At 46.4% G+C, this 144,179-nt stretch overlaps 1 protein-coding gene across 2 annotated transcripts; it reads right to left on the bottom strand.

Annotated features, from left to right (window-relative positions):
- Positions 1-17,894: 17,894 nt before the first annotated feature.
- On the bottom strand, positions 17,895-87,870 carry RNF122 (ring finger protein 122). Of its 2 annotated transcripts, none has more exons than XM_078666186.1 (5): positions 87,662-87,870; positions 58,321-58,366; positions 44,850-44,891; positions 32,895-32,974; positions 17,895-20,571 (listed from the first exon to the last, which is right to left on the bottom strand). In XM_078666186.1, the coding sequence occupies exons 1-5, from the start codon at positions 87,814-87,816 to the stop codon at positions 20,457-20,459; spliced, it is 438 nt and encodes a 145-aa protein (XP_078522312.1). In that variant the 5' UTR covers positions 87,817-87,870; the 3' UTR covers positions 17,895-20,456. The 2 variants fall into 2 exon arrangements, with proteins under 2 accessions (XP_078522312.1, XP_078522311.1); XM_078666185.1 differs by having other exon boundaries at positions 19,007-20,571; positions 32,895-32,977; positions 87,662-87,816.
- Positions 87,871-144,179: the final 56,309 nt, after the last annotated feature.

A 144,179-nucleotide genomic window follows, 5' to 3' on the forward strand; every position in this document is an offset into this window, starting at 1 on the left:
CGTTGTGCTTTCAGACTTGCTTAATTTCTTTTCCAAATAGAGCGCAGCTGGGTGCTGATTGTGCGCCATTGTAAAAGGATTCCTGTTAATCACAGCGTCCATCAAGCGCTACAATTAACAGGAATATCCCAAATGGCCCATAATCAGCACCCAGCTGCGCTCTATTTGGAAAAGAAATGAAGCAAGTCTGAAAGCACAACGTGTAAAGCACACCTCGTGCTTTTGAACTTGCTACATGTCTTTACTCAATTGCGATAGGCTGCGGGCTGATGGAGGCATTTGTGAAAGCATTCCTGTTGATTGCAGCGCATGACGGGCGCTGTGATTAACAGGAATACTTTCACCTATGCCCACATAATTCACATGCAATGTAACGTCCATGAATGCACAGCTGCCTGTCTTTGAAGGTTCTATTCGCCATGTGTGGACTGCGAGTCGAAACTGAGAGGAAAGTCGATTCCCTTTTTGTAGGGAAATAAACAGGAGAGCGACTGCTGATCTTAGGTTTCCTAGCAGTACTATTTTCACAATCCTAGCTTCCTTTGACTGGCATTACCGCCCTCACCCCTGTTCACATGCGTACGCACTACGCAGACACCAAGCTACATGGGTAGATTCCGACTGTGGAACATCAGGCAAACGGAGGAGCTCATCGATAATGGAGCTATAGTTCAGAGGCGACGAGAATGCAGGCATTCTGGCGTAGGCGGCCTTTCCTCAGCTAGCGCCCCGGGCAAAACCAGATTTAGCCTCTCTCCGAAACGATATGGGGACAAGGTCACCAATGGTCTCACTACAAAGTGTGCACACTTTACTTGTCTACTATGTGGAAGGGAAACTGTTCCAGGAAGCTTCGGTGTCTCTCGGAAGGGGAGCGCCCTGTGCTTGGGCCCAGCTCACCCATGCTATAGGCCGGACCTGCATAATGGGCAAGTTACACAATATTAAACTTACCAGAGCAGTTACTTTCCCAGCTCTAGATGTAGGTTTTTTTCCAGTATGACAGAACGTACACAAACAAACCTACGTCACGCTGAGAACCACAGCTGATTGGCAGTCCAGTGTTTAAGAAGGGGTCTCACTCGCTAGCATGGCAGGACGCAGAGCACTGTAAAAACTGTGGAGGTTGCTGCTAGAGGGCAGAACTATATATAGTCTCGCCAGCACCAACACAGCCAGTGACAAATAACACGAAGGTTATCACAATAACCACATGAGGCATGAGAGGAATAGAAATATAGAGGCATAGAAAGACAAATGATAAACAATGAAAAATTGCTCACAGTAAAGTGGAAAATAACTTTATTACGAGTTGCCGTTTATTTAACGTGCACTGGATGGAGTTACATATTTTGTGTCTTGCGACAATGTTTTATGTGGGATTCAGTGTCAATAGTCACGGTGTAGGGAAGACACAGTAAGAATGGCTATGTAGTGGACTAATAGCTAATATCAGAATAAGAAACATGCATAGTGCTTGAATTGTACCTTTAAGTGACGGAGATTACCAATCACAGATACATCAACCTTTACACCTGCCACTCTCCATGCAGTACTGAAGCTCACCATTTATTTAATGATATGGAATAATTTCCTCTTTAATGCTCTTGCCCAGTCATCCCTTCTCTCCTCATTCTAAGTGTGACATCTTGCTCTACTGAGTTGGAGAAATGAGGCAGGGGAAGAACAGATGTATTGTGAATGGCAAAGGAAGAGATGTAAAGAAGGGGACAAGCGGGGTAATAGTACAGGTAAGGTAAAGAGATGCTGAACATATGGCGAGATTCAAGCTAAAGAGATGAAGGTGAAGTAGCCAGAATGAAAGCTGCCGGGGGGAAGAGGTAGGCAAATGGTTTTACATTCAGGTCGAGTGACAAGAAAATGCAAACGAGGGACAGGGTAGAAATTCAAAGATAATCGTGACAGAAGGAGGGGAGTTTGAAGAGCTAAAGCGGGAGAGAGGCGTGAGGTGTTTAGAGAAATGGAGACAACAGATGCAAAGTAGACAAAGAGTGGTGAGGATCAAAGGGCGGAAAAGTTATAAAAGAGGCTTAGGTAGACTGGTCAGGAAAAGACAGTGGTGAAGCGAAGAGAAAGATAAAGCAAGGGAGTGATGGGTAGAGAGACAAGTTGTAGAGAGAAAGGAGGTGAAGCAGAGATATAGAGGTGACGTAGTTAAAGAGAGGCAGTGTTGATATAGAGGCAGAGAGACAAGGTGAGGTAGAAAGGAAAGTGGCAAAACAGGCACAGCGGTGATGTAGAGATGTATAAAGAGGGCAGGTAAATTAAAAGAGGGTAAACTGAAATAGAGAAGGAGGTACAGAAAGAGAGAAGAGAGCGAGAGCAAGTAATGATTGATAGGAGTAGAGGTAGAGAGAAGAAAGGAAGAGAGATGGGATAGAAAGAAGTGGTCACACAAACAGAAGTGATATAGTGAGAGGTGGAGTAGAATAAGCTGAAGTACTTAGTTAAGATGCAAGGTAAGGAAGGATGTGGCGGAGTGGTGAGGAAGGGATCAGGTGAAAAAAGGTAGAGATGAGAGAAGAATTTAGAGGTGAAATAAAGAGATGAGATTGAGAGAGATGCAAGAGGTGAGATGGAAACAGAGCAGTGAGGTGCACAAGTAAGGACAGGGTAGAGAGAGGCAAAGAACAGAGTGCTAGGGAGGTAGAGATGTAGAGGTAGGTACAGAAAAGCGAGGCTGTGTGAGGTGTGGTAGAACGGTGTATTTGAGAGAGATGGGAGCTAGAGAGAATTTCAATAGAGATAGAAGAGGCAAGTATACACAGATCTAGAGCTATGTAATGGGAAAGGTAGAAGACGGGGGTTGAAATAAGAAGAGAGATGATGTTGCAGAATAAGTAAGGCAGGATTAGGTAGTAGATGTACAGAGAAGTCTCATAAGTAGTTGGAGAGAGGGGTATATAGAAAAATTAGATCGAGAGAATATGGGATAGGAATGGCTGCTGTATGGTGATCTAGCATGTACCCCATCCCTGACTGCCCAACTACATGTACATCTGGTATCCTGACTTATTTAGACTATGGCGGCATGCTAATCCAGCGTGTACTCAGAGGCCTAACTGTGCAAGGCCGAGGACACTTCAAGCATGCTCTCATAGTGGACAGAGGATTGTTGTTCCTGTCCTGCTTTTAGCACACACTGGCGGTGGCAACATACTGTGTTTTGAGATTGATAGTGTGACCAGAACATTTTATTTGAGATAGTGGGAGAGCAGCTTACTGCCTCTCTCTTGCAAAATGTAGCTGTTATGTCAATACCCAAAACCTTGCGCTGACATCATGTATGCATGTTCACTGCTTTGTGTGCATGAGTGAATATTGAAGCCATTGAAATCTATTTTGGATACCACTAGTTTAGAATAGTACAAGATGGAGGATGAAGATAGCTACTCTAGATAATGGAAGTGTATTGCCTGCATTCCGACGACTGAAGGGTGGAGATCCAGACACTAAAGTGAGGAGGATGGAGAAAGAGCTAATTTTACAAATTCCATGTAGATTGTTTTAGCAAGGGGTTGCTGATTTGCTCTTCCAAACTGAGCCCCTCTGTGGCGTTTCGATAAGAAGGAAGGGGCTGCAGTTTCTGTTGTCTAAGTTGAGATGTTTCTGGGTCTGGCCTACTTTCTTCGACATCCTTTTTGCCCTCCCTTTCTCTTTCCCTCTATTTTCCTGATTCTTTCTCCATCTGTTATGGTTTCTACCCTGCATTTAGAAAAGGAATGCAGCAAGTTTTTAGATAGTGCGAACTCCACCCAAAAGTATTGGAGCGCTTTAGATGATTTATTATTATATCTTTTTTTGTATGCATGGGGAGATTCATTGATTTGCCCAGAATCACAGGATGTTAGGCTGACCCGAGACTAAAAACCCATCTCCTAAATCGATAGCTCGAGCATTAGCCACAACCCCAACCACAAGAGCAGAAGCATTTTCAATATTATATACAACTTGATGCAAAAAACAACCATTGACAAAGCCAATAGTCTTGGCTTCTTGTAGGTGTAATGTTACTTGTCTTATATATCCGAATGCAATGACAGAAGCAGCAAAATATCAGTAGGGTGGCACACTATGCGATGCACATATTTTTTGTGTAATTGCTTTTAAGCCACACCCTTAACTGCATCGAATACGCCCCTTTGAAAGATCACCGAGTATTTTCATTCCACTCAAAGCCCTGGTCTACACACGCGGTCAGGTTCTTGGCGCACATAGCCTTGGCTGCAGCGCACACAGACCTAACTCTGTTGCACACAGAGGAAAATAATTAGAGGGAACATTGATCTGGGGTAGTCGCGATGTCAGCTAAAGCAGACTGCAAAAACAAATCCTGGCGATCATTAGTGCTATATGCTGAGCCCACCGTGAAAAAGAAACCCCCTATCCTAACCCTATAAGCCAGGAGCCTCCCCTTTTGTTCCGCCACTTTGTGCAGTACCTCCCCTCTGAACTTCCCAGACACCAAGATGGCGACCCCCGCTGTTTTAGACGTCCCAGAGGAAAAAAGCTGAACCGGGAACTTCGGAGACCTCAACCTGGGACAGTCACGGGCCAGAAGGTGAGTCTCCTGCAAAAGGCATATATCCGCCTGGGTGCTCTCGAGGAGGGACAGTATCGCCCTGCGTTTGACCGGGTTATTCAACCCCTTCACATTAAGGGTCACAATCCTCAGGGCCATGAACAAACAAAGAAATCACAGCGTTAAGTGGGCCTGAATGCATGGTTAGCACCTCACAAGGCGGGAATGCAGGTCGAAACAAGTGCACCAGAGAGCCATGCAAGGGCATCAACAGGTCGGTGACAAGTGGGCCAGAAGCATCAGAAGGTCCCAGCCAGCCAGGCAGCATGCGATGGAACAAAAGCCCTGCAGAGCTAGCACGATAACCCACCCACTGGCCCAGCGTGGGAAGGACAAGGCAGTAACAGCTACATGGAACCTCAGCGGGCACCCAGCCTACAGACTGAATCCCCACTCGAGTGGACCCCCCCCCACCCCTGTAAAGCGGCAGGAGAGCACAAGAAGCACAACATGAGACAAATGAGGCACAACCCGAACCCCGAACCCCCCCATCCCCACACCCCAAACAATCCCCAAACACCCCAACTCCCCACATCTCCACTCCACCTCCGCAGCCCTACCCAGTTCCCCTCCCACTTCCCACAACATCAACCCCAACTTCGCGGAAATCCCCAATGTCCCAGTCCAGCCCCTAACGGGCAAGTCTGTGGTAAAGTGTCCGAGTGGACGTCCAGCCACCATCAATGCTCCCCCAGAGCCCCCCGCCCCCCCGGAACCCTCAAACCTGCAGTGCCGGTGATGCCAAGACGATCTCCCCCCGGATGATGCTCAGGCCGTCACGGCCATGTCACTAGGCGATGTGGAGCCGGATACCTCCCTTATGGCGCTGTCCATTTCCGCCCTGATCGTAGGAGAGTCCGGCCTAGATGGCTGAGGCGTGGTCCGGCGCCGTCGAACTGTCTGCCAGCCCTCTCTAGAAGTGCGTCGGCGAGGTGTCGGTGCTTCTTCATCCGTAGCGGTGATACCCAGCACTCCACACGTGTCCTGGAGGGATCTCATTTGGTGCAGCGTTCCGTTCCACCGGAAAATAAGCCTGAAGGGGTGTCCCCAGGAGTACTGCGTGCCATGCTCCCTCAGGAAATCTGTTGCGATTTTGAAGGATTTGCGTTTCTGCAACGTGATCGCGGACAGATCGTGATACAAAGTAATTTGGTGACCTCCGAAGCTCACCGGTTGTTTCTGACGTGCTTCACGGAGGATCCTCTCCTTCAGAGGAAAGTCCGGCAGAAAGGCCAAGATATCCGGAGGCGGCGCCGCGGCTCGGCGTGGCGGTCCAACTCTATGCGCTCTGTCAATCCTCACAGGAAAGTCCTCCGCTTCTCCCAGGATATCCCGAAACAGACCCCGTAGGTAGGCCGCTATGTCCTCCCCCTCTTCGTTGGACGGGACGCCTCTGACCCTGATGTTGTTGCGCCTGGACCGGTTCTCAAGATCCTCGGCATGGGCCTGCAGGTCGATCTGTTGATCCCTAAGCCGTAGTACTTCCTGTTGCAGCTGCGTGATCTCCTCGTCTCTGGCTTGATTAGCGTCCTCAATGGTGGCGACCCGTTCTCCAAGCGAATCGACTTCCCTCCGCACCTCTCGGACCTCGCCAGCAACCTCCTGTTTCAGCGTCTGAAAGTCCTCCCTGAGTGTGCTAAACAGCGACTCCAGAAAGGATCTGGTGACCGGGGGCTCTCCTCCTTCTGCTCCACGAGAGCCGGTCGAGGGACTCGGTGCCGGTTGGGATCTGTCCTGCCTCGGGGCGCCCCTGTTCAACATCTCGGGCAAGGTACGCTCACCCTTCTTGCCCCCTCTGTTGCCCGACATCGCAGAGGCGACGGCGCTCTGCAGCGAGAGAAGGCTGGCTGAGTGTGAGTGTGTCCGTAAGGCACGTGGGCTCCAGCAGCAGGCCTCACCAGTGCAACCCGGGGGGTCCGGGCAACGACCCCCGCCCGGGCGACATAACCAAAGCTCCCCAGCCAACTAGACAAAAGAGGGTCACGACCAGCCCCAGCTGCAATACTCTCCCGGTACTCCTCCGCTTCCCCGAAGTGGGTCGCCTCCCCGCCGCCAGGCCTCCGGCCGCCGCTCTAGTCCACCACAGTCGTCCGGGTCAGCCTCGCTGCTTCGGGTGACTCAACACCAGACAGGCGCACTCCGGCCACCATCCGTCAAACAATCAAGCATCTAAGGGGCCCCAGGGCCAGCACCCGGGTCCAGGAAGCCCACCAGGGGGCGAGGGGCGGTAGGACAGGCCCAAAGTGCCGTGACCCGGTGTCGGGCAGAACCGCCGCCGTCAGCAGTAGCCTCCCTCCCAGGCCCTGTGCGCAGATCACTCACTTGCCACTCCAAAGCAGTCTTGCTTGCCTCTCTCCGGCCGGGCAGGGAAGGACGTGTCACCAGGGTTCAGTTCGGGCCGTTCCCGAGCCGGGGCCCGCCTAGGAAGTCCGTCGGCGCCACCGGCCCGCTAGGCCCCACCACTCCGGCGATCCCCGGGGTCGCGTAGCGCGTCTCTCCGGCTCCTCCCACTAGTAGGTGCGGAAGGCTCCTCTCCGCTATGGCTGCCGCCTCCTCCCTGTCAGGGCGCACCAACGCCTCGGGGGGGGGGGTCTCTCAGCCGGGCCCCTCAAGCCAGTGGGCCCGGGAACTCACCGCCACACCGGGGCACCGCGGGCCAGTCACTCCTCCTCCGCCCGGCCTCGTGTGTGCCGCAATGTCCGCCCGTCCCAGGGGCTAGCGCTGCGAGGAGCCGTTCTCCGCCCCCGCGTCTCCGGAGGCACCAAAACTGCTCACGCCGGACACACGGTCGCCTCCGCTCTCCTCTCCGCCAGATCTGGGGGAGATCAGCGAGGTAGGATGGGTCAGGGGCTCCGGGGACTCAGGAGCTCACATGGAGAGCGACTCGTCAGCCCGCCATCTTGGCCAAGCCCCTACAACTGTGTTTTATCTAATTCCGAGAACACATAAAGACATGGTCAACCACTCGGGACGCCGGATCATTATTTCTTCAATTACATTCAGAGACAACGTATTCTCTTCTCAGCATGTGAAGCTAGAAACTCTTTATTCACTGGCATCGAGCCCTGGGCTCCTGGCAAGTATTATGCCCTTGAAGTTACAGTCTCCTAATATGTTAAAGCATCCACCAGAACCCGTTAAAATGTTTATATTACATACCCAACTGTCTGTATACCAGCACAAACTGTGTGTCAGTGCTATAGTTCCTTGTTTCTTTCTAAAGCTTTTCTGGTCGAAATGCTCCATACTCGTTGTAAATAAGTATTTTCCATAAATTGAAGTAAAAGCCTTTAGTTTCACATCCCAGCTCTGTTTAGAAACTTGTCTCTTGCAATTCAGCTTCAAGCGTATTTGTATTCACTGACTAGGACATTTTCGAAGCAGCATTTTTCTATAAGATACAATCCTGCACCTCACAATGGTACATTTGTACAAATAATACCTTTTGCTACCCATTTGGACTCACAAAGGGAAGGGAGTACGCAGTGGGCATCCTCCTGTTCTTTGTGATTGGTATGCAGCGTATCAGTGGGTTGAAAACCATTGATGAGGCCCTCAGTCCCGAAGAGGGTGGTAGGGGATTTGCAAAGTGGAAGCTGTCACCAAGGACAGCTCCCGCCTTGTGGATGGTGGCTGCCATCATTGGTAGGACCACAAAGCAGTACACCCTTTCCGATGCCATTCACAGAATGCCAAGTTTTGTTTCTGTAAGGAGTGCAAAAGTAGGAATAGTGGTCTGCTGTCCATTGAGAGTCTCCATCCCTGCATTTGCAGCCCTTCCACGGGCAGTCAGAACAGGGCTGCAGTCAACGATGGCCGGTCATTAAAGGAGGAGAAACCCCACTGCCCCCATGCCTTTTGCAAAGCCTGATGAGTGCCTGTAAGGCTGTGGGCAGGTAAGCCTGACAGACGCTCTCGGGGTCAGTCAGTCAGGTAATTTACATTGAACAAAATGCACAGGTGCCTGCCAGCCTGAGCCAAGCTTTGCCAGGCTGAAGATTTCGCAACCCTGCGGGCGTGACCTCAGCAGCCCAGCAAAGTCTTTAGATAGCCTCCCACTCATGACAAGGGGTAGCATCACTGATAGACTCAGACCTGGGCGCTCCAGGTTTTAGCTTTGAAGTGTTCATGGCTGACTGCCCACCATGATGCCCAAACACGGTGTGGGTCAACAACTCTCTCTGACCCCTTCCCACCATGTGAGGAGGCAGGGAAGATCTTGCTCTACTTGGCTGACCCATGACATGGTCAGCCAATGAGAGGCGGTGGCGGGATATTTCCGCTGTCTTACTTTCTTGAAGCCTCCGGAAACTACTGAGGCCTTACTGCTTCTCCCACACCTGATGTCGCCGCAGTCAGTAAGTCCTTGATGAATGTTGGATGCATGTGTGTATGTACAATGCATGTGTTTGTGCGTGTGCTGTGAGTGGGTGTATGCATGTGCTTGTGAATGATGGGTGTATTTGTGAGCACTTGTGAATGGATGGGTGTCATTGAGTGTGCATGTGGATGAGTGCGAGTATGTGTGTCTTCATGGAGGGAAGTATGTGTGTGTGCATGCATCACCACAAATGCATGTTACTGGCCACAACTGTCTCCTGTCTCATACATAATAATGCAATAAGACAGGAATTTTTGAACCTCATGCCCTTGGGCATTTTGCGGGGAACTAATTATGACATCATTCGCAGTATGCAAAAATTACTGGCTAGATTGCGACCTGACCGACGTACATCAGACCCATTCTGCTGTGGCCAGAAAATCAAACTTCTTACTCTTCTGACTTCTCTGTGCATTGAGATGGGCAGAACACCGTATACTCTCTGCATAAAGGACGTTCTGTAGAGAGAAATGTTTGCTGATCTCTAGGGATTCTATGCTAAAGGATAGATGATCTCAGTTCTGGTTTCTGAAGCTTGTGTATTGGGAAAATCCATACATATAAACATGCAACAACCAAAAAAAAAGGTAGCACTTCACTTGCAAAACGTGTCTGCTGTTTTCATTGTTTTTGATTAATTTCTAGTCGATTTGTGTTGATCTGGAGCCTTTTCAGTAGTATCTGATTTAATAACTTAAATTCCTGGGAAAGTGGTGTAACTATCAGGTGCGTGGGGGGGGGGGGGATCTTACCAGGGAATCTCGCATCATTTTTTCACAGACTTTGGCTCTCTGTATGACAAAAAAACGACACAGCAGACATATATAAGGGGAAAAAATCCTTTTATTTATTTTTTAACATAGTCTCTTTTTAAATAAAAATTTAAAAATGGACACCGTCAAAAAAAGGTGTCAGCCCTAGAACATAACAATCACTTTGTGTACATAAAAAGATGCTATATACAACCAAAGAGCCAGGAATCTACGATATGAATGTCATATGGAAGATCGAGCTGCTTAGAGTGTTCACCGAAGCGAGGAACACCGTCAGAGCACTGTCTATGAGGCAGCATGCCATTGGCGTTGGCGATCTAATGGTACTAGGTTCTTTTTCATCCCTGCTTTCCCCCTTTCGCGACTATTTCACAATTTTCCTGTCCCTCCAGTTTTTCTCTTTTTCCTACTTGTGTGTTAGTGCCCACAACCTACAACCACAAGAACAAATAAGGCAATGGTGGGCATAATGGTGGACATAGTAGATTTCAAACACTTTGAGGGATTTTTTACAGAAAAAACACGATTAGTCAACATCTTTCCCTACAAGAAGTCAATTACATAGCCACATCAGATTTCAGAAGAAGAATTGAGAGAGAACACAGGCAACCAGAGGCTATCAACGATTGTTGCTGATTTATCACCAGATCGATCTATTCCTGATCCCCAGAGGGTCCAATTTTATGAGCTTTACATTATCACCCACAATTATGCCTAAAGGAGTTATAGGGATCCAGGCCAACTTCACTAATGATCGGACACATCCATATAAAAGGCTCCTTCAAGACAGTGGGAAATCCGCCTAAGGCAAAGTAAGTATCAGTTGTTTACAGAAGAAATCCAAGAATTCTAGTTTGTGTAAAAAGACTGTCTGCAGTTACTGTGAATCTGTGTCCATGGAGACAGGTGAAGAGACCCAATAGCAGTAGTCTGACTTTGTGCAGTTCTTTAGCCACCCAGAAGATGGAGCCACCTAGAAGGTGTCACAAATACCTCCAGTCTTCTAATCTATGCCCATTACACTGTGTCATGTCACTCTGTGTTTGTATTTGTGTATCCGACTATTCGCCAAGCTTTTTAAGTATTTGTATGCATCTGAGACCCTTATATGTGAATACATTTGTGTGTCATTTGGTATTTCCATATATGAGTTTTTATTTATAGTGGCGTGTCCCTGTCAGTGTTCCAGTTCATGGAGGCATCTGCTTGTATGTGCATATACTTTTATATATGTCTAGGTTTCATAACTTGTCAGTGTGTGCAGGTTTGGGTATATCTGTGTCTACCCATGTTCCCCTAGTTGGAGTGTATTTGTGTCTGTGGGTCAGGATCTGTGTGTTGAGTGGCACTGTGTATTTAGAACGTATCTTTCTAACTGTGGCACTGTGTGTTTATTCTAATTTAAACAAAGCTTGGTGTAAATGCTTTGCATCTGTATGAGTTGATTTTTAGCATTGTGTCGGTGCACTTGTGTATTTATATTTGTCTGTCTGTCCATCGCTGTTTATGTCTGCGTCACGGCGTGTATGTGTATCTGTCTGTACCCCATGTGAATATTTGTTTGTGTTTAGTTTTTGAGTAACAACGTGCATGTACTGGAAACACTTACCTGGAGGGATTTTTTGAGTTCAGAACATTAACATTGACCAGGTTAGGTACTTTCAAAATCCTATCACCAAGAGTGGACCTGTGAATAGACAGTGACTCCACTTCATGCTTTGTAGGCATGCTGTGTTATATTATAGTGTTTTCACAACGCGCCCTCCCTCCCACGTGCTTGGCTATTTAGTAAGTACTCTGTGCTAGAGTTTACTACAGAGGTATACATACAAAGTAAATATGAACCACATCCACTACGGGGGCAGATGGAAGTTATCATAGCACAGTTACATTAATTGACAAATGTCTGGACTGTCGACTTGTAACTAACGTCTAAATCTCCAATCCCTAACTAGTAGTTCAGAAAGATCTGCTGGGATTTGAGAAGGAACTCACGTGCATTCACACTTATTTTGCCTGCTTTGGCAGAGCCAATTGCAAAAACGTGCCATTGCATAAACTACGAAATGTTTTCTTTCTACTTGCAATACAGACTGTAATTCAGAAATTCAAGATGGCTGTTTAATTTGTAAATTCGACCAGCTTTCAAAACCAAAATGTGAGATGCGCAAACGTGAAAAATAAAGAAGCACTCCTAACAATATTACAATATTTGTTGTTATCTTTTGAACGACACCCAAGACAATCATGGGTTAGTCATTTCATACCACGTTACAATATTATGTTTTGCATATAAATATATTATTGCCTTGAGACAAGTCTCAAGGTCTCAAACACCTTTTGCTAAAGTATATTTCAACATGGTATGAAAAGACGCCACACTAAGTGCTTGAAGTGACTTTGAAGAAACCACAAAATAAAGAATTTTATCTAAGCAAGAGATCCACTCCAGTTGACCTTTTTGCATATTTTTAATCAGAACTGCTTTTAAGAACGCCCAGCTGTAGCCGGGAACAACTTGCCACAAAGAACACAGCTGCAGCTAGCTACATGCATCTTTAAATCAAAATCTGAGCTTGTGGTTTGAAATTAAATGGCGGAGATACCACTATACCTCACATTCTCAGTAGATGTATATTTTGGGGTAAAACTCTCAAAAATCGAGGTGAACCATTTTAGCATTAAACAAAAATCCACTGAGTACGAACTAAGGGCCTGATATGAAATAACTGGTTCCAAAATATGATCAGTATTTTTGTGATTAGTGTGGAATTTTGTGAACCAACCTATCCTATTAGGTCAGTGTGAAAAATTCTGGTTCCATTCTGAGTTGGTCACAATCAGACCTATATCATGAATAAAAATCAGGAAGGTTGCAAATTGAGACTTGCTCCAATTGGATCCTGTCTCAAAGATGGTCAGCAGACAACCATGTCTGTGATCACTTTCAAATAAAGTATACTTTTGTAATAAATGCATCCTGTTTTCCGAAAGAACATGGGGTTGCGTTTTAATAAAAGTTAACTTACTTTGTAAAAGTTTGCTTTAGAATTGTCAATTTTCCCCTGCACCCCTGCCTACTTCCCAACAAACCTTTTTTCCTTAATTCACAAAGTTGAAGGGGTTGGTAAATTTTTAACGTTTTGCAACCAGATTTCAGTCACAAAATATTTATATACAATCTTAAAGAATTGCTATTTGATAGGGATGTCTATAAACCACCCCTTCTTATAGTAATTTCTTTTGGAGTTACAAATCCGTTTTACTAGTCAGTAATAATTTACTGACTCTTAACATCATTTTTTATATATATTTAAAAAACGTTTTACATTTGCAAATAGTAAGAATTTCTGTTTCCAGCCATAAAAGGTTTTGTACATCAGCCACAGTGCAAATCAAATATGACTTTGAGTTATCACTGGCTATCTTGGGTCCCATGAAGCATTACAATTTTTTGTTGTTATGATCTTCACAAAGTATGGTAAACTAATTTTAAGTGGGCCAAATAAATTCCCTCAAAGAGTGGTTCGTTTACTGAGGACCACAGTTCTAGTTTTATTAAGCAACACATTGTGAAAGTACCGGTAGCCAGAAGTATATGTTTTGAGAGTGTATAACAACAATGAAAAAGTGGTATTGCAGAAAGCTGGAGTGTGGTGAGAATTCCCCAGAGGAAATGTTTGTTAAGAAAATTGTTGTATGATGGTGTTCTATTTTTAAGGAGAGAAAGAATTTCATGGATTTTTTAAGCCTAATATTATTTTGCCATAATAAATATTTGGACTAAATAGCTTAATAGTGTGAATTTTAAACGATTCAACTGGTACATTGGTCAAAAGTGGAAAGCATTACACACCAGAGTTTGTATCCCCTTGGAAATGTCTGGTAAAATTGGTAAAAAGAACCTTAAGACAGTGGCTTTGGTGAATGCATTTCAATAAATATTTTTACTGAGGAAGGAGCTTCCTTCAAGGATTTCTTTTCCAACCGAATACTGTGGGGCAAGAACATTGAGCAAAAATGACATAATTTAAATACAACTTTACAAAATATTTAATAATAATAATAAACATTTTGTATAGGGCTAAATGCTAGACTTTCTAAGCACTGTCAATAATAGATAAAATAGGGTTCTATCATAAATAGTGTTTACGAAAATTTGTCACAAATAGTGCATATTATTAACACATTATATATCCACCAATGCTGCAAAAGAACTAATATACTCTTGGCCAGGTTTCAGACTTCTTGGTATCTGGAAGCTGGCAGATTCCCTAGGTGACATGTTTAGGGCCTCAATTTTCCACCTCTATATTCGTAAAAACACTTTTCAACAGAAATACTAAGAAGCAGATTTACAAAGAAGTCAAACAGAGTAACGCACGGCAACGATTTGTGCTATCTTACGTTACTCAGGATTTACAAAGCCGTGCAAGGTGGCTTTGCATGCATGGCTAAGTAAATCTCACCTAAGCCCTTGCGTTGCCTTGCATCACCATGCGTGGCGCAAGGGCTCTGTACATCTGGCCCTATGTCTTTAGTAGGCTAGTACCATCACTTTTTATTTGTATTTCTGTATTTTGTCATGAACAATTCCACTACTTCCCACCATGGCATCATGCTTTTATTGAGCAGTAATTAGGAGGGATAGTATACTTTGTAGGAGACAACTAAACTTGAGTAGGGCTGGCATACATCTCTACCCTTCTCTGCTGCGTTGATAAACCTTTTATGGGGCAGGGCCAACACTTCTCAATAAAGCTGAGATACCTTTCATGGCCAGTTTCAATACTTCTCAGCAGGTCAGATACTTTCCATGGACAGAACCATTACCATTTCAAGCTCAAAAGTTATTTATCACTGACAGTTGGTCCTCACCAGCATCAACCTCACATCACATCATCCACCTGCTAACATCTGCAAGGGGGTCGTGTCTCGGCAGACGAGAGCAAACACCTTAGGTTTTGGAGCAAAGCCATATCTACTAATGTTGCATGATCTTGCTTTGCCCCAAATCCTAATACTAAAAAAAGCAGGGGCTAGTAAAGGAACAAATGGTAAATCGCCTGATAAACCTATGTATGACATCTGCTTTACCTTAAATCACTATGGGCCATATGTATGAAGCCAAATTGACTTCGCAAACGCTGAAATTCGGCGTTTGCGAATGCAATTTGGCTTAATAGTATGTATCAAGGGAATTTGCTAGCAAAATAAGGAATCACAAATTTTGCAATTCCTTATTTTGCGATTGCATTTAAGGAATCGCAAATTCTGCGATTCCTTAAATGCAATGTAAGAAGCCAAAAAATTTCACAAATTGGCCTTAAGGAATCGCAAATTACCACCAACTTCTAGTTGGTGGTAAGTTGCGAATTCCTTTCAAAATATTTTTTTTTTCATTTTTCAAAGTGCCATGTGACGCACAGACATGCCCTTAGGGCATGTATGTGCGCCACATGTGCACCCATGCAGATTTCAGGGGTGCAACAGGGTATCCTTTGGACACCCCTGCACCCTTGAAAATATTCACAATTTGCGATTAGCAAATTGCGAATCGCAAATTTCCCCTTCATTCCTATGGGCCTCCTGGCCCATAGAAATGAATGGGAAATTATTCCTTGATTGCGATTAGCAATTTGCTAATCGCAATTAAGGAATTTTAAGGAATCGCTAAAAAATAGCGAATTCCTTGATACATACCCTTTTACGATTTCTAAATAGCGATTCCTTAAAAATCGCTATTAAGGAATCGCACAAGGGTATGTTGATACATATGGCCCTTAATGACTTAATTTGAGGTGAATTATGTTTGGAAGGAACTGAGCATTTAATCTTTTCATTTACAAGTGCAGCCACTTGGCGTTGCATTTGATTTCTAGCCCTGCCAGGTGCCAAGAAGTCTTAGTGGGCCAAATATCAACACTGACTGGGAGAGCCTCCATGCTCCAATCCAACTGTGGTCACGGCCCTGTTTGCGTGTAACCTTAACGTCTGTGAATTAGTAAGTAATTATATATATGTGGCTAAATGAGATGAGTGTGCCTTTACGTCTTTATGTCTGTGTTTTCGGTTCATGCATTGCTACCTGTGTTGCACCTGTCAGTGTACCTATTTGAGTATATGTGTGCTTGCATGTGTGTTCCTATGCATGTAGGTGTGCAGAGTCACCGTTCCAGGCTGCTCCCTTTTGTGTTTGGACCTGTAAGTAAATGTTCATGTGACTATTCATGTCTCTACTGGAGTGGTCCTATCTGTGTCTATCTTTGCATGTGCGGGTGCATGTCTTTGTGTGTCTAGTACAACACTGTCTGTGTTACTGATATGTGTGGGAACATACCTGTGAGCCTATCCGAGGTCCTACGGATAATTATTTGTACATTGCTTCATCCTGACATTTTTAAGCAATGAAATAAATTAAGTGAGTAAAGACATAAAACCATACGAAAACAATCATATTACATAATAAGGTCATAGGACTCAGTAGAGAAACAGTTTAACTGTCCCATTAAATACTTATAAAATTCATCATTTGCATATGACCTGCAGTGGTGCTTACCAAATGAGGCAGGAGTGATTACAGCTGTCATTATCTACATAATTGCTTTGGGAACAGTATGATTAAAAAGGGTTTTGATTGGCCTGAAATCTCCCACGTCCAACTGGCCCAAAGAGAGGCAGCCTGGGGCACCCTTACCCCTTTAAGTAAGGAGTTTTAGTTCCAGTATTTTTTCAGTAGAAAATTTGTCTGGAACATAAATGCTCATGACTGATTAGCAGCTTTCACAGTGAGCATTCACACCCCATTGGAGAGCAGGCGTGAAGCCTACAGCTTCACACAGCACACTCAAATTTCTGCACTCTGCCTTTACAGATACAGAAAGCCAGGACTGGACTGCAAACCAAAATTAGCCTAGGCAAAAAATGTTCAAACCAGTCACAGAGTGGAGGAGTCAATCAGTACAAAGGAGCCTTTGGGGCATGGTTGGGTCATAGTAGCCCATTCTGCTCTGACAGCAGCCTACCATGGGAATGCCAAAGTGGCAGAATAGCCAGTCCTGCCCTGCAGAAGGCTCGCTCTGTACAGGGCAGGAGGTATGCCTCTGAGGGTGAAAGATGGATATTGTAAGGTATGAGAAAGTGAAACTCTTTTTTTGTGTTTTAAGGCTCTCAAACATGTCCTTTTGATGTCCCACGTGGATCTTTTCCCCGCCTTTTCAAGATCAGTCTTTGAAGTAAAGCACTTCTTAATGTGGCCGGAATGACTAGACCTACAGGGAAATTGGTACATTTCTGTGAATACCAAAATTAGTAAGTGCACTTATTCATTTTGGTATTCACAGAAGGCACTTACTCATCAATGAGTAAGTGCCTCCTGTGAATACCAAATTAAATAAGTGCCTTCTGCGAATACCAAAATGAGTAAGTGCCTTCTGTGAATAGCAAAATTGTAGTAAGTTTAGGATTTTGTCTTAAGTTAGTTCTGTGAATCGGCCCCAAAGACTCTGAAACAGGGACAGTTCTTGACTAGTATCAGGAAATCTGCTAAGGTTAATGATAGGCCTGAACACCACCACAAAATTAAGGCTGGACAGGACTAGAGTCCCATCCACAAGGCCGCCAGAGACCATGTGGCAATCTGACCTACCAGCGTTACCAGGAACCCTGATTGGACCTGACAGAGGCCCAATACCCATCACTAAAGCTTCCTAATTAAAGAAAAACCACTTTAGAACTGGATCACTAACATTTCTATGTGACAAATATCTTACTAGCAGAAATTTACAACATTTCCAAATGACAGAAGGCAATAACTGAATTGACTCAGCTTACGCATACAATGTTCCTTTGGCAAAATGAAGTTCTTGGACCTTTCTTCTTGCCAGATATTACATCCATGCATAGTCTTAGGAAAGACAAACATTCACTAGGGGTGTGTGAAGTTGCAAAGTTAGTTTCCTTGTGGTCTTCCTGTAATTGTTAATAATATCATGATTACTGCCTATAGCTCGTGAAGTTTTCTATGTGTTGGCTTTTACTTTAAATATGAGCTTTTGTACCCCTTTACAGTTATTTAGGGTAAAGAGATCACCAACATCGATATAGATTCACACGCAAAAACAATGTCAAAGTTAACTCTTGAGAAAATAGCACATTCATTTTCAGCACCAACTAGCAATCACAAAGATACATAAACATAGGAAAAGCATAAATTGTGTAAACCATGAGTAGGCCTACAATTGGGATCTAAGTGAGACTTGCTTGATAACAAAAATTCTACACACCCCTATATTTAACATCTGTCCCTCAGAATACAAAAACATGTTTTGGCTTTCCACTAAACAGAGACCTCAATACCTTCCAAACAATGGAATCTTTTTGCAGTTCACATAAAAATACACATATTATGTTTTCAAATTTTACAAGTGAGCTTCTTCAGAGGACAAATAACTACTTCACCCAGCATCAGAAGAACCCTTATAGTTTCAAGATGACCTGCCTCCTGTCTCATATTAGTGTGCTAAGAAGTCAAGAACGCATATTTAGGAGGTTGTTACTGATCGGGGTTCGATTCACAAAGATTCTCCTATAAGTAAGTGCCATGATCGTGCAGTACTCCTGACTTACTTCTGAATTCAATGCAAGGAGTAAGCAAAGAGTATTAGTATATACCTGGTATTCACGAGTAAGCCAAAAATTCTCCAAAATTAAGTTATAGCAAAATATTTTTGTGAATTAAACCCTTTATATTTAGGAATAATTTCTCATAAAACAACAGTAAGTATTACCCAAATTCTGTTCTTAACAACCTTCTTGTCCCTTTTGAAAATGCATCAATACCATCATTATATTGCCATTTGCTCAAGCTGTGCCACAGACTTGCTGATTGTTTAAGTTTCTTGACATTGCTCATGAATACATTTGCGTGAAAATGATGTATACTCTCACTCCAAGCTAATGATGTTAACTTAAGTCTTGAACTCATCATCCATCAACAGGACGAGCAGCCTTTGCTGCTAACAAATGAAATCCCTATTAACACTTGGACCAAAACCAAGTAATGAACTGCTAAATTCAACATAGCAATTTCATTACCCAGTCCTCAATTTAATTACAAAAGCAGAGATAGCACCTTTGTAGTTATGCTGATGTCATATTTTCCATTGAAAATGCATTGTTTGTTCTGCTAATAAATTTGGTGCCATTTGACGAATATGCACAAAACCTTTGGAAAAAAAGTTCATTCATGTTGGGTTCTTCATTGGACAATTCGTGTACATACATCAAGCAGTGGTCAAAAAAGGGGAGGCTCTTCAAAGTGATATATCCAATTTCAATTCCCCCAGGATTCTTCACTCCTTCATACAGGTACCAACATGGACCCACGGATTCCACATGGATAACGGCAGAAAAGGTTCTCTAATCCAATGAGGTTCCTTTATTTATTACTGTATTCCGCAAATCCCAATGGCCATGATATGCAAAAGTGTTCCAAAACTATTAACCCTTTAAAGCCACTCAGCTGCTTTTTATATGCTTAGATCTCAAAATTAACTGAATTGATTTACATCAAACCAACAAAAGCTTGAGTTAAGTTCTAATGTCAAGTTTGGTGTAAATCCGTTCAGTGGTTTGGACTGTAGGTGCAAGCAAAACTTCCTACTAGAGCAAAAATGAGAAAAAACATATGTTTTGCCCCTCAACCTGTCCTTATAATTTTTTCCTTTGAGTGAATCTGCACATACATCTGCTTACCAGACTATAGCGGATTACTATGTCTGGCACATTTGGTCCAACACCAGACATTAGGGCAAATGTTATATGCAAATCAATAAATGCCTTTTCAGTAGAAATTGTAGCTGAACCATAATTAACAACACAGTGGATATTGTCACTGTGTTGAGTGTGTGTGAAATATATACTGATTAATTAATAGCCTATATTATCACTTCTCATTCGAACACTGCGTCCTGTTAAAAGGCACCATACCACTTGTCATTCCAACTATACGTCCACCTGAGAAGCACTTGTGCCAATAACGCTATGTCCCAGTTTAGTGGCCTTAAATGACTTCCCATCCCTGCCATACAGACCAGTAGTCACCACATAATGTACATATTCAGTGGCACCTCACAACCGAAAGACTCTACAGAGAGACAACACTTCCCTTTACTTATTTTTCAGAGGAGATACCCGCTCCTCAACCTCTTCCTATCCCACTGGGACACTAAGCAAAACTCTTCTTTCCATCATGCATCACTGCCACCTGATCTGAATTCACTTACTTTGAGGGGAGGTTTTTGACTTATAGCCAAATAACTAAGTGCTGAAGATTTGAAGTGCAATAACCATTTCCCAGGTGACAGGAATTCTGCTTCGCTCTCTTTTTCTAGTATGACATGAACCCTCTATTTCCGCCTGGTTCTGGGATCCCAAGAAGGGATCTTCATATTACTTCAGTTTGTGGCGGTACCGTGAAGGTTGAATTGAAAGCATCGGAAGCAGGCCTGTCTGAAAACCACAGACAGTCTACACTCGACGCTTCCAACCAATGGAGATCAGACATAGTTCTACAGAGTAATTCCTCTGGGTGATGAATGGAACATGAAAGGTGCAGGGCTAGAGAGAATAAGTGTTCTTCTCTGTTAATGTCCAGACTGCATCTGCTCAGTGTTACAAGAACCACTCCCAGCAGTGTTCACACTAGCTCGTCCAGCAGTGTGCCGATCCCTGCGTGCTGCTCCATGGATCCAATGATGTGTTTGTTGCACATGGGGCAGACACACCGGACCTCCAGCCACTTCACCAGACACCTGAGATGGGAAGAAAAAAAGAACACCATTGTTAGAATATACTATTGAACTCAGCCCCTACCTGGAGTGTCCTACCATCCCCCTGTAGGTTAAGCATGATAAGGACGCACCCAAAGAATCCAGAAACGATTTGAAGGATTCAGCACCAATCTAGGGGTCCAACGCCCAAATGGAGGACTCAATATCTATCAGTAGGGTTTAACACCCACCTGAAGGTCCAGACCCAAACTGAAGGACGCAGAACATGCATGCAATCTACACCACCCACCTGGTGGCCTCAGCATCAAATTGAAGGTGCTAGTACCTGACTGAAATGTCCAGAATGTTCCTAGATGGTCCAAACTGTGGTCCAAGGCCCAGCATTCACATTAAACCAAGGCTGGTCTGGGCCCCCCCAGGAATATGTTTTAATACAAACCCATAATGCCTAGAGTGAGGGAGCATAGTGGACAATTTTGGACCTGTGAAGATCGATTTTGGTATGCCATCTACCATGTATTTTCAGTATGCAGTGCCTAAATGTCATAGTTTACTACATGGCCTGGAACAGAATGCACAACCAATATTTCTCAACAGCAGTAATCACCAATAAGCCTAGAAGACGATTCTGTGTCTCCCTGAAAATCATTGCTTCCAGTGCTGGATGATCTAAAGATTTCTTAGCCCATCCAGCAGCTAATGGGGGGAGCACTTGCAGGATTTTTCTCTAAATCCTTTTGGTTGTCGCAAGAACCTATACATTTCACAGTTGGTACGTTCAGTTTTCCAGAGCAGTTTGTGATTGTAGGTACAGGTCTGCAGTGCTTGAGCAAAACCCAGTATTTTCTTTAGCTTCCTTTGAGCTGTGGGTGATCAGTTGAAACATAACCAATGTGAGATGGTGAGAATGCTGGCACCAAAAGAAGTATACTAAAATTACAATAATTATGTATTCATTTTGCAAACATTAGGTCTAATGTACAAAGCAATTTTGTGGTTGTAAGTCATGTAGTTCGTGAAAGCAGAGGGTTTGCAAGTGCAAAATATTTTTTCCTATCTACTAGGCCAATTTTGTGAGTTATAAAATCATTTCTGACTCCCAGAAAAGGCTAAATGACCCATACCAAATCTCACTTTGGAACAGGAGTATGAAGGGACGTTCCCTACTAATTGCGACTCAGTGTGGTATGTATGTCACGCCAAGAGACCCTTGGGTGTCAGTACGCTGTATAAATGCTTTTAACATAACACAAAATATATAAATGGAGCAATGGAATTGGAATTGACTCCTCAAAAGAAGTCATAACTGATTCACAAAGGTGAAGCTGTTGCTGTTAGACAGCTTTCCCTTTGGGAATCATGTCAGGCATCAACATCATCAGGAGGAGCAGGTGGTGGATGACGAAATAACTGCCTGCTTCACCTTCATGTGGTCCAGTGGATGCTCAAGGTTCCATGGGGGTCACCACGACCTAAAATCTCAACCAAGGCCAGCCATTTAAAGGTTAGGGGTCTATAAATATTGGTGCCCCTGTGTAACTTACTGTGTTTGTCTCTAAGTTGATTCCCATCATCACTAGCTGACCCATGTAAATCTTGATTGTGACACCAGTTGGAGGTGTAACTGGTTTCTGCTAAACTATACAAGGTACACCTCTTCCACTGACCCACAAATCATGGTAACTGTTTTGACTAGACTCTGGAATTATGACTCTTGAGTTCCTAAAACCAAGTGGGTTGGGAATTGCAGGTCGCAGACCCATTACCCTGTGCTTCCTTGCTGAGAATCTAAGATAAAATGTAGCCATATTACACCAGAGTACATACATATGTTTTATTCTGTCTGATACCTTTCTACATTGAGAAACACTGCAAAAGCAAAACAACTTGCCCCCCCTCCCCTCACCAGGTTACCGAAGACAGCCAATAACTCATAGGTTGCCACATGGGATACCGTTAGCCATTTTCACAATGTTATTTCGATTGTAGCACCTTCCTTTATAAGTGCTATAAAAATATTAGGTCATATTTTGGCACCAAAGATTGACAACACCTTCTCTTTTTTGGTGTTGGTTATTATATTAACTGTTCAGCATTTTCAATGTTTTAAATATGATTTTTAAAAGCCATCAATCTGACTGGAAATTGAGTTTATTGGGCATGATTACTTTCACATTCTGTATCTGACAGCCAAAGGGAGAAACATGGTTATCTAAATGGAATGAAATTATTCCTAAAGTCATGGGTCACATACACCAGCAACAAATTAGGATGCTGCTTAGTAACTACATACCACCCAAGTCCCACAAAAAGGCCTTCAATAGGTGGGCAAGCCATGTTAAATCCTGGTTCCAGATTTCAGAAGACATGATTAAGTTCCACCAAGAAGCTAGATATGAGGTAGCTGAAAGTTTGTATCGGAGCCTATGCTGAATTCCATTACTAGAGAAGAGCTCAAGAATTTTACTAAAACCAGAAACATCACGTACATTGGAGTTTTAAAAGGTAAGTTCCTAGATAGTGTACAAGCAAGGCAGGCATGTGAGAAAGACTCTAATAACGGATAAGTGACTAACCTGCCCCCCAGTACAGAACCACTAGAATGCATTCTTATAGTTACCACTGTTACCTTATCTTAACCACTTCTTTACTTTTAGAGCTTGACCATCTTATATTTGTGAATTCTATAGAGAAGGTCATAGGGTATGTAAGGAAATTATTCTTTCTGTATGGTCACCCCAAGTTGTGGACTGAAGCTGCTGATTTTTCAACTCTGAGAGTGTGCTGAGGCCTGCTAACCAGCCCTCAGTGCCAGTGCTCTGACCCCAAAACGTGTATGTTACATTGGTTATACCCAAGTAACTTAGGCTAACTTACCTGTAAGTTCCTAGTATATGGTAGCCGGGGTACCCAAGCATGTAAGTTAGGGGGTCTCCCAATCAATAGAAGCACTGGTTATGCCACCCTGAGTGTGACACAAGAATAATGGGTCTCCCAGTCTGCCTTTTCAGACTGGAAGAGCTGTTTAAAACTGCTAACCTAACTTTGCCATTTAAAGCGCTGACAAAGCCAAACTTCCCTCTGCAAGATATTCAAGGCAGGCACACCGAGCCAGAAGGCAGGGTAGAGCATATTTCATGGGCAGAATCTGTATTTTACATGTTCTGGTAGTAATCACGTAAAACTGTCGTTTTTACTGTGGAAAGGCTTGGTTGCCCCATTGACAAGTACAGGGTTACATTCTGAACCCTCAGCTGTGCTAACTCCTGAATGGTGTGACCAAAGCTGATACTCCAGGGGATCAAACAACTCGTTACATTAAACTAGACTTGATTTTCAAGTCGAAATTATTGTAACAAGTGTCAGTGTGCAACTTTTACAAAGTTGCCACTTTGTTGCTTTTAGCTCCTGTGCCTTGAAAGATTACACAAGGAGCGTTTTCCCAAGACAGCTTTCTGCCCTCTTGGGGAGTCATGTTAATGACACCCAGGTAAGGAGACAATAGAAGCCTGCACTAGAGAGAGGTGTTACCTCCTTCCTGCAGGAAGTCTCAAGGGTGTTGGCCCAAAAGGCGATCTTCAAAGGAAAAGCCGCATTAGAAAGGCAAATGGGTAACACTTGGGAGATTTGTCTAGGTAGATAGCGCTAGCACTAGGGACAGGGAAGGGGAAACCAGTTGCCAAATCGATTTCTCAGGGGCATGTAGTCCCATTGGTAACCACACATCTGGGTTGGGCTTGGGAGCTTTGGACACTCATAAAGGGGTTTTGTCATGTTGGGAGTGGACAGAATGGTGCACTTTGGGATAGCCAGATGCCACACTTCCCAGGAAGGGATTGTCAGATCGGAGGGAGCCTATTAACATATAAGCTACTCACTGCGTCTCCCCTCAGGGCAGTTTCTGAGCATTAAAAAGGGCACCCCTGGCATCCATAACTCAGATGTCGACTGGACTGGAAGAAGGACCGATGAAGTACTGCCCTGCTGCATCGTGGAACTGATAAAGAGAGCCTGCACTTGCGTGGACTGCACCTGCTAAACCTGGTGGCTCGCAAAAGTGAAGGGGATGTGTGTGCCTGCTGTGTCATGCTCGTAGAGAAGCCGTCTCTGGAGCCCAGCCAAAGCAAGAGACTGCAAGGGTCAGTTGGTTGACTTCCTGTTCGCAGCACTGGCCACAACAGCTGAAGAAGCCTACTAGGACAGGTTGGTAGCCCAGAATCTTCAGGCAGCCACTAACAGCCGCTTTGCAGCACCAAAGACCAGGACCTGATGCTCAAAGATGCACCTGAGTCCTCTAGACCCCAGCAAGTCATTGAAGTGAAGCTTGGTTGCCCGACCAGAAGACGAGTTATCTCCCAGGGTAGGATTTGGCTGTGACTGCGATCCCGGGCAACTGGTAGCTCAGTGGCAAATGGACTTCTACCAGAACCAAGAGGACTTCAATGGACGTCGACCTCATGGTCAGGACCACCTCACCCTCTTGTAGACCCAGGAGTAGCCAGAGGAAGACCCTGCTGAACGCATTTCATCTACAGCATCATTAGGCATCTTTAGCATCCTGTGTCCTTTGCATCAGGACCACTCCCATTATTTATTTATTTATTATTTATTTATGTAGCTTATACAGCGCGCAGCTACCCCCGAGGGGGTGTCCCGGCGCTAGAACCAGACCTCAAAGGAGGAGGGGCGGAATGAGCTGATTACAAGCCAGGAATCATGATCTAGAGAACAGCCAGGTTTTTAGTTTAGCACGGAAGATGGATTCGGACGGGCAGAACCTGAGGTCGGTTGGGAGGCAGTTCCAGAGTTTGGCAGTGAGTACGCTGAACCCTCTGCCGCCCATTCTGGAGCGTCGAAAGCGGGGTGAAATCAGAAGGCGTAAGTTGTTAGATCTTAGTGATCTTGTGGATTGGGATATTGACACTCGCTTTTTCAGGTAGCTGGGGCCAAGACCGTTGATGGCTCGGAAAGCGAGCGTGAGGATCTTAAATTCAATGCGGCTAGCAATGGGAAGCCAGTGGAGATCTTTACGATAGGTGGCAACAGACTGACGGTAGGGGATGTTGCCAATCAGTCTGGCCGCAGCATTCTGAACGATCTGGAGCCGATCGATCAGATATTGAGGAGCGCCGGCGTATAAGCTGTTGGCGTAGTCCAGGTGAGAGGTGATGAGGGCCTGAGGGCCTGAGTGATTGTTCGGCGGGCGTCTAATGGGAGGTAGGGAAGGATTTTTTTAATCATGCTCATGCGTAGCTTTGCGAAGCAGGCAGAAGTGACCTTGTTGACTTGTGCTTTGCATGAAAGTGAGTCGTCGAACTGATAGCCTAGGTTACGTACTGAGTGGACAGGGGAGGGCGCAGGGTCAAGTGCTGTGGGCCACCACAGGGAGGAGGAGATAGGACTTTTCTGGTTAAAAAACAGAACTTCTGTTTTATCAGCATTCAGTCTTAGGTGATTGTTGGTCATCCAGCCACAGATGTTGTCCAGACATTGTCGGAAGTTGGCAAAAGTGGAGTCAGAGTGGTCTCTGAAGGAGAATATCAACTGAGTATCATCAGCGTAAGATACCACTCTGACTCCACAAGATTCCACCACAGCGGCCAGGGGGGCGAGATAGACGTTGAAAAACAGGGGGCTGAGGGCAGAGCCTTGCGGAACACCACACAGCAGGGGTTTACCCTCTGATTTAAAAGGCCTAAGCATCACCCTCTGTTTTCTGCCAGTGAGGAAGGATTCAATCCAAGCGAGCGCGGAGCCACCGATTCCGACCTGCTGGAGACGGTTTAGCAGGATTTTGTGGGAGACCGTATCAAAAGCGGCGGATAGGTCGAGGAGGACAAACATGGCCTCCTCGCCCTTATCCACACACTCACGGATAGTCTCAGCTACTTCCAGAAGAGCGGTCTCAGTGCTGAAACCCGCTCTGAATCCGGACTGAGAGTCGTGCAGCAGAGAGTGGTCCTCCAGATACTCTGTTAGTTGCAGCTGCACGGCCTTTTCCAGTATTTTTGCGGGTTTGGGGAGGAGGGAAATGGGGCGGTAGTTAGGGAATTTAGTAGGATCGGCATCGGGCTTTTTCAGAATGGGGACCAGCAGTGCTTCCTTCCATGAGGTTGGGAAGATGCCATGATGGAGGGAGGCATTCCAAATGGAGAGGAAGGAGTTAGCTAGTGAGGGAGCTAGGTCACCCATGATTCTGGCAGGGATTAGGTCGGAGGGGGAGCCAGATCTGCATTGAGTGAATAGCCGGAGTGCGGTGTCAAGAGTCAGCTTGTTATAAGACTGCAGGGAGGCAGGTTCCCGGCCCCTCACGTTGGGGATCAGGGGGGATACCTCAGTAGGGAATGAGGTACAGATTTTGTCAATTTTATCAAGGAAATAGTCCGAAAGTCCATCGCAAAGTGCCTGGCTGGGTGTGTTCTGCGTGGCCCTAGCGGGAGGATTTATGAATTCCTTGACAATTTAAAAAATGATTTTTGAGGAGTTAATGGCGTTGGAGATTTGTAGTGAGAAGTAGTCTCTCATAGTGCTTTTTTTTTGTTTGAGAAATTTTTTCAGAGCGGTTTTGTAAATAACTTTGGCTTCAGGGTCGTAGTTATGCCGCCACTTGCGTTCAAGTAATTTGCATCTGCTTTTTTCTTCGCGAAGGGTAGTGGAAAACCAAGGGGCAGAGGGGCGGGTTCTAGCGGAAGAAATGGGTTTGAGGGGGGCGATGAAGTCGATGGCATGGAGCAATGCAGAATTGAGTCTAGAGACATTTCCATCAATGTCACTGGAGAGAGGGTCCGGTTGAAAGTGGAATACGGGGTCAAAAGTGGCACAGGTGACTTTATGCCATTTTCTCTCCAGCTCTTTTCTGAGGATCGTAGGGGCGGGTTTCGAGTTTAGAACGAGGTTGAAAGGGACCAGATGATGGTCAGACCAAGTGAGAGGAAGGGAAGGAAGGACTATGATATTAGAGAAGTTAGTAAAGATTAGATCAAGGGTATGCCCAGCTGTATGTGTGAGGCCTTTGACTAACTGAAGTAGGTTCAGACTCTGCATTGTTTCTAGTAGGTTGTTAGCTTTCGAGCAGAGAGGATTGTCCATGTGGAGGTTGAAGTCTCCTAGCGCCAAAAAATGTTGGTGTTTGAGGGAAAGATCCGCCAACAGGTGGGTCAGTGCAGTTAATGAGAGAGTAGAGGCAGTAGGAGGGTTGTAGACTAATGTACCCGCCAATATTACTGCAGCGGTATGCGATATGGTGAAGTACATAGCTTCAATCATCCCGATATTCGTCAGTTTGGTGATGGACAGCTTGAGGTGGGATTTTAGGATGATAGCAAGACCACCTCCTAGTTTGCCTCCTGCACGATTAATGCCCTTTAAGATGTAGCCTGGTGGAGTAGCAAGATGGATATCGGGAGTGGAGGAATCAGTGAGCCAAGACTCGGTAAGGAACAGGATATCCCAGGCGTCGGAGACGATTGACGTCCATATCTCGTTGGCATGACGGGGCAGAGAGCGGCAGTTAATCAGACCTGCTTTCAGCGTCAGGGGGGGGGAACAGGCGATTTGGCAGGCTAGGACAGAGAGAGGGGAGAAGGCTACAAGGCGGGAGCGTAAAATTACATTTAGTGCAATGAAAAGAGGCGGCCTCCAAGTGCTCGGGGTTACATCGTGTAGTGGAGGGGCAAGTTGTGGGTTTTAGGAGGAGAAGCTGGGATTTGGTCCAGCACGTGAGGCCAGAGACAGCCAGACAGGCAGGGGGACTGGCCCTGGGCACGGGCCAGGCGCGGACGGGCTTGCCTTAGGCGCGCCTTCGGCGCGCAAACGGCGCGCCCGCTGCGCCCGTCCGCTGCGCGTACGGTGGATGCACATCTTTTCTAGAGGTAACTGAGGGCGGGGGGCGTGGCCTCGTTAGAAACGATAGCAAAGAATAAAGTGCCTGGAACTCCCTGAAGACTGCTTCACCTGTTTAGATAATTGTCTCTGAGGACCTTGGTGGTCTCCCTGACTAGCTGCCTAATGGAGCTAGTTGATTAAAGTGACTCTAAGTGACTGCAATACAACTAGTCCAACTTTGTGTTGTAAAAGTATCCATGTGTCAAATTTGTTGAATTTGCAAATGTTTGTTTCCAGTTAAGTGAAATGCTTTTATTTAGTATACCTTGTAAAATCCATATCAATGGGACCCTCCAGTGGATCTTTTTCATTGTGATGTCTAAAAATCTATAAAAATACAACCTATTTTTATACATTTGTTTAAGATTTCTTGAGTGTCTAGTGTATTTCTTCTTCAATAGTTTTGGTGCTGTTTACATGCTTTATTCATGTTTCTTTTTTAGTAGGCCTTGCTGCCCAGAGACACAGTTACCCAGGGTTGAGCTAGAAAGTTTAACAAACAAATCCTACTGATCCTAAAGGGGTTCGTAAATACATTACATGGTGAGGTTGCACAACCACTCCATATAATACACCTAATTTCCACAAATTGGTGCCAGGGGGGGGGCAGAACTTATGTTTAGCAGTACCATACAGTTGTTGAAGTCCTAAAACCACTTAGAATCTGCCAAGTGGACACCTAGAAACATTTTTTGGTACTTTCCGAGCAGTTGTCTAGTTGTGTTGTCTCCAAAGGATTTGTTTCCAAATGAATTGTAAAAAAAATGTCAAGAGCTGAGAAAGTGTTGAGAAAGTTGTGGCAATGTTTCCTGCTAGCCCCAAAGCTTGGGAACACCGTCAAAAATCTTTTGGAAAAGTCTCAGGAGTCACTTTTGCAACAAGGAAACATGGAGTTAGACCTGCCTGGTCCCTCCTCACTCAAGGGAGATGAGCCAAGGGCCCTTTGTAGGGACAGGAAGATCAACATGGGGGCAAAGCCAGAATAAATTAATGAATTGATCAAGGCCCTCAGAGCTTGGGAGGCGGCCCACAGTGTAGCTGCACACCTCAAAAAGGAAATGTCCCAAGAAAGTGGGGAAGAAGATGATATGGAGGACAACAACAGTATTGTGGATGTGGCAGGTGGAAACCTACCCCCTTTCACTGGACAAGGGTCCCAGAGTCAATAGTCAAGCAGGCTCCATCACAAGCCAGAGGTCCCTGCAAGAGAGCACAGCAACACTGGATGTGGAGGAGAGAGCCATTGTCCTGGCTAAGAAAAGAGTGGCCCTGGAGAAGAGAAGGGGCCAGGCTGGACCTAGAAAACAGAGAAGATCGGCCGGGGTTGCCTTTAATGTCAGATTGCCCAAAGAGATTGTCTCTAGTTAAGTCCAGGGGATAACATAGATAATTGGATGGCCTCATATGAAAGAGCTCTCAGAATGAGGAAGGTCGATACACAACACTGGGGGACACTGGTATGGGAGTTAGTACCATAAGCTTGTAGGGACAGACTTCTCACTTGGAGGATGAGATAGCAGAGTTCTACCCACACATGAAGGCAGCACTAATTGAACTCTTTATTGGGCCTCTGAAGAGTATAAATAGAAGCTTAGGACAACACAGAAGGGGGCTTCACAGACATGGGTTCACTTAGTTGACACCTCAGTTAAGTCACAAGATGGTTGGATTAAAGGCAACAAAGTAGGCACATTTGAAGGGCTATACAATGTAGCGGTTAAGGATCACATTTTGACACATTGTCACTCAGAGAAGGTACATCAGCATCTGGTGGACTCTAAGGTGCGTGGCCTAAATGCCCTGAGCAAGATAGCTTATGATTGGTTCATACCCAGGTCTGCAAAAAGTCCCTGGGAAGTGGCCAAAAGAAAAATTGTCACACCCCTTCGCTTCTGGGGAAAGATTGGATAATGATAAAAAGGATAGCCCCAAAAAGTGCCCAAAAGATGCCAAAGTGGGGAGTCCAGAACCACATCCCATCCAAAGGGGAGTGAGTATCAGAGAAAGACGTTCCACCCCTCAAAGGCTGGAGTGTGTTTTGATTGTAATTTGCCAGAATACAAGAGGGAAGATTCAATGTGCACAAAGAAGGCACCCACCGGTGACTATTCCAAGGCATTGGCTAGTATATGGATAGCAAGCTAGCCCCTAGAGACAATACACAGAGGACATCTTAGTGTCCATGGGAAGGGGGAACATTGAACATTTGGCTCAATGGCCCCTAAAAACAGAGAAATACCAACAGTGGCAAAATATTTATGAGGTGGAGGCTCTAAGGAATGCAGGTCCCAGTGTAACCATGATGATGGCCAAACTGGTTTCCACAGACCAGATCATACCAGAAGATGTGCACAAGATTGCCAATGCTGAAAATGTCACAGATTCACACCCTATGGCTGTGTTTGACTTTGAGTGGGCAGAAGTCACAGACTAAAAGATAATAGCTGTATTCTCTGCCATCAAAGTAGAAAATCTACTAGACAATGATCTTGAAAACTCTGCTTGGGCAGAGGTGGAGAGAAGAACTCATGCAGCAATGCGGAGTCTTCCTGAATGGGTTCAAATGGGGTTCTTCAACTACCACAGCACATATTGGCCAGGGGTTGTGGAGCATGACACACTGGCCTAGGTCTCTAGAGCCAAGAGAAGGGGCAGAAAGGCTGGCAATCCACCTTCCAAAGGGCTACTTGGCCAGAAGGAACCCAATCCAAAGGCGGAATGTTTGGTACCTGAAGAGGACCCCTGAAGCCCTAAGAGACTTGCCAGACTTGGCAAAACTCCAGATTTTTTCCTTCCAATCCAGTGCACGGACGTCTTAGCCTATCTGTACCATTGTGCCAATGTACACATTATATCTTGCTATTCCCACACTGCAGCTAAAACAAACAGATCCAGGCTGGCCTGATCACGCACCAAGCATTTTCCTGGTAGGTTGGAAGAGTGGGAAGTGGTTTTGGTGAAGGTGTGACTGGTTTTTGTCTGTTAACCGGGTCGGATGATGCTGATTAAATTTAAACACACTTTACAACCTTTAAAGCCAGTTGCAAAAATGACGTTTTTTATAGTACACACGTCAGTGAATAGTGACTGCCTGCATGCACTTAAAAAAAATATTTGTTTTCGAAATTGGTTTTAGAGCCCCACAGGGAGAATGATAGCTTCCCATGTCTACAGGACTGGCCTGGAAGCAGGATGGGTAATTGCTGCTGATGCATGAATGCGTGTCTGGTTTTGCCCCACACCTGGCACCACAAGGAATATTTACAAAATGCAAAATATGCCACTCACCCAGTCTTAAAATGAATGGGTCACCCGGCAACACTTCAGAACTACCTCATATAGTAGATCAGAAGTGCTCCAAGAGGCCATCATGCCAGGCCTGCCCCTGTTCGATTTATACTTCTGTATCGGGTGAAGGATGGCCGGCTGGCCACTCTTTACTCAATTTAGCATAGCAGAGCAAACAGGTCTAATGGACTGATCTAAGATGCTATGGATGGCAGTACCAGAAAAGTGACATTCAACTTATTTTCAGTGTTATACTACCTTGGTAATCGTTTCCCAAGTTGGCTCTTGTGAGAAGTGGATGGTTTTACATTTATTCCAGAATTGCTTTTGTGGTGTTCCGTGTGCAGGTATGCCAAGTGGATCTCCTGAGAACAGTCTTTGTGTTACATTTAAATGGCAATGGATTGAATGTGGAGGAGGGCTGTGTAGAAAAGTTGTCTGTTGTGTTCTGCCTTTACTGGGTGAAATCTAGTCTCAGACACTAATGAATAATTAAAAAAAGGTTTTCTTGAACACACATTTCCTCCTGGATATTAAAAAAACATTGACCATTATGTGTTTCATGATTTTTTGCATTGAAATACCGCTTCTTATGGGGCTGGTATTAGTCATGTTAGGAGCTTGAGATACAGTGCTCTACCTGAAATACCATATAAGATTATGCATCTTTAATACCCCAAAAAGGGCATGATGATTCAAGGTCTGGGAACATTTGTGTCTTCTAATTTACAAAGGTTGCAAAACGTGTGATGGTCAATGTTTTTCTATGCCTGGGAGGAACTGTATTCAATAACCTTTTCGTTTAATTATACAACAGCCTGTAATACCCTTGATCGCAGATTATTTGTCCTTTTAAAATTGTTTGCATAGTGCCAGGGGGTGTATAACTATATGTATATATTGAGGTCATAGTCAGTCTTAATGGAGCATTTCCACTCAATCCCCTGTTCAAAAATGTTAGCTGTTCCATGTGCCTCAGTCAACTCCAATTCAACCCTCCAAGCGAACAGGTTGCTTAGAGGTGATACTGCAAGATTCACTCCACCTCTGTAACATCTGTGAAAAGCACTCACTCTGTGGTAAGCATCAGACTAACAACTGGCTTCTGAACACAGTCAAATGACAGAATTATATTACTTATTGATGGAGTGACATTTATGTTAGTAACTTACTTGCGGTGAAAGGCATGCTGGCATGGCAGGATTCCAAGCTCTTCCTTCACCTTGAAGTCATCTAGGCACACTGCACAGGTCTGCTACAGAGATGGGCGAGAAAGAGTAGAAACTAAGTAAACCAGGAACACCCCTAACTGCTTTTGATCACCACAATGGCACACTGTCAGAGCTCAAATATCCTCACATTCAAACAGTGAGTTAAATATTTTAGATAGTGTTAAAACCCCACAATGACAACCAAGCACAATATGAGTGGGATCTTTGAACTCTATACAAATGTTGTGCACTGGATGAGAATAAGAGTCTGTCTTTCTTTGCAGAAGGATATTAGGTTGGGTTGGCTTTCAAGCTTTGCAAGGAATACAGGCAGCTGGATCTAGGTGATGGAAGTATCATAGTGTAATTCAGTGGTTCTATATATGCTATTTAGATAGCAGCTGGTCTGTATCTACTTTGATTTATTTGTGTTTGGGGAGAATTACTGTGCGTGAATGTTCCAGGATCTCAGTCTTCATTGTGAGAGGATCATTGACTTCAGTCACACAGGCCAGTGCCACAAAGGGCACACTAGAATTATGAGGGTGATTCAGCTGATAGCTGTTTCTGTGGGAAAAGAAGACGGTCGCACAGAATTTATTTCCTGTCAATTTTAACCATAGAGGACCTCAATCTGAGAACTCATATAATGGTATACCTTGCTTGAAAGGTCTAACTAGGACCCTTTTGTTAGCATGTAAGAGGCTCCAAGAACCTAGTATCATGTATGAATAAGTACATTTACTCCATATGGGAGGGAATTGTTCAGGTGAGAGGTAACCTTATCAATTTAGGACTATTGTGAATTACCATGATCCATGAAGGTGTAACTGTCATAATGAGAACCTTTTGCTTGCTGATGACTTTCAGCGGGCTGGATGGATGGTTGAGTGAGTGAATGAAACCCAAGTGTTCTCTGAGGTAAACAAAGAACAAAAAGTGTCAGGCAAAACCGATTAGAAGTTCTCAAATAAATCCTTCACTGAGGTAAAGTAGGTCTCTGAGAAATAGCAAGCTGTAAGGAAATCTCTCATCCTGTATACCTCTGAGAAGACGGAGATACGGGAAGTAGCAAAGATTCAGTATGCTTGAGCAAAACATGTAATGAATCAGTGAAGTTATGAGTATCCCCTTTTGGTTTACGGTAAAGCTATGATGAAAATAAAGGAGTCCACGCTGGGTTCATGAAAATGTGTAGTAGTATATTGGGAAATGTATTCTGATTGGATTTCTGTGAGGCGTGCCCCCTGACAAAAGGAGTAGTGGGCACTCTCTTAAGGGTGCATGACGGTTTAGCAGGCCATCTTTGGGCGGCCAAACAGTCATGCTCATATTGTATGTTCTCCACCGAGCTGTAATGCACAGCTTGGGTAGAGAATATACACAGGCTCTCAGGCCCTGTGTGAGTGCCAAACCACAGCACTCAGACCAATCACAGCGCTGCTTTCATGACGACAGCAGCTTCGTGATTGGCTAGGGGAGCCTGAGAGCTTCCTGCCTCCTGCTTCCTGTGTCGAGGACTGAGAGGCGGCGACCGGCCTGAAGGTAAGTCGATTTTGTTTCCCAAACCCCTCCCCCTGCCACCCCTGTTAAGCATCAGCTGCCACTGTGTGGAAGAATTGCATTTCCATAATGAAAAGCTTTGAGTTGACTTTGAGGGAACTCATCAGTTGTTTGCCAAATGTGACAACTGGTAACACTCATACTGGACATATCTGCGAAGCGTTTATGGCATGTAATGTTTATGGTTTCCTAAAATAGCCCAAAAAAGAGAATGTTCCTCGTTTTGTTTAATAGCCCTCATAGAGGGGGGATAATCCAGGAGTAGTCATAGGAATGTCAATGCACATTGATCTATGATGCAGAAGGACTGTGGTGAAATGTGAATGAGGAGGTGGGGAACCATCGGCCTCTATTTTGGTATTGTAAAGGTAACTTCAGAACACCTTTCCTGAACTGCCACAATTGCATTCGGAGAAATATAGTCATCAGTAGTTGTTTGAAACGGACAAAATCAAATTGACCGGAATTCTCAGAACCAGTGACTCCTGCTATCCCAAGACAACCGGTAGCATCCACAGCCAAAATACCAACACCTCAAAATTATCCTGGCTACCAAACCACCTCTGAAGTGCAAACTAGAAGTAAAAATGCAAGACTGTTGCAAAATTATTCACAAGTCCGATACTAAGAGAACCTCCTGTGTCCAAACCTTCACTAGTTCCAAAAAGACAGTACTTTGTTGATGCAGCTTTATATTATTTCCAAATTAATTTCAACACTGTTCTTGGACAATGGGCTTCATGATACTAGCCCCGAGAACTGCTGCGTCAACCCCACACAAGGGCCAACTGAACCTCAGCAGTAAGCTGAGGTGTTCACTGGAACTGAGTAAAGCCTGGCTTTGTTTAATGATTAGGGGCCTGAAATGGAAACCCACGTTTACAGGCCTGTTGTGTATGCTTGAAGAGAAGTCTAATTTGGAACGATGATAATACTAGTTGACCGACGACAATAGAGCTGACACTTCACGATTGTTATGCCAGTAAAAGAAAGCCCTACAACTGCTGAGCCTCAAGATTTCACTCCATTAACTGATGAGGTGATAGTCTAACCAAAGAAAGAGACTCATCCAGCAGAGAGACTGAGAAGTCTAGAATGGGTACTAAACCTCACATACAGTGCAGTCTCTAGAGTTTGAGGTTTCCTCACTGCTGGATCAGGGATTGGAAAGGCTCTAAACTAGAAAGTATTCGTATAGCAGAGGAACAAGACGCGTATAATTCTAAACAATTGGTAGTACCTTTAAAGCTAAATCCCAAACTGTGTAGATTTAGCAAATTGTTGGTATGTGTACTAGGACCCTCGTGGTTCTGGGGCAGACCCTGAACAGGAACTGCATGATATGTGGGGAGCCGTGAGGGTGTGGTTATGGGAAGTATGATGTAATGCGCTGTGTGCAAGCGAATGCTGGAGAATAAAGTAATGCTTAACCGCTGCTCCCATGTGCATTAATCTATTTGCATGCTCCAGGGCTGGTGAAGATGCTACAGTAGAGAATCTGAGTTAACAAACAATATCCCAACTGGTATTATTGAAAAGACAAATAAAATAGATATGCATAAAGCATTATGAGAACAGAAATAAGGTGACTCAATAAGTTTTTCAAATGGGCTCATGACGGTGTTTTCCGCCCCATCAAGTACTGCGGACCGCATCCAGTATCCTACAGCACCGTTGCCCCTTACAACCCAGTCCTGAAGATGATCCCAAATAATGAGGATCGAAACGTCGTCGACCGCTCAGCGCAATAAAAGGCGCAGCCTACAGTGTGGTTCATCCTAATTACAGTCAACTCAACTCAGAACTCATGCTTTACGATTCAGTTGGAGCCAAATTGTTTTCCATTTTTCACTGTATATATTCAAGCACCATTCACTATGCGCAGTTTATGCTGACCACAATTGTCACTTGCGTCGCCACCCTGTATGTCACTTGTACACTTTCAGCACCAAGTACAATTTGGGTTGTGTTGTTATTTGTCTACCTACAGTGCTGTTACAACTGTAAATTGCCTAACTACTTCTATCTATTACATGATGCCATAAGCACATTTGAAAAACGTATTGAGTCTCCATTCTGTTCTCATAATGCTTTACGCACATCTATTTTATTTGTCTTTTCAATAATACCAGTTGGGATTTCGTTTATTAACTTTGATTATCTACCCCAATCCCAACGTGGTTGACGGGTCGTTCTCCTGTAGTATTTTACAACAGTAGAGAATCTGCCATCATCAGTGGAGCTGAATGAGTCATGCAAAGACATGTGGTTAAGGTCTGGGAATTTCAATTTATCTGGATCCTGAAGTGGGCTTATCTCGCCATTGAAAATTAAAGGGAGTTCTCAGTCAAAGATAAGCAAGCAGTGAAGGCCAAAACCAAGTTTAACCCTTTGGATGCGTCAGACGGCCCCTGGCCGTCTGACGTGTAAAATTTTGCTGCATCGCAGGTAATTCCACCCACATTCAAAGGGTTAATGTTTTCTTTGCTTCAACAGAACTGACCAGTAGGTTAACCAAAGTTGCTAGAAGTTGGCATGTAGGATGGTCTATGGTAATGTAAGTGGTATCCAATATTAATAAGGATGTAGTCCTGTGAAAATTCCATTATACTTCCATATAAAGAGGTTGGAGAATACGCGTGAACCGTACTCTATGGTGTGCTAAAAAGCCTGCTGAGGTGTCCACTTACTCCAAAGTATTAATCAGTAAACTTGATTAAACGCACACTGGCAAAGCCAGTTGGCCTGGCCTTGGCAAGCGAGTATGATGGCATACAAGACAAAAATAAAAAGCAAATAAATGAAACATGCCACTACATAAACATAATCACTATATGCTTTGGATAAAAATTAAAATGTCCAAAAAAAGTACATTACATGTAATTTTAATAGAGCAGTACAAGAGTTTCAAGGCGGCCAACAGGAATAGAAACCCTTTTGATCTCTCACGCACATCACAGAAATTTTAAATCAGGAATTCTTGGCACAAACAGCCACCATTGTTTTTCAATTATTGTATCTTGGAAACATTAACCACACAAAGATAAATGCAAAAATAGAAAAGGCAAAGGCTGGAGAGACCAACGCATGGTAAAAGAAAAGTATTGACCCACTGTCACTGAAGTGCAGTTAATTTCAGATGGATTTGCCAGTGGCGGCTCGCCGAGGGACTGCTGCGGGGAGCGAAGGGTGAGGTTAGGGGGTAGTGGAGTCCGACATACGATGGACAGGAGTAAGGTAAGCAATTAAATAAATAAAACTATTTACCATGCACGAGCTGCGTCGCCAACTCGGCAATGCAGTGCGTGCAAAAGAAATAGTGTTATATATTTAATTACTTACCTTACTCCTGCCCAGGGCCGGACTGGGAACCACAACGGGCCCTGGCAAAGTGCTCGGCCGGCCCCCCTTTCCCCAAAACCGGCCCCCACCTATGCTGCGCACCGGGGGATTGCCCGATGCCCGCTATGGCCAGTCCGGCCCTGCTCCTGCCCATCGTATGTTGGACTCCACTACTCCCACCCACCCTGCCCCTCCCCTGCTTCACCGCCCCACAGCACTCCCTCGGCGATTTACACATGTGACGAGGCAAAATGCCTTTACAAAGAATGCAAGAGAGACAATTGCTCATGTGAGCTGACCCACTGGCACATGCTGTGTATAAATACTATGGTCACCGGGAACGAAATTTAACTAATAGAGGAACAGAACAATAAATGCAGAGAGTTGACTCAAAAGCCTCTAGATGTGTATGTTTTATTTGTGTTTTTCTGATTACGTGAGGTCAGGTTAACAGATGCTGTCTCTATGTCAGACCTAGAAAAGAAATAAAGGTGGAGTTGCAAAGTTTTGTGCTAAGTTGTGTGAGAATTTTGTTCTTAGAACTACGAGTCGTTATGCACATTTCATTTTTTACCTTGTAATGTTGACATATATAAATCTGTTCACTGCCGTTTTGATACTGCAGGACTGCACCTATTGTAAGAATCAAGCTAGCCGGGCTGATGAGAGGTGTTACCTCGAAACCGGGCCGGTCCTCGGATGCTTGTTTCCGTTCTGGGAAGGACATGGCTTTTGTAGTTCGGACTGGACTGTTCCCATGGGGCACAGGGTCAGCGCTGATTTGCATACCGCCATTGTCTAACCCAGGGTGGTGTGGAGTGGAAAAACGATGGATTTGGGCCCAGATCTTTGGACTGGGGTGAATGTGTGACATTGATCCACATTCTGTCCATCACTGTTGTGTTTGCAATTACCGCTCTAAGTGTACTGGGGATGCTCAGACGTGAGTCCCAGGCACTCCACACCACTGGAATCAAGCTAGCCGGGCTGATGAGAGGTGTTACCTCGAAACCGGGCCGGTCCTCGGATGCTTGTTTCCGTTCTGGGAAGGACATGGCTTTTGTAGTTCGGACTGGACTGTTCCCATGGGGCACAGGGTCAGCGCTGATTTGCATACTGCCATTGTCTAACCCAGGGTGGTGTGGAGTGGAAAAACGATGGATTTGGGCCCAGATCTTTGGACTGGGGTGAATGTGTGACATTGATCCACATTCTGTCCATCACTGTTGTGTTTGCAATTACCGCTCTAAGTGTACTGGGGATGCTCAGACGTGAGTCCCAGGCACTCCACACCACTGGAATCAAGCTAGCCGGGCTGATGAGAGGTGTTACCTCGAAACTGGGCCGGTCCTCGGATGCTTGTTTCCGTTCTGGGAAGGACATGGCTTTTGTAGTTCGGACTGGACTGTTCCCATGGGGCACAGGGTCAGCGCTGATTTGCATACCGCCATTGTCTAACCCAGGGTGGTGTGGAGTGGAAAAACGATGGATTTGGGCCCCGATCTTTGGACTGGGGTGAATGTGTGACATTGATCCACATTCTGTCCATCACTGTTGTGTTTGCAATTACCGCTCTAAGTGTACTAGGGATGCTCAGACGTGAGTCCCAGGCACTCCACACCACTGGAATCAAGCTAGCCGGGCTGATGAGAGGTGTTACCTCGAAACCGGGCTGGTCCTCGGATGCTTGTTTCCGTTCTGGGAAGGATATGGCTTTTGTAGTTCGGACTGGACTGTTCCCATGGGGCACAGGGTCAGCGCTGATTTGCATACCGCCATTGTCTAACCCAGGGTGGTGTGGAGTGGAAAAACGATGGATTTGGGCCCAGATCTTTGGACTGGGGTGAATGTGTGACATTGATCCACATTCTGTCCATCACTGTTGTGTTTGCAATTACCGCTCTAAGTGTACTGGGGATGCTCAGACGTGAGTCCCAGGCACTCCACACCACTGGAATCAAGCTAGCCGGGCTGATGAGAGGTGTTACCTCGAAACCGGGCCGGTCCGCGGATGCTTGTTTCCGTTCTGGGAAGGATATGGCTTTTGTAGTTCGGACTGGACTGTTCCCATGGGGCACAGGGTCAGCGCTGATTTGCATACCGCCATTGTCTAACCCAGGGTGGTGTGGAGTGGAAAAACGATGGATTTGGGCCCAGATCTTTGGACTGGGGTGAATGTGTGACATTGATCCACATTCTGTCCATCACTGTTGTGTTTGCAATTACCGCTCTAAGTGTACTGGGGATGCTCAGACGTGAGTCCCAGGCACTCCACACCACTGGAATCAAGCTAGCCGGGCTGATGAGAGGTGTTACCTCGAAACCGGGCCGGTCCTCGGATGCTTGTTTCCGTTCTGGGAAGGACATGGCTTTTGTAGTTCGGACTGGACTGTTCCCATGGGGCACAGGGTCAGCGCTGATTTGCATACCGCCATTGTCTAACCCAGGGTGGTGTGGAGTGGAAAAACGATGGATTTGGGCCCTGATCTTTGGACTGGGGTGAATGTGTGACATTGATCCACATTCTGTCCATCACTTTTGTGTTTGCAATTACCGCTCTAAGTGTACTGGGGATGCTCAGACGTGAGTCCCAGGCACTCCACACCACTGGAATCAAGCTAGCCGGGCTGATGAGAGGTGTTACCTCGAAACCGGGCCGGTCCTCGGATCCTTGTTTCCGTTCTGGGAAGGACATGGCTTTTGTAGTTTGGACTGGACTGTTCCCATGGGGCACAGGGTCAGCGCTGATTTGCATACCGCCATTGTCTAACCCAGGGTGGTGTGGAGTGGAAAAACGATGGATTTGGGCCCAGATCTTTGGACTGGGGTGAATGTGTGACATTGATCCACATTCTGTCCATCACTGTTGTGTTTGCAATTACCGCTCTAAGTGTACTGGGGATGCTCAGACGTGAGTCCCAGGCACTCCACACCACTGGAATCAAGCTAGCCGGACTGATGAGAGGTGTTACCTCGAAACCGGGCCGGTCCTCGGATGCTTGTTTCCGTTCTGGGAAGGACATGGCTTTTGTAGTTCGGACTGGACTGTTCCCATGGGGCACAGGGTCAGCGCTGATTTGCATACCGCCATTGTCTAACCCAGGGTGGTGTGGAGTGGAAAAACGATGGATTTGGGCCCAGATCTTTGGACTGAGGTGAATGTGTGACATTGATCCACATTCTGTCCATCACTGTTGTGTTTGCAATTACCGCTCTAAGTGTACTGGGGATGCTCAGACGTGAGTCCCAGGCACTCCACACCACTGGAATCAAGCTAGCCGGGCTGATGAGAGGTGTTACCTCGAAACCGGGCCGGTCCACGGATGCTTGTTTCCGTTCTGGGAAGGATATGGCTTTTGTAGTTCGGACTGGACTGTTCCCATGGGGCACAGGGTCAGCGCTGATTTGCATACCGCCATTGTCTAACCCAGGGTGGTGTGGAGTGGAAAAACGATGGATTTGGGCCCAGATCTTTGGACTGGGGTGAATGTGTGACATTGATCCACATTCTGTCCATCACTGTTGTGTTTGCAATTACCGCTCTAAGTGTACTGGGGATGCTCAGACGTGAGTCCCAGGCACTCCACACCACTGGAATCAAGCTAGCCGGGCTGATGAGAGGTGTTACCTCGAAACCGGGCCGGTCCTCGGATGCTTGTTTCCGTTCTGGGAAGGACATGGCTTTTGTAGTTCGGACTGGACTGTTCCCATGGGGCACAGGGTCAGCGCTGATTTGCATACCGCCATTGTCTAACCCAGGGTGGTGTGGAGTGGAAAAACGATGGATTTGGGCCCAGATCTTTGGACTGGGGTGAATGTGTGACATTGATCCACATTCTGTCCATCACTTTTGTGTTTGCAATTACCGCTCTAAGTGTACTGGGGATGCTCAGACGTGAGTCCCAGGCACTCCACACCACTGGAATCAAGCTAGCCGGGCTGATGAGAGGTGTTACCTCGAAACCGGGCCGGTCCTCGGATCCTTGTTTCCGTTCTGGGAAGGACATGGCTTTTGTAGTTCGGACTGGACTGTTCCCATGGGGCACAGGGTCAGCGCTGATTTGCATACCGCCATTGTCTAACCCAGGGTGGTGTGGAGTGGAAAAACGATGGATTTGGGCCCAGATCTTTGGACTGGGGTGAATGTGTGACATTGATCCACATTCTGTCCATCACTGTTGTGTTTGCAATTACCGCTCTAAGTGTACTGGGGATGCTCAGACGTGAGTCCCAGGCACTCCACACCACTGGAATCAAGCTAGCCGGACTGATGAGAGGTGTTACCTCGAAACCGGGCCGGTCCTCGGATGCTTGTTTCCGTTCTGGGAAGGACATGGCTTTTGTAGTTCGGACTGGACTGTTCCCATGGGGCACAGGGTCAGCGCTGATTTGCATACCGCCATTGTCTAACCCAGGGTGGTGTGGAGTGGAAAAACGATGGATTTGGGCCCAGATCTTTGGACTGGGGTGAATGTGTGACATTGATCCACATTCTGTCCATCACTGTTGTGTTTGCAATTACCGCTCTAAGTGTACTGGGGATGCTCAGACGTGAGTCCCAGGCACTCCACACCACTGGAATCAAGCTAGCCGGGCTGACGAGAGGTGTTACCTCGAAACCGGGCCGGTCCTTGGATGCTTGTTTCCGTTCTGGGAAGGACATGGCTTTTGTAGTTCGGACTGGACTGTTCCCATGGGGCACTGGGTCAGCGCTGATTTGCATACCGCCATTGTCTAACCCAGGGTGGTGTGGAGTGGAAAAACGATGGATTTGGGCCCAGATCTTTGGACTGGGGTGAATGTGTGACATTGATCCACATTCTGTCCATCACTGTTGTGTTTGCAATTACCGCTCTAAGTGTACTGGGGATGCTCAGACGTGAGTCCCAGGCACTCCACACCACTGGAATCATGCTAGCCGGGCTGATGAGAGGTGTTACCTCGAGACCGGGCCGGTCCTCGGATGCTTGTTTCCATTCTGGGAAGGACATGGCTTTTGTAGTTCGGACTGGACTGTTCCCATGGGGCACAGGGTCAGCGCTCATTTGCATACCGCCATTGTCTAACCCAGGGTGGTGTGGAGTGGAAAAACGATGGATTTGGGCCCAGATCTTTGGACTGGGGTGAATGTGTGACATTGATCCACATTCTGTCCATCACTGTTGTGTTTGCAATTACCGCTCTAAGTGTACTGGGGATGCTCAGACGTGAGTCCCAGGCACTCCACACCACTGGAATCAAGCTAGCCGGGCTGATGAGAGGTGTTACCTCGAAACCGGGCCGGTCCTCGGATGCTTGTTTCCGTTCTGGGAAGGACATGGCTTTTGTAGTTCGGACTGGACTGTTCCCATGGGGCACAGGGTCAGCGCTGATTTGCATACCGCCATTGTCTAACCCAGGGTGGTGTGGAGTGGAAAAACGATGGATTTGGGCCCAGATCTTTGGACTGGGGTGAATGTGTGACATTGATCCACATTCTGTCCATCACTGTTGTGTTTGCATGCACCTATTGTAAGTGCCTTACAGTTACAGAAAAAGATTTATATAAAACTGCAGGGTGTATAGTGAAATTGAGCAGGCACCTGCACAAATAAGAGTTGTTAAATATAAAATAGCTTGGAGGGTTAGAGTAGACCTCTCTATGTCTGCTAGCGTTAGTGAATGAACTTGATGTTTAATATTACAGTACTGTACATTTGTCCCCTAGGTAGACTTCTGATTTTTATGAGCTGCCCTTGACTGGTGCCTGGTATTTCTGTTACAAGTGAAAAAGTTGACTGTTAAACCCAAAATCGTAAAATGGTGAAATTATTTTCTCTCGTGCATAGATGGAAATTTATGTCCATGATGTAAAGCTATGAAATATGACGGACAGGCGTATCTTTCTTGACTTTAGTTAACTTAAAAAGGATTGCACTTTGAATCATTCTCACCCCTGTAAAATATAAAAGAATGTGTCCTATAACAGCTTACAAAATTGTGAGTTTTAGGCAATAAACTCACCAAGTTCAGACCGTTTACTTCTTTATAAAGTAAGCGATGGAGTGTGAGAAATGTTTAAATCATCTCACTAAGAAATGTAGATGTGTATTGCAGGACTCCATGCACCCAAAGAGATCTGTGGTATGAATTTTCAGGGTTTTTTGTGGGATATCTTCATGATGTAAAAGAGTAAAGAAATCAATGATCGCAGGGGGCGAGCAAGTTAGAATGCTACCACCATGGGCCGAAGAGGCATCGGGGGGCCTCACAGGACTGTCAATCGTGCCACAGGCTAACTAGTGGGGTGTCGGCTTTTTCACATGGCTATAAACCCAATTAGGCTGATTGCTACAGAACCTCTCTTGCATCCTCCTCTCACCTCTTTCTTTCCTGTTTCTTTTATCCTTTGCCTAATCTCCCAGCAAGTCAATGTAGAGGGGATTAGCTAAACATATGTCTCAAAGTTCCTGTAATCACTGCAATACAAACTACGTTTGGCTAACCTCATAACAGAAATGCTAATGTACTTGTTTATAAAAATTTATAAAAATACTTTGAAATTAAAGAAATCAATGATCAATTGAGGGAGGTATAAAGATTGTGTTCGATCAAAGGGAAGATCTAGCTGTGAATGCACACAGTGGCCATGATGATGGTGTCTTATGAAGCATGTCTACTACAAAAAAACTAGAAGCTGAGTGTGAAATTTACTGCGGGTCGCAGAAAGCGCCTGTCAGACAGTGACAAAATCACTCTCAAAGTAATGCTTCCTTAATGTTTAAGATATCATTCTGCAATTTTGCTTGAAAACACTAAAACGAAAAAGGGTGTTTAACTAGTCAAGATTGTGCATCCGTATAGCTTCATCCTTGATTCTGGTGTAAAGGTCCTCGCTAAAAATTGGAGGAATTAACTTGCATAAATCCATGCCTTCTAATCTGGTTACCATTTTCATTGCTACCCCACTAAATATAGCATATGACCTAGAAGTAGAGACATTAAGAAAAAGAATGTTTAGGGCTTACTTACTCCATGTAAATTCAACTTCCTGGGATCGCCTTTCAACACCACCTAAGAGTGGAGAAAAACAAGAAATCTTGAGGACTGGTTTACAAATGCGCAGCACAAAGCAAAATAAAATAAATCAATAATCAAGTGGACATGTTTCAACCAGGTACCATTATTATGATCCAGGGTAAACAACATATTTATGGTTGATCAAGTCAATACTGTGACCCAAAGTATTACATTCTACCTTTCTAGCCCCAATTGAATTATTGGGTTTATTCTAAGCAACTAGGAAGCTATTCGTGTTGGGGCCATAGTTAACTCCAGGCTAGGCAATAACAATGCATTTTACTTAGGCAAGGCCTGCAAACGTAGCCCATTACAGAAGGTTCCAAAGGCTTCGATTGACTGGGTATTTGGCTTACGAAAGCATAATCAAGTCACAGCTATGAGAAAGGTACTATACTGGCTGCCAGTTAATAATGGTATCCTGTTTAAATGTTTGAGCATCCTTCATTAAAGTAAATATGGTTTTTGCATGCAGCTTTGTGAAAAGATTTCCTGCTACTTAACACCGAGAAGACTTTTTTTTTTCAATCTTGATTTTGTCCAACAAGACAAGATTAAATTATCCTCAACAGGCAGCAGCCCCCTTGTATTATAGGGGTGAAGTCTTTTAACAGCTTGCCAGCCCATCTCTGAAATACATCTAACTTTATGAAATACAGATTGGCTGTTAAAAAGGGTCTATTCTAGCATCTCCCTTCTGCCAGGCAACCACTGTTTTGCATAACAAAAGCCAAGATACACTTGTGTCCTAGATCAGTGGTTCTTAACCTGTGCGCTGGGGACACCTGGGGGCTTGCGAATCTTACTCAGCAGGTCTGCTTAGAAAATGAAATAATATTAACAGATTAATAAAATGTATCTAACTAAAGAAACAAAATGTAAAACTGAAAACTGTAAAATGTCCTATAAATGTGAAGGAATTTGAAATTGTATTAAAAATTAAGTTAATATCCTCAGATTGATTTGTGGGAGCAGAGTAAGTGCATCATACAGAATATAATATTGATGATTGAATATAGAAAGGCTCATACTTCCCATTAAAATGTTTAGTTTTTTCTATTTTTGTTTGTGAATTAAATAAAATATTTTTTCACCTTTGCGTTTGTCTGAAAAATTCTTGTTTCTGTATTTTTTTCTGTATTGTTTTGAGGATGAAATCATTGACAATGCTTGAGACAGTGGACCCCTGTCCCAAGCATTGTCAATGATTTCCAGTAATGGCTCAGTGGGATCCCCAGATTCCAATAATGATTCAGTGGGGGTTCCTGGATTTCAGTAATGATTAAGTGGGGGTTCAGAGAAGTCAAAAGGTTAAGAACCACTGTTCTAAATCACTGAAAAAAGTTGTTATTCACTGAGATGTTACGCCATGAAAGACTACAGATGCTGATCATTATTATTTATGTACGTTAAATATAATTATTCCAAGCTATACTGCGAACGGAAATTGCAATTATAGAAATGTGCTGATATGTTTTTTGGGAGGCGCCTTATTAATTTTGTCAGTATTTCTATGAGAATGAAATTGGTTATTAGACATTTTGGGGTAAATTATGGTAATGATTATTTATATTCAGCTAATTAAACTTTACTCAGCAATTAAGTCAATAAACATGAGTGGCACAGTGTGATTTGCAATTTAAATTAGGATAGTAGCAGACTTTTGTGCAACTGGCACTCATTTCATGTTTCAGTTAGACTGTGATGAATGCAGCTCGAATTAGACTGAAACTGACGGCAGCAAGCTGCTGACAGTAACAACTGTGTAACATAATATATGTATTCGTAAAGCGCACTTTCACCCATGGGCATCTTGGTGTTTAATGGCAGATGTTTATTGTTACAGAACTCAATGGTACTCATTTTATCAACCTCAGAAGGATGAAAGGCTGAGTGGACTCGCCAGGATTTGAGCCTGTGACCATGAGGTCAAACACAGGCCCCTACAGTGGGCACATTAGTCCACTAAACCACCAGACCCGGCATGAGAGAACCCTGAAAGGTGGACTGCTGACAGAAAGGGCTGTGTGAGACAGCTAGTCAAGGTAGCTACTGACAAGCGCAGGTTTACAAGATAACGGTTAAAGGTAGACTGCTATCAGGAGCAGCTGTATGAAAGAACAGTTGAAGGTAAGTGGCTGACAGGAACAATTGCGAGAAAAGCTGAAAAGAAGAAGCTGTGAGTACATGCAGTTTCTGAGGGATCTGTCAGGAATCTGTGCAGTGCAACTCACAGTCTCACCTTTGGCTGTTGGCGAAACCACAATAGTCTGTCTCACACTGACTAGCTGTCAGTTTACAAGAAGTCTAAGGACAAATCTTGCAGTAAGGTGCATCTCACAGGTATCAAGACTAGAAAGTCTGCTTTGTCCTTGTTAGTTGTGATCGGCCAATGTAAGTTGCAACACTGTGGCCACAAATACATGCATTATGCATGTGTGCTTCAGTAAGAATGTCCCTTCTTGCAACATGCACCAAGTTAGGTCAGAATGCACCTCTGAATTTTATTTACACCCCTCCATGTCTAGCCACCGCCCCCAACTTCCGCTAAGTCAGAGCGCAGTGGTGGCAGGGACCCAGTTTGAAAAGTTGCACTTGACACAACATGCCCAAATCTTGAGCTATGTGTTCATTTAAATAGCCATAACAAAAGCTATAATTGGTACTTTGCCAATCACGGTTTAGTGAAAATAAACAAAAGGTGTTTCCAGTGCTGGCCCCAAACACCTAAGTGGTAGATGAGCTACCTTATTTACCATGGCAATACCAGTTCCTCTTCCTAAATATTGTGTTCTAGACGTCTGTCTGAAGGGCAGTCTTATTCTAGTCATTTTTCTAACAATGTTGCACTCGACCTGCAGGTGCCAAAATCAATATTTTGTAATGACAATGAATACTTTGTTATCCAGAAAATGTTACCAAACCTCTTAATACCAACGAGTAAAAATTAAAATAGAGTAAAGTAAAACAGAAATCAGTGATGAAAATAGTTCTTATAAATGAAATTGACAGACTTATTACTACAACAATTATATGGAAGATATTCAGAATTCCTAAAATGGGATTAGTACATTCAAAAACGCTTTTTTGCAGTCACAAACTCCGAATTCTTTTTACATCTTGATAATTCTTAGAGATAGCAGAGAGCATTAGAGGGGACCTCATATGTGGTGTCGGTCCAAAGGTGTCTTAGGTTGTAGTGCACTGGTCTATACCCCAGGTCAGATTAAGGGGTATTCTTACTCACAGGTACCCAGCTACTGACTCGCCTTCAGGGAGAAGGGATCACTGAATGGCAGACTATTGGGTAAAGACATATAGTCAAGAGAGGTGATCTATACCGTTGTGTGGGGGTTATACGGAAGACCCTGAAATAGCTTCAGCAGCCTCTCAACCTCGATAAATTGAGAAATAACTCCAGAGCAGGGAGAGATTTAGACTTATACGAGGCGAGGAGGCAACTATAGAAGGTGCATTCTGTAAGTGTCTGAATTGTCCTCTCATGGACAATCAGACATCGAATGGTATATAGAGTGCGGTCCAGTTGTCATTTTTTGATCCACCTGGTGACACGCCTCCTCATCTTGACCAGAAGGTGTAAACTTTCTACTCCATTACCCACTAAATCTACCACCTGTTACTTGTGAGACAAAATACATCTGTAGAGCATGTGGGGCTCCTCTACACAGGAAACTCAATTTCCCTTCCCTGTCACATGTTTCGGGCAGTCTATAAAAAGGACTCCCTTGAGACACAAACACCTGCCAATTGCATTAGCACCAGGATGCCAAGTCTGCCTTTGTGTTCCCTTGCAGCCCACCATTGTTCAGAGACATGCCACCTGGCCAGAGAACAATGGAATGCAAATGTTCCTCTGCTCTGTAGATGTAATGAAGCAAGCACAGCAGCGATGCAGGCTTTAAGAGGAAAATTCAAAGACTACGCACATATGCCAGAAAAACAAGCTTGGTTTCCTGACCAGCATTTTGCAGTGTTATATTTTTATGTAACCACCAACACTTTCTAGGGCAATTTGGTCTTAAAAACAAACCAGTTTAAACGCAGGCCGATCCGACATGGATACATTAATCTAGCAAGATCTAGAGGGGTCAGAGACTTTTTCAGCCAACAATAAAATTAAAGAACTGGAAAAGGCTGGGATCAGAGATCAGAGATGGATCCTCTGATCTTTAGGTCTCTAATCTTTCAAAAATGGGAACACATATAAACCCGGCTGCATGTCACATCTGAATGCCATATTGTCATTGTCATTTATATAGTACAATACTACTGTTACGGTGGCCAGCCATGCTTGTGCATGCATCTATAGATCAGAAGGGCGTTGGTTACTGAAGCATATGTGTAGCGTGAAGGGTGTTAGGTGGGTGATGACTAGAGGGGTGCTCCAGACCTTTCTCAGAGTATCTAACAGCATAGCTTGGAAGATGCTAGTGAATGAAATATTGTAGAGATGGCACTAGAAAGATAGCTTAGCATAGTGGTGTGACGGCCATTGCCGTGACAATGCAGGAATTTGCAGTTGGACTAAGTGTATGAGTAGGTGATTTTTGTGAAGGCTAGAGACGTGCTCGAATTGTGACGTAGGAAGCAACATACAATAGCTAAGCACAGTGATGGCTAGTTAGAGCTGGTTTTGCATGCATGCAGCAGTTCAGAGGAGATTCTGTGAATATGTGTATATGCTGATCATGAGGATTAGGTGTGTATTTTCATAATGGTGCAGTCAGTGAGGAGCATTACTTGAAGTGAAGGGAGGGAACATTCTACATGAAATCTGCCCCGTTTTGTTGGGCTGGGCACAACAGCTACACTCCACAATTCTTTTTCATCGCTGAGTTACTGAACATAGATGTCACATTTGATATCCGGAGTCTAGCTATCAAGCTTATCCAGATATCACTCCAATGTCTAGAAAGGTAGGTATTCTTGACTTCAGCACATAGTTTGTGTAACATCCTAACTCCAGCTCTGCCCTCTCTGATGGTGTTCCCGGAAAGGAGCAAAGGATTTTTAGATCCCCAGGCATAAATAGAGTTGGCCTTGTGCAGTGGCCAGTTGCTTGGCATCACAATCCTGATTTGTTACTTGTCAATGCCTCCTGAAAACAGGTCAACAGAGGCCCTAGTCTTGTTCCTAATCTTACCTTTTCTTCATCCTAACAAGGACCATTGAATGTTAAATGGTCATCAGCCCAATTGTGCTTACTGTTTGTTTTGTAGGAATGTGTAGTTGATCCTTGAAGTACCATTTTTTGTAACGCATGTGATCTGCAGAGATTAGGATTTCAGCTGGTACTAGTATTCCTTGGCATATTGGTGACTCCTAGCCATCTCTCTGGGATCAATGACTCTTCTTACAGAAACAAAACTCTGGAATCTACACATACAAAGGTGGACATCCTGAACAGAGATAAAAGGCAATACAGCTCATCAGGTTGAGTGCTGATTGCAGTGTGAAACTTGAAGGTCTCCGGTATGAATCCTTGCAGGGTAACTTGGTTATTCCTCCTCCTGAAGTGAATAAAACGAGTATCCTTCAACTTGTATAATTAAATCTAATACTGGAGCTCAAACAATCAATTATGCTTCAAGCATGTTATGTAGAAAGTTGCAAAGCAAAATTAAAGAAATGCCTTTTTAGGTTTCGAAACCTGGCGAGGGGCGAAGCCCCTCCCAGATCGAAATCTATTGTTTTCAATAGTGAGGTTAGGACAGCCTCTGTTTCCAATTGGCTAGCTCCATAAATGGAGACTAGCCATTGGGAGACAGAGGCTGTCAATCGCGGTTTCTCACGAAAACGCGATTCGGGGGCGTTTCTGGTGCTTTTTTTAAGCCCCGCCCCTTTGTCCCGGGCCGCGCTGCGATTGGCTGCCGGCCCGGGACACCCCCGTGACGTCATTCCCGGGCCGCGCTGTGATTGGCTGCCGGCCCGGGACACCCCCGTGACGTCAGCCAATCACAGCGCGGCCCGGGACCTGACTTGTTAAATTACTTTCTGTAGTTAGGCGACGGTGTACCGTAGTTTCAATCTTCCCATCTGGCCGATCTCTCCCCTCGTTTGTGCGCATGCGTATCAGTAAACGCATGCGCAGAACGCTCCTTTTCCAAATACAGGTATTTTTGATCTCCCCCCCCGTGTTCTGCCGTTTTAGTGCGCATGCGTCATTTCACGCATGCGTACTAACTCTTTTTTCATTCCATTTGAAGCTCCCGCGGCAGCGTTAACAGTCCAGTTGAGCTCCTCAGCGTTCTGCCTTTTTTTAGTGCGCATGCGTGTCATTTCACGCATGCGCACTAAGTCCTTTGAATTGGAAACTTTTGCGGCAGCGTAGCGTTACAAGTATGTTAACCAGCCTGGGTTCCGTGGGGTAACCATGCAACCTGTGACCGCGACGCGCTACATGAACCAGCACCGGACTTTATTCCCTTGAGAAGCCCATCTAGAGGACAGGAGAGGCTGGTGCAGGTACTGCGCATTGTGTAACTTGACGGTCATGAAGAGACTTTGTAATAAATGCATCTAACTGCGCTCACCGCTTGCTTGTCAGTAGGCCGCGTAGCTGAAGGCCTCTGGGGCTAGGCAGGCAGCCCAGTAGCTGTCAAGCCCCTCAGACTGTTTGATAGCACTCGGCTCGGAGAGCACACATGGCAACCTCATTGAAGGCGTCTCCTAGTGCCTCGGTGGCCGCTGCAGTGCTCTGCGTGGGTGCTGCTGTGGGGAAGCAGGAGGCGGTAAGCTGTGGGAAAGGCATGTGAGGTCTAACTGCGCAGGAGAGAGGGGCTCGTCGGGCCCTGCTGCATGTCGCCATAGTTTTGCAAGGATCATGTGGGTGATCCAAATGATCGCAGTACCCAGGTGTGCTGTTTAATCCCTGCTACGCTCAGCCGCAGCGTCTTTTTATTTACAAACCTTACGTAGCTCTGGCCATAACGCGGCCTGGTGCAAACAGGTCAAACTTCCCTCCTCCCTAGTGCTCGTTATTACAGTCCACCATCACGCCCACGAGACGACAGTGCGATAGTTAGCTTACAGCTGTATTTGTGATCTCCCCTCTGACGTAGGGGGAGATCAAACCGCCAAGAGTCATCATTGGTAGGCGCAGTTCTGGGCCGAGGTGGTTAACCCGGCCCACACGACGTCGCAGTGCAGGCAGCAGCCTGGCCTAGGCCCCCTATCGAACATGCAGGCAGAGCTGTGCCCAGCCGTCCACCACCACCAGGGCAGTAACGGTACGTAACAGCCATAAATAATATAATAAGCCATTACATTAATAAAGCTGTTTTTTTGTGGTTCGTGAACTTGTGGATGTGACGTGAGGGTCACAGGCTGCGGCGCAGTAGCTCCCGCTCGGCTCCACATGAAGTCCGGCATTATTTATTTATTTATTTATTTGCCATTGTACATTGCTCTGGGCTGAAACCAATTGAGCTCGGTGTGTTCCAGGCAGATGCGATTTTATCACGGTGAAGAAACCATTGTCAGAGTTCTTAAAACCGCAGTAAGTGTACAAGGCTTCTTACGGCCTATCTCGCTGTCACCTGATCGTTATTCATAACGCTGGGCGCTGTAAACATCAAAAACTGACAATAAAGTGGGTGTCCGCCGTGTTCAACAGTCTTCTTTCGGTTCCACAGAAGCACAGAATTTGGAATGATTGTTAGAATCGTACACGAGTCTCTAGGGGGGTGAATGCGTGGGTCTGTAGAGCACGCTGTCCTATGACACAGCTTTAAACACAATGTGTGACGATGGTGGGAAGCAAATACATAGGTTAGGAGAGGAGAGGCTCATGTGAACTAAAAAACGCACCCTAGCCAAAATAATGTCAGGCATTCTAGGCGCAGCCCGGGAGGTGTCTAAAGGCTGCCAGTAACTTGAATAATGAAATTCGATAAATCTCCAGGTTACTTAAAATGTCAGCATTGTGTTAGTTGTCACGGTATCAACCCAGGCCCATTTGTACAGGGTGGAATGGAAAATATGCAATCATGACAGGCCAGGAAAAGACTAACACCTGTGCCAACCACGAGTGGAATCCACGACTCTAGCTTTCAGGGGTTCTTAAGACCACGGAGTTCATCATTACACGAAAATCCACACAGTGCCAGTGTGAAGACTAGCTCTGTTTATGATTATCAATATTCTTGTTACCAATGATCTCTCATCTCAGCCTTTTGAGCGTAAATAGAGTACCATTAAAAAGGGTACCGTTTCTAGGCGCTGTAAATAACACGTGTAATATGAAGCTCCATGTAAAAAAATAAATAAAACTGGTGAGTGAACTGAACTATATTTGCAGTCCTTACAACACCAACCATTTGACTAAAATCTTAAAACTAGATAAGCAAATGCTTTGAAACGTTCATATCAGGATTTCAAAATGAATACCAGGAGTGCACATTGCGTCAGCAAAATAACACCTCACTTGTAATCTATTACTTGATTTAAAAACGGTTGTTACTACCAGTAACTGTTTTCATATAGCTAACTTCTACAATGCCACCGTTCCGTAGCTTGACATACTATAATAACTCACCACAATAAGCGCTTTATAATTTATATGTTTAACTATGTAAAATGTTCTAAACTAAGAACAATTGCTCAAACATATTTTTAAAAAGTTTTTTTTAACAATCTTAAATAATATTTCTGCGAGATCCTGAAATATATGCTAAAGGCTATACTCGTTGCCGCTTTATATTACTGTCTGGATTTAACTGTGAGATCACCGAAATTAAATCCTGTTTTGTTCTGGGGTTCTCTGATTGTTCATTTGTAGTGAGAACTCCATGTACCAAGGTGAACGAGCAAGGTCTGTGTGCAACATTCACATGTGTAACTATAAAAGTATACACATCAACATGTACATATCCTAGATTATTAGGTGCTAAATATGTTCAAAATATGTAAACTCAACAAACACAACAAGATGATGGACGGAGTGCTGAAACCTTTTTTTTAGCATTTGCCGGTCCTTTTGAAGCCAAACAGTGGTGCTCATCAGAGTAAACGTGCAAGATTCAAAACCTGGGCAGGGGTCTTCAGTGGCGGGGTCCCTGGACATTATGCACCCATTTCACAGCTGCATGTAGGCCGTTGATTTCTAGTAAGCCTGTGCCCTACTCTTCGTGCCCTTCGTCCTTATGTTAACACGAGGCCCCAGGGCCGCTTCGGAGAAGTCAGCGGCCGAGTTATTTTTCGGCCTTCAGCACCGGGCACAGATGGGCTAAGAATAGTGTCCCTGGGTTTGACTAATATGGGGAAGGACAGTGCCCTGACCGGAGCGGCCGCCTGCACTTCGGTTACAGGCACGGTATTTAAAGCGGCAGGCCAGGTTTGGGGCGAGCTTCGCAGGCCCAAACATGGCCAACTAGGAAGCGGCACAGAGCACGTCGGGCCCTTGGGCCAGCCTTGCTGCCCCCAGCTCTCAAGCAAGAATCGGCGTGGGTCCACATACTTGGGTCCTGCACTACTGCTAATGCCAGATGTCACTTTCTTAGCACTCCTAAACTGTACTTAAGTAACTGAGCTGAGACGGCATACATCGGTCGAGACTGCATTGTATTTGTTGGTAGTCATTGCTGGGAGTGCAACTCGTGTACCTTCAGACTTGAGCCAGGCTTGTCACACAGGAAGGCCGACAGATGGGCCTGCAGCTGAGGGCCCTGTATCTCTGGCACAGGGCTTACATGGGACACCCCCATGTGACTGAGACGCCTCTCTGATCCCAGCCCTAGTGCCCTACAGAAGAGGAGGTTTGGGCTTCTCAGGAGAGCCTTGGAGTTTTTGCCATCTGTTTGTGTCTTTAAGATATCTTCCTGTCTACAGTGCCTCAGTATTTATAATCCACTAACGGTTCTCTTCTGCAAAACTGCTCAGCAGTTTACAAAGCAGTAAGAGGGGGTTCAGAGTGCACAATCTGAGATATGTTTTATGATAAAGAAAAATATATATTTTGAAAAATGTTTAGTCTAAGCAAAACGTTGATCCTAAGCCACGAACTTTGGAGCCCCTTGGGTGTCCGCTTTGTCGTCTTCCCTTTAAGGTGCAAAACAGTATTTCTTCTTGGAGGTCGAAGTGGCAGTTTCAGTACAACAATGTATTCTGTAGTTCGTTGCTGGTGAATTCACCTTAGTGAAAGTCGTTGAAGGATCTGATTTGTTCTGTATTTATAAGTCTACATTGATAGCACAGCATTCTCTGGTCATCGTGCTAAACTAAAAAGAGCTTCTAGAGTACTGCTGAGAAGAGGGGGTGTGTGGGGGGCTCTGTGTGGGTGTGTGTGTGGGGGGCTCTGTGGGGGTGTGTGTGTGGGGGGCTCTGTGTGTGTGTGTGGGGGTGCTCTCTGTGTGTGTGTGTGTGTGTGTGTGTGGCATTTGCGAGAGATTGAGCTTTTGGCATTGTAAATGACAATGCCATCTGTTTTCAAAACCAACACATAAATAAAAATGTTGTCATTTACAATGCCAATAGCTCTAACTTTTGCAAGGGCGAAACCGTTGCATTGTAAATGCTTGTTACATTTGAACTGAGAAATACCATCCCATAAAACTCACAAATTACCTCAAAATAAATCTCTGTAGGGCAAGTTCACTGCCACACCGCAAACTGTATAAAGGCTTATAAAGGTGTCAGCTCATGTTAATCCTGGAACTGCATACCGTGGTTCCAACAGTATATCACCATTTACCAAGAATTGGCAAAGTCAGCCTATCTTAGTTTTGATAGTGTGCCCCGACCTTTTGGCTATGCAAATATTGTTGTGTCCTCAAATGCCTGCCACACGTGTGCACGAACATACACAGCAGCCCTAATGTAATGGTCTTTCTTATGCTTTATGAACATTTTTTACAAGGTGGCCACCAAGCATGTGTGTGTGTGGAATGTATGACATTACATCGCATACCAATACCACGCGTGCCATTACAACGCGGGTATTACTACGCGATGTCAATGACAACAACATGCCATTACATCGCAAAATTTTACCACGGCTATGCCTTTACCATGCATGCCATTACATCGCAAAGGCATGCGTGGGAAAGTTATACTCATGGTAAAAGTTTGCAAGGTAAGTGACTCTACCCTAGCTTATCCTAAACACTAATATGTACCCCTGCACAACCCTCCCCTGATCCCAGTCCTCTCCCTACAATAACACTACACTACCCTGCACGACCCCGACACTACCCTAAACCCTTAAACACTACCCCATGCATGACCCTCCCCCTACCCCCTTTCCAGTCCCTACACTGAAACACTACCCTGCACGACCCCCGACACTACGCTAAACCCTAAAACACTACACTACACTAACACTATAACACTACCCTAAACCTTTGAACAGTACCCCCAGCACGACCCTGCCGTACCCCAGTCCGGTCCCTACACTGAAACACTACCCTGCACGACCCCCCCAACACAACCCTAAACCCTAAAACACTAGATTACACTACACAAACACTACCACACCATCCTAAACCCTAAATCACTACCCCCAGCACGACCCTGCCCCTACCCCCAGTCCGGACCCTACACAGAAACACTACCCTGCACGACCCCCGACACTACTCTAAAACACTACACTAAACTACACAAACACTACAACACTACCCTAAACCCTAAAACACTACCCCCAGCACGACCCTGTCCCTACCCCCAGTCCGGTCCCTACACTGAAACACTACCCTGCACAACCCCCCCAAACACTACCCGAAAACACTACACTACACTACACAAACATTACAACACTATTTTGACACTACCCTAAACACAATAAAAGTAACCCCCACCCCAAGCGCAATCGCCCTTACCTCACTCTCCTCGTGGTTCCTCTCTCCTGCTTCCAGCGTCGTCTAAGGGGCAGTGCACCTCGTTGTGAGGAAACAGCCTCAGTTTCCTCACAACGATGTGGATAGCCATTACATCGCATGCGCTGTAAAAGCGCATGCGTTGTAATGGTATCCGTAGTAATGGCTACGCGTTATTACATCGCATGCGTTGTAACACATGCGATGTAATAGCATTGCATGGTAAAAACCACGTAGTAATGTGGGTTTTCCGTGTGGGTGTGTACTGTGACCATACCGTAAAGGTTTTTCATAAAACATAAGTAAATCTATTACAAAATGTCTGTGTGCATGCATACTAACACTTGGCAGCCATCTTGGAATACTTATTTTCATATTTCGATGGCCGGATGACACTTTTCTAGTGTTTGGCGCCTAATTCACCAAATATTGGTAAAGCCAAATCCAGAAGCAGAGGTGGATGGCAGCCGGTGGCAGCAGACGACGTTTGCCACATTTATAATAGGTGGATGACAGAGGCAGCGGGCGAATCAAGGGGAACACTGGAGATGTTACCATGAAGGACTACTTACAGTCCTGGGCAAAGCAATGCAACCTTTCATTAAATGAGATGGTGATAAGTAAAGCCCACCCAACTGATATTAGCTTTTCAAATATTGATAACAGCCATTGGTTGATGGAGGTTCACTGGATGCCCACATCCTTTGACCTGTATGTCTTCGTTCTATCTAGTAGTGTCTTATCAACATGAGTTTTCCGACAGATAGCTACAGCTGTCTATAGAGGAAACCTTAAATGTTATACCACCCCTGTTGCAGTAATAGTCTTCTGTAAACCAACTGTTTCCCCCTCCACACAAGACATAAATAAAAGCCCAACTACCATATCATTTATGAGCCCCACATGGCTTTGATGTGTGTACAGGACAGTTGAATTTTAGAATGGACACATGTTCTGCTAATATTTGATACACTGAACTTTATCCTGATCTACAATCATTTAGAAATTAATTTATTCCAGAAAAGTCACATAAAGACAAATGCAATGTCAGAGGGCAGTAATTAATGAAACACATATATTGGTTATTTTTACGTTGAAAACATTTTTGGAGAACGTTTTGGGGACGTAAAATACTTGCTCAACCTAATAAAACGTGCACCTAGAAGAAGCATAGTATAGCAGATATGCCGCTGCTGTTCAAAGGATGTCCCAGGCAAACAGAGTTTAGGCCCCTGATAGGAACCGTGTCCTCCATTAATAAGAGCATTGATGCGTTTTTATTTGATACAAAATATTATTAAGTCAATGTACAAGGAGCAACATACTTTGCTAACATGCTTTCTACCCAAGGATAATTTGGAAAAATATCAGAAAGTAAAGGATGGTTTTATCAAATGAACTTATATTTATAAATGTAAAGCAACAAGAACATTTAACACCGGTGACAATAAGATCTACAGCACAGTCAATAGCAGAAACAATGCAAATGAAGAGAAGATGCTCTCTGGGTTTTTCAGAGCAAATCAGCCATCAAATTCTGTAATATCTCCACATTTATGTAAAAAAAAAGTGATTTGATTAAAGGAAATTACCTCTTTGTAGCCAAACTTCTCACTCTGTGCCTGATGCCGTAGCTTGCTGGGAGCAGAACAGAAGGGAGAGAAAAACAAAATTGTTGTTAGAAAATGAAGTGCACTCAGTATGTTGGTTAGGAGTTAGGGGGTTAGCCAAGAGGAGGAGCAGTGGTTAGGCTGTGCTGGTGAAGTTGCAGGTGCTGGGCGCTGGCACTCAGTTTTGAGGTGTGTCTTCAACAAGGGGGAGAGAGAGAGAAAGGGAAAAGGGCAATTTCCTCTCGCCAGGAGTGGTAGGTCCAGCTTCAGCGTGTGCCCTAACAGAGTAATGAATACAAAGAGAGCTGAGCCGTTCCTTAAGTGGGAGAATGTCCGTGTCACCCTGGTGCCTAGATACTGCTCCTCCTCTTGGACCGGACAAGACTTTCAAAACCTATTGCGATTGTGCCATGCCCTGGAAGAAGCAGAAACTGGCTTGTCATTGTGGGGAGAAGATGAGGCCCTTGACCAGGATATCAAGAGACCAGGGCTCATAAAACCTCTGTGTGGGACACCTTGAGGAACTGAGCCACACAGAAAGCCATGAGACACCTGAAGTACAGCTGGTCAAAGTCATCATGTGAAGCAACTGCGAGACCAGAAGTCATGGATCTCTAGAGATAACCATAGTGGACCGATTATCGGGCCGCCATAGGGTGAGAGTTTTTGCCTTTTCATCTCAAGTCTTAGGATAGCTTCTCACTGGTTGCAGCTGGACATTCTGATTAAATAATAATTTGATTAGTCCACCAAGCTCCATTCCAGTGATATATGCATTCAAAGTTGAGATTGGTGACCTATTCCCGAGTTTCTATAGGTCAAGCCTGTAGGTCTGGAGGCTTCCCCTGGCTCGGGGAATGCCACATGCCATCAATAAAACCCAGAGAACAAAACTGGGTCTTGACTCTTAATCAGCAAGGCTAAGTCAATATAAACTAAATCAACAAAACAAGTGCCAGTACTGAACTAAATAAGCATATACTCATGATCCACGAACTGTTATGAATGAAGCATAGCAGTCTATTGTGTTATTTGTCACTGATTTAATCAAGTAATTTTTAGACGTTTTCCATTTTTTCAAGCAAAAATTTTTGTGCATATCAGAATGTGCAACTATATACAAACTATACAATTATTTACAAAACAGATGACATGCAATTTTTTAATACATTCATACTAATGCTTTCACGCTCCACGCATACACCTTTCACCACTAAATCAACATACAAAAAGCAAACAATCAAAAATACCACTGAGGTATGGGTCCAGCAAGGCTCGAGGGTGCCCCATCTCCACAATGCTGCGTCAAGACCTACGCCTGCTTCAAGCAGGCGCAGGGTTTTGACGCAGCATTGTCCTGAAAGTGACTGAGTGAAATCTCATAGATTTCACTCAGCCACTTTTAGGAGGCGTTCCTGTGCAGGAACGCCCCCCCCCCCCGCGCAGGAACGCCTCCTTATGGCGCAGGGCTTTACAACGTGACGCATCTCCTAGATGCGTCACGTTGTAAATAAGGCGCATTGTTTGCGCCGCCGTTGCGTCAAATAAGTGATGCACCGGCGACGCAAGGCCTTCATAAATCTGCCCCAAAGTGTTTTAGCATCAACAAACCCTCCACATTTGTAGATCAGAGGGTTTGCAAATACAAAAACGTTTTTCCTATGTACTAAACACATTTAGTGATTTGGAAAAGTGTTTCCGAATCACTAAATGTGTTTAGAAATTGATACTGATTTGATACATGATTGAGGCTTGTTGTAGGTGTTCCTTCCACATACTGAATCAGTTCGCTATGTATCAATGTTTTGGGACTGAAATTCAGTCACAGAACATTGAAAAGTTACCAACCACTGAGAGGAGGTGGTAACTAATTCCAAAAGGGTAAGGGTCCTCTTGGGATCCTCTCCCCTCTATGAATGTTGAAATAAATGTTTGTTGGGGAGTGGGCAGGGCCCAAGTGACCACTGCTAATACTCAAACAGAAATAAGTACATTTTCTTTTAAATGTAGCAGTGTGTTATTTGAGGGAAATGAGCTGCATAAAAAGGGTTTGTTTGCTAAAAAGCAATCCACTCCGATTCCTTATCTTGTGAAAACGACCTATTCATATACCGGCCATTTCGAAAAATAATTTTGTGGGTGTAAATAGTTGCTGTACAAATTGTGACTGCTTTTTGATGCCACATTATTAGTGCATGTAACCCTATATAGGTCGGCAAAGTACAGATCTAACTTCTGTCAAAAAATAGGGGGCTTTTTTATGACAGCCCTGGGTCACATTTGCAACATATGAAGTGGTACATGGTGACGTAGGGCTCTCATAAAGATTTATGAAGCCACCCAAAGCCACTATGCAGTGATTTGAGTGGCCTCATAAATGATAATTAAGGCGACGCTGCGCAAATCGCTGCATAGCCTTACTCTGTGCCCGGCAGATGTTCCATGGATATTTCAGTGGGTTTTCCCACACAACCCCCATGGAAATTGGCACTGCCCCAGATTTACAAAAACATATAAACCTAGGGAAGAGCCAAATCTGTATGCCTCCCAAGGTAATGCATAACGACGAGAAATAACTTAATGTCTCCTCTTTTTTTTTTTTACTCTCTCTATGTGTGCTGCATTCTGCAGCACTCAAAGAAAGTTGTAAATGCCTATTAGGATTGCTTTAGTGCTGGAAGGTGCCCCTGCATGTACAAAAATAATCCTGCCTGCAACAAAGGCACACTTGCACCATGGTGCAAGGGTGAATACTAGTGCTAGGCTGCTGAAAAGGCACCAGAGCAGGCAGAAAGGACAGAAATGCACCATATTGCTTAAAATGGTGCATTTCTGCCCTTTCACTTTGGCATAGGGCAGCACAGCAAAGTGCCTTGCTGTGCTGCCCTACGCCAAATTGCTATAAATGAGGCCCTAGAACTTTTGTTGTCGCAACTGGTTGTAGGGAATTATTCTTTGTAATGTATCTGTTATTACCAAGTAAATTGTTTAAATATGTACGATTCATAACATTTAAAAGCATGTGTTTGGAGGAGGAGCTTCGCGCGCATCCGAGATGGCCGCATGAGTACAGGGCTCCCGAGTCCCTCGCCGCCCTCCGCATATATCCTGAAAGATATCCTGACTTTGACGACGGGTTCTTGAAGATGAACCTCAGCTGACTCCTTAGCTGTTTTAAAAATTTCCTTTGGACTTCGGGAACCGCAGATAAGCCGATTGGAGTTTTTGAGACCTGCCCTGCGGTGACACCGAGGGCTGGCATACCAAGATGCCGGGAAGTAGTTGAACAACAACGGCCTGAGGGGCTACCCCTGTTGCCCTGAGTTGACTTTCGGTTTCGTTTTTGTGCCTCCGGCCTCATCTGATTGCCTGATTGCTCTGTGCCCCCACCGAGGTCTAGCCTAACTCTGCTTCTCTATTGTATGCCAACGGTCGTGAGTGCTTGGGTGTTGGGCTGAGCTGCTGCTCTCGCCCCTGCAGCCCACTTTCGTGATCTTCGGTGGCCTGGTGGTGAGCGGCCATTTTCACCAGGTCTCGCGGGCCCCTTCGGGGCTCACCATTCAAAATGACTGCCAGGCTTGACAACGAGAAGCGGAAGACCAAAACGCCTCTACGTGGGGGACCGACCCAAACCAACGTCATGGATCGCTATACTCAACCCAAGGGGTCCCCCGGTGGCACCGGTCGAGTTTTGGAGGACCCTAAGGACGATCCGTCTGCGTCGTCCGAATTGACTCTGCAAGATGTCATGGGCGCCATTGCCAACATGAAGGCTTCCATTGGTCAGCAATATGAGGCCCTCGCTCTCAAAATTGACACTGTAGCCGTTGATGTTACTTTGATCAGAGCTGATTTGTCGAAGACCAATGAAAGAGTCAAGTCTTTAGATCTGAAGACTTCTAGCCTCACAACCGATGTGTCTGATCTGCAGACGGAAGTTGCAAACTTGCGATCCTCCAACGATCTCATGGCCCATCGACTGGAGGATTTTGAAAACAGGGCCCGACGCAACAACATACGCCCTATTGGGGTCCCTGAACATTCTGGTGCTCCGGCAACCGATCTCCTTGTGGAGGACCTCGTCTTGAATCATCTCGCTCCTACAGGCCTGAGTAAATTCTTCGCCGTGGAGCGTGCCCATCGAGTGCCAGGCGGTAAACCGAAGTCGGGTGCCTCTCCGAGACCTATCATCGCCAGGATCTTCAATTTCAGAGACAGAGACACTATCCTGCAGGCCTCGAGAGTGAGTGGCTCCGTAAAATTCGAGAACACGACGGTGAGTTTCTACCCGGACTTCACCCGGCTTGTTCAGAGGCAAAGGATGGGGTTTCAGGGAGTGAAGCAAAGGTTGAGAGACTTGGGCCTGAAATATGCAATGCTATTTCCAACCCGACTGCGTGTTGAATATGAAAACCGGACTTTCTTCTTTGATCGTCCCGACGGAGTTAATGACTGGCTGGGTACCCTTCCCAAACAGAATGACTCTACCGGGCACCCGGGTGGAGCTGAGGGCGGTGTGTCGGAACAAGAGTGACATTATGATTCCTGATTTCTGAACACTTCACATATCATTCGGCTGGGTTCGATACTTCTTCTACTACTGTGTTCTATTGCTGTATACCCGAGGGTGGCGGGGGGAGTGGGACTCTTTCCTCCTCAGGGGTTTCTTCTTGTAGACTAGTTTAATGATAGGGCGACAGGCACACTGCAAGTTGGGGTGGCTTTTGAGTCTGACGCAGGGGTGCAGGGTCGGGGGTGTTGTAACGGTTTCTAATCAGGCGGTGGAGTTTTTTTTTGGAGTGTTTGTGAGTTTCTTTCTAGGCAACGTATCTTCTCTCTTATTGATCTGGTCATTGTGTTCGCTATGGGGTGGATTCAGCACTTCTTTCCGGGATGGGGGGTAGTGGGTTGAAACTAATGTGTTGGAATGTCAATGGATTGGGGGATAGGATAAAACGGGGTGTGGTGCTACAGTTGTTGCGACGTCTCTCCCCTGATGTTGTATTATTGCAGGAAACGCATCTGGTTGGGAACACGTGTCACGCCATGAATCGGCGAGGGTATCGCCTTGTGGCGCACTCTGGATTTACTTCTGGTTCTAGGGGTGTGGGTATCCTCGTTAGGTCCTCCCTCCCTTTGGCAATAGACGATGTGATTCTTGACAATAGGGGGCGCTACGCTGCTCTCACTGGTAGATGGGAGGGGAGGACTGTCTCATTTGTCACTGTATATATCCCGCCGGGTCTACAGACTCCGACTTTTGCGGATCTTGGGTGTGTACTACTGGGGCTCCCAGAGGGCATTTTGGTGATTGGCGGAGACTTCAACTCTGTTGTCTCCGGTAACATAGATCGTTACCCCCCCAGAGATCTTAACAAGTCTCAATCCTGGTTGAGTGGGTTCTTGGAGACCCTGGGTCTGGTAGACTGTTGGAGGTTGCTACACCCGGATCAGATGCAATACACCTTCCACTCTGGAGCCCATGGCAGCCTGTCTAGACTCGACTATGTTCTGGTGCCGGCGGTGCTGGCCTCCTCTATCAGGGAGGTGAAGCACCTCGCCCGGGGCATATACGATCACTCCCCTTTGTGGCTTAGCATGGATACTACTATGAGTAATGAGGGACGGGTCGCCCCAATAAACCCCTGGTATCTTCGCAATCCCAAGACCCGTGCCGAGCTGATGAAAATCCCTTGATCATTATTTTGTTGAAAATGTGAGGTCTGTGTCCTCTGCTGTATCACTGTGGGAAGCTTTTAAGACTGTTATACGTGGGCAGGTTTTATCTCTAATCGCTAATGCCAAGAAAAGTAAGCACGAAGAGGTGGTCCGTTTGGAGACAGAGATAGCCGAGCTGGAGGGTGACTTGGAGCTCGGAGTGTCCCGTGCCAAGCTTCATTCCCTCAGTCTTAAACAATTAGATTATAGGACCCTGGTTACTGATGCTGCGAAAGTCATGAGCAGAGAACAGCAGGGCAGACTGTATGATGTTGGGGATAAGGCGGGCAAATTGATTGCGTGGCTGGACAAGAAAGAAAGGGCGAGTCGTGTAGTTCCTGTGATTGAGAACCTTGACGGAGTGTGTGTGACTGACCCGGCTGAAATTGTCGAGTGCTTTGTGGAGCACTTCAGAACGGTGTATTCTCCGGTCTCTGACAGGCCGGAGGAAGACTCTCATTTGTTGCTCCGCGATATTACATTGCCCTGCCTGTCTGAGGCTGACAGAGACCTACTGGACGCGGCGCTTTCGGTGGATGAAGTGGCTACTGCCATTCGTTCAGTGCGTTCTGGCAAGGCCATGGGTCCCAATGGTCTGCCCATTGAATTGTACAAATTGTGTCCTGACAAGATGGCTCCGTATCTTCGCGATATGTTTCTAGAATCGCGAGACACCGGCTCCCTTCCTCATGACCAGCGTCTTGCTACTATCGTGGTGATTCATAAGGAGGGGAAGCCACGGGATCGCTGTTCTTCTTATAGACCAATTTCGCTTCTAAATGCTGAACCGAAAATTCTTGCCAAATTATTAGCTAACCGCCTGACAAATGTTATCAGTGACTTGATCCATCCGGATCAGTCCGGTTTCATCCCACACCGTAACACGGCGCTCAACCTGCGGCGCTTGCACAGTGTTCTCGCGAGAGCGGCACCTTTTCGTGAGCCGGCCATCTTGGCTTCCTTGGATGCTACGATGGCCTTCGATACGCTAGAGTGGCCTTATCTCTGGGCCGCTCTTGTGAAATTCGGTTTCAGCCCCGGGTTCATCGGCTGGGTGAAACTTTTGTATGAGGAGCCACTGGCGCAGGTGGTTGTGAATGGTCGAGTGTCTGCGTCCTTTGTCCTCGGGAGGGGCACACGGCAGGGCTGCCCGTTGTCACCACTGCTTTTCGCTCTTGCCCTTGAGCCGCTGGCTGCCTGGTTGCGCTGGGAGCCCTCGATTAAGGGGATCCAGTCGTCCCGAGAACTTCAAGGTTCGCGTCTCGCTCTATGCGGATGATATCTTGTTGTACCTTACGTCCCCTCGAAAATCTCTGAATGTTTTGTTTGACGTGCTTGCTTCGTTTGGGAGGAACTCGGGCCTTGTGATTAACTGGGCTAAATCCTGTGCATACGTGCTCTCGGGCGGTCCCCCTCCCTTGCCTCGCAGGTGCCCCATTCAGATCTCTCCGACGGGCTTCAAGTACTTGGGGATTTTTATATCTTTGGACCCCGTGGTTCGATATGAACGCAATCTTCTCCCTCCTCTTCAGAAATTGAAACTTGATGTTGTGCGCTGGCGCGGGTTGCCTCTATCACCGCTCGGGCGCGCAGCCCTTTTTAAGATGATGTCCCTGCCGCGATTTTTGTATGCACTTCAGAATACGTTTGATATTATTCCGGCGAGCTACTTTCGAGAGGTTGAGAGCCTGCAGAGATGGTTAATCTGGGATGGACGCTCGCGTATCGCCCTCGCTAAACTCAGACTTCCCTGGTATGTTATGTTATGTTATGTTACTATTTTTTTTATATAGCGCGCAGCGACTCAAAAAGAGTATCCTGGCGCTTTCACAGCGAGACCTACAGAAAGTAACACAACACGACAATAAAAACAGCAGGGAATAAAATAAACAGAAAGGAAACCTATAAAGTAAACAACCAAGTCTTGAGACCCTTCCTGAAGGCCAACAGACTAGTAGCACCACGAAGTGACAGCGGCAAGGCGTTCCACAACTGGGGGGCGCGCAAACCAAAAGAGCGGCCTCCGATGCGAGCTTTTTGGACGCGCGGCACAACAGCCAGAAACTGTGATTCTGATCTGAGCGCCCGGGCCGGGTGATAAAAGGACAATCTCCTTTGGAGATACTTCGCACCTCCAGAGTGTAAGGCCTTGAAGGTCAAAGTCAGCGTCTTAAAAATAATGCGGTTGCGAATAGGCAGCCAGTGCAGGTCCTGCAAGAGGCCCGACACCCTAGCTCGCCTATTTAGGCCAAAAATGGCTCTAGCCGCCGCATTCTGCGTCACCTGAAGGCGCTGTAACAGGTACTCCGGCAGGCCCAGGTAGAGGACGTTGGCATAGTCCAGCCTGGACCCAATCAGAGCCTGCACAGTCAGCTTCCGATGTTCTTCCGATAACAAGGGTAGAAACTTTCTAAGAACCTTCAGGAGACCGAAGCAGGAACCCGTCACTCCCAGGATCTGGGCTCTCATCGACAAACCCTTGTCCATCTTTACCCCTAGATTTTTGGCAACTAAAGAAGGGGAAGAGGGTGGAAACATGTCAATGGGCCACCAGCCATGCCAGTCAGGATCAGACGCACACCCAAAGAAGAGCACCTCAGATTTCTCTGGGTTGCACTTGAGGCCACTCAAATGAAACCATCCGAAAACAGCCCCAAGGCAATCCCGGATGCTCTCCCCGTTAAAATCTCCTCCCCTCTCACAGGAGAAGAGGAGCTGAGTGTCGTCTGCATAGGACACGATCCGGGCCCCGAAAGACTCCGCCAGAGCCGCCAAAGGGGTCATAAAGATGTTAAAGAGGGTCGGGCTCAAAATAGAGCCCTGAGGGACCCCGACACCCAGTGGCGGCATCACAGCAGAATCCGGCGGGGTCCAGACCGTTTGTCGGCGGTCGGCTAAAAATGAAACAAACCAGCTGAACACCGTCCCCCTGAGGCCTATCTCGTAGAGTCTCGAGAGCAGGCGATCATGGGGGACGGTGTCAAACGCCGCCGACAAGTCCAACATGACCAGCATGGCCCTGCCTCCAGAATCCAAAACTCCTTTGATGTCTTCCGACACCTCCAGGAGTGCAGTCTCAGTACTGAGATTAGGGCGGAAGCCTGATTGGGAGGGATGCAAAAGCTCATGCCCTTCCAGAAATTTGGAGAGCACCATTTGAATGTGCTTCTCCACAATTTTCATCAGGGCAGGCAAGAGAGAAATTGGTCTATGACTGACCAGTGCCTCCGGATCCAGGCCAGGCTTTTTCAACAAAGAGATCACCATGGCCTGTTTCCAGGCTGATGGGACCAAGCCTTGGCTCAATGATAGATTGAGTAATGGATTGACCAGTGGGTTAAGGACTTCCGCCATTCTAGAGAGGAATTTTGCCGGACAAGGGTCCAGAGGCGAACCGGACTTAAGAGCGCCCAAGAGTCCTAGCGACTCGGCGACTGACAAAGGCGGGAAGACTGCCAGCGACGGGCCAGATGCAACAGCCAAGTGGAGATCCTCCCTTGTGCAAATTACACCTACAGGCTCCGCCCGATGGAAAGAGTCCTGGATCAGCTTAATCTTGTCAGTAAAAAACTTGGCAAGGTCCGCCGCCCAAGACTTTGAAGGCATATCGTAGGCAACATTCGAGCGGGGAGCTGTAAATTCCCTCACAATGGAAAAGATTTCCTTGCAGGAGTTAGAGGCAGCCTCTATTCTCCCTGCAAGGTAGACCCTTTTCCCAGAACGAATGTCCCGTTGATAGGCCTTCACCGCAGATGTATAACGCAGTTTGGCCTCAGGATCGTATTGGGCACGCCACGCTCTTTCCGCCGCCCTGCAAGCCTGCCGGGAGGACGCCAATGTCGCCGTAAACCAAGGGGCTGAAACCCGTTTCGAAGTAGAACGAGGGGCCATCACTGGGGCAAGGTCATCAAGTCTATCCGCTAGCCAACCCTGCAGGACTTCCAAGTCCTTCTCGAGGTCACCCGTGCAAAAGCACGGATGGTCAAGCGCTGCCTGCGCAAGCATTGCCGGTGTTACAGAGTGGTAAGCCCGATGGGCTCGTCGCTGTTGCTGTGACCCCATATTAACAGGCCTCACTGCGCCTTTAACCAAAAATTTGGCCAGCCAGTGATCAGACCACAGCACCGGAATTATCTCCTTCACCTCGAGGGGAAAGGTAGAAAACACCTGGTCCAGGGTATGCCCTTTCCCGTGGGTGGGTCCCACAAGAAACGGCGATAGGCCCAAGGGGGCAGTGGCCTCCAGGAGTTTGGTGGAATCCGAGTCATCTGGAATATCCATGTGGAGATTGAAGTCTCCAGCAACAATGCATTGAGCTGCATTCAGCACCAGCCCAGATAGAATAGACTCGAAATCTTCAAGAAAGGTGCCCAAAGGGCCAGGTGGTCTATACACCAACAAACCCTTGAAAGATTGGTAAGGTGCCAAGGTGATGACAAAAGCAAGAGACTCAGAGCCCCGGATGTCATCAATCGGCAAGATGGAACAAACCACGCTTTCCTGCACCACCAGGGCCACACCTCCGCCCCTGCCCTTAGGTCTATCCTGCCTGTAGATGTTATAGCCAGGAGGGATGGCTGCTGCCACATCAGGGTTGGAGAAATCCCCCAACCAGGTCTCAGTTAGCATGAGACCAAGGGGCTTATCCGACTCTAAGAGATCATAGATCTCCTGCGCATGTCTAGCAAGAGATCTAGTGTTTAACAGCATGCAGAGATGGTCAGCATGCTCAATCGATCTCTTAGGGGGGGCAAACACGGTACAGCTCGGACGCCAACCGCAACCAGGGCAACAGCACCTACCCCTGAACCAACCGGGAAAAACGGTACGGCAGCCCTCGTGAGGGGGAGGGCGAAGTGAGCGTAACTCACCAGATGTATAGTGACGCCAAGGAGACTCTATGACAGAGTCAGGCGATAGTGGAGCCCCGTCCGCCGCCCCGCCCGCATCCGGGACGCTGACGGGCGCAGACGGGCTGGACTCTGGCGTGACTCCGGCGGTGATCCGGCGCAACCGCTGCGCGTGACCGCTGCGCGTAAGCATCGCTCCTTAATAAACTGTCCGTCGCCTGCGCCACTAGACCGCCCCACCCGGGCCCCACACCCAATATGGCCGCCACTGAAGCCCAAGGCTCCCACAGCCAGCCCACAGGAGACCGGGACCCGCAAAAACGCGGTGAGTCAACAATTATAGTGCAAGTGAGGGCGCTCAAGTTTAAAGGCAAGAATTACCCCAAAAAAACAATAAGGCAGATAAAAAGCAAGTTTCTTTTAAAACGCGCTGCTAAATTGCGCATCAGTAAAACACAGCGCCTGGAAGCGCTCTAGAAGGTCTCGCGTCCGCTAGCAATTCAGCGGGACCAAGAATGGCAAGGGCGAGCCTTCAGGACTGCCTCCTTAATAAACTGTCTGTCGCCTGCGCCACTAGACCGCCCCACCCGGGCCCCACACCCAATATGGCCGCCACTGAAGCCCAAGGCTCCCACAGCCAGCCCACAGGAGACCGGGACCCGCAAAAACGCGGTGAGTCAACAATTATAGTGCAAGTGAGGGCGCTCAAGTTTAAAGGCAAGAATTACCCAAAAAAACAATAAGGCAGATAAAAAGCAAGTTTCTTTTGACGGGGGTATGACGGGGGCATAGCGCTGCCGGATATCAGGCGTTATTATTGGGCCTCGCAGCTGAGTGCGATCAATCATGCAACGTACGCTCCAGCTCCTAACCCGGCGTTCGAGATGGATAAATATTTGCTACCGGGCGGGGACTACAGAAGGGCGCTCTATTCCAAGGTGGTGGGAAAGGATTTATCTGGACCCACCAGGATTGCTGTACGAGTGTGGCATGATGTGAATGCGTCTATGGGATGGAGAGATCGATTGACCCGTGCAACCACGCTGTATTCGTCTGAGAGGTTGGGATGTCTCTGGAAAACGAAAGGGTTTGAAAAATGGGATATGATTGGTATCAGCACCGTGGGCGATCTTTGGGTCAAGGGCAAAATCAAGACCTTTGCCTTATTACAGACAGAATATGCATTGAGTGACAGGGAATTCTTCCGGTATGCACAAATTCACCATGCTTTAAATTCGGCTCTCCCTGCAGGTACCGTCGTCCCCGAGTCCTCCTCCCTTGAAGATCGGGTCCTTGACGGCCACGTGCCTGACAGTACCATTTCTTTGATATATAAGAAGTTGATCAATACCCGGGTGGATCTGCTGGTGCGTCTCAGGGAGGTTTGGACCGGCGATGGCTTGGTGCTGGACGACGAGGATTGGCTAGCTGCATTATCCTCGCCCAAAGAAGTTGCGATTCCTGCCCGTCTCCGTCTCGTTCAGCTCAAAATCCTACATCGTGTATATGTTACTGGTCCGCACTTGATTCGTATGGGTTATTCCTCAGATGGGTTATGTAAGCGTGGTTGTGGGATGCTTGGAACTTTCCTTCATATAATCTGGGAGTGTCCGGAGGTGGTGACGTTCTGGAATCGGGTGCATGCAGTGATGGAAAGGGTCACTGGAGTGGTGTTGTTGCCCGAGGCCAGACGCTGTCTGTTGAATGTGTGGGATCCGAATGATTATGGTGTGGCACAGACGCAGTGGGCGACCCTTGGGAATATGATCGCTAAGAGAGATATTGCGCAGTTGTGGGGCTCCCAGCGGCCGCCCACGGTATCGGTATGGAAGGAGAATATGGATTGGTGTATGTTCAGAGACAAGACTGTGTATGTGGCGCGGGGCAAACCTAGGAAATGGAACAACATTTGGAGCCAATGGAACGCATATCGTGGTAATATGTGTACGCCTCCATTCGTGGAGAACCCCGATGTCCCCCTGACCCCCTGATCCGACATTCCATATATCGTGTTCTTTATGTTATCTCTAATTTGTTTCCCCGCTGGCCCCCTCCTCACTTCAAGTGCTATTGATCTACTGTGTAATGTCGTGCCTAGGTGTCCCCCTCAGTGAACACATGTCCATGTACGCTGTCTATTGCCTTGTATGTTGTTTTTCTTCTTCTTTTTCATAAAATTTTTATAATAAAAATAAATAAATAAATAAAAGCATGTGTTTGTCTGCTGTGCTTGTCTGTAGATTTTGTAATTGGCAATTCTCTTACACAGATTTTAGATTACATTTTTGTTTATACTCTAGAAACGTGCGACCAGTAATATGTCTTTATGAACGCCCTCTGTTGCACTGTATTCACAATGTCAAGTGAAAAAATGTCCTGGCAAAACATTGGCTCCATAATTTCGACTACCACATCACAGAGTGTGAAAGTAAGTATATATAGGTAGGAATAGATTTACTATTCTTAACTCCGCATCATTGTAACTTAAATGTCTGTCTATCTATCTATCTATCTATCTATCTATCTATCTGTCTGTCTGTCTGTCTGTCTGTCTGTCCGTCTGTCTGTCTATCTAGTACTTCCCTATAGACAATTACTTTTGTGATATTATGGTATGGTTGTGATACAGTACTTACACTCAGTTTGTTGTTACACACTTCCTGGTGACACTGTCTCTCCAATGAATGTTCGGTAATTACGTGAAGCACACGGGTGTCTCTAAGGGCTTGGTTCATGCTATTGAAAACCACTAACAACCTAAATAAGAATGTGAACTTGCAAATACAAAATTCACAGTCTACTCACCAACCTTGACTTTTCAGGCCCAGTTGGTGAGCGAACTGGTCTTCTTTCACTTGGTACTGTGCATCATTTCACAGATAGATCAGAGAATGTAAACACTCTGGTAACCAAGTAGGTTCATGTCCATTGGAAAGTGCTCAGAAAAACAGTCTAGAGATTTACATTGGGTTACGCTTTGGTCCCACAGAGTAACACGGGCAGCAGCGTACACTCAGTGCAGGGGTGTCTCATCACTGACATAAAGGCATTTTCAGATCAGGATTCGGGTCTCAGGACTATGGAGCGGTGACCAGGTTGCCTCTTAATTGCCCAGAGGCTTATTGCTGCTAAAACTCATTTGCAAAAATGTCCTAATACATATTCATGTCCCTGACCTTATCAAGACATACATTGCAGTCTGGTAATTGTAATCAATTTTCAGCAAGACCTTGCCTGGGGAATCCAGCACCTCAACTTTGAAATGCACCAAGTACCTTGAAAATGTTCTCCTGACCTCATCAAATAAACCATAGAACAATTACCTGATATAAAATGCAAAAAAAAAGAAAATACTGAGTCTCTCTCACATGTAATCATACACACAGCAAATTCGTTAGCGGGCAAAGCTAGCTGATTAGCATTGAAACCTACGGCCCGCAGGTTACAAACAGGTTACTGCAGCAGACACCGAACCTCATGATCTATCTCTGGGGGACTGTGGGCTGTAACCAACTGCCATCTTTTTTTAATTTCTATACTTATACACACACACACACACAGAGTAGCTGCTAATCTGACATAGAGGGGGCAGCGCGTGGGGGAAAATAAAAGAAATGTTTACTTACCTTTCACCGCACCGGGACTGAGCTTCCGCTCCAGTGTCGCACTGCTCATTGGCTCCCGGCAATGCAATCCCCATGAGCACAGGCTCCTAGACTCACCATGCAATCCCAGCGCTGCTCTCATGCTAATATTCCCAGCATGAGAGAAGCACTGGGATTGGGCGGTTTTAAGCTTCAGTAGCAGTGCTTAATTTGAGCAGGTGCCTGTCATGAATCCAAGAAGTCATCATTAACGAATGACTTGCATTTTATTCCCTGAGTCTGCTGCACCCTGCCACTGCCTGAGCCCAAGCCTCCCATTGGATCATTGTAGTGGGGGCCTGCAGCCCTGCATTGCTACTATCCTCAACGTGCTTGATGTGGCTGTGGTCTACCGCAACTTTTGTGCGATATGGAGACACCTGCAGTTTCTGTGCGCTGCCTCCAAGCATGCTAATTGCTGAGTGTGCTTGAGCCCACTAGGTGCAACAGCCATACTCACGTTACACAGGCATTGCAGCATTGCGGCTGGGGTCAGTGCTTGTGCTGTAGCCGGCAGGGTCACAGCAAGCTGAGCAGTGGATTCCTATGCCGTCGCCATAACTGGACCAAACTAATTACAGGCAGCACTAGCAGTGACATGGCCTGCTGTGCTCAAGCAGTCTCCTCACCTACAAAATTCCCAGTCAGATTGCACTGATTAATATGTTCAAAAAAAGCATTTTCATTTGGTGTACATTTTGTTTTCCCACTCATCTGTCGGTGTAGGTAAAGAAGTAAAACACATGTCTTAGGGGACAGTCAGCAGAGTATGGTAACAGAATAGAGACTGAGGCAGTGCGGATGTTGAAATTTGGGCACAACGGAGGTAGAAGTGGGCTGTAGCCTTCTTGACAGAATTTTCAGCCCCGGCACTTCTTTTTTTTTTTAAATTAAGCAGTGTTCAGTAGGGACTGAGAAGCTGTGCCTCTGAGCACTGCTGATATCTTCAAGGTACAGCCTGGAGATATCAAAGTGAGCATGTCGGTTTAGGTTTGGCCATCCTAAGGTGGTTGGCTAAACCGACATGCACACTTTAAGGGCCTACCACTCCTCCTTCCCCTGCTGGGTGATGCTGCAACATGGCCCCGCCCCAGACTCTGCAACTGGAAGTGTAAAATAAAATGACAAAATAGTTTTATTGTCATTTTATTTTTATTTTGTCCTTTCAGGAGTGGGGCAGTGCTCCTCCACAGTACCTGAGGAACCATCCCTGTACACACAGACCTTGATGCTTAGGAAGATTTGAAGGGCTGTGGGCATGTTTCCATTTCAAAATACTGATTGCCCTTCCTACCACTGGCACCCCTAACATTGCAAGCTTCTATCTTTTCAACCTGCTTGACACACCAGCTTCTCTTTTTTGTTGAGTACTCAGTTTAGATGATCAGAATATTTCTCACTCACTAATCCAGACCCCCAAATCTAAATGTACTAAAATATGCCCTTGGGGATGGAAGGTACCAAACATTACAGAAAAAGATAACATCTTTAAAACTCTTAAGAATGTTGACAGGATTCCTAAGTTACAGGGCGTCACATAGAGTCACTGGGACACACCTTTTCCCAGTTCTGGAATTTGCCTTAACATAGTAGTACATTTTGGGAGCTGTAGTCTTCTTCCATTTTAATTGAGCCTGTTGGATCCATACACCTGAAAACAATATGTAAAAGCAACGGAAAGGAAAGGAAAAGTGATTTCCTGCTGACATGAAGCCATGTGATTAGCCAGATGGTTCTAAGGTCCATTACAAAATGATGTAGAAACTTGGGTTTAATGTCGGGGACAGGCCCAAAACTGTGACAGAGTTTCATGCCTAAGATTTTGGGCAAAACGTTGCTTACCAAGATGATGCCAGTTGACATCTGTATGCTACGGAAAAAACAGTCCTTGGTGTGGATCATAAGAGCAATTTCACGCTCACACCTTGCACGCTGTGGTGCTAGAACTAGTGGTGCTCAAGGTGCTGCAGCACCCCCAGATAACCTTGAACGAGTTAGATGGAGAACAGGAAATACGGAGTCCATGGAGAGCTTTTCTTCCGGAAATACTTATTCTATTTTAAGCACAGACTTTCAAACAGGCAAGTTCTTCTGTCAAACTGCTGCTAATTATTTTTATTTGAAGACCTATATTTTATTTTCCTTTCTCTGGTTACACAGCATGCCAATATACTCTAGCCCCTTCTCTGCGGGGGTAATTCCCCCACGGTGCGGGGGGGGGGCGGGCGTGAGCGCGGCGCCCCGGTGCTTGTGACGAGACCAGCTTGTCATGAGTCACGGTGGAGCTGTGCTCATGACGAGCTTGTCTTGTCACAACCCCGCCCACTGATTAATTCTCCCGCACTCGTGGGCGGAGCTCAACCATTATGACGAGACCAGCTCGTCATGAGCACAGCTCCACCGTGACTCATGCTGAGCTGGTCTCATCACGAGCACCGAAGAGGTTAACTGATGGACAAGAGTGTGTGAAATAGGAAGCCCATAGCATTTCAGATATACTTAACATGTAAACTTTTTATTTCGAATATCCCTGCAGCATATGAAGGTCGCAATGCTCCCCTTAGCATTGTCCTGAAAATAAGGGAAGAAATATTCTAGGCTGGTCAAAACACATAAGGCCCGATTGCAACTTTTGGCAGGGCGGGTTGGGCAGTCCACCACCGCTGCACCCCCACACCACCAAGAGCCAATCCAGCCTGCCAAACTACAAGTTTTTGTAGTCTGGCGGACGGCCGGCGTGGCGGTTCCCTCTGTGGTGCCCTATCACAGACGCTAGGGCTTTTGAAAATGACACCGCAGTGGAAAAGCCTCACAAGGCTCCTGCAAGGCATGTACTGTAACTTCCATGTAATGCAGGAACTGGTATATATGCACACAGAGGGGCACATGTGCCCCCCTTTGTGCATACACAGGGCACAGAGGCACATGACCCTGAAGGACCCCCTTTGTTTTCTCTCTGATGGAGTTTTCATGGTGGTGGAACCGCCATGATAACCCTGGCGGAGAGAAAAATCGTAATATGCTTGGCGGGACCACAGCTGTCCTGTCACACATATTGCATCCGCTGATCGCCGCGCCCAAGCGGTCCGACTACCCAAGTCATAATGGAGCGGTCGGATGCCGGTGCAGCGGTGGCTAGACCGCCACTGCCGCGTCACCACAAGTCTGGCAGTTCTCGGACTGCCAGACTTGTAATTAGCCCCATTATGTTTACTTTCTTTAATCCATGCAATTATAAAACCACACAGATTTATTATTACTCAGTTTTAATGCTCCTATTTTAACTCAGAGTTGAGACAAATCAAACTCAAACTTTAAAAAAAGAGTTGAGACAAATCAAAAAACATTATTCATTGTAGTTATTGATGTTACAGTCCAATCCAAATTACGTAGGTTATTTATCTTCTATCATACATAGCACTTCTTATTTACAATACAGCAAAATATGTGAGATTCTTTACCGCACGTTTAACAGTATGTATGCATTGAGTATAAAGGTAAAAATCTTTGGATGACACATTTTCCCTAGACAGGTTACAAGGTAAAACTGCACCACAATACAAAAAGACATCCCCATTACCACCTGCAAACACTGATAGTAAATGTGGAGTTAGAAATGTGTAAAATCATATACTGTGTTATTGTATGTCAAGCCTCATGTTTAGCCCAAAAACTTTAAGTTGGCCCAGGGGATATCTTACTTCTACTAGTGCTAGTGACGTTATCTTCTGATTTAGCATTGTGCAGCCAAAGAGCACCATTGAGATTCTTTTTACTTTATGATTTTCTAAATGTTATGTAATGTTTTTATTTATCCTATGTTATATTTTTGTGACCAAATGTTTTTATTGTGTCTCTCTGTTTGAGACACTGTGTGGTCTACTCGGCAGGCGCATTAATCTACTCAACTATTTTTTAAATACCTGTATATTCTTTGTTGTAAGTAGGGTGTCAAAGGTCTGGTGCTAACCAATCTCGATTACACACTGTTATATGCTACAAAAAATAAACCACATTTCATACCATAATTTTGAGATAGTAGCAAATTTACCCCATAAATATTGGGTGACCACATTTCCTAATTGCATTATATTAAATAAAAGATGGGACCACCTCAGTTTAAATTAACCCTACAGAAAATTACATTAACCAATTAATATACATTCGCCACAGCTCCTTTAGAATGTGGGAAGGCTAAATGAGGTGGGAAGTTGCAGGCTGGGTCAAGCTTATGTTACCACACAGGAATATACACAATGCTATACTCACCCTTATATTTGAAGGTACTAACCCAGGTTGGTGAGTAGTGCAAAAGCTAAGAAAGTGTGTAGTTTAACATTGGCTAGGCCTGTCAACTGCTTTTTCCACGTTTGGCAGTGTTACTGCTGACAGATAACACTCCTCTCAGTAGTACCCTGTTGGTGGCACTGGACTTTCCTTTCAAAACAAAGGACCAATGTACAAAGCAGTTTTTTTTATTCAAACCTCTTCGGACTGTAGGACCGAAAAACTGCCTTCTGCAATGTACTAAACTTATTTGTGCTGTAGTCGTCCCTTCCAAATAGTGATTTCTATACATCTGTGTTAAGGAATTAGAACTGAAAAAGTGATAGTAAACTATTAAAAGGTTACTGACCCCCAAGTTGTAATTGTAGTTCTAAATGTAATGTAATATAATGTAAGGTGGATTTGTAGAGTGCTGCTTGTCACCCATGAGGGTTTCCATGCGCTGAGAGGTCCTCCTGGGATTGCTTCCCCTTTGTAAATGCTCAAAAAAGGTTGGAAGTCGGCAGGGGTCCAAAGGACCACTAAAAACTCTAAAGCAAACAAAACATGTAAACTTTTCTTTTTTATTGCAGCCCAATTTCCTGGTTGCAGTTTGCGAACATGACTTTTTGGCCAAACACTTCTACATCTGACCCTATGTTTATTCTGTGAATTGTATTTTCATTTGCTTTTTGTGAAACCATGTGGACTAACACAATTTACAGTCATGTTTTGAAAAAGTGAAGAAGTGGAAACAGGCTGCCGTGCTGACTTGACCTGGGGTTGTGGCGCCTGAGGCTAAGGTCGTGAGGGCTCCCTTTACTTAGGTTCTGGTGAATAAATAACAGTTTTATTCTTAGACGTTTCTTTGCTTGTTCTTTTTCGTCATCACTTCTGATTGTAATGTTATCTTGCACTTTGTGATTATCAATAGCTGCTCTTTGAAAACCTGGTTCTATCTTCCTTTAGCATTCATGCTCCGGATCATATATGACTGTAAATTGCGTAGCAGTGCTGTACCTTTATGTATGATCTGACCAGCAGGTTCTCAGTCATTGATATGAAGATTTCTTTGCAATGCTTTTGGAATTTTTTTACTTCTTTATGGTGGCTGGAGTTGCGATTTGACTCCACATGGGTTAAGCGTTGGTTCCTCACTTCAACTGCAACACATGTGGCACGTATAAGTAGTTTGCTGGTACCACAGCAAATTCTCTGGGAGATCACTGTCAATCTTTAGGTTACTTATCCCCTAACTTGTCGCCAGCTGTAGAGTCCTCCCCAGCCTGTATACCTGCAAAGGACTACGCCACGGAGCTTAGTAATACACGTCTTTATTCTTCTGCATGTAACCGTGAACTCAGCATTCTAAACCAGCCTTCAGTGCATCCTGCTCTAACACTTAGATCACAGTTCTACGGAGTCCATCTGGAGCCGGAAGGGTTCCATCATTTCTAATTCGCAAGCCACTACAGTTGCTCTGGGTAATATCGGTCCACATAAAGGAATTTTTAAGGAGTATGTGCGATGGAAAGTAGAATTAATGTCCAGCTCTCGTACTCTGAAAATTGTTCCAGTACAATGCTTGCACATGGCTTTGTTAAGAGGTTGGTGGGGAGGCTGCAACAGAGCTCCAGGAACTGCAGGCATCATGCTATTGTTTTGTTTCACAAATAGATATTTATGCCACTGTCACTTGGCATTGCTGCTGGTAGCATGTGACAGGAACATCCTGTTTGTGGCTTGCTTGTCTCACAGCACTCGTCTGTCTTACCCGCCCAGAAAGAAATGGTGATTGAGACAGGCCAGCAGAGACTGGGAGAGAAGGGACAGATTTAAAACAAGTGACCCCATAGTCAGGCCTGACACAGTGGCCCCGGTGGGGAACTATGTGGAGTACCTGTGTGGCTAAGGGTGGACAAAGTTTGAGCTTCTGGGGAATTTTGGTGCGTTTTTGATACATGAGTCAGTTTTCATTTTTTTATTTTCCTGGTTTATAGCTGTAAGGCTCTTCTAATATATCAGTGTACTGCTGAGGTGGGCTAGTTTCCTCTGAACAGCACCTGTGACGAGCATATACACACACAACTCTGCAACAGGTGCATTAACCTTTTGAATTGTATGACTTGAATTAGAACTTGTGGCCTACAGGCTTCAGGTACAGCTCTGCAGTTGGTTTGGCAGCCCGCTGCACTATCTATCAGGACTCAGATCAGTGGGCAGCAAATTCAATTTTGAACTGTGCATTGTGCACATTAATTCCATGTAATTAGTCATTCTCGTTTAACCTTGTAAAGTACAGATGGTGTTTACCTTTCATTTTTTAATTGTCATTCTTTTCTCTTTCCTCTCTTTCTGTGCCCTTCTTTTCAAGTTCTGGGTCCTTTTGGTTTCTGTCTTCCCTTTCATCTTCCTGCTCTTACATCTCTCTATGTTCTTTTCCTTTAACTACAATATTTTCTGTTTCACTTGTCTATCTCTGCATTGACTAGCTCTCGACTTCTTGCAGTGCATTCTTTGTCTCCTTTAGTCTCTTAGACCAAGATGTACGAACAACTGGCTGCAAAAACACTAAGCAGATGCGTCACTTTGTAACGCCCTGTGCTACATTATACCAGCGTCAGGTATAATGTTTGCAGGGTGGGCGTTCCCCGTTAAAAAGGGTCATAGAAGAGGCGCAGTAAAATCTATGAAATTTTACTGCACCACTTCTAGGACGCCACTGTGTCAAAATCTTACGCCTGCTGTGTAAGACTGGTGCAGGCGCCTTTAACATGGGAGTTGCCCATGTGTAATGACCCATTACTGGAGTAGCATCACTTTTGCGACACACTTCAGCAACGCGCATTACAGCGCCTACAGATACGTCAGAAATACTGATGGATCTGTAAATCCTTGTCACATGGAGTGCCATACAGTAAATACGGTGCATCCATGCATCCATGGTGTCGCAAGGCGGGCACACTGAAAAGTGTTGCATCTCTGTTTTCACTCAACGATGCAACACTTGGTATTTGGAGCGCTGACATTTAATTGCACAGGCTGCCGGCTTCTGAGCAGAGCTTCGGCCACCGTGCTATTTCTTTCACAAATTATGCAATGGAGAGGACTAGCAACCAGCTTAAAATATGGGTTGATTTTAAAGGAGGTTTTCACTTTTTAGTTGTGGTTCTGATGCATGCGTGACCTGGTTGGGCTTCTCAGACAAATCTGGGTACTCTATAAATTGTGTATGCCAGTGTGGATGTTTACCTTTCGAATATTTGGGTGTCTCCTGTGAGTAGTGTTGCAGCAGCAAGAAAACACAAACACAGCAATAGGTTGCTAGTTGACAAGTAAGTGTACTCCGGTGGGGTATGCTAGGGTATGCCTTTGTGGTCTCTCTCACGAGACTCTTGGGTAGGGGATGCTTTTCCAGATACTTCTGCACATGCTGTCCCCTTTGTCCTCAATTCTTGAAAGTAGAGCAGCTTGAGCCGTCCCTGCCAACACATGCTTTTTTGTGATGAATTCTGGTACATATAGTACAGCTTAACAAATATATAACCAAAAATATCACAAACAACTACCCAAAATCAAACTTTCAAGATTGATATACATATAACCATTGAGTGATAAGCCACAGAGTGATATCAGAGAGCTCTCCCACATTAGCATTGAGCAATGGCAATCCCATATATCTCTTGACAGGCCGTTGTCTACATAGGGTGGTAGGACTGGGAAATAGTCCGTCATCTCATATATTTAACTTTTGGGTTGGTCGGGTGGGCTTTGAGAGTCAACAAGTAGTACCCACATTAAAGTCAATGCTATCAACATTCAGCCCATGTTTTCATTCAGTCGTGTTTTTTACTGAATTAACAAATCTTCAGCCTTTATTCCTTTTTTGGTGTAGGACACTTGGTTTAATGTGCTGTGAAGATGGTGGCATATAGCACTAGAGAAGCACCATACCTCATCCAGTAATGTAGCATCATATCAGCTGTTGTGTAAACTCTCTCCCTCTTACTCATAACTGATTCACACTCCCTAGCACTCTATCTCTAGTCTTCACCAAAGAGGTGGTAATCTCGTGTAGGTTTGTATTCATAACAATCTGAACAAAGGGTGTATCAAAGGAAACTAGCAAGAACCGAAGACTTATTTGCTGTTTCTGCTTCAGAAGGCCCATTTATGTTGTTGTTTTGTATAATCTATTGATATTCATGAGTGTTGACTTTTTGCAGTGCTGCACTAGCACAGTAATGTAATGTTGGGCACTGTAAATAAATAGGGTTACCTAATTAGGAATAGTTATGAATGGGTTAAAAACAAGTGGAGCCACTTATAGCATGATGACACACAACAATGCATTCATTATGTAATGTAAACTCACACTTATATAGCGCTACTATCGCTCCAAGGAGCATCTTGGCGCTCAACACCCAACCCTGCTGGAAAAGGTTGGTGGACAGAAGGCAATTTCAACGCATTACAAGCTTTACACTAGTGCTCTACAGGCCGCATTATGAATTCAAAAGCAACACAGAACAGATCATGCTCTCTCTATGCAAGGTATGACCATCAGTGGGCACCAGAAGAAAGAGAGCAGGTTGATCTCTCTTTAGGTCTCACCTACCAGACAGAGCAACCTGTCTCTTGGCTAAAAAACACATGTTAGTTTACAGTGAGATGCGAGCCAGCCTACTAAACACAATTGGTTGGTTTTATTGTCACTCTCATTTGCTTGCTTTGTTATTCATCAGCTTGTGTGGCATTTACTTCCTTTTCTTGTGTTTGCTTCTCTCCTGGTACAAGGTGGTCAGCTGGTGTGACCTATACTTCCTCTTCTAGTGTTTGTCCCTCTCCTGGAGCATGGCCACATTACCTGAGTCCTTCCACAAATCAATTCTGATGCACTACTTTTTTCTAGTAGTTTGGTCTGCCCTGTTCCCATGATGCACTGGGCCAGGGTCAGACTAATTTGCATGTAGCCAGGTTCTGAACTGGGATGGTGCAGTGAGCTAAAAAACGGTGATGGATCAAGCCCTGATCTTTTGACTGGGTAGGAGTGTTCTGCTTAATTCAGATACTCTGTCCATCACCACCCCCTTTTTGAATCGTTTTGGCCACCACAAGTGTGGAAGGGTATGCTCAGATGTGAGTCCCTTGCTCACTGCACCATCAGGATTCAAGCAAGCCGGGCCGAAGATGGCTGTAATGCCAGAAACCGGTCCCCGGAAGCTTGTTTCCTTTCCAGTAAAGAATTGGCTTGGTAGTTTGGTCTGCCCTGTTCCCATGATGCACTGGGCCAGGGTCAGACTAATTTGCATGTAGCCAGGTTCTGAACTGGGATGGTGCAGTGAGCTAAAAAATGGTGATGGATCAAGCCCTGATCTTTTGACTGGGTAGGAGTGTTCTGCTTAATTCAGATACTCTGTCCATCACCACCCCCTTTTTGAATCTACTTTTTTCTTAAGCACTCCACAACAGTGCATGTCTGCCTCGTGTACTGCTTTCCCCCGCCATGCTCCATGTTGCTCTCTCTCACACAGTGCGTTTCCCCCTCCCACCTCCGTTTTGTGCTCGCCCTCTTGTGCTTCTCCCAACAGCTCCAAGTTTTGATATCTAGCCCTTATGCTTCTCCCCCAATGCTCTGCTCTTTTGTCTCGCATGTGTTGCTTGCCTCCTTCTTCCATGTTGTACTTCCCCCCTCACCAATGGCTTCTGTGTTGCTTCCTCCACCCACACCTTCGGTGCTATTTCCCCTTTGCCCTCTGTGTCCCTTCTGCCCTTGTGTTGCTTGTCCTCTGTACTTTACCAACTGCACCCTCTTTGTCAGGGGCGGCTCTACGGCGGTTCGATCGGTGCCACCACGCTGGGTGCTAACATCGGGTGGGGGCACCGTATATTATGGTTTTTAAAACACCTGCTGCTTTCCTTGCCTCTAGCAACTTTCTGGCAACACTAAAAGTGTCAAGATAACTCCAGTGATTATCAGAGTTTTGTTCAGTGGAAGTTTTGACTCGTAAGGTATTGCAGAGGGTTAATCTGCTGCTGCTAAAAACGTATATCATGCAGATCACAAAGTACATGTAATGTAAATAGGTCAGTGGGTTACTGCTTTAGTCAGAGAAATCCTATTGCTAATTGCAGTTTAAAAATTAAAATCCTAATGTAGAACAGTGAGCAATTAACAGTCATCAAAGAGCTGCAATGTATAGGTTAGAGTATTATGATTTTACCCCAGTCTTTCATTATCGTAATGTTACAAAATGGGTTTATTTGGGTAGAAATCAATTCTTATTATTAAAGAGATCCCTCTACCATGGGGTAAAGTTTTAAATTCTGAGTTTGTGCTTTTCCAGATCAAGAACTCTGTGGAGTGCAAAAAAACGATGGATTTAGGCCCATATCTCTGTACTGGGGTGAATGTATGACATTGTTCTGCATTCTGTCCATCAACTGTTGTTTTTGCATTTGTCACCCCGAGTGGGATGGGTATGCTCAGACGTGAGTCCCATGCTCTCCACACCACTGGAGTCAAGCTATCCTGGCTGAAGACGGCTGATAGCCAGAAACCGGTCCTAGGATGCTTGATTCCGGTCCAGGAAAGACATGGTTTGGCAGTTCGGGCTGGACTGTTCCCATGAGGCACAGGGTCAAGGCTGATTTGCATATGACCATGTCTGAACTGGGGTGGTGTGGAGTGCAAAAAAACGATGGATTTAGGCCCAGATCTCTGTACTGCGGTGAATGTATGACATTGTTCTGCATTCTGTCCATCAACTGTTGTTTTTGCATTTATTTGGGTAGAAATCAATTCTTATATTTAAAGAGATCCCTCTACCATGGTGTAACGTTTTAAATTCTGAGTGTGTGCTTTTCCAGATCAAGCCCTCTTAAACTATATTGCCTACACGTGTGGATGGCACCTTGTAGTCCTCTGGCTTATGTAACGTTTCCTATAAACTGATTTACACATACACATGTATGATTGACTGTCTCTGTGTAATATGCGTGTGATGTAAAGTGCTCTGACACCCTACACTGGTATAAGTGGCGCTATAAAATTCTTTAAATGCATCTGAGAGAGAGGGGTTATGGAGACTTGATAGGCACTGTTAAAGGGTGGTTGTGAGGAAATCCGTGGCAGAGGTGGTCATTGGGGGGTGGACGTCACCAGTGCTAAATCACTTTGTTGCTTCTCCCACCAGCATCTCAAAAAAAGAACAAAAAAAGCTTTTGCACTATTTTTATTTTTGTTTACCAATCTAATTCTGATCAGTAAAAAAAAGATTAAAAAAGAGCCATTGTCATTTTGTAAGCACGCGCATGCATGTTGCTTTTTCTTTTATCTTTAGCTATGTTGCACAGCACTGGTTATTCTGTACATCACCGCAAAAAAAAACATTGGCAAAGGCAAAACACCCCGAAGGCGAGACCTACTGGCATTGCCAATACTTGTTGTGTTAATCTAGCTCTCCTCTGCGTCCCAGTCGAGGCCTCAGTTTGCACACAGCGGTCAGCGGATGATGACACCACTGTATCCAGTGTGTTTAATTTAAAATGCCTATTGTTCAATGTACGTCACGGTTGCAGTTTTATTTTTTAAACAGCTGCAAAACCTGTAAAAAAAATACACTAGCTCTAAATATAGTAGCCCCAAACATACGCGATGCTGTTAAAAATAGTGCCCACATCTTACGAATACGGGGGAGTGAGAGGGTCATTTAGCAGCAATCAAACAATGCGTCCGTCCTGTCGGAGATCCTCGAGGGAGGATGTTTCCTGCCCTGCCGCTTCCGGGTTTGATGTCCTTGTGTCGCCCGGCCGCTGCGCTGGTGACAAACGCACTTCAGAGGTCTGTGGTTTTCCACATCTGTAAGCGGTGGGGCTGGAGGTCGGCTGGAGTGTAGAGAAGCGAAGGTGGGCAGGGACATCTTAAGGAAATTTAAAGGAGGGCCCGGGCCAAACGTATTTTGGGGGTCTCTATTCGAAAATGCTTTGGTCCAGTTATCCAATTAGACTTCTTTTATGTCTTCTTTGCCAGTTCACTGACAGTGCACAGGCAAACACGGTCAAATTCGAAATGTGTTTGCATCGAATATTCAGGGATGGTGACTCGTGTTTTTGATATTGTAACACAGCAGCAGGTCACTAATGTTACTGCAAATAATCCCCGTGACACCCTTCACTTTCTCATACGTGAGGTTGTAATGATCTATAAAAAACATTTTTTTAATGGATGTAGCAAGAAACATAAACACAACATTTCTCTCCAACATGTCTGTACATCACCCACAGTGAAAATAAATTAAACGAAAACAGTATTTAAAACGATCTGTTTAAACAATATTCAAGGTTACCAGGGCAAGCTCTGCAGACAGTGCAGGCTGTATGGAGGGGCGGGGGAGGAGGGGGGGGGGGGGTGGCTGAAATGCTGGGCCAAAGTCCACTTTGCCCATGCCTTAAAACATCTCTGACCTTAGGTGGACAGCAAGCCCCCTGGATAAGAACGCTCGAGATCTCACACTGGCGGGCTCTTTCAAGGGGGCGAGGGAAGCCGCTTGTTTACACTTTACTATCTTGTTTTATTAATTTTATTGTCGTTTTTATATTTTTAGTATTTTTTGTATTTAGTTTTAAATCTTTCTGTGGGGCCCACAAATGGAACCACAGTGGTGTTAAAGCACCAGATTTAGGGGTATTATTGGAGTATGCCATGAGTGGGTTCCACGCCCCGGAAAGCTTGGGTACTGCAGGGCAGTACTGAGGCTCAGTGGCAGAGCTGTGTGGGTGACAGTGCTGTACTGGCATTGGTGCAGCAGGTCAAGATTGAGGTGCTTTGGAAGAGAAGCATGCCCCATATGAAAATAGCAGTCACGGCTGAGGTGCTTTGGCAGAGCTGTGTGGGCGTCAGTACGAAAATATCACGGGGTTGCTTCAGGTCTATGGTATGCTATGCTAATGCTACATATATGTAATTACACAGGATGTTCCCACGGGATATCCTTACATTGGCAGAGTTTTATGTTTGTCTCAGAAGCACAATATGTTGCAAGCCAGAACTAAGGAGCATGGCAAAGCTGTCCTTATCTCCTCGTGATGATATGGTAGGCGTCGTTTTCTTTGCAGTTTTATATAGCGCAAACTCTACCCGAAGGCATCAGAGTGCTTTACATGAACATCAGTTGCATTACAGATGGCCACATTCATTTTTTAGGCACGGCGAGATTAAGTGTTTTGCCCAGAACCACAGAATGCTTGAGCATCCCTGCCTAGACTCGTGCCTAGTTCCCCTGCTTCAAAGTCGGCCGCTCTAGCCGTTAGCCACATATGCAGATTAGGAGGGCAGTGGAGTGGCATAATCGTTTGTGGGTTTGAGGTGTATAATATGGACAGCTGCCTAGATGTTTACAGTGCAGTAAGTGCAGTGGCACCGGGGCCCACGGGTCTCAGGGGCCAAGTGAATTCCAATTATGCCTATCTTTTACTACCCAGCAAGGCTTAGGGGGGGCAGTTTCCTTGCTTCAATTAGGGCCAAGTGCATCCTGTGGGGTAGGACTGGGGAGCATTGTCTGAGCTGCATGAAACTGTCATTGGCACATGAATGGTGCCAGATACTGGCAGAGGAGGATTGAGACTCTTTGTGAAGCCTGGTGAAATGACGCTCATTCAGCGCTGCACGCTGTGAACAAGTGCTGAACAGGCACGTGGGAAAGGCACTGAACTTGTTCACAGGTGACTTGAGGAAGGGGTCGCCCTCCGAGGAAATCCTGCAAAAAGCAGATTCAGAAATGTCTGCAAGGAGAAACAAGGCACACCTAAACCAGATGGGCGCTGGCATCAAAGCATTTAACAGCCCTGGCAACTCTCATGGTGCTACCGTGTGTCGCACAATATTAACTCCCTTTACACAGTCACTAGTGAAGGGCCGACGACATCACATGGTGGAGCACAAAAAAGTTGGAAACCCTGCACAGAGGGGGTTTCCAGATCGTGGTTGGTGGCTCTGCAGAGCCAATTACAGGGTATAAAACCTTCCCAGAACATAGGCTGCAGCCTGAAATTCTTTAGTTTTTCTTTTAGGTCAAGCCTGGGCAGCCCATACACAACTCTGCGAGGCATGCTGTGTTCAGATAATGACTTGAAGCTCCGCCCACTCTCCGCCCATATTTTTCATTCGCTTGTGTCATTGGCAACTGTAAACTGTGGCTTTTCATTGGTCAATAGGATTAGTAATCCCCCCTTGAGTACCGCCTTGTTTCATTTTGTTATCTCCAATGAGGAATCCCCTTCTTATGTATGTTGTTACTCGCTAGGCTTTAATTACAGCCTCCGAGCACTATTTTCTCATGCTCTCTCCTAACACTTAAAAAAAATCTTTACAGCACGGGGGCGCCCCATGCATTTCCAATGCAATGGGTCTCGCATTTGCTAGTGTTTAAGCTATTAGCATTGTAAATTACAATGCATTTTATTTATCTGTTTTAAAAACAACACATAAATAAAAGGCATTGTCATATACTATGCTAATAGTTCAAAAGCTCGTAATTGCAAGATCTATTGCATTGCAAATGCCTGTTTTTTTAAGTTTCCGAAGGGTAACAGTCCCGCCCACCACTGCTCAGCACTGCTACCCTTCTGCCTCTTCCTCTCACACGGCAAAACGTTTTTAGAAGTTAGCAGGTCCCCTTTAATGCAGCAGGCCCACCCTCATAAGTCAGGTTTAGTTAGTGGTAAGATCACCCCTTTAGGCTGCACACATGAGAATGTTCCATAGTCTATGCCATAAACTGCCTATATCAGGGCTCCCTTTCAGGTCTGACCAATCACTTCCAGTCCTCAGTGTGCAGGACATACCTGATGAAGTAGCAGCAGAAGATGAGGCTCAGCACAAAGACGAAAATGCCTGTTCCGAAGATGGCCATGTAGACATTCAAAGGCAGGTCCTGGAAGGTGATGGGGGGCATGATGCAGGTCCTCTTGGGTGACGGGGTCCCAGACTGCATGAACATCCTACAAGGAAGAAGGAGGACATTGGGCTTACTTTCTGTCCAAGGAGGTAAAAATTGGGGCTGGTGGGGGTGTTGAAAGGAGAAAAAGAGACAGCGGCAAAGTTGGAGGATGAAGTAGAGTGGGAGTAATAATGGGTAGTAGCAATAAATGACATGACAAAACATGAGTGAAACATTGAAATTCCAATTAAGCGACAACACGGTAGTGGTGAAGTGGTGAAGAAGGATGTTGGCAGCAAGAGCAGGTAGGCAAAAAAGAAGTAGAGTGAATCAGATTGAGGAGCAACTGGCAGAGTGAGACACTGAGGAAATAAAACAGTGCATGAAGTATGAACAGTGAGATGAAGGCGGGGAGTGATGTATAGGGAAAAGATCAGGCAGTTCACATAGAAATGGAAGGGATGAAAGAGCACATTGTGAAAGTGAGTAGCCTGGAAGATGAGTACTGTGGTGCAGAAAGCGTGAGACTAATGAAACATGGGAGAAGGGAGGAACAAAGAATACATGGAGGAACATAGGGAAATTGAAAACATGACATAATAAGGGAACACTGGGAGAAATTACAAATATGTTAGAAGGGAAGAGAAGGAGTGAGATGGAAAAGAGGCAAACAAATAGACAGGGACAGACAGAGTTAAGGAGACGGGTAAATGGATGGAAGGAAAACAAAACAGGGAAGGAAAAAAAGGAGGGAGCGATAGGGGAGGGCCAAGTGAAGAAGAGAGATATTGGCATAGTAAAGGATGTGAAAATAGTAAGGAAGATGCACATCATTATATAGGTTTTATATAGCGCTAGCTAGACCCGTAGGTATCAGAGCGCTTTACATAATAGTGAACGCGACAATAATCAAGTCGTTGAGCATATGATGCTAGACCTATTCGATTCAAATGCACACAAAATATATACATGGGAAAAAAGTTAGGCAATGAGGGTGGTTATCATATATGAGCAATTAGCACAGTTTGAGTTAAGGGAGAGAAATACATAATAGACAGTAGAGAAAAACAAAACAAAATAACAGACTGTCACAGGCTGTTTCTAGTCTTTAGAAAGAGAGAATATTTAAACATAGGTCAGTTTGCTCCTGTTAAATTCTGACGTCACATCAAAGTGAACAAATAGCCTCCATTGCTGAATGCTCTAAGGCCAACGACCGCAAACTTCATCAGATTTCCACAGGTCTCATATCGCAGCCAGGATCGGACTGGGACAGAAAATAGGCCCTGGCAGCAAAATAAAAGCGGCTCACATTGGTAAATTAGTAGCCCAAAAGGGTGGCCCATGTTTGCAAATTGAGGCAGTTTAGAACTCGTAAAGCAAAACTGTATAAATCTTTTGCAAAGTATGGAAGGCTGCATGGATTTCAGCTTGCCGCAGACAATGTTTCTTGTAATATCAGGATATCAACGGTAAAAACCGTCCCAGAAGACTATAACACAGGTCCGCAAAATGCCCCAAAAAATTACCCACCTCCTAACCTGTGACAGAATCTTATTGGGCATTGCCCTATAGGCCAGTCCAACCCTGATTCCAGCCAGGGGAGGCCAAACCACATCTTTTATAGGGAGACCTGAACCAGGATGTCATCTCCACCTTGATAGCCAGATAATGAGCCTATCTACCAAATGAGTTTTAGCGTGAGCTGCACTAGAGTTGAAATGTGAAAATATGAGCTGCACTAGAGTTGAACCAGGTCTTTGTCTCTACCCTATGAGCCAGAGAATGAGTGTTAGAAATGGGGTTTCTGGTTGGCAAGGGTCTACCTTAGATGGGACTTATATGTAGTAAAAGGGGAGTTTGGACGTGGCAACCACTTGCCATGCCACTGCGGCAGTGAACTGCATGTGCAGGCCCTGCAGTGGCAGAGACCTCAGACAGGTTTTTAAGGTTACTTTGGTGGGTGGCACAAGCAGCGCTGCAAGACCCCCAGTGGCATTTAATTTACAGGCCCTGGCTATATGGGATACCACTGTACAAGGGTCTTACCGGTAAATTAAATATGCCAAACAGGTGTAGACCAATCTTACCAAGTTTACAAGAGGGAACACATGCACTTTAGCACTGATCAGCAGTAGTGAAGGGCCCACAGTCACGAACCACCAACAACAGGTCAGATAAAATACATGAGGTAGGCAAAAAGTTCTGGCATGACCCTGCAAAAAAGGCCAAGTCCAACATATCCCTCTTCCAGGCTAAAGGCAGAGTAGGCTAATCAATACCTTGAAGGGCTTCCCTGCTTGGGGCGATAGAACATGGACCCTGGCTCGCAACTTCAGGGGCACATTCCAGTTCCATGCCAATCTGATCCCATGTGGATCCCTCTGTCTAAGCTCTCAGGACCAACTAAGCTAGCCCATGGGGACTCCTTAGCTGTCCACGGCCAGGGCCTGGCCCCAGGCCATCCCGGGGTTTTTGGTCCTTGTCATCTCACAGAGTGGGGGTGGCATGCCTAGGTACATAGTATCCTTGCTCCACTCTACCTCTCATCAGTGCAGGAGTTCTACTCTGCCACTGGTCCCTCAACTAAGGATCTGCACCCTCAGGCTGACCAGAGGTCACAGGTGAGGATATCCTCCCCTACCCTTCCTTCTGGGGTTCTGCACCCTCCTCATAGGAGAGGTGCCCCCAGAACCTAGAACCGTCGGGCGCTGGAATCAGCCCTCCCACACAATTCTCCTACCACTTCAGGATTTCTACCCTGCACTGGTATCCCAACCCAGGGACCAAACCCTTGTGTTGAACAGGGGCCAGAGGCGAATACTCTTCCCCATCTCCTTCTAGAGTTCTGCACCCTCCCACCTGCAGTGGTACCCCCAGAAGACAAAATGGTAGGGACACTTTTGGCAGCTGTCTTTCCCTCCAGGTCAGACATTACCTCTTGAACCTGGCCTCCCAACCCAGGGGCTACACCCTGCGGCTGAGCCTTTGCCTGGTAAGCCAAGACTTTCTGGGGAGCACACCTGCCCCCCAAGGGTAACACATACCGCATGGGTTGTGTGACAGTCTGCCTGGAGCTGATCTCCTGACCCTAGCCCATCTGACAGTGTGCGAAGACCCCCCAAACCAGAAGCTGTGTCACCAAGGTCAATCCTGTGGAGCTCTACCGTCAGAGCTGGTCCCTTACCCACTGGTTCTCCCACTGGGGACTGACTCCCACTCTCAACCCTCCACCTGGGGGTCTGCACCCTCCACTCAGGAGTGATGCTGCCAGACACCAGAACTGGTGGAACACTGCTTACAGACACCCCTCCAAGTTCTCCTGACACTAGGAGATTGCCCTCAGCGGCTGGCCTTCCAGTGCAGACTAGTCTCACCTCCTGGTGTTCACTCATGGAACCAACCAGGCTCTGGGACTGGGCCTTGGGCACCTTGGAACTCAACCCATTCCCACTCCTTCTCTTCTGAGACAGGACGTGGGTCCCTATATCCCTCCCGTTACACTGGGACCTGTCTGAGCTACCACAAACCTTTCGCACCACCCTCGATTGGAAAAATACCTGAGCCACTCCCTTTAGGATCGCTCCCAAATGTCTTTCCAGACCCTCTGGTACTCACCCAGAGGTCTGCCTCCTGTGCAAGTTCCCCGGGATCAGAGAACTCACACTCCATAGGAGTTCGCATAGCCCTGGAAAACAACAATGGTACACGTGCTCTCTGACAATCAGAATGAACAGCCGTTCAAAATTGTTTGCTGTGCGACCGTTCACCCAACTTTTCAGTGCATCACAACATTCTTCCACAAACTCCCCCCAAGACTGGTGACACAGTTCCTTCTGCCCCTGAACTTCAAGCTATACCCTTCAGGTGTGACACCCTCCTCCTGGGAACTAGGTACCATGCTCTGGGATCAGGGAGTGGAAGTTTCTACACTGAACACAACATTGCTGCCACCATTGGACTCCACCTTCACTGGTGAGTCCAGAACAGTGAAACTACGCTCAGGGGACAACCTATCCTCAAGAGCTAGTTTCTCTCTGGGAAAGGCCCTCTCTGCCTCTGCCATCCTCTTCTGAACTAAGGCTCGCCCCACATCAGCCTTTCTCTCTTCCACAACCAGCTGCGCTAGCTCCATGGCATGCTCCAATTTGATGACAGGGAAAGGGAGATGACCCTACTCCTGGCACTATACCCAGCAAGGGACTCCTTCTCCACAGGGTCCTCACTATCTACTGGCGCCCCTGCCCAATCATTTTCTCCCTGCTTTTCAGACTCTCCCAGGCCACCGCCCTCCAGAGGTATGAACTGGGAACTCTCCCACTCAGAGTCCCCCCTTATCTCAGGTTCCTCCTCTTGGTCTCCATCAGAACCACCACCCTCCTGCATCTCTGATGATGACAGCAGCGGCCGGCACAGGTAAGCGTGGTGGGCAGTGACGCGGAGCGCGGCCACGGGGGAAGATGACAGACAACTATATAGATGTATTTATTTATTTAATCCTATCTATTCTGTCGTCTGTTGACTCCCCCTCCTCCCTGCTCCGCCCCATCGTGCTTACGTGAGCCGGCCGCTGCGCCTTGATGCCTCTTCATGGAACTGTTTAGCATAGCACAGGGTCCTACGATAGTCCTTTTCCCACCTGTCCTCTTGCCACCTGAGCATGCCCTTCTTGAGGCATAGCTGGGTGTCTTCTGCAGTCACCATTATTTTCCTCTCTGTGCAGAACCCCGTTAGCTACTCCAGACTGTATGTCCACAGATCATGTAAGTTAAAGGCAGATTCCATTTTGGCAAGGCACTAAATAGACACTTGCAACACAAGATTCCTAGGCGTAAGAGCCGAAGCAGGAGTGCACAATAAAAAATGACCAATGAGAGAAAATCAGGAGAAAACAAAACACATGATTATCTAAATGCAGAGTTTGTAGTAAGGGTGGGCGTCCGAATCGGCTACGCCCACGGAGTAGGCGTAGTGTTGCCTTCTACGCATTTTGCGTAGACAGCGTAGCCGGCAACACTACGCCCACTCCGTGAGCGTAGCCGAGTCGGCCGCCACCCGCCTCCCTCCCGCCCTCCACTAGATACTTTATTTAAGCATTTGCACGGATAAAAACAACTTAAAAGCACTTACCTTGTCCGGGGCTCGTCCGGGTCTTCATCTTTGAATAGCGTCCTTTGCCTGGATACCAATGCGCATGCGCGGGCGGCCGCGCATGCGCATTTCTCGGGAGAAATGCGCATGCGCGGCCGCCCGCGCATGCGCATTGGTATCCAGGCAAAGGACGCTATTCAAAGATGAAGACCCGGACGAGCCCCGGACAAGGTAAGTGCTTTTAAGTTGTTTTAATCCGTGTAAATGCTTAAATAAAGTATGTAGGGGAGAGCGGGAGGGAGGTGCGTAGTGGGGCTACGCGGAGTGCGGGAGTGGGCGTAGCTTCTCGCCCTCTCCGCGTAGCTCCGCGGAGCCCCACTACGCCCCACTACGCCCAGGGTTAGTTTGTAGTGCAGCAATGCATTACTGTGGTACTGCGCAAATACAAGTCCTATCCTCACCACTGCCATCAATGTTAGAAATGGGGTTTCTGGTTGGCTAGGGTCTACCTTAGTGGTGACTTATATCTAGTAAAAGGGGAGTTTGGATGTGGCAACCACTTGCCATGCCACGTCACTGTGGCAGTGAACTGCACGTACAGGCCCTTTACTGCCAGAGGCCTGAGACAGGTTTGAAAGGCTACTTCGGTGGGCGGCGCAAGCAGCGCTGCAAGCACACCAGTAGCAATTAATTTACAGGCCCTGTGTATATGAGATACCATTGTACAAGGGACTTACAGGTAAATTAAATATGCCAAACAGGTGTAGACCAATATTACCATATTTACAAGAGATAGCACATGCACTTTAGCATTAATCAGCAGTGGTAAAGTGCCCGGAGTCATAAAACCACTAACAACAGATCAGAAAAAATACAGGAGTAAGGCGAAAAGTTCTGGCATAACCCAGCAAAAAGGGCCAAGTCCAACAATGAGCCAGCCTATCTACCAAACGATTTTTAGTGTAAGCTGCACTAGTATTGTAATGTAAAAATATGACACCACACTTTAAAATTAAAAAGTCCTTGATTATTTCACATTTGTAGCTATTTCCGTTTAATACATGAGATCACTAAACTCCTTAAGTGATATTTATTAAAGAGATAAATATTAAGGAAATGTAATAAAGAATGTCGTGCTGCTATTGCCTGGGGTGAGTCAAGAGACAAACACATTTTCCATGTGCACTCTTCAGATTGTCAGTAATATAAATGAAGCATCCGATAGTCCTTTAAACTAGGGGTGTGCCAAACAAGCGTAATTTCCTTCCTGCATCATTTCGGGCAAATTACGACAAATGACGCGAAATTTCACAGACATCAAACTGAAATGTGTCCTTGCATTCATTATGGACACAAGGACGCTTTCTACGCATAACAAGCATTTGCAATGCAATAGGTCTCGCATTAGGAAAGTTTGAGCTATTGGTATTGTAAATGACAAATTTTGTATTTCTGTGTTGGTTTTGAAAATAGCGAAATTAATAGCTTTGTCATGTACAATGCCAATAGTTGTAACTTTCGCAAATGTGTATAGCATTTGTAATCCAATATGTGTTGTAGTTACGTGACTTAGATGTATTACTATTACAAATAACAATGGCTTAGCATTTTTTTAAAATAATTAATACTTAAACAAATCCAGTTTGGCTAATGTCTGAACTCCTGAGTTGCTGTAAAAACTACTCATTGTGTGATCGCTGTTAAGAAATTAATTTAAATTCTGGTAAGCATGCGCACAAATACAGCAGCTCAACGGCCAAACATTTGAATTCTTTAATTCATAGTATTCATAATGCACGTGCTGTCAACAACCAAATTACATTTAAACCACCAGTCGAACTACACGGACCACAAATCGGTTGGATAGGAGAAGGAAGGGAGAGCTGGCATTATGGGCCAGGAGAGGCAGTCAGTTGAACAGAGAGACACGAGGGCTTTCTCGAACAGATAAGCAAAGACAGGGGTCTTCTTATCACCAAAAGGCAGTGCCATAGTCTGGGAGCTGAACCAGAAAATCTAAAGTGCCTTTGTTTGGTAATTTTAAACGGGAGCACAGCTAGGAAGGAGTGACTGCCAGATCTCAGATGCTTGTTAGGTTTGTAAAGTGGGTTTGTGACGTGTTCAGTGTCCATTAGAATTTAAGGATCATGCCACATTCATGAAAAATAAATGCAAATATTGAAGCGGCCCAGATTCATGTCCATGTACTGCTCTTTGTAAATTACTGCTTAAAAAGTAATTTAGTATACTTGCTCCACTCTTATCAGGTACAAAAGCAACAAAAATCATTACACATTATGCCTCTTGCACTGATACCTCTGGACTGAATAGTGCACTCACGAGTGTTATGTATTTTTGGGTGGATGCTTATTGCCTACCTTGAAGATCCATTAACTTGAGTAGCAGTGACGCTTGCCATTTAGAGCGCTTAGAAGCGGCAGTAGTCCAGATGCTAGTGTGTGGGCGCTGCGGGCCCTTTCAATCCGCCATCCGACTTAAGCAGCCGGACACTAAGAGGCGTGTGCGTGTATGTTCTGAAAATCTTTGCGAGTTGGAGTGATCACGAAGGACAGATAACCGGTCAGGATTTTGGTGCACAGAGGAGTGATGCCTGGGTAGGGGTCTGGTTGTCCGTACTCTAAGTAGCCTCAAACTGGTAATGTGTTGTTTCTCGTGTAACTAAATGCCTTGTCTGAGCTCTTTCTGAAGGAGTTGCTGCGGCAATTTTCACGCTGTGTTAGTCGCCCGGAGAGCTCGCCAGTGCCTCTTGGCACCTCTTCGTTCGTTCGCACACTATGGCATCTGGGACCCGGGGCACTGTAGGAACAGTACTCCTACTGACAGCTGCCATGATGCGTTTTCAAGCGCTCTGTATGTGTGTGTCTGTCTCTAAGCGCTTTGTGGCCAGCGCTCTTTGCATTGCTTTTGGACTCAGCACACTAGCATTTCAATCTCCGTGCCTTCACAGCACTTCACATGTGTACACTGCATGGCTCAAGTGGTTAAAAAGCTGCATATCGTTTGGGTCGAGGTGTATTACATTGAAATTCATGCGTGGCTATCATTCAACATATGTATAAGCTTATCTGTGACCAGCAGGTAATGGGAACCGCATGACGCCGGCCTTGTAATGTGGCTCAGTCAGACTGTACATGCCGCAGAGAGACCCACATCCTGCTGCAGCTCCCGCTAATGGGCTGAGGTGATTAGAGAGGGCTGCTCCCATTTATGTTCCTCTCTATTATTGGCGCTCTGACACCTTCGGGTGAAGTCTGCGCTTTATAAAAATGCTTAAAATAAATAAATAAATAAAACATTCTGTTTCCAGGTCACAGGAAATGAAGGCGGCAGCGGCATTTAGGCGAGCACGTACTGTTTCCGATGAGAGACTTTAGTGTGGCTATCATTCAACATATGTATAAGCTTATCTGTGACCAGCGGGTAATGGGAACCACATGACGCCGGCCTTGTAATGTGGCTCAGTCAGACTGTACATGCCGCAGAGAGACCCACATCCTGCTGCAGCTCCCGCTAATGGGCTGAGGTGATTAGAGAGGGGCTGCTCCCATTTATGTTCCTCTCTATTATTGGTGCTCTGACACCTTCGGGTAAAGTCCGCGCTTTATAAAAATGCTTAAAATAAATAAATAAATAAAACATTCTGTTTCCAGGTCACAGAAAATGAAGGCGGCAGCGGCATTTAGGCGAGCACGTACTGTTTCCGATGAGAGACTTTAGTTTGAGAAAAGGCAAGCTGGGAAGGTGTGGAAAATATAAGAATAAGCTGGGGGGGGGCGGGTAGATGAAATCAAAACGCAGGGGGGAGCAGCTACACATGAGGAAACAGCATGAAAACATGCGCTCGGGGAGAGAGCCTAAAAGAACAAGAACATCGCCGAAAGAAAAAAAAAGCGCCTGGGAAAGGATCCCTTTGAAGTGGCCGTGAAAGTGAAAGCAATTAGGGGGGAGGAGAATTGAGGCCAGCGCGCACTGCGCACGCTGTGGAAGCCTGTGGGAGGGAGGCTGATGGCTTTGATGTGGGGAAATGCACGTGCTTGTGTTCATGTGAACTGTTTGAAATCCGCCAGATGGTTTGAGAACTTTTTTGCCTACTAAAATTCTCCCCAATCCATTCCTTGCGGAATGGAATAGGCGAGACCTAAAAATGGTCCTAAATTGCAATGGCGCGAACAGTAGCCTTTCGCATATTCTTCATTTACATTGAGCCCATGATCCAGTGATAGAATTATTCTACGAACAGGCGGCAAACATAGCGTAATGATGCAAATTTGGGCATTTTGCGTAACAAGCTAGCACGAAATGCTGTAAAGTATGCGAGAGTGCTCTGGCATAAGGACAATTTCACACAGGCCTACTGTAAACCACATTTGAATGTTTTTTCTAAAGCACAAACTCCGAACTGAATTCCTTCTAGGTGTTCCCAGACTTTTCAGTGCAAGTGCTTGTTGAAAATGGGAATGGGCTGTTCTTTAGGGCAGGACTGATGAAGGGCGGCCCCACTTAATATTGCATTGACATTTAAGGATATTTGGGCCTCTTATCTCCATCATAATTAGGTACTTGTCAATTTGAATTTTATCAAGTCCAAGGGTATGTAAAATTAGTACCTAGCAAACTAGCAAAGTTTGCAGATAATAACAAAAAATACATAGGATGTTAAATGTAACGCAAACCCGGAGCTGTTCATATTGTTCATGAACAAACAAAAATATTTTGGAAGAAACGAGGCTACATATCAGTACTATAAAATGTTTAACAAGACAATGAAGTGGCATGGATTGTGGTTCTATTATTACAGTGTTTCACGGGGACAGTCTGTGAAGTTCAGCTCTGCCGCAGTCTCTAGGTACTTCCATTTATTTTTTTATAGGTTTGTTAAAACCGCAATTTCAGTAGAAGGAAAACATAAATTTGATTTATGCCAATATGTCTTCAGAGTACAGACTGCTTCTTGCTCTTTAAAAATTACGGAGAGAGCAGTGGCGGCTGGTGACATGCATTGTAAAGGGGGGAGGCCGCCGCCCCAAAACTCGTGCTGTCTGGGCCAGACCACCCTCCTTTGCAACGCCACTGACCCACTGTCAGGCACTGTGAGACAGTGAGAATGCCTTTAGGGTCAACGCCAAAGCTCTCAATCATGGCTAGTTATAAACTGTGTTTATAGCGAACCACACCGAGAGCTCTGGGGTTGAGGATGAAGGCATTGAGTTTCTCACAGTGCCTGTCAGAGGGTCATAAAATTAAAAATTAAATATGTACTTACCCACTGACTCTCCTCCTCTGGTCCTCCTGGGTGTTCTTCAGTCGGGGAGTACGTGGTTTGAGATCCAACACCCTTACCCACTCCAGATGCTTCTCTCCTATTGCTGATAATGTTAAGCAGCATGAGGGAAGGACCAGGATTGGTTGGAGCGGACTGTCTCGACACTCTCTAAAGCAATGGGGGCTTGTGCCTGCTCTCCACCCAGTTGTCTAAGACAGTTTGGGTTGGAGAGGTTTAAAGTGTGATTGTCAGGCTGGCCATCGCATGACAGCTGGCCAAAGTGACATGCACACTTTAAACTGGAGTGTGTGTCAATCAACACTCGGCTGTGGAGCAGTGAAAAATAAAATGGTAATAAATTAATTCTATTTTTCAATTTTGCAGCATATTTTTTGCAGTGGGGTGATGCTCCTCCACCTTAATGGAGGAGCCATGGCTGGAAGAGAGAATACAGCACCAGGTTTGGCTATGGTCTGTCCTTCAAATGTGTCTGAGGCTGAGCCAGCGCCATACATTTAGCTTTGGCTACATTCAGACTGAGCTTGTTCACCAATTTAAAATACCTGTAATATAATCCCATACAAGCAACAGCCCTCGGAATCCCAGTAAGAAAACACACATGCCTTGTGGAGACCTGTGGGGGTTAGAGTTTCCCATAACTACTGTGCCACCAACTCAGCTGAAACTAGCATTTTAAGGCCCTGTTTCAGCAAATGGAAGAATATCACAGGCAAAAAACACACAACCTAAATAAACACTGTGCTTTCAGAGTCAATAGACTTCCATACTACTTTACTTTGGTCTAAAACCTCAAAACACAGACAAATATTCACCAGAAGCTGGGTGGGACCCAGTTCTGGTAAGAGACATTAACAATAACAACAATAAAACCACAAACCCAGAAAAGTCAGAGAATCTACCAACACACCAAAAAACTGGAATTCCTCGGTGGGTATTAACCGGTTTGGTGCGAATGATGGAATGATTCCGTCATGCGCCACGGTGCTCATGTGCCGAGGATGGAACCATTTTGCCTTCTGCACACGAGCATGAAATTCCTCTGCTGTAAACAGTAGAGGGATTTCCTTTTTTTCTTTTTGAGCCACTGGGAAGAGGCTCCCCAACCTCCAGACGAATTTTTTTTCAATGTAATGATGATCATGCGCATCGTCCACTGACGTCATTACATTGAAAATGAAGGTGAAATGAGGCAATCGGCTCATTTCATTTTCACAACCTACGTGCTCACAGGGCTATCTCTGCCCCACGAGCACATAGGCAGACGGGAGAGGTATCATTGGAAAGGAGATGATCTCTCCTTTACAATAGAACCCATCCCTAGTGGATTCCTGCTTGCGGATCGCTGAAGGAGGGTGATCCTCAAGAAGGGATCCACCCACTAGACACCAAGGAGGGGGAGGGGCCCTTTAGGCAAGGTCTTTTACTCCCCCAATAATTATGGCCTTATTTAGTCGTTCGGCCACCCGAGAGGCAGATGGGGGAAGTAGCCCCCTGATCTGCCCTCCCTGGGGGGACAGAAAGCACACTACACACCAGGGATTATTATTTTTGAATACTTAGGGGTGTTGGCTGTCCTAAATGGGCATTATAAAGCCCCCACCCCTCCCCAAAATTGCCACAGTCTTTCTGCCCTGCCAGGACGCAGATTAACCCCCAATCTGCCCCCCCCAGGGGGGCAGAAAGCCCACTAGACACCAGGGATTATTATCCTTTTTTTTAATAAAAGAGGGATGGGGGCTGCTCCCAATGGGCATACAAATGTCCCCACCCTCCAAAAAACAAACAGGACAGTCTTTCTGTCCCCGGTGGGCAGATGGGGATTAGTACCTCCGATCTGTCCCGCAGGGGGGCAGAATGCCCACTAGGCACCAGGGATTATTGTTTTTTTATAAAATGATCCCACCCCCAGACCCTAATAATAATAATACTCTTTATGCTCCCCTGGGGGGGAAAGATGAGGGTTATTACCCCCGATATTCCCCCAGAAAGCCCACCAGGAACCAGGGATTATTTTGTTTTGAATTCATATGGTTGGGTGCTGCCCAAAATGGACATGCTAAGGACCCAACCCCTAAACACAAAATGGACAGTCTTTCTGCCCCAGAAGGGCAGATGGGGATTATTAAAAATTATACCTCCCTTGTGTGGATGTCCAAAACAGAGTCAGCCTAAAAACTTATTTAAAAAACTGCCCTTAAGGACACGCTTTGGTTCTCCCTCATTTTTTCATTTTATAAGTTTTTAGGCTGACTCTGCTTTGGGCACCCACCAATGCTTTGTGGTAGGATATTTGTGCTGGCATGCTGATCCCACACAGAAATGTGAGGGAAATGTGATTTTGTAGCTACATTTGAGGTTAGGATTCTGGGTAAGAAAACGTTTGGGATCTACGCAAGCCACACCTCCCTGGACTCCCCCAGGTAGTAGTTTTCAGAAGTGGCTGTGTTGGGTAGGGTTACCTAGATGGCGCCAAGCCCAGGAAAAAAAACCCAGGTGCCCCCCTTTCGATCTCAACACAACCTATTTTTGCAATGGAGGCTCTTGTGTTTTAGTCCTGGGCTCAGTAGCCATCTAGGGAAACCTACCAAACTCAGAGACACCCGGGGAGTCTAGGGAGGTGTGGCTTGTGTGGATCCCTCAAAGTTTTCATACCCAGACTCCCCTGGAAACATCAAATTCGGCTAAAAACATTACATTTTCCACACATTTCTGTGTAGAAAAGTTGTGTGATCACTGGGCTGACACAAAATTATCTATCATAAAACGACCTGGTTTTGCAAGGGGGCACCAGCGTTTTCGGTCCCAGGCTCGGCGGCCATCTAGGGAAACCTACCTAACTCAGATATTTCTTAAAAGTAAACACCCAGGGAAGTCCAAGGATGTGTGGCTTGCGTAGATGCCCCAACAGTTTCATACCCAGAACCCCCTGAAAACTGCAAATTTAGGTTAGAAAATCTAATTTTTCTAACATTTCTGTGTGGGATCACTGCCCAGGCACAAATTTCCTACCACCCAGCATTCCTCGCAGTCTCCCCACTAAAATATATTGCGCTTGTGTGGGTGGGCCAAGGGCCTGCGAAAGGGAAGGACCAAAAATGTAGAGAGTGAGGGGTTAGCACAACGAGCTCTAAGTGCTATATATTTTTGTAATATACGTTTTTAGGCTGACTCTGCATTGGACACTCAAATAAGTGAGGTATCATTTTTATCGGGAGACCAAGGGGGACGCTGGGAGGTAGGAAATTTGGGCTGGTGTGGTGATCGCACACAGAAATGTGAGAAAAAATATGAGACCATGTCATGAGTGAAGTAATATGTGAGGTCATAAGCAATGCTTTGTGGGGGCGTACGTTATAGTTAGCTCCATTAACTATAACTGTTGATTTTCACTGGTTTTGTACAAGTGATATTTGAGCCTGACTACAACATCCCAGTAACCTTTGGTTTTTTCAATGAATTTCTAAGGTTTTTTGAATTCTATTTCCTAACTATAATGTCCCTGTAACTTTTGTTTTATTTCGGTGAGTTTCTAAGTTTTTTTAAAATTTTGTTTCCTAACAATAACGTCCCTGTAACCTTTGTTTTTTTAAGTGAATTTATAGGGTTTTTAGAATCTTATTTCCTAAATGTAACCACTAAACTTTGACAGTGAGTGTGTGAGTGAGTGCATTAGTATCTCAGTAAGTCTGTGAGTGGGTGTTAGAGTGTCTGAGTGGGTCTGTCAGTGGGTGTGTGAATGTCTGAGTAGGTCTGTGAGTGGGTGTGTGACTGTATAAGGGGGTCTGTGAGTGGAGGTGTGAGTGTGTCTATGAGTGAGTATATGAGTCTCTAAGTTGGTCTGTGAGTGAGTGCATACGTCTCAGTGGGTATGTGAGTGAGTGCATGAGCATCTGAGTGGGTCTGTCACTAGATGCCTGAGTTGGTATGTGAGTGGGTGCATGAGTGTCTGAGTGGGATGTATGACATTACAACGCATACTTTTACCACGCATACCTTTACAACGCGGTTTTTACATCGCAAACCTTTACAACGCATAGTGCTTAGAGGTGCTGGATAGTGGTAAGTATAATTTTCTATTCCAACTCCAGTCCCCGTGGACACTAGGGAAGGTGTTGGATAGAAAATTAAACTTATTCCCTATCCTAGAGCGCCCCCCAGCACAATGCGTTGTAATGGTTTGCGTTGTAATGCCTGCGTTGTAATGGTAGTGCGTGGTAAAAGTTTCGTTGTAAACGTTGTATACCGTCTGAGTGGGTCTGTGAGTCAGTGTGTGAGTCTCTAACTGGGTCTGTGAGTGGGTACATGAGTGGGTGTGTGATTGTCTGAGTGGGTCTGTGAGGTGATGAGTGAGTGTCTGAGTGGGCCAGTCAGTGGGTGCATGACTGAGTGGATCTGTGAGTGGGTGCATGAGTCTCTGAGTGGGTCTGTGAATGGGAACATGAGTGTCTGAGTGGGTCTGTGAGTGGGTGGATGAGTGTCAAAGTGGGTCTGTGAGAGCACTCGAGGGTATCTGAGAGGGTCTGCGAGTGGGTACGTGAGTGAGTGGATCTGTGAGTGGGTGCATGAGAGTCTCAGTGGGTCTGTGAGAGGTGTGTGAATTTATGAATGGGTCTGTGAGTGGATGCATGAGTGTGTGTGAGTCAGTGAGGTCTGTGAGTGTGTGTGAGTCTCTCAGTCAGTTTGTGAGTTGGTGAATGAGTGGTTGAATGGATCTGTGAATGGGTGCATGTTGGTCATAGCGTGTCATAGTGGGGTAAGTGAGTCTCTGAGTGTGTCTGTGAATAGATGCATGAATGTGTGAGTGGGTGTGTGAGTGCATGAGTGGGTCTGTCAGTGGGTGCGCAGTTAAAAAAGTAGAGGGCACACAGGAGCAGGTCTTCATGCCAGCTCTTCCTGTAACGGTCATCCTGTCCAGCTTGCCTACATTCTGCAACCCTCTTCTGCCTTCAGTTTTGTGCCTCCTCTGCTCATTTTTTGATCAATTGTCTACCTCTTCTCTCCTCGCTCCTGTTCCCTACGGTTCCTCTTTCTGCTCAGTCCTGGTCTTTATTCTGCCTCTTTCTGCTTGTTTCTGTCCTCTACTTTGCCTCTTGCTGCTCATTCTGCCCGTTATTTTGCCTCTTTCTGCTCCCTCTTGACCTTTATTTTGCCTCTTTCTGCGCTTTTCTGACCTTTAGCCTGCCTCTTGCTGTTGGTTTCTGACCTCTATTCTGCCTCTTTTTGCACCATTCTGACCTTTATTCTTCCTCTTTCTGCTCCCTTCAGACCTGTAGCCTGCCTCTTTCTGCTTGTTTCTGACCTCTATTCTGCATCTTTCTCTTCGTTTCTGATCTTTATTCTGCCTGATTGTGCTTGTCTCTCATTTTTATTTTGCCTGCTGGTGCTGGTTTCTGACCTCTATTTTGCCTCTTTCTACTCCTTTCTCACCTATATTTTGCCTCTTTTTTTTCATCTCTCATCTTTATGTTGCCTCTTGCTGCTCGTTTCTGACCTTTATGCTGCCTCTTTCTGCTAATTTCTCACCTTCATTTAGCCTCTTTTTGCTTGTTTCTCATCTTTATTTTGCCTCTTTCTGCTGCTTGTTGCCGACCTTTATTCTGCCTCTTTCTGCTCATTTCTGACATTTTTTTTGCCTCCTTCTGCTCATTTCTTACCTTAATTCTGATCTTTCTGCTCATTTCTGACCTTTATTTTGCCTCTTTCTGCTCTTTTCTCCCAGGATTGCGGGGGAGCCTCAGGCCCCCGTGGTCCCAGGCGCCTCCACGCCTCTGGTGGGAGATGGCATTGCTGCTGCCTAGAGGGAACTGATAGAAAGGCAGCACCCTCCATGTAGGAGCAATTGTTTTATCTCCCCAGAGCCATCACTTACATTGAAAGGGAGCCGTGCACCTCCCTCCCTCAGCCTTTAATGGCTCCAGGCACCCCATCCCTGGGACTGGCTCACTTACTGTGTCCCACCACCGGGACACACTGATTTCCCTGCTCGCACTAATGTGGGCAGAGAAAAATGTGTTTGCTCCAGTCCATTGGGGGGAATTTCGAAATCTTCTGCTAAACAGGAGCTAGCACAAAATCTGCTAACAGTGGGTGGGAGCTTTAAAAATGCTCCAGCGAGCTCGGAGCTGACTTGTATTCTGTTTCCCTGCCCACAATGATGCAGGCAGGTAAATAGAACAACAGATTGCTCTAGCCTGGTGGGAACAGCATAAACAGGTTCTCCCTTCAGGCACAAGCAATGCCAACTCTTGTAGCATGTGGGATGTCGGGTAGGGCCGCAGGGTCCCTGGGGATTCCACCGCGGTCCCCAACGGTGTACTTGGTAGGTGCCTTGGATGGGCAACTTGGCCCTCAGCTTTAAATAACAGAGGCTACAGTGTCCCTGGGGCCAAAATAGGCTCGGAAGGGGAACTGCGCGGCCCCACTCCCCTTGTACAATAAAAAATCAGTGCCCGGGCGATGGGGTCCTTGGGGCTCGAGAAGACTGGAGAGGAGGGCTGCAAGGCTCCCCTCCCCTTTAAAAAGAAATATGGCCTTGAAAAATGGGGTCCCCAGGCCTATTAAGGCTCAGGAAAGATGGTAACACTGCCCCCTCCCTTCTCCACTTCTTAAGTGCATTGGGCCTCAGGGAGCAGAATAGCCGGGCCAAAATAGACTCAGGGCAGCGAGGCCCCCTCCCCATTCAAAAAAAGGCCGGCCCCTGGGGATGGGTCTCAGGTTCTAAATAGACTCAGGGAGGGTGGCTGTGCAGGCCCCCTCCCCATTAAAAAAAATAGCCTAGGGAATTGGGTCCACAGGGCCTATTAAGCTTGGAGCAGAGGACCATGCTGACCCCCTCCCCTTCCCAAGTGCATTGGGCCCCAGGGAAAGGGGTACACAGGGACAAAATAGACTCTGGAGGGGGCAGCGCGCCCCCTCCCCTTTGACTTTATTTTTTACCTTGGTGATGGGATCCAAGGGGCCTTGGAAGGCTTAGGGAGAGGGACCAGGCGGCCTCCTACCCTTTTAAAAGAAATAGGGCCTGGGGGTGGGGTGTCCAGTGCCCAAGAAACCCGGTACGCCCCCCCCCTTTAAAATAAATTTGGCCCTGGGGAGTGGGGTACCCAGGGCTGACAAGGCTCTGGGAGAGGGACACCCTTCCCTTCCCCTTTTTAAATGCATTGGGCCCTGGGGGGTGTGGTCCCTGGGGTCTGGAAGGCTTTGGGGGCGTGCAGCCTCCCTCCCCTTATAAAACAAAAACAGGTGTCCCCAGGGGACCAGGGGATGGGGTTGCAGGGGCCTGAGGAGGCTCAGGGAGGGGAGCTGTGCACCCCTCCCCTTTTTTAGGTTTTGACTGGCCATGCGCTTTGCGCATGTGCCAAAAAACCTCTTGAGTTGTGTGTGTGGGTCGGGATACGCCCCCTCCTCCGATTGGCTAGCTCCATAAATGGAGGCTAGCCATTGGACGAGGGGCCTGTCCGTCAATGCCGGACCAGATTCGGGGGCGTTCCCGAGATTCTTTGGCTTTTGCCGACGTCACGCGACGTCAGCCAAAAGCCGGGAACGCCCCCGAATCTGGTCCGGCATTGAGCCGGCACCCGCCTTCCTGCTTCGTTTATTTTGCAGTTACACACAGCCGTGAAAATAAGTAACTTCACATATTGTGAAACTCGTTTATGTCTGCCCCGAGAGGATGAGTTGTCAGGCTCGGGCTGTTGCGGTTGGAAGAAGGCAGAGAGCTGGTGAGTTAGTTCCCTCTGTAAAGTTATACTCTGTTTAATTATATAGCCCCGTTGTTTAAAGGACTTCTGAATGTCGCAGGCTACTTTTCATTTATACATTATTAGGAAACTCGCTCGCGGAAGACTTCGGCATTTCTGTGTGATTATGCAAGACAGAAGTTTGAAATGTCCCATGGCTATGTAAATATAATTGTGCTACTGTGTGAAAGTAAATACTTTGCTGTTCTCAGACCGTTGGTAACAAATCGAATATCTCGTAGGCGGATAAGCGATCGAAAACATTTGCTTTTCGTTTAAAACGTTATCTTCCAGTTTCGATAACAGAACTTCCCGAACGTATAAAAAAAGAAGAGGCGATGTATCACGGGAGTTCCCAAACAACCTGTCCCGTCGCGTGCAGGTTGCACTGTGTTTTCACGGAAGGAATAGCGCCTGGAGGCAGCGTCAAGGCACACGCTCCTAGGTTATGAGCAGATGATCATCGGGGTTTTCTGCCCTCTGGGGTTGCTAAATCAAAAGTTAATTGTTAATGAGAAAATGAAAGGCGAAATAGGTGAATTTTTGGTATAGTAGTGGATGGAGGAGCAGGGCTTTAAGTGGGCCGGTTCTGCCAGTGCTCAGCACCGGCAGTTCTCAAAAGTAGGTGCTGAGACGGGTCCCTGTCGGGCTCTCTCCATTTTTCCTCTCACCATCAGCGTGAAAAAATCGCAGCTCTGCAGCAGCAGTTCCCCTCTTCACTGCCTGCTGTAACTTCAAAAAGACTCATAGTGCCTCAAATCCCATATTCTAGAGACACTGGTGGGTGCACTGGACGCCAGGCTTTGCCTTCTCTTCGCCTTGTTAGATGTACCTTTGTTTACCCTGTGGGCAGGCAGTAATGCCTCCAAGGTGGTTGATGACCAACTCAAAATCCATTGAACTAGCATATAGCAGTTGGCGACCCAGCAAAGGTTTTAGGAACTCTTTGCATTGGAAAAGGCCCGCCCCAGGTTGGTGAACATTCGTGACCCTTGTGAGGCTTGCACCATTAACTTGACACGTGCAAGATTCCACAACCCCGGTGTGGGGCCTTGCAAAGACTTGCTGCAGTTATGCCGGAGAATTGTCGTGCCCGTCCCGGGGGACTCAACTGTGACTGCAGCGCCTCTAAGGTAGGGGGCACTCGCGAAGTGCTCTGAGCGCATTAGACTACAAACGACACACCACAAATTGAAGAGAGCGCCTTGTTTTACAGTGCGCGCGGGCATCTCATTAGTCTTGCCTCCCGTACACTGTCTATGTGCAGGCCATATAAAATACAGCAGGCAGGCTAATTAAAATATGACAGATCCCATCTTCAGGACCGGCCTCCCAGGATAACACGTTTTCTATTATTAGCAATGAGCCTTATCTGCTCCCCTCCCCCCAGACACCCGATCCCCACAAACGCACCTTGCCGCCCCCGCCGCCGATGCCACGGCAAGCGCTTCACGCGATCACAACCAGCGATTTGTCTGCGTGGCACTCGGCGGACATACATATATTTTTTTAAACTTGCCCAGCGCGTGTAAATTACAAGACGCTGGCGGGGCGGGGGCGCTTGGCCTGCCTTCGCTCAGTGGATAACCCCGTGGCAGGGCGGTGCCACGCCGGATGACGGATGGCACCGGTGCCTGCAGTACCAGCTCTCGGGGGCCCTCCCAGGGCAGACAGGGAGGCAGCTGCGCTCTCGAGACGTCAGGAGCCTGGCCTGCCCCGGCTCAGGTTATCAATGGCCTGCAGTGTTCCAGCCGGAGCCCAGCTACCCCCTGCAGCCATTACTTTTACAGCTGAAGGCGACCTTCGTCTCCCGGCAATTAGCCTTCAAGCCACACACGACTTCTTAGTAGCCAGGCATAGGGTGTCTGCTGAAGCTGCACGGACTGCAGCGGGGCTGATATCTATATATTCGCAATTAGTTTACCAGCTAGTGCTGCGTTTCTGTGGCCTCGCAAGGTGTTTGGGAAGCGCTACACAAATACCATTTCAATAGCACCCACGATTAAGCTTCTAACTGGAGCATAGCCTTTCATAGTCAGGAACAACACTGGGGCGAGACCGGAGTTGTACCTCCGCCTAGAGTCACGCTTGCCCTAGCTGTGACTACCTCCTACGGCCACGCCCATTCTTTCGGCTCATGCCAACATTGTGCCAGCGTTGAATGGAGCAATGCGTGTCTAGTACAAAACAAGCATTTCCTTGCTAGATAACGGAGTCACTCCTCATAGCCTTGCTTCGCTGCTCTGGCAAGATTCTTGCAGAAGGGTCCGGCCTTACTGCTAGCGCCGAGGGTTTCCTTGAAAATGTCAGCAGTGCCGTGAAGCCTCTTCAAAGCCCATCTAGGCGCTGCAGCGCTCAGCCTTTCTTCTAGCAAAGACCTAATGCCAACAGAGCATGCTTTCTTGTAGTGCCTAACTCTTACAAGCGGATACAAAACGAGGCAGATGGAATACTTGAAGGAATCTCAGCATTGCTGATAATGCAGGGCCGCATTCCAGTACACATCATGTCACCTCAGTTTCGACCCAGCTATATGCAAATCAGTCTTGATCCTTGCGCCAATGAGATCAGGCCAGGTCCTCCTTGAACGGGAGCGCAAGAAACCCAGGACCGGTCTCGCTCTTATTACAGCCAGGTAATGGTTGATTCCCTTTTTAGGTTTTGACTGGCGATGCGCACGTAGTGCGCATGCGCCAAAAAACCTTATGTTTTGTGTGTGCAGTCGGGTATCCGCCCCAGTCTCCCATTGGCTAGCTCCATAAATGGAGGCTAGCCATTGGGAGACGGCTCTGCCCGTCAATCCCGGACCAGATTCGGGGGCGTTCCCGAGAATTTTTGGCTTTTGGCGATGTCACGCTACGTCAGCCAAAAGCCCTCAGGAACGCCCCCGAATCTGTTCCGGCATTGAGCCAGCACCCGCCTTCCTGACCTTCTCGGTTTCTTCCCTCAGGCTCGGACGGGAATAATTATCCCTCCCCTCGACTCCTCTTCACACCCACTCACTCCCCTCCTCCGAATTCCGCCGCCGCCCCCTCCTCCACGCAGCCGATTCTACCCCTTCCCGCCCCTCCCGCCCCCTGCTCCTTTCCCCGCCGGCACCAAGACACCAAGGTGACTTAAACTTGGTAGAGTTGGAGAAGGGAAACTACGTTTTAAATATTGTTTGCAGACAAATTCTGGTTTTATTGTCTATTGAATTACTCCTTACTGCCTTAACTAAACATTAACCTAATGAAAGGAATGTTGCGATTTTAATTTTGGCACGTAATGCACCATTTGACCAATGACAAAAACGTCTAAAAATTATAAAGTTAAAATCCTAGAGACTGGTTGTTAAATTAGTGCTTTGTTCCCCTATTTACGCCAGCATTTATAACGATTCTTTAAATACAAATGAGAAAGGTCCAAATAAAAAAAAAATAACAACAATTGAAAATAGGTAGCGGTAGACAGAGGCAGTGAATGGTGGGCGGATCCTGGGGTGAGATAGAGGGTCACAGAGGGGAAGTCAGCGAGGGCGGTAGAGGCAGTGAGGGGTGAGTGAAAGGTCTAGATGGCGCCATAGATTGTGAATAAGGGAAACGGGCTGTGAGTGAAACGGGATTGAGGGGCAGCAAGGAAGACGGAGGTAATGCAGGAGAGCCGGTGAGACCGAGACCCTCTCACAATAGCTTATCCTGCTCACACGGGCCTCGTGAGAGCAGATAATCCACGGGAGCATCTAGAGGCTGCTTTCCTCTGGTGGCTGCAGCATCGAGGAGAGACCAGCCCGCCACCCTCCTCAGAGGAGACCGTATCTGAGCGTCAGCTGGTGCCGCCACCGACCGGGGGAGGCGCCCAGTATCGTGGGAGAGGAGATTCGCCCCGATTCCTGCCTCCACCGGAGAGGAGAAATGAGGCCACAGCAGCAGGAGGCGGCCGGGCCCGGCGATGCCTAGGACCCCTGGAAGGAGTGCATGGACACCGCCGTGCAGCTGGCACTGCGGGCTGGAGAGGTGAGCACAGAAGCAAGCGGCCATAAGGTGGAGGTGGGGTGAATCTGGAGGGGGGGAAAGGCTACGGTGGATAGAAGGGTCAAGATGGGAGGCACGGGTCCTCTCGAGGGAGCTTTGGGCTAGCAACGATCAGGGCTTTCGGAGTTAGGGTAAGGGGGCGTGCGGACGATCAGCAACGCTCTCGGCTGTGTAAATCACTCAACGGTTGAGGGATGTTATAAAAGAACCCCTTTTCATCCATGGGAATGAGTGAACTACTTGCAGATATATGGGGTGGGTTCCCACGCCTTAAACCGATTTAGAGTGTGACACTGTAACCCACCCCAAATCTTCGGCTGGGTGATTCAAACCCCGATCGAGACAGTGTGACGCCCCATAAAAAATTGTGGTGGAATCTGTAATTTTCGATACTATTCTTTCCTAAGTTTTAATTTGTCCCTGGTTTTTAACATGGATATTTCAGCTGCTTTGAGCTATGGCCATGAGTTAAGTGCTCCAAGCTAATAATTGTGATTGACCTGCTGGATACATGTTCTGATCCAGGCAGGCCCCCTCACCCCTTCATCCTTCAAAGGTTGATTGGAAGGGTTTCAGTCAAGTTGGCAAAAAGAAACAGTGCAGCAAAACTGCAGTCACTGCAATTTAAGTCATATTATGTCGATTGTAAGAGTGACAGATTGTTTCTTTTCTTCTCCTGTGAGTCACAGAAGAAAGCTGGTTGGTTTCTGTTTTGGTAACTTTTGCACTTGGCATAATGAACATTTCTTTTTTTAGCATTACAAGCTATCTTGTGCGTAAGTACAAAAGTGACCAGCTGGTTTTTTTTTTTTTTGCAGCTGTTTATTTTCCAGTTTTTGGACTTTCCATCCTGAAGTTACCCTGCGTTTTGATTTTTGGCTAAATATAAGCTTCCCTACTGTGCAGTTACAGGTGTCGTGGGGGGGGGGAGGGGCACGGTGAAGGGTTGGTGTATTTCCAGTGGTTAAGCAATAGGCGAAGACAAAATGTAAACACCCATTGGTAAAGAATTAGGAAGACCGCATGGAGAATTTCCAGGTTTGAGCTAATAAGACAGAATCAACAATATTTTGGCGTATAGACTGAGTAACAACTGGTGAAAGAGGTAATGAATGTCAGTGCTGGAAGCGAAATTAGTGCACACCCATAAGGCCTAGTACCACATTCAAAATAAAAGCCGTTTTTTTTATGGACTCTGCTTGTGCCTCCGTGTGCCCCTGTTGCGCCTCTGTGTACCCCTGTTGCGTGCTTGTGCCTCTGTGTGCCCCTGTTGCCTGCTTGTGCCTCTGTGTGCCCCTGTTGCCTGCTTGTGCCTCTGTGTGCCCCTGTTGCCTGCTTGTGCCTCCGTGTGCCTCCGTGTGCCCCTGTTGCCTACTTGTGCCCCTGTTGCCTGCTTGTGCTGTGTGGGTGTGTGTGGAGGGCTCCGTGTGGCTGTGTGTGTGGGAAGCTTTGTGTGGCTGTGTGTGTAGGAAGCTTTGTATGGCTGTGTGTGTGGGGGGCTTTGTGTGGCTGTGTGTGTGGGGGGCTCTGTGTGGCTGTGTGTGTGGGGGGCTCTGTGTGGGTGTGTGTGTGGGGGGGGGCTCTGTGTGTCATTTGCGGGAGATAAAGCTAGTGGCATTGTAAATGACAATGCCATTTATTTATGTTAAAAAAGCCTTAATAAAAATAATGTCAAGAGCAATGCCAATAGCTCTAACTTTAACAAAGGCAAAACCATTGCATTGTAAATGCTTGTTCATTATATGTGGCCCTGGGGGATGGGGTCCCCAGGGCATAATGAGACTCACGGAGGGGGACTGTGTGCCCCCCTCCCCAATTTTATTGGATTTGCATCTGGGGTGTGGGGTCCCTGGAGCCTTTTTTATTGGAACTGGCCCCAGGGGATGGGTCCCCGGGGTCAATTAAGGGTCAGATAGGGGTACTGCAGGCACTCTCCTCCTAATACATATGCTTTGGTCCCTGGGGATGGGGTCCCCCGGACCCAAAGGCCAACCCAATGCTGCACACACCAACAGCACAGTCTAGGTTTGGCAGCCTGCTGGGGATTTAGCTACAAGGCCTGGCCGCAGGCCAAGCCATGGCCAGTCCCCTACTGCGCAGGGCAAAAGGCTGCGCGCAGCATGGGGTTAGCTACCTGAGGGAGTTAGAAGCAGGGCCTGGCTGCCAGCAGGGCCTGGCTGCAAAGGTCATGTGCGGGAGGTTTGGCTGCCTTTGGGTGGGTTGGCCATAAGGCCTGGCGGCAGGCCAGGTCCTGTGGCCAACCTCCTGCTGTGCACAGGCAAAGACTGTGCACAGTGTGGAGCTGTCTGCCTGTTGGGGGTTTGCTGTAGGGCCTGGCCGCTAGGGAGTTTACTTTATTTTTAGTAATAAAATATTACTTTACATCAAAACCCTCCAGAAATTCACTGAAAAAAGCAAAGGTTAAAGTAACGTTCTATTTAGGTGTGTTAAAATTATCTGTTTTTTGTTTACAAAAAAAAAGAACTTTAGAAATTCACTGGAAAAAACAAAGGTTAAAGTATTGTTATAGTTAGGTAAGTACGCCAGTGACAACATTAACATTTTGAACTCACAAAACCACAGAAATTCAATAATTATAGTTAGCAGAGCTAACTATAACTTGCGCTCCTCGTGACATGTTCTATGACATCACTAAATGCATCTCAAATGAGATCATTGATCACATCACTGATGACATCGGCCCAGCTTCTTTTGTACACATTACTCTATAAACTAGTATGGCATTAAAGGCTTCAAAGTAAGTACAAAGAGCTCAGAACAATATGAAGCATCATTAATGCCTACAAAACAACGTAGACAAGTCCTATAGCAGGTTGAGTTCAAGGTTGCTCACCTGTACCCTAGTAGAGGAACGCTGACAACAGGTCGTTGTTTTATGAAACCCCTCACCCACCTACTAGTAGGTGGCATGTTTCATCATCGGGGTCCAGCTGGATTGCCGAATACAATCCAGCTGTGCTTCGACGCGGAGCAGATTGATTGTGCAAAGTGAAGTGCTATGTGAAGTGAAATTAATTGATAAAAATGCCTATAGGGATATTGAGGCTTATCTATACCTCATATATATCCTGCCTATGTTTTTAATCTTGCCCTAGGACCCTTTCAATAAAACATTTACAAGGGCATTTCCTATCGGCATTTTTATCAGTTAATTTCACTTCATATAGCACCATACAGTATTAAAAAGTACCTACAAGGAACAGGGTACATTCTTGAAACACTTGTCAAAAAAGACATGATTTGCTTAAAATAACAAAGGTCTGAAGGTGCTAAAGATTATAATACCTGCAGCCTTCATACTGTGGTGAAAACATTACTGATAACCCATCTTCTGAAGCAAAAGAAGCACATGTACATGGGTCAGTAAGTGCCTGTGCACACAGCCTTCTATGTTCAGTAGAAATTGTCATGGTGAGACAATTCTGTCTAACAACTCAAAGGAGCACCTTCCTGCACAAAAACAATCCATACAGGCATTTTCCTCTTTCTATGCGTGCTATCGGCAGCACACATAGAAAGAGGAAAAAATGAGGAAGTTATGCTTCTCCAGGGGAGGTGAATCTTTTAGGAGCATTGCCAGGTTTATGAGGTCTTGTAAATCTGGATAAGTGTCAAAAATCATAGGGATGTATGAAAACGCCCATGCAACGCCTATCCAGGGCAGAATAACGCAGGGCACCAATTTGCGCTACTCCATATTTTGGAGCCACGCAAAGTGGCTTTGTGTGGCTTAAACAATATGACTTACGGTTTGCATTGCTCTTGCACTACGTTGCGTGGTGCAAGAGCGAGCAACCTGGCTCATAATTAAGGCCCACAGGGCGGGAAACCCTGAAACCTATCAACATAAGAAAGCACAGGGCCTGTAGCATGGTGAACGATTTTTTTCCACAAGCTACAGAACACTTGCATAATTGATCTGCAAAGAAATATTACCTCATGAACGAATACAAAGTTAAAAGTCTAACGAGAAAAATAAACATGTCTATGTAGAAAAAACCCCCATCTGTGCTTCAGAGGGGCTCTTGTCCGCCAGCATCCGGGTACATGGGCCGGCGGAAGCGATTCTAATAATAAAGCAGACACTGGCGGATGCAAGATGAAGCTGACAGCAGGAATTGGCAGGCACCATAGCGCAAGGGGGAATGGACTATAAATCCTGCACCTGGAGGGGCTCATAATGCATTTCACCTATAGGAGTGGACAGGGATGCAGATGTTTTCACATAGAGAGCTGAAGAGGGAAAGAGAGACTGTAATCCCCATGCATAGATAAAGATGCAAAACCTTTAGCACATATGGACACACAAATGCGTGCATGCAGTCAACACTCACATGCATCTGTCTGTGCGCTCACACGCACAAAAGCAGACATACACATCCAATCACATGGGCCACATAGGTGTGGGCAGACACATATACATACTCAGGCAAAATCTAACACTAAAAAACGTTGTGCTATTGAAAGCAAACTTGGGATGGTGGCTTATAACACATGAATTAAAATGCTGTAAATGGGAAACAAGATGAATAAAGAAAGGTTTTAAATGAGTGAGCTTTATAATAACAAACATACCTTATTATTGCAGAAAGATGGGAGCTGGACAACCAAACAAAATGCTTCCGTAGCAGTATGGATGTCCATTCACCAAAAGGCCAAGGGTAGCGGAAGTGACATTACATGCTATTTGTCCCAAGTGAAATCACAGGAAGTGATATCATATGAACTTTCTAGCTTGACTGTCTCTTTACAGCCTCTATCACCTGTCTCCCACCTCACCTCCACCTCTGTCTCACCTCTCTTTCTCTATCTCACTTCTATCCTTCTCCCCTAACTTGCAGACTCCCAGCTGTTGCTTTCTCTTTCTTGCCTGTCTCTTTAGCAAACTTTGTCCTGTCTTACCTTATTTGTCTCTTTATATTAGCCAATCTTGTATTTGTCTCTTCCACCTTTTTCAGAGTTATCCCTCACAGCGGTCTGCCTTTTATCACCTCTCTCACACATCTGTCTCCCCTCTCTAGCTATCTCTCCGAATCGTTTGTCTGAAATGTCCACCCCCATTTCTCTGCTGTCTCTTTCGTCCATATATATATATATATATATATATATATATATATATATATATATATATATATATATATACATACATATATATATATTCACGCTCCGTTTGCCCAACACATTGAGTTGCACTCTGACACAGGCGAAAGGTGGCAAGCCTTTATTTCCAGTATGAGCTGACATCTGCCTGCTGTTTCCAAATCCAGTCTCTCCCGAACGTAATGCCTGACGCGTTTCTGGAAGATACGACTTCCTTCATCAGAGGCTTTTACGGGATTGATGTGTGCTTTAGGACTCTGTTCCTCTCACTCCAATGCGACTTTACACGCCCCCAGATGGGCGGGTTCCTTCACCAGCAAGGCATTGTGGTATACAGAGTCCTGGCATTTAACGCACTATTTCTGGAGAAAACAGTTCGCGCCCTCAGATGGGCCCCCATCCAACAGTGCCAGCTCTCATCCCTAGCCGGTGTCCCACAATGCGATTCGGCAACTTCCTGGTCGCGTGGTCCCCACCGTTAGTAGGGGTGGTGCAACTCGGCGACTTGGGCAGCCGCCTAATATTCACGCTCCGTTTGCCCAACACATTGAGTTGCACTCTGACACAGGCGAAAGGTGGCCAGCCTTTATTTCCAGTATGAGCTGACATCTGCCTGCTGTTTCCAAATCCAGTCTCTCCCGAACGTAATGCCTGACGCGTTTCTGGAAGATACGACTTCCTTCATCAGAGGCTTTTACGGGATTGATGTGTGCTTTAGGACTCTGTTCCTCTCACTCCAATGCGACTTTACACGCCCCCAGATGGGCGGGTTCCTTCACCAGCAAGGCATTGTGGTATACAGAGTCCTGGCATTTAACGCACTATTTCTGGAGAAAACAGTTCGCGCCCTCAGATGGGCCCCCATCCAACAGTGCCAGCTCTCATCCCTAGCCGGTGTCCCACAATGCGATTCGGCAACTTCCTGGTCGCGTGGTCCCCACCGTTAGTAGGGGTGGTGCAACTCGGCGACTTGGGCAGCCGCCTAATATTCACGCTCCGTTTGCCCAACACATTGAGTTGCACTCTGACACAGGCGAAAGGTGGCAAGCCTTTATTTCCAGTATGAGCTGACATCTGCCTGCTGTTTCCAAATCCAGTCTCTCCCGAACGTAATGCCTGACGCGTTTCTGGAAGATACGACTTCCTTCATCAGAGGCTTTTACGGGATTGATGTGTGCTTTAGGACTCTGTTCCTCTCACTCCAATGCGACTTTACACGCCCCCAGATGGGCGGGTTCCTTCACCAGCAAGGCATTGTGGTATACAGAGTCCTGGCATTTAACGCACTATTTCTGGAGAAAACAGTTCGCGCCCTCAGATGGGCCCCCATCCAACAGTGCCAGCTCTCATCCCTAGCCGGTGTCCCACAATGCGATTCGGCAACTTCCTGGTCGCGTGGTCCCCACCGTTAGTAGGGGTGGTGCAACTCGGCGACTTGGGCAGCCGCCTAATATTCACGCTCCGTTTGCCCAACACATTGAGTTGCACTCTGACACAGGCGAAAGGTGGCAAGCCTTTATTTCCAGTATGAGCTGACATCTGCCTGCTGTTTCCAAATCCAGTCTCTCCCGAACGTAATGCCTGACGCGTTTCTGGAAGATACGACTTCCTTCATCAGAGGCTTTTACGGGATTGATGTGTGCTTTAGGACTCTGTTCCTCTCACTCCAATGCGACTTTACACGCCCCCAGATGGGCGGGTTCCTTCACCAGCAAGGCATTGTGGTATACAGAGTCCTGGCATTTAACGCACTATTTCTGGAGAAAACAGTTCGCGCCCTCAGATGGGCCCCCATCCAACAGTGCCAGCTCTCATCCCTAGCCGGTGTCCCACAATGCGATTCGGCAACTTCCTGGTCGCGTGGTCCCCACCGTTAGTAGGGGTGGTGCAACTCGGCGACTTGGGCAGCCGCCTAATATTCACGCTCCGTTTGCCCAACACATTGAGTTGCACTCTGACACAGGCGAAAGGTGGCAAGCCTTTATTTCCAGTATGAGCTGACATCTGCCTGCTGTTTCCAAATCCAGTCTCTCCCGAACGTAATGCCTGACGCGTTTCTGGAAGATACGACTTCCTTCATCAGAGGCTTTTACGGGATTGATGTGTGCTTTAGGACTCTGTTCCTCTCACTCCAATGCGACTTTACACGCCCCCAGATGGGCGGGTTCCTTCACCAGCAAGGCATTGTGGTATACAGAGTCCTGGCATTTAACGCACTATTTCTGGAGAAAACAGTTCGCGCCCTCAGATGGGCCCCCATCCAACAGTGCCAGCTCTCATCCCTAGCCGGTGTCCCACAATGCGATTCGGCAACTTCCTGGTCGCGTGGTCCCCACCGTTAGTAGGGGTGGTGCAACTCGGCGACTTGGGCAGCCGCCTAATATTCACGCTCCGTTTGCCCAACACATTGAGTTGCACTCTGACACAGGCGAAAGCTGGCAAGCCTTTATTTCCAGTATGAGCTGACATCTGCCTGCTGTTTCCAAATCCAGTCTCTCCCGAACGTAATGCCTGACGCGTTTCTGGAAGATACGACTTCCTTCATCAGAGGCTTTTACGGGATTGATGTGTGCTTTAGGACTCTGTTCCTCTCACTCCAATGCGACTTTACACGCCCCCAGATGGGCGGGTTCCTTCACCAGCAAGGCATTGTGGTATACAGAGTCCTGGCATTTAACGCACTATTTCTGGAGAAAACAGTTCGCGCCCTCAGATGGGCCCCCATCCAACAGTGCCAGCTCTCATCCCTAGCCGGTGTCCCACAATGCGATTCGGCAACTTCCTGGTCGCGTGGTCCCCACCGTTAGTAGGGGTGGTGCAACTCGGCGACTTGGGCAGCCGCCTAATATTCACGCTCCGTTTGCCCAACACATTGAGTTGCACTCTGACACAGGCGAAAGGTGGCAAGCCTTTATTTCCAGTATGAGCTGACATCTGCCTGCTGTTTCCAAATCCAGTCTCTCCCGAACGTAATGCCTGACGCGTTTCTGGAAGATACGACTTCCTTCATCAGAGGCTTTTACGGGATTGATGTGTGCTTTAGGACTCTGTTCCTCTCACTCCAATGCGACTTTACACGCCCCCAGATGGGCGGGTTCCTTCACCAGCAAGGCATTGTGGTATACAGAGTCCTGGCATTTAACGCACTATTTCTGGAGAAAACAGTTCGCGCCCTCAGATGGGCCCCCATCCAACAGTGCCAGCTCTCATCCCTAGCCGGTGTCCCACAATGCGATTCGGCAACTTCCTGGTCGCGTGGTCCCCACCGTTAGTAGGGGTGGTGCAACTCGGTGACTTGGGCAGCCGCCTAATATTCACGCTCCGTTTGCCCAACACATTGAGTTGCACTCTGACACAGGCGAAAGGTGGCAAGCCTTTATTTCCAGTATGAGCTGACATCTGCCTGCTGTTTCCAAATCCAGTCTCTCCCGAACGTAATGCCTGACGCGTTTCTGGAAGATACGACTTCCTTCATCAGAGGCTTTTACGGGATTGATGTGTGCTTTAGGACTCTGTTCCTCTCACTCCAATGCGACTTTACACGCCCCCAGATGGGCGGGTTCCTTCACCAGCAAGGCATTGTGGTATACAGAGTCCTGGCATTTAACGCACTATTTCTGGAGAAAACAGTTCGCGCCCTCAGATGGGCCCCCATCCAACAGTGCCAGCTCTCATCCCTAGCCGGTGTCCCACAATGCGATTCGGCAACTTCCTGGTCGCGTGGTCCCCACCGTTAGTAGGGGTGGTGCAACTCGGCGACTTGGGCAGCCGCCTAATATTCACGCTCCGTTTGCCCAACACATTGAGTTGCACTCTGACACAGGCGAAAGGTGGCAAGCCTTTATTTCCAGTATGAGCTGACATCTGCCTGCTGTTTCCAAATCCAGTCTCTCCCGAACGTAATGCCTGACGCGTTTCTGGAAGATACGACTTCCTTCATCAGAGGCTTTTACGGGATTGATGTGTGCTTTAGGACTCTGTTCCTCTCACTCCAATGCGACTTTACACGCCCCCAGATGGGCGGGTTCCTTCACCAGCAAGGCATTGTGGTATACAGAGTCCTGGCATTTAACGCACTATTTCTGGAGAAAACAGTTCGCGCCCTCAGATGGGCCCCCATCCAACAGTGCCAGCTCTCATCCCTAGCCGGTGTCCCACAATGCGATTCGGCAACTTCCTGGTCGCGTGGTCCCCACCGTTAGTAGGGGTGGTGCAACTCGGCGACTTGGGCAGCCGCCTAATATTCACGCTCCGTTTGCCCAACACATTGAGTTGCACTCTGACACAGGCGAAAGGTGGCAAGCCTTTATTTCCAGTATGAGCTGACATCTGCCTGCTGTTTCCAAATCCAGTCTCTCCCGAACGTAATGCCTGACGCGTTTCTGGAAGATACGACTTCCTTCATCAGAGGCTTTTACGGGATTGATGTGTGCTTTAGGACTCTGTTCCTCTCACTCCAATGCGACTTTACACGCCCCCAGATGGGCGGGTTCCTTCACCAGCAAGGCATTGTGGTATACAGAGTCCTGGCATTTAACGCACTATTTCTGGAGAAAACAGTTCGCGCCCTCAGATGGGCCCCCATCCAACAGTGCCAGCTCTCATCCCTAGCCGGTGTCCCACAATGCGATTCGGCAACTTCCTGGTCGCGTGGTCCCCACCGTTAGTAGGGGTGGTGCAACTCGGCGACTTGGGCAGCCGCCTAATATTCACGCTCCGTTTGCCCAACACATTGAGTTGCACTCTGACACAGGCGAAAGGTGGCAAGCCTTTATTTCCAGTATGAGCTGACATCTGCCTGCTGTTTCCAAATCCAGTCTCTCCCGAACGTAATGCCTGACGCGTTTCTGGAAGATACGACTTCCTTCATCAGAGGCTTTTACGGGATTGATGTGTGCTTTAGGACTCTGTTCCTCTCACTCCAATGCGACTTTACACGCCCCCAGATGGGCGGGTTCCTTCACCAGCAAGGCATTGTGGTATACAGAGTCCTGGCATTTAACGCACTATTTCTGGAGAAAACAGTTCGCGCCCTCAGATGGGCCCCCATCCAACAGTGCCAGCTCTCATCCCTAGCCGGTGTCCCACAATGCGATTCGGCAACTTCCTGGTCGCGTGGTCCCCACCGTTAGTAGGGGTGGTGCAACTCGGCGACTTGGGCAGCCGCCTAATATTCACGCTCCGTTTGCCCAACACATTGAGTTGCACTCTGACACAGGCGAAAGGTGGCAAGCCTTTATTTCCAGTATGAGCTGACATCTGCCTGCTGTTTCCAAATCCAGTCTCTCCCGAACGTAATGCCTGACGCGTTTCTGGAAGATACGACTTCCTTCATCAGAGGCTTTTACGGGATTGATGTGTGCTTTAGGACTCTGTTCCTCTCACTCCAATGCGACTTTACACGCCCCCAGATGGGCGGGTTCCTTCACCAGCAAGGCATTGTGGTATACAGAGTCCTGGCATTTAACGCACTATTTCTGGAGAAAACAGTTCGCGCCCTCAGATGGGCCCCCATCCAACAGTGCCAGCTCTCATCCCTAGCCGGTGTCCCACAATGCGATTCGGCAACTTCCTGGTCGCGTGGTCCCCACCGTTAGTAGGGGTGGTGCAACTCGGCGACTTGGGCAGCCGCCTAATATTCACGCTCCGTTTGCCCAACACATTGAGTTGCACTCTGACACAGGCGAAAGGTGGCAAGCCTTTATTTCCAGTATGAGCTGACATCTGCCTGCTGTTTCCAAATCCAGTCTCTCCCGAACGTAATGCCTGACGCGTTTCTGGAAGATACGACTTCCTTCATCAGAGGCTTTTACGGGATTGATGTGTGCTTTAGGACTCTGTTCCTCTCACTCCAATGCGACTTTACAAGCCCCCAGATGGGCGGGTTCCTTCACCAGCAAGGCATTGTGGTATACAGAGTCCTGGCATTTAACGCACTATTTCTGGAGAAATTAAGAGGAACAGAGTCTTAAAGCACACATCAATCCTGTAAAAGCCTCTGATGAAGGAAGTCGTATCTTCCAGAAACGCGTCAGGCATTACGAACGGGAGAGACTGGATTTGGAAACAGCAGGCAGATGTCAGCTCATACTGGAAATAAAGGTTTGCCACCTTTTGCCTGTGTCAGAGTGCAACTCAATTTGTTGGGCAAACGGAGCGTGAATACTAGGCGGCTGCCCAAGTCGCCGAGTTGCACCACCCCTACTAACGGTGGGGACTACGCGACCAGGAAGTTGCCGAATCGCACTGTGGGACACCGGCTAGGGATGAGAGCTGGCACTGTTGGTTGGGGGCCCATCTGAGGGCGCGAACTGTTTTCTCCAGAAATAGTGCGTGAAATGCCAGGACTCTGTATACCACAATGCCTTGCTGGTTAAGGAACCCGCCCATCTGGGGGCGTGTAAAGTCGCATTGGATTAAGAGGAACAGAGTCTTAAAGCACACATCAATCCTGTAAAAGCCTCTGATGAAGGAAGTCGTATCTTCCAGAAACGCGTCAGGCATTACGAACGGGAGAGACTGGATTTGGAAACAGCAGGCAGATGTCAGCTCATACTGGAAATAAAGGTTTGCCACCTTTTGCCTGTGTCAGAGTGCAACTCAATTTGTTGGGCAAACGGAGCGTGAATACTAGGCGGCTGCCCAAGTCGCCGAGTTGCACCACCCCTACTAACGGTGGGGACTACGCGACCAGGAAGTTGCCGAATCGCACTGTGGGACACCGGCTAGGGATGAGAGCTGGCACTGTTGGTTGGGGGCCCATCTGAGGGCGCGAACTGTTTTCTCCAGAAATAGTGCGTGAAATGCCAGGACTCTGTATACCACAATGCCTTGCTGGTTAAGGAACCCGCCCATCTGGGGGCGTGTAAAGTCGCATTGGATTAAGAGGAACAGAGTCTTAAAGCACACATCAATCCTGTAAAAGCCTCTGATGAAGGAAGTCGTATCTTCCAGAAACGCGTCAGGCATTACGAACGGGAGAGACCGGATTTGGAAACAGCAGGCAGATGTCAGCTCATACTGGAAATAAAGGTTTGCCACCTTTTGCCTGTGTCAGAGTGCAACTCAATTTGTTGGGCAAACGGAGCGTGAACATATATATATATATATATATATCTACTTTCTCTTTTTTTTAACACAAACTTTATTGCATTTTATCAAAGTACGCGAAATCCCTCTTAGCTCATCTGAGGGCAAGACATTACACAGCATATGAAAAAGAATTGCTTCTTCCCCTACCGCCGGATTCTGCCGTCCATGCCGCGCTGCTGCCGGGATCCCGAATGTCGGAAAGGGTGCTGCCTCATCCATGTGCGACTCCGGCGGATCTCCGAGCCCTGAGGACGAAGATATGCCCTCCTGAGTACGGTGGCCTGCGAGAGCCCCGGAACCGCAACCCTGCGTAATGCGGCTGCCGGCTGTGAATCGAACAACAGCGGCCACACAGACCCGGAAGGTGCCGGTCGACTGTTACGGATGTCCACCCGCCACTGAAATGAGCACTCGATACCCGCTCTATTGTGCCTGGTGTCTCCCCGTGTTACTCCGCGGCTCCATGCCTGTCATGCCCCCCCCTCTCGCTTGCTGCTTTGTCGACCAGGAAACTACGCCATTGCTCTTTGTCTCCCTGCCATGGCTGTGTGCAACCCGCGTACAGCTAACTATATTTCGCGCTCTAGGGGACAGGAGCCGACTGATTCGCAGCAGCCTGATGGCGCCTTGAGACCTAGGGGGCGCATATATGACCTTCTGCGGGGGACTGGAGATAGCTCCCACACTGTGTGCAGCGTGGAGAAACTGGTGTTGGGCCCCCCTTTTCTTGCATCTTGGGTTGGCTGCTCTGGTGTACACCTGTGCGGCTTTTATGCTGGGGGTCCCAGCCTGTGCGGTTGCCTTCATTGAGCCGTGCCTGCCCGGGGTGATGGTGGCGCCAGCTGCAGATTGGGGAGCGGGGAGCGGACGCCCCCCCCCCCCCTTGTGTGCTGGTGGTTTACAATTCGGACTGGATGGCCATTGTGCTCTAACCTCAACACGTCTGTACTGAGGGAAAGCCTGATCTCGGTATCGTCTTTGGAGACTTCGCTTCTGTTGTCCCCTCTGAAGGTATTGGTGGAGACATTGCTATGGAGTGTTGCCGTGATTTTAATTGTGGCTGAGATGTGAGAATGCGCTTGTTGGGAGTTTCCCCTTTTTGTTCCACTACGACTCGCCCCATTGGCATCGGCTTCCTTGGGTGCCTGGACTGTCGGAAAATCCATGGGATGTGCATGTCTTGGAGTCTCGTGCCATGTCCTTTCATCGGTGGCTGTTATCGTCATCCACTCCTTACGCAACGCCATGACTACCCCCTTTTTTGGGACGGTACTTTGTTTATTTGATCTGAGGCTGCCAGTTGGGTTGTGATGACTTTCGAATGTGTTGTATCCTGGTGTATCGCAAGCTTCCCTGGCTTTCTTCGACCTTAATTGTTTACATTATTTTCGATATCCTGCTTGACTGATCCTACTTCAAATGTACTGTGATATGGCTATATTGCGATTGGGTGGTTCTGGGCTATGTGATGGCTATCTGTTTCCTTTGATTGCTGCACGGGGGGCTCTCGTCTTAACTATGATACTTGTGGAACTGAAGGAGTACCCGCTATCCTGCTATAGTTTGTAGCCTTCGGCATCTTGGCAGCGGCACTGGGGTACTTGAATTGTTGTGCGGCGGTGTGTGGGGGGGGGGCCGGGGGCCCGAGCTGGGGACCCCTCAACGTTTTTCTTCTCTTATATTTCTCCTTCTTTCTATATTTCCCCTTTCTGCTATATTTCGGGTTTAGGTGCTGGGCGACAGGCACGCTGCGAGGGGGGGTAGGCCGTAGCCATCTGCAGAGGTGCAGGGTGGAGGGTTGGGGGAGGGGTTTATTGTTTTTTCCTTTTCGTTCCTATGGCCTTTTTCCTTGCTCTTTCGGTTTTCCTTTCACTTTTTCTCTTTTTCTGGGTTTGGGATCAGTTTATTGTGATGATCGCTGAGTCCCCATTGTATTGTCGTGATATGTGTCTCCGTTGTTGTTATATTGTGGGTGGAACTGGGTGGACGTATACTCGCACTCATCGTAATTGTATGCTGCTGTATCCTGATTCCCTGATGTAGTGCCCATGTCTTCTCTACTGGACTTTTTGTTTTGCCCGCCTGTCCCATAGATGTGACCTGTGGTTTGACACCTGATCCCTATTTTTCTTTATGCTATATTGTAACTTTTTACGTTTTTGTTGTCATCCTGCTCGAAACAGTAAAATTAAACCTCGCATATCCGGAATTTTGATCGATGTGTGCCTTGATATTGTGCCTTTAACGAGCTGCCGTGCCCCCGGGATGTTCGGCTGAATAGCGGTGTACACTTTTACGTAAATAAAGGTTTTAAAAAAAAAAAAAAAAAGAATTGCAAAAAAGTTCAGTCTTTTGGTAGAGTAGATTACATACAAAGCAGCACAAGAGAAGCAAACAGTTGGAACAGAAACCCCCCTCCGTTCCCCTAACAAACTGACTGCGTCACCTAATGAGGAGGTCATATGAATGTGGCAGCATGTATAAAGTGTATAAAACTTTACAAGGACTATGTATAGGGAGGCGGACATGTTGATATTTCCCCTGTATGGAAGAGGGACCGAGCCCTCTTGGCCCACGTGTCATGGTCTCAAATGTGATATCTGCGGTTTCTTTAGCAGAGAAAACAGGGGAAATGAAAGGATAAAAAGAGTTGGACATCACAATCCAAAGCGTCTAACAGAAGGAAGTAGGTTTAACCTTCTCCATCTGGTGCCATATCTTGTGCTTTAAATCCCTTCACTAGGGCATCTCATTCAAGCGAAGTGGGTTTTATACGGATACCCCTATACTCCTCCCATCACAGAGCCCCGCATTTGGCGAGCCCCCAGTGTGCCACTTCCTCTTGCCATTGATCCACCTGTGGAGCCTTCAGGGATTTCCAGTGTCTCGCTATGAGCCTCTACGCCAGCAGCAATACCAAGTCGGCAAAACGCATGATTACCTTGTAACCCCTGAGCCAGGAGTGTAGACCCAGAAGACATTGAGCTGGTGTATTCCATTGATCTAAGCCGGTTAGTTCCGACTGTGCTGTTGAAATACCTGCTCAATAGGGGGAAGGGTGGACTAGTCCGCAACATATGTAGGAGGACAGCATCTAAATCTTTACAACGGGGACATATGGAAGAGTCAGTAGAGAACATTTTGTAAATTATGCGTGGTAATTGATGCGCTCTACCTAATATGGAGCAATTGAATTCATTTGAATCTCAAATTACGTGGGACTTTCTGGGGGTATTCAAGTAAATGGGCCCAGTCTCAATCGATATTTCTGGATTTAAGTCTGTTTCCCATTTGATTTTTAAGGCTATATCTTTGCTTTCTCATATCTATCTATCTGTTGCTATAATTTGTCTATCTCTCACCTGTCTCAATCTCCCTCGAATGTGTTGATGTCCGTCACCCTGACAATGATCTCATCTCTGTCTCTCTGCTCTCTTTATTACCTCTCCCTCACACACAAAAATACACACACCTGTCTTTATCTCATTGTTATGGACCTTACACTCTGCAGTGTCCCTCTCTTGTCTTCTTTCTACTTCCCCTGGTAATCTTCTCTCTCTCTCGATCTCTCTCTCTCTCTCTCTCTCTCTCTCTCTCTCTCTCTCTCTCTCTCTCTCTCATATCGCTCATCTTTCTCCTAAGCTGATTTTCCCTCTCTCCTCACATGCTCACAGACATCCAAAGACATGGAGGAGCCTTTTTGCTTGGGCCATCTTCACTAACAAAATAAATACATTGTTTTGCAAATTTGTCCCTGTCCGCTGTGATCCTGCTGCAACTATGTTTTTCATACCTTCTGGTGCTGCAAAGTTAGCTTAGGAGCACCTCAAATTAGAATTTAAAGTGCACGAAGGGTGCCACTGCCAGGTGTCAGGATGTGAAAACATCTTTCCATAAGTGCCGGTATACCACTCTTGGAAGAACTTTTTCTGTTAAAACTGTCAAACGTCTGTGGTAATTGGAGGCTACTAAAAGTAATCAATGTTCGTGTGAGACCTTGTTTCACATTTTTCCATAGAGCGCCTGGATATTTGAGGCTAGGGGTCGCTTAGACAATGCTAGAGATATCAAGGGACATGCGAGTAGTCACCGCGGCGACCCTTTAATGATGGTCGGGTTTAGCGGACTATAACTAAAGATCATTCATTAAGCATTCTGTAGGTTCTGGCTCACTGGACCTCAGGTGTACACTTTCCTACTATGGCTTTGGCATAGCCCACAACCCCTATTTCAGGAGCCCCATCTCCTTGCGAGCAAGGAAGAATTCGGCACACCATTTCAGCTCCTTCTACAAAGTATTAGAACATTGGAATGTTGATCACTCCATTAAAGACAATGGAGTGCTCTGGGGTTCTACTGGCTGGTAGAAGCCCAGAGAGCAGCATTCCAATGTGTTTTTTTCTTTTCCCAGCGCTTGCTGTGAGCAAAGGCCTCTCCGAGCACTAGAGGATTTCAATCCCCAAGGGCTCTGTGAGGCTTTTATTTTTACAAATTAGAACATTCTGCCCTCTGGGGGAGGAATGTTCTAATAGCCTTAGAGCCATCATAGCGAGCACTACCGGCTATTAAAGGCCCACTTCCTTGTTAAAGGCCCGAGCCGAAGCACTGGAGCAGGCCTTTAATGGCCGGTAAAACCTACTACATCAGGCTCTAAGGCTATATTAGATGGAATTGACATGGTCTGCTAGATTCTCCCGTGTGCCTGGTGAGATGGAGCTCCTGTTTCTAGTAACCTCCTTTTTATGGGTGTCCATGGTGCTAATAACCTTCTCGCCTGCCATGGCAATAACAACTTTAAATTACCCTGACCTCATTATGGGCTCCAACCAATTTCTTAGACTCATAATAGAGTAGCAGGGAAATAACGCCCATTACAGCCCCATTGCCAACTTGAGTAAAGAAGATTGGCAGAGAATGGTTTTATGACAGCATTTCCGCAGTCAGGTAGGTGAAGCAAATGAATGTTAATAATAACAATAACAATAATAATAATGATAGTAAACCCTTTTGTAGAACAGTCCACAGAGGTATGCTGTATCTTTAAATCAGAGAGTTATGAAAAAAGTATCAAAAGATGAATATTGTATTGGAAGTGCTAAAGTTTTAACTTTTTAATTTATTTTTTTTAAACAGAACAGTGAACATTAATCATATCAATATTATAGTGATCTCTTTTGAGGTTGTACAGCATCATATATCAATTCACAACATCAAATACTATTGTTACAGAAGGACACAATTTGTTATATCACCTCCCTGTCCTGAGGGAGGAAGGGTACACCATGAGTCCACTCACATCCAGGTTCAACCAATGTATATAACATGGCAACTCAGTGGCAGGGGCATAGATTGGTCAGTAAGACCAGGATGGGAGGAGCTTTAGATTTTCTGAAAATAACGCTAGCATCAAGATAATCGTTACATAGGGAGCACTGCATGAGGGGGGCTTAAGGGCCAGTGAAATGGGAAAGGAGTACGGGTTGTGATGGTTATTCTGTAAAATAACCATGTTTTTCGACCTACAAAACAAGTACATGAGTGTGTGCGTGTTTTTGTCTGAGTTAGTATTTACAAATCTCACATGAAATCCGACAGACACCTTATCATACTTGACAGAAAGCTCCTGTACCCAACTATTTATTAAATAGTACATTTATTACGGGGGTGTAACACACCAAACACACACACCCCTCCCCCCCCCCCAAGCTACGCCCCTGCTAAGTGTTCTGATCACCAATATCCAGTGCACAGGGCGTATTCCATGTGTTGCAGCCTGGCAGAGTTATTCTGACAGAATATAAGCAAATAGACATTGTGCACGGAGAGATTTATTTACTCGGCTAAGCACGTGTGTGATAAAGTCGAATTCTTACAGTAATGCGGAAGCTCGTGAGCTTCTGGTAGCTCTTCAACTACTTATTAGTAACTCTTCCTACTTGAATCAGCTGAATTAATGTATCTATCACACAATTCAATAGTGTGTATTTGGGATGAAATTGTGTGTATTTTCATAGCTTAAAACTGATATTTGGAGAAAAGGTGTTGGATATCTCAAGTACGTTTAATAAGCTGATATTGGAGTAATAAATTATTAGGCATTAGGAAGACTTATTGCTAATGTTGAAACCTTGGTGCCAGGCCATTGCAGCTATTGCTGTCATCTATTACCCATGTAGAGGCAGTCCAAATTGAAAAAGCCTTGTTCACATTACTGATGGCTACAGTGTCTGATGTACTGAAGTGATACTGTGGGTAATCTTGCATGGAGTGTCCACTTATGTAATCTTTCTGACATGACCACTAATACCATACATTGGTATGATTTTCATTGAACATAAGTAGCTCTTGTTACAGAAAAAGGTTGGAGCCACCTGCGTTAGACTAACCCTAGATGCAGGACATTTGGCTGGGCTGGCGTCTTATTCTGTTTGTGTGTGAGTCAGAGGAGAGTATACATAGGTGGGGCATGGCATCCGTCACGTTGTGCCCTACAGGTGTTAACCAGTGTGTACCTCTGTTTGCATATGGATTTCATTAAGTTAATAAAGTCTGTCATCATTTTTTCTGGCTACCGCTGCCAGTATATCTTTCCAGATTGTTAACCTTATATGTCCCGTTGCCTGCTTTTGTTACTCATAAATGGCTATGTTTGCCGATTCGTCCCATTTCAACAATTCCCTCACCCAAACGCTAGTTAGTTGTGTTATTGTCCATTCAATTGTTATTTCTCTCTTTATGAAGCCTAAAGACACCCACGTCCAAAAATGTGCTCGATAAGTCTTATCTTTTTTCACCTTGTCTTTAATCCCAAAAATGTGGTTTCTCGGTTGTGAAGGTTGAGTTTATCCACCAGCTCCTGAGGCTTGTAGCAGTCTTCCAGAATTCAGATAATTCAGGACGCGCCTAGAACATGTGCATGAGGGATGTATGTCACTACAGCGCATGCTTTTACAACGCATGCCATTACGACGCAGGTTTTACAACTCAAGTCGTTACAACGACTTGCGTTGGGGGGCGCTGGATAGTGAATAGTTTAATTTACTATTCCAACTCCAGTCCCCGTGGATAGTAGGGAAGGTGTTGGATAGTAATTAAACTATTCCCTATCCTAGAGCGCCCTCCAGCGCAATTCGTTGTAATAACTTGCGTTGTAAAAGTTGCGTCGTAATGGTAGTGCGTTGTAAAAGTTGTGTTGTAAAGGATGTTTCCCGTGCATGAGGTCTGTGCCACCGAATGGTGCTGGAACAATTTTCAAAGTGGGGGGTCCTGTCATCAATGTTACATCACTGAAGTAATAGGGATTGTGGACCATTCACGCGTCACGCAAAAAAACGAGTGTAGCACATATAGTAGGAGAGTGATGGAGAGTGGTAAGGGTGTAGTAGGTAGTTGGTAGTGCATTTCCGAGCACACTATTGCACATATATTACTAAAGCATGGTGTGTTAGCACACTGTCATTTACAGACACCACATTTTCCATTAAAATTGGCACTACATTTGTAATGACTTACAGTTTTACTGATAAGTGTACAGTGCGCAAAATATTAATGTGGGGAAATCTGGTTTCCACAAATATTTTGTTTGAGCATCACTAACTGTATTCTTTTGTTTTTAACCTATTCAAAACTTTCTTTCCATCAGACTTCAGAATTACAAAATTGACAAAAAAAATTCCTTTATTTGTGCTTTCCTAACTGCTGGTATTTTCAGACATATTTGTACCATTAATTTACAGGTATTTGAATGTTAATGTTGTTGTGGTAAGGAAAACAATGCCTCTTACAGCCTATCCGTTCACACCCACAGTACCACGCAACAGTGTTCTATAATTCACTTTACAAAATCATCTAACTTTGCAGCCTGAGAAAGAAAAGTAAACATCAACCTGCATTAGAAAAGAAAAAGCAGTAACTTGTCAGAAGACATAGCCAGATGTTTCACCTCTCTCTTTGAAAGTACATCAAATGTAAAAAGATAAAAACACATTTTAAAGGCATCTTTATTGCTCATTTGTCTACTGAACTCCAGCACGGTTATTTTGGGGGTGCAGCAGAAGCCATGGAACTCCTACATCACCCCCTATGGTGCCACCCCTCCAGCATCGATAACAAGTCTTCGCTTTGTGGCATTGACTTTGTACACTTGTCTGATATGCCCAGTGCAATACGTTACATTGGATCAGCTTTAACTTTACATTCCTTGATATTGTCTTGGGGAATACAACTGGCAAAGCCTATCACATGTCCATCAGCTGCCTAAGAGTCCCTGTCCCACCTGTTCATTGGAGCTCCCAAATTAATCTTTGTCCATGCTAGTATGCTGCTGTATACCATGGATTTTGCCATTAGGGTACACCTGTGTGAAAGTAGTGGGTGAAGTGGTGGCTGGGCAGGAAGTTCAGCGTCTCAGGACACATGACCTAAAAACTACCCAACAGTGAGTAGGACCGCTACGGTCTATGAAAAGTTTCTAGTGTACTCTATAAAAAGGGTGCCTACTTTTACGATATCATGCCAGCGTCTTTATGCGGTATTGGTAGAGTACGAAAGATCTTTTAACTTGGGGTGCAGCCAGAGGAGGAGATCTGTCCAGTAGGCCTTAGGAGTCTTAGTACACACAAAGCATAGTGCTCAGCAATAGCTCACTGTAACAAGTAATGTAGTTTCGAGTTGTGTGTAGTGTGCTGCGCAGGTACAGTGTCATCCTGACCAAGCACATACTGTGAAGGGGGCCAGCAGAATGATTGGGGTCTTCAGCAGCGGGATTAGTGAACCTTTTAGCCACCCACTGTAGTTGGGCAGACAGGTAATAATGTTTGTAATCTGGGCTCCCTGTCCCGATTCGGAGGTTGGTAGTTCCAGTCTTTTTTTTTTCCACCGTGTGTATATCAGAGGCCTATGCCAGTTCATTCAAAAGTTTGTTTACCATTTTAAATATTTAAAATGGATTTTTATATTAAAAAATACAGGAACCACTGCAATGCGATCATGTTGGAGGGTACAAGCCTGCTCATCACTAAAAGCGGTGGTTTCTTCCAGAATTAAATGGACTCTCTGGTGGTTGAGATTGCTTCATAAACATTCCCCGCTGTGACGTCTGCATCGCTGTGATATACTTGGTTCTCCATGCACTGGAGGGCTTGCAGTTCTCTTCTTAGGGGTAAGATGGGTACGCTGTGGTCAGATCTTGGATTCTGTAGTCGCAGAGAGATCAGGTAAAACTTATTTTTATTTACCCGTTGCCTGATATTCCATCATAATCTTCCTTCAATTGGTTACATAAATGGTATGAGATTCATGCCTCTGCTGCAAATGCAGTGCATCCTCTATGTATACATGCTAGTAGCCATTCAATATGATTCTCCTCGCATGTCGTTCTCTGCTGACCTCCTCCGCCATCAGCTTCATGGCCATGGGAGTGGGGATAAGGGACATTCCTACCTCTTCACCATCAGTCTTCCCCAGGATTCAGAGATTATTCATCTTCCTTCATACCTGTGCCATCTGGCGGAGGTACAATAGTCTTATGCACGTCTTAATTTCACTTCTGAATCTCTTCGCATTTAACACCGCAAATAGGGAGTCCTAGTCTAGGTATCAGTGGGGTTTTCCATGGTGATGACAGGCACCACTGCTGGCATTTTGGCCATCATCAGAGGATTGCCCAGGTCATAGAACAAACACCGTATATTTGGGGCATGTACCTGTAGGGCATAAATTCTGACTGATCAGGGTGCACAAAATCTGGTAGAACTCATGCAATCCTGGACGCCAGTGCGTTGCCCAGTATCTTACAGTCAAGATTCAGCATCAATTGTGGGCAGTAAGAGACTGTGTCATAGTGAGTCCTTGTATGATTTTTAGAGCAACACAATTATTGTTTTTCTTGTGGTGGGAGCAGCATTCCAGCCTCTTTCAAGGTCACATACATCTCTAGTAGCTGTGGGACCAGTATGTCCGGGTAAGCTGCAAACACTTTGTCCGGCAGACTGTCACTACTTGTAGTTTTGATATAAGCATGTTCATAAAATTGTAGTTCTGATTTTGACTTAGGAGTGGGAAGGGTGTCAAGTTGAGCTGTTTGCTTGTATTTCAGTGTCTTCAAGTGTCTGCACACATGCCTTTTGTTGTTCAGATGGTCATTGTGGTGTCTACTTTGATGTCTCCTGTGTTATGCACCAGCTTGACCCGAGCATTATTCTGATGAAGGATCACATGATGCAGACATTGAATACTTCTCATTCTACCAGTACACTGTTGCTAATGTGTTACCAGTACAATACTGACAAATCGAGTATCTCAGGGTTTGCCTGCAGACTTATGTCGGATGGCTGCCTGCTGCAACCACTAAGAAGATATACATATATGGTGTCTTTTATAGAGACATTAGAAGAGGGTTGTGATCTGATAACCTTCACCTTGACATTCTTTGGCCAGTAGTAGTGTTGCGTACACCGATTCAGGCCTCCCCGAGCCACAATGAGTTTAGTTGAGTCCAGTCGTGCCCCGTGTAAGTAACGGCACAGCAGTGATTTTCTTCAATGCCTCTCAGCGCTCCACAGTCTATGTCCCCTTGGCACAGGGGAGAAGACAGAGACTAAGTATTATCTAGTTTAGTAGTAGTGAGTGGCAACAGTGTTTGATACGGGTTCGCCTCAGTAGCCCAGGCCAGGACGGCCCCTCTCTGGACACCGGTTGCTTTCCGTATTTTTCACACTTCTTACAGCAGGTTGTGGAATGGGGACCCCCGTAGGCACACACCATCTGCCTCCAGCTTCAGGTTCCACTATATCTATGTTAGTCCAGCTTTTCCCTCCAGGTACCGGCAGCAATTCATCACTACTCTGCCTCCCCCTCTTCACACTTTCATGTAGTATAATGTGAAATGGACCTTTCAGGCCATGCTCCCAAGTTCACATGCCTCTTGCACTCAAGTTCAGGGAGCCGTTGAGTGAAGCATGGAGCATTGGGCCCCACCAGGGCCTAGTATGTTCTGGTCGGGTATCCCTGATGCCGTGAGCCGGTCCGGTGTTAGGCACGGACGAGCTGGGCAAAGGCCCGGGACACCAATATTCCAAGGCCCACAACAGGGAGCTACCTAACATAATGTCATGCAAACTACAGCTTGTCCAGTTGGGTCCTGTTATAGACTTTGTAATCAGCTCTTAATGTCACTCCGTGTAATTGTTAGCACCACATCAACCCCCTGCCCTCCCATGTTCCTCACACGTCCTGCCGTCACACCACAATGACCCTCCCCACCATCACAACAAATATCAAATGTTCTTTCTGGCCAGGGTGCTGTCCTGATCAATCCTATTTGGTTCAGCCCTGTCCGTTTCAACGTTGCGCCAGCCTGTGACATCTCCACAGGTCATGCCTCTTTGCTTCCTTGATAGGACTGCTTCTCTTGTACAACCAAGGCACATTTGGCTCATCCAATCGATTGTATCAACTTCATTCATCTACTGTTCCTTAGACAGCCCCTCTCATATCCTTTGCAGGCTCAATAGTATGCCAAAGGCAATTACGATCTAGGCTTAGGACCTGGTGTGACTTTCTGTGTTTTTGCTTGTCTTTCGTTACAGATGATGATAACGACAACAGATGGAAGTCCTTCAGGGAGTGCTAAAGTCATAAATTTAGTGCTACCGGGCTAAACATGACGATGGGTTACTTGGCAATGGTTGTTGTGAGTGTTACTAGTCGTAGAAGTTTGGGAAGGTGTAGGAAAGTAACCACAAAATGCATGGATCAGAGGTCTGCTCTGAAGAGAGCTATTTTGATGAATTCTGGTGAAGGATTGGTTCAAAGGAGCATAAGAGGATATGAGTGTGTTTTTGACCCCTAGCGATTGGTTTGCTGCTGTAGTTTCCAGTCATTTAAAAATTCACAAGAATATAACACACCCTTGTGTTTTCCCTTGCGCTTGTCTTAAAAAAGCTGCCCAGTGCCAACGGACGTTCCTGTGCACCATGGTGCAAGGTTGTCTGTGTTGCAAGGATAATTGCTTATGTGCAGAAAGGGACACCTATTGAACACTCCTAATGTATCTTTATTGTATATCTACTGTACTGGTGTAAATGTCTTTGTGTTTTTCCAGGTCAGATTTTAGACACCCCCAGGTATAATTTATTTGGGAGGATTTGGTTGTATGATTGGGGTGCTTCTTGCTAAGGCTACACATATTCTCCTCCATCACAAGTAGATTAGGTTTCATTTTTCAGTCCTAAAGAATTGCCCCAATCGATAGCAATACATGTCAACCTCCACACACCTTTTTTTGGGTGGATGGGACGATTATTTACACATTTATCCACTCATTGCTTTTTAATCATCGCAGGATAATCTACCTATTGAATTTAATTGGGTATCTCTTAGCTATTTTTAATTCACAATTCAGATTCCCCAATCTACCTCTCAAGCACCTCCACCCTACACCTCACATCAGCATCATGTGCTCAAAAAGACCTCAGGCAAAGAGCCCCCCTCGATGGACCCATTGGGCATCTCCAATGAGGAGATGACCATTGATGAAGCATGACACCCACTCGGGTGTGTGAGAGCTCTTTCTTCTGAGCAATCAGATCCCCTGATCTGTTGCCTCAGTTTCCCTGACCTAAATTTTCTTCCCCTCTTCCTCCCTTTGCCCCTACTGCACTGCATATCTTTTGAAATACATACATCATATTGCATAGAGTGCTGCAACATTTTTAACCTAGATGTGGTAAGCAGGACAGTACTTTTTAATATAAACAGTATGTAAATAGTTTTAATGATTTTTTTTTGTTCAAAGTCTCTTCACATTTTTAGCCTGTTATATATATATTAATGTTTTTATAGTGCTTATTATGTATGTGCCTTAATGTGATATATCCCTCAAATAAACTGACTGATAAAGTCTCAACCTATGCTTTATTATGTTTTCGAATTTCATTCTACTTGAAGAAAAAAATCAGAAATAAGCCACCTTGGTTGAGAAATGTAATGCAATTTTCCTGTCTGGTACTTCATGTTTGACACACGGTCTGTGTTTCAGGGAAAAGGATTGCCATCTGGACCCTTCTAAATAAGATTCCCGACACCAGCTCTAGATAAAAGGTCTCTTTAATGAAGGATGATTATAGTGCACTGTAGAACCTGTAATTTTCTTTGTTTTCTTCGCTCTATTGCAGACAGTTGTTCATTGACCCGCAACACAGAGAAGTAACGTGAATTTAAGTGGTGGTTCGGTGGGGGAACTTTTACCAGGACATGTGGATAAAAAGAAAGTATGGTACAATATTTTTAAGAAGTAACATAACGGGGGCGTGGCTTGGATGGCAATGTGGACGGTCGTCTGAGTCCGTCAGCTCCGTATCCCTGAGGGCAACTAAGGCGAAAACAAACCAGCCAAACAGGTCCGATCCTGCATCGGAAACAAGTTCCAAGCGTGGGAAGAGCGAGACTACAATCGGAGCCCGGCAGTGTGTGAGAAGAACAGCGCCTGCACCGAGTTTTTGGACTTTGCTCCCCGCACGCCCCCGGAGACGTTGTCTAGTGGAAAACAAAATGGCGCCCAGAGAACTCTGAGGGAAGCCTCGTACCTCGAGCCCGTAAAAGGAAAACCGGGCAGGTAAACAAAAGGAAGATCAGAGGTGAGCGAGCCCCCCCCCCCCCGGCGCAGATCTACCAGCAGACGCACGCTCCAAGCACGGAAAGAACAGCGCGAGCTCGCTAGAAGGGAGGCAGAGAGAGAGCGAGAACACCGTGGTGGGGGCGAGCTGCGAGAGTGGCCAGAAAAAGCCAGAATACAACAGGCAGCCTCCCTGAAGGGGAAACGGCGAAAGCGGAAGCAAGTGCGCTCAAAGAACACCGCCTGCGCCGAGCGCTCTGGACTTTGCTCCCCACATGCCCTGGTAAACACTATCCAGCAAAATGGCGCCCAGAGAACTCTGAGGGGAGCCTCGGACCACAAGCCCGTGAAAACAAACAAAGGAGGTGAGCCCAGCGACCCACAATCCACCCGCGACCGGAGAGAAGTGAGCCCCCAAAACAAAAGGAAGATCAGGAGGTGAGCGAGCCTCCGGTGCAGACCTGTCGGCACACCGAGCGCGGACAGAACAGCGCTAGCTCGCGAGCAGAGAGGCAGGGAGAGAGCGAGAGCACTGTGGCGGAGGTGAGCTGTGAGAGGGGCCAGGAAAGGCCAGAAAACAACGGGCAGTGATCCCCGAAGGGGAAACGGCGAAAAGCGAAAGTAGGTGCGCTCGCAGGCGCCGCCATTACCGGAAGTCGTCACAACAAACAACAGTAGCAAAACCGGAACACGGGCGCAGGGGGAAGAGAGCTGGGAGAGCCTGGACACGCTTGGAGGAAGGACAAGAGGCCAAACGAAACTGGGGAACGCTACCCGGACCAACTGGGCAAGCACTCAGAGGTGGCGCTGACAAGGGGCAGTACAGATTGCACAGCCCGTTTGAAGGAGAGCCACCCAAAAACGAGTGCCCTGGGTCCTCAAAGTTGCGAATGCATGTGCCACACTGGCCTACACCTTGAACAACCACAAGGCAAGCAACCTCACAGTACACGAAGCAACAAGCGGCCAAGCCTGGTCGCGAACGAGACGAAGCACGTGCTGGCGGGGCCAAAAGCCAAGACAAGAACCAGGAGCGTCAGAGAGCCGAGCAGATACAGAACATACACAAGTGTCCCGACCACGAAAACGGGCCCAACAAAGAACGCGACATCGGTGCAGAGGAGGGCCGACTGGGCAGTGTCCTGATAAGACGTGGTATCGGCACCATGTCAGGCAACGAAGGCAAACCGGCTGCTGACCTCAAGAAACTGAGAAAAGAAAACCCAGAATCACCAATGAAACAGAGAAACGAGACCATCACTCTAGAAACTATCCTCAGGAAAATTAACGAAGGCAACGCAGTAGCAAAAGAAACGAAATAACGATAGACAACATGCAGCTGGAGCTCGCGGCAATAAGGGCTGACCTGCACAGCACCAACACCCGAATGGAGGCCGCTGAGGGGCGTATAAGCTGCGTGGAGGATGTAACAAAAGAGAATACAACAGCTATAACAGAGTGCCAAAGGGCCACAAAAGCCATACAAAGGCAATTGGCGGAGCAGGACGACAGGGCCAGAAGAGGCAATGTCAGAATTCTGGGCATCCCAGAGGGCGCAGAAGACAAGGCGGGCTCTTGCACGGCCTTGCTAGAGGACATGATTCCTAAACTCACCGGCCTGAAATTTGATAGGCAGTTCGAGGTACAAAAGGCATATCGAGTACCGGCAGGGAAGCCAGCGACGGGGAAAAATCCAAGACCAATAATCTGCAACCCGCTAAGAATGAGCCATACCGAAGCCATTTTTGCCTTTGCGAGGAAGAACCAAAACCTGACATGGGCAAGCAGCAAGATCGTGCTGACGCAAGACTACTCCTAACCAACGGTAGAGATCAGAAAGGGCTTTCTGGCCCTAAGAGACACGCTAAGAAGAAGAAATCTCAACTTCAGCTTCGCCGGCCCGGCACGCTTTAAGGTCACAGACAACTGGAAGACAATGATATTCGAGGACCCGGAAGATCTGAGACGGCACCTACAGGGTCCTCCCACAGAAGAGATGGAAACAAAAACAAAAAGCCCAGGAGCGGCCAAAAGAAGCGCTTCACCTGATGACGCTGCGAAATCTGACTGAGTACACAGGGGAAGCGTACAACCAAATACACAGTACTACCTCAAGACAGTCTACATCAAGAGCCGCCCGGGAGTCTCAACCAGGAACTATGGACCTAACACGGTCATCGACACAAAGAGAACCCAGGCGCAAAACAACATCCTACTTCGCTGTTTGGACAGACACGCTGAAGCCTACCTGATAACTCCAACCAAGAACACTATCTCAGGGAATACAAGGAGCAGAGGGAACTTTGTCGTCGCACACCCACTCAGCAAGTAAGGGGGGAGGCGGGAGGGAGGGGGGCACGGGGGGGAGAGGGTTGCGGGGAGCACGTGTATGGGGTATATATACTTCTTCCCTTCTATCTTTCTATCTTTCCTTTTTCTACATCGTTTCTTTGGAGAGGCGGGCGCAGGAGAGAGAAAGGGCATCGACAAGAAGGGGTGGTACATAGGAGCCAATGCAGCGGGGCACACAAAGAGAAACCAGTCAATCTGCCAGATGCACGACACAGAGAATGACACACAACATCCTAACCAACATTACCACTGATATCAAGATAGTGTCCCTGAACGTTAAAGGCCTGAACCACCCTGTGAAGAGAAGAAATGTCCTGGAACACCTAGGGAAGCTCAAAAGTGACATATATGTACTACAGGAAACTAGGCTAGAGGCAGAAGACATAGGGCGTCTGGAAGCTAGCTGGATAGGCGAGGTAATAGGATCACCCGCACATAACAAAAAGAACGGTGTTGTAACAATACTAAGTAAGAAGTCAAAACTGGTACTGGGAGACCTGCAGGCAGATACAGAAGGTAGAATGCTAGTTACCAGCCTGACAAGAGGAGAGGAAGCAATACATGTGGCTAACATCTACGGGCCTAACACTGACGACAGACCATTCTGGGACAAGGTGGGAGAACAACTGAAAACACTACCACTAGGCGAACTTCTAGTAGTGGCTGGAGATATGAACCAGGTCCTAGACCCAGCCATCGACAGACACCCGCACAGACAAAGCCAAACAACACACAGAGCCAATGTCCTGGGGAACCTGTGCGCCAAACTAAGCCTAAGAGATCCATGGCGGCTACAAAACCCGGATGGTAGGGAGTACACCTTTTACTCACACCCACACAACTCCTACAGCCGAATAGACCACATCCTGATATCAGATACACACACCCACCTCATAGATAGCGCTGAAATCGGACCGCGTAGCATTTCAGACCATTCACATATAAGCCTAGTGCTTTCAGGGAAACACAACGAGAAGCCAGCACGTAGATGGCGCTTCGACGACACATTGCTTAATAACTCGAGAGCGAAGGCAGAGATTGAGACCGCGATTATAGACTATCTTGCAATTAACGATACACCCGAAACAGACAGGAACCTACTCTGGGACGCTCTGAAAGCCACTATCAGGGGGACAATCCTAGCCATCAAAGGTAGGCTAAATAAAGAGAGGAACAGGAAGATTGCAGAACTAGAAAAGGAAATCAAACACCTAGAGGCCGGACACATAGCGAACATAGAGGATAAGAACACCCTCACGACCCTAACCAAACGAAAATACGAACTGAACAAAATCCTCAGTGAAAGGGTGGGCACTTGGATAAACAAGTACAAGGCCATCAACCTATGTACCGCGAACAAAGCAGGGAAAAATCTGGTATCCTACCTCAAGGGGAAGCATAGACAACACTCGATAGCAGCCATCAAAGACAGTAATAACAAGTCCCAGACTGCGAACAAAGAGATACTTAAAGTATTCAAGGAGTTCTATGAGCAACTCTACACAAGGGACACCACACTACTAGATGACGGAGGCAAAGAACTCCTAGAACGAATAGCGACACCCACATTAAGCGACAAAGAGAGAGAGATACTGGATTTAAAAATCACAGAGGACGAGGTAGGGAGAGCCACAGCAAGCCTCAAAGATAACAAAGCACCAGGACCAGACGGCTTCACGGCCGGCTTCTACAAACAATACATGCACATACTCAAGCCAACAATGACGGAAGTCTTTACTATTTGTGTCCAAGGAGGATGCATGACACCGTCCATGGCAGAGGCCAACATAATAGTAATACCAAAAGAAGGAAAGGACACACAGCAGGCCAAAAACTACAGACCAATATCACTTATAAACGTAGACTGTAAGATCTACGCAAAGATCCTCGAATCTAGGCTCAACGCACACCTACCCAAGCTCTTACACTGTTCGCAAGTAGGCTATCTTAAGAACCGCATGTCCCATGACAATACAAGACTGCTATGCCACATAATTAACCACTGTTCCAAAAGCAGCAACGCAGCAGTCATGATAGCCCTGGATGCTGAGAAAGCTTTCGACAGGGTATCCTGGTTATTCCTAGATAACTGCATGCAGAAATTCGGGCTCGGTCCCAACTACAGAAAGATGGTCCTTGCCCTCTACCATGACCCGAGAGCAAGGGTGGTGGTCAATGGCGGGATGTCCGACCTGCTCTACTTGGAGCGGGGGACCAGACAAGGATGGCAGCTATCTCCAGCCCTGTTCCTACTTGCGATAGAACCACTGCTAAACATGATCAGAACAAACACCGACATAGCAGGGATACCAGTGGAGGGGGAAACTTTCCAACTAGCGGCATATGCGGACGATGTCCTAATCATCACAGAAAGGCCAGAGAAATCAATCCGAGCCCTGATGGACACCATAGAACAATACGCCAAGGTCTCGGGTTACAAACTAAACAGGGACAAATCCGAGTGCAAACCCCTAAACATCCACACAACAAGGACAGTCCTTGGATCGTCAGGACTGACATGGCAAAAAAAAACATCAAGTACCTGGGCCTGCTTTTTGAAAGGGACCTTAGGACCACTCTAGACCAGAACGAGCAAGCCATACTGAGCAAAATAAAAGAAAGAGTGGAGGGGTGGTCTCCCAAATTCACCACATGGTGGGGGAGGGTGGAGACGATCAAGATGATGCTCACACCAATGGTGAACTACATGCTTAACATGCTGCCGCCTACTAACACAGAGGACTTCCACAAAAAACTGGACAAACTGCTCAATGTCTTCCTGTGGAAAGGGAAAAACCCAGACTTAGCCTACAGAAGCTCAGACTGACAAAATACCTAGGGGGCCTTAATATAACAAACTTCAAAACATTTGAAAAAGCATGCATAGCAAAACAGGGGCTATACTGGGTCACCCCCAAACAAGACTACACCCCAGCCTGGCTAACACTAGAAAGAGGACTACTCAGAGGGATGGAGCCCGTCGCTCTACTCACAGCCACCCGACACCCCGCGATCAAACACAACCCCATCTTAAGGAACACTAGGACAGCCCTCCTAAGTATAGATAGGCTACTAGGGACGAGCATTAAGAAAACACAGCTAGAATCCATATGGCCCAACCCCAAAATCAAATACAGAGACAAAACACTGGATATGCACTCATGGTACAAACACGGCATATCCACAGTAAACAACTTACAAAAAGAAGGCGCACATATCCCCTTTGACACACTGAGAGAAGAACACAAAATGGAAAGCATAGAACTGTACAACTTCCTGAAGATCAAGGTAGCAATAGGGAAGGCAGACCTGACCCGACACACACCGTTAATCCTGCAGTACGCCAACAACCTTAACAAACTAGGGCACCAAGTAGCACACCTCTACAAGGCCCTGAGCCCCAAATCCACCAAACTCAACGACAAAGTCATGACCTTCTGGGGATCACTAGTGGGGAGGGAGCTTAGCGAGGAAGAGAGAACCGACCTCTGGCAGTCCACATCAAGGAAAAAGGTAACGACGACTCTAGACCAGACCAAGTTCTGGCTCATACACAAGGCATACTGGACCCCCGCACGCCTAGCATCTATAGGAATCTGTGATAGTGACTCCTGCTGGAACTGCAACAAACAAAGGGGGGATCTAGCACACCTGCTCTTTCACTGCACCAAGGTTAGGAAGTTCTGGAACACAATTGAGATATTGATAAACGAAATGACAGGGGCAGCTCTGCAATTAGACTTCCACAGCTTAGCATTAGGGCTCATGACCCCCTCAATCACAACCAAGGAGGACAGGGACCTGATCGACCTGCTGTTGACAGCTGCAGTCAAAACAGTGCTGAACAATTGGAAGGACACAGGGAAAGCCACGTCCAGAGCTTGGCTCAACTGGGTCACTTTCCTGAGAGGGGCGGACACCATAACGGCGAAATACACCCCCAAGACGCACAGACAATCAAATATGTGGGAGTCTCTAGACAACTACTTATCCTCGCACAAACCCCCTTAGAAGCACAGCTAGGCACTCAACCCAACAGATGCCTCCACCGCAAACTACTCTGAGCCGCTCCTCTCTCCTTGCTCTCTCTCCTTTCTGTCCACGGTCGGGGCAGGGGTCCAACCAGAGGAAGTCAACGGGAAAAAGGGGGCATGGGAACACTACCAGGAGTCAACGACAAGAAGCGGAGCGCACGAACGGCGCATGGACTATGGCTAATAAAACTCACCGGACCACCCCCCCCCACCTCCCCCCCCCCCCCGGGCGTTTCTTCGTTTCTTCTCTTTTTCCTTTCCTCTCTCTTCCATGTTCCCATGTTTATGTAATGCTCCATGTAAATATTTTTTTTCAATAAAAAATCACGGAATAAAAAAAAAAGAAGTAACATAACATCTGTGAAAAAGAGCTGTCTCTGAAGCATTTTTAAATATTGTGGGTCAGATTTACAAAGAATTCACATAATGAAGCGTAGCAAGTAAAGTTGCTGTGTTGTGTTGTATGGACGTGAGATAGCAAAACTGCGCCTTAGCTACTAAGAAGTAGCACAGTTCTGCTCCTTCCCTGCGCTGGGGCACTTTTGGCAGCCATGCACCAGAGAGGCCCCCTTGCTCCATAGTGCAGTGATGTCTGCGTTGTGGTCAGCATGGTTTTTGTGCAGGAAGGGGTCCCTTACAATACAAAAACTTAGCTTAAATGCATTTTCCTCTTCGTATGTGTGCTGTACAAATGCAGCACACATGCAAAGAGGAAAAAAAAGAGGATATTGGAAATGTTCTGCTCATTACCCTGTCTCAAGGAGGGGAAGGATGTTGGCACAAACCCTTGTCTGAATTTTTTTGTACATATAGATTTGCGGAAAAACCCACAGGTCGTTGCTTGGGAAAGCCCATGCACCACCCATGGAATCAATAGCATACCATAAGCCCCCGCAGCCCCTACGCTGTGGGGGGCTCCCAAGCTCCACGGGGTCCCCTCAGCAAAAGTGCTAAGTGGTGGGCCAGGGAGAGGGGGCCCCCTCCGTGCACTTTGCATGGGGGACCCCTCAAGTTTCTTTATGCCACTGCATGGAATGCCCCCATGATGCAAAGTAACACAGAGAAGTGCATTGTGCTGTGTTACTTTTGGTTACAATCAACACAAAACATGATTTGTGTTGGATGGTAACTCCAACCAGTAGACTTTGCGTCATTAAAAAATGAAGGCAAAACAGATGCACAGTCTTTGTAAATCTGTGTCTGCTTGTTTAAAGTCACTGCTCGGAACAACAAGATGACGGTCCAGGTAGCGACGGATAGAGCGTTGCCTCACGCCCTGAGTTGTTACCAGGAGGGTGAGAAGTCTACCCATATTGATACGGGTATCAACAACATCCCTGTAGTCTCTTTTGAAAAAGTATTACACAGGTGATTGTAGGTTGTATCACTTCCTTTATCCAGTTTTAAATTCACTGGTTCTGGTCCCTTACCATTGTTTATTTACACTTGATCTTTTGCAGTAGTAGTATCATCTAGGTCCTGAGGAAGGCCACGATCTCATAATGAACATGATTGGTTGAAACATGTATAGACCCTCTATTCTGACCAGTGCGCTCACAAATGTTATTAGACAGTGCTTGCACTGTTTTTAACTCTTGACACCAAGAGATACTTAATAAAAAGTTTTTCTCCTTGTAGCCAATTTTAAATCACATTGTACACTGCATTATATACATTCACTTATACTTTGTCATGCTTCATTGATCTTAGGAGATCTAGCTATTTGATCGTAATAAAACATCCGCGAGCTCCTCCATCACAGTGAAGGAGCTCCTTGGCTGCACTAGGTTTGCAGCCAAGAGGAGATCCCAGATGATGAAGCATGCCACTCCGGTGGGTGATGGGATTCCGTCCTCTTAAATAGGACTTTCCTTTTATTTGGTTTTTGTACTGTTTGTGCTTTTCACTAGACCCGTGGACTTCTGTGTTTGTTATGTATCAAATGGGGATCTAGTTCGCGCAGGTCTATAGAATCCTTCCCTTAGACCCTCTACTCACTCTATTTTGTATGTTTAAAGTTAGTGCCAACTATTGAATTCAGTACAAAAGGGGGTGGTGATGGAC

This window comes from Lissotriton helveticus, chromosome 11 (assembly GCF_964261635.1).
Source record: "Lissotriton helveticus chromosome 11, aLisHel1.1, whole genome shotgun sequence".
In the NCBI taxonomy this organism is placed as follows: domain Eukaryota; kingdom Metazoa; phylum Chordata; class Amphibia; order Caudata; family Salamandridae; genus Lissotriton; species Lissotriton helveticus.

What these genes read in the sequence shown, in the direction of transcription:
- RNF122 (XM_078666185.1), bottom strand. Translation starts at nt 87,816, where the DNA reads ATGTTCATGCAGTCTGGGACCCCGTCACCCAAGAGGACCTGCATCATG. An exon ending in TTCTGCTGCTACTTCATCAG is followed by an intron (nt 58,367 to 87,661) that starts GTATGTCCTGCA and finishes TTCTGCTCCCAG; the next exon opens with CAAGCTACGGCATCAGGCAC. An exon ending in AGAAGTTTGGCTACAAAGAG is followed by an intron (nt 44,892 to 58,320) that starts GTAATTTCCTTT and finishes CTCCACTCTTAG; the next exon opens with GTGGTGTTGAAAGGCGATCC.